Raw genomic sequence first — 144,179 nt, 5'->3', positions numbered from 1 at the left:
ATATATGTATACCGTATATTAAAAAAAAATAAAGGAACACTGAAAGCACATCAGATCTCAATGGGAAAAAATACCATGCTGGATATCCATATTGAGAAGGACTGGATAATGTGTCAGGTTTGAAAGGATGCCACGTCATTTGATGAAAATGAAAATAATCAATCTACTGAGGCCTGAATTCAAAGACACCCCGAAAATCAAAGAAAGATAATGCAGCAGGCTAGTTAATTTTGATGAAATTTCATTGCAGCAACTCAAAATGGTACTTAGTAGTTTGTATGGCCCCCACGTGCTTGTATGCATGCTTGACAACATCAGGGTATGCTCCTAATGAGATGATGGATGGTGTCATTTCCTCCCAGATCTGGACCAGGCATCACTAAGCTCCTAAACAGACTGAGGTGCAACCTGGTGGTATCGGATTGACCGAAACATAATGTCCCAGAGGCCAGAGCCCTACAAAATGACCTCCAGCAGGCCACTGGTCCAGCAAGCAATTGGATTTAGGTCAGGCGAGCGTGGGGGCCATTCAATGGTATCAATTATTTTATCCTCCAGGAACCGGCTGCATACTCTCGCCATATGAGGCCGGGGATTGTTGTGCACCAGGAGGAACCCAGGACCCACTGCACCAGCGTAGGGTCTGACAATGGGTCAAATTGAGCTCAAGCTCCATGGTTCCGGGCAGTAAGCATACGGCCCACTAGAGGACATTGGGCCCTCAGGCCACCCTCATGAAGTCTGTTTTTGATTATTTTGTCAGAAACATTCACACCAGTGGCCTGCTGGAGGTAATTTTGTAGGGCTCTGGCAATGCTCATCCTGTTCCTCCTTGCACAAAGGAGCAGTTACGGTCCTGGTGATGGGTTAAGGACCTTCTACGGCCCTGTCCAGCTCTCCTTGAGTAACTGCCTGTCTCCTGGAATCCCCTCCATGCGCTTGAGACTGTGCTGGGAGACACAGCAAACCTTCTGGTAATGGCACGTATGGATGTGCCATCCTGGAGGAGTTGGACTGCCTGTGCAACCTCTATAGGGTCCAGGTATCACCTCATGCTACCAGTAGTGACACTGACCCTATCCAATTGCAAAACTAGGGAAAAATAGTCAGAAAAGATGAGTAGGGAAAAAAATGTCAGTGGCCTCCACCTGTAAAACCATGTTTTGGAGTTCGTCTCATCGTTGTCCATCTAGTGCAACTGTTGTTTATTTCATTAATACCAAAGCAGCTGAAACTGATTTACAACTCCCTCTACTACTTAACTGACCAGATCAATAACCCAGGAGTTTAACTGACTTGATGCTATATTAAAGTTTTCCTTTAATTTTGTATGTATCTATATGTATATACAGGTGCATCTCATAAAATTAGAATATCATCAAAAAGTTAATTTATTTCAGTAATTCAATTCAAAAAATGAAACTCATATATTTTGTATTACACACAGAGTGATATAATTCTAGCATTTATTTCATTTAATTTTGATTATTATGCCTTACAGCTAGTGAAAACCTAAAATTTAGTATCTCAGAAAATTTGAATATCATCATGGACTGTGGAAAATGTTGTACTTCATTTGGAAATCAAGGTCCCAGAGTCTGGAGGGAGGAAGCATGGAGAGGCACAGAATCCAAGTTGCATAAGGTCCAGTGTGAAGTTTCTGCAGTCAGTGATGATTGGGGGAGCCATGTCATCTGCTGGTGTTGGTCCACTGTGTTTTATAAAGTCCAAAGCCAGCACAGCCCTCTACCAGGAAATTCTACATCACGGCATGCTTTCCTCTGCTGACCAGCTTCATGGAGATGCTGATTTTTTTTCCAGCAGGATTTGCCACCTATCCACACTGCCAAAAGTACCAATACCTGGTTTAAATATCATGGTATCACTGTGCTTGATTGGTCAAACTCACCTGACCAAAACCCCATAGAGAATCTGTGGGGTATTGTCAAGAGGAAAAAAAAGAAAGACATTTCCAAGCTCAACTTACTGACCACCTTGTGTCCAAACAAATTGACCTGTCCAACAGTATGCGTTAAAAATAGGGGTTTAGTTGCACACATTTGCAAATAAATGCGTAAGCCACAGAGCCCCGGCAAGGCACCCCATTTTCTGTGGACCTAACTCTAATTTCTGTGAGTCTCCAACAATGGAGCACATGCATTTAGATGGACAGGTGTGGGGCAGATAAACCTGAAGGGAGCCCACCCCTTCTTAAAGGCACAGGGGCACACTGAAAACCCAGCCCATAGCACTATGGCAGCAGAGGTGCGTTGCCTCGCCAATATAATTCATAGTACAAAAAAGCGGGTACTACCCTCACCTGCTGCAATGACCAGTTACAGGTGAGGGCAGTACCCACTTTTTTGTACTATTGTCAAGAGGAAGATGAGAGACACCAGACCCAACAATGCAGATGAGCTGAAGGCTGCTATCAAAGCAACCTGGGCTTCCATAACACCTCAGCAGTGCCACAGGCTGATTGCCTCCATGCCACACCGCATTGATGCAGTATATCATGGAAAAGGAGCCCAAACCAAGTATTGAGTGCATTCTATACTATACATGGGCATACTTTTCAGTAAGCCAACATTTCTGTATTAAAAATCCTTTTTTTTTTTTTTATTGGTCTTCTGTAATGTTTTAATTTTCTGAGATACAAAATTGTGGGTTTTCACTAGCTGTATGTGGGCGGGCTCTCACTGCCCTAATGCACAAAGCAGGTTTGCTGGGCCCGTGATGACATCAGAGAGGTTGTGACCGCACGAACAGTTAAAAGGAGTGGCTTTGTGGGACAACTCTTATGGTGTGGAGTACGGCTGTGGGAGCAAGTATTTCTGCTTTCTTACCCCTAAACTGAACAAGTAGCGGGCTAAAACTACTACTATTGCCATTTTTTGGGTGACTAATGTCCAGCTTTAAGTATAATCCCACAATATATAGAACCAGGGTGTCCACATACCACTGGAACTGTACTATGTATAAATATAGTTGCAAGCTCAGTGGCATTGATAAAATAGATCCACAATGGCGGGGTAGTAACATGCGCATAGCGCTTTCACAAGGTATGAACATAGATATGGACATGAACTGTTTTATATCCAATGCCTGATAAGAAATTTTATTGAAAAGAATTTAAAAAAAAACGGATGGAATTCTATCAATAAGGTCCTATGCATAGTAGTTTATATAGTATGTCCAATGTATTTCCCATTTCTGTATTTACATAGTAGCATATATCAATTAACAATTTTATTATTTATTGAGTATAATTTTAAACAATTTTAAATATTTTGGTAGTCCATACATCGATCAGAATTAGGTCCTTTTTGAACATTGTCCACACTCCTTTATCTTTGTGTAAAGAACATTCTAATACTAGCATTTTTACTAATGACCACTAGATGTCCCTATATTGTTTTTTTTGGGTATCCCTTTTGGTTCATACATACAGATTTTGTAGGGTAAATATATCTAGTGGTAGCTGCTTTAAAAATTATTTAACTCCTAAGGAATATTTTTCCCTTATTCCTTTTTTATTTATTTAAAAAAAAAAAATTCTTTCTACATCTTAGTTCTTTTCAATAAAGGTTTATTGGAATATACACTGAAGAAAATTATAAACGCAACACTTTTGTTTTTTTCCCCCATTTTTCATGAGCTGAACTTTTTCTATGTACACAAAAGGCCTATTTCTCTCAAATATTGTTCACAAATCTGTCTAAATCTGTGTTAGTGAGCACTTCTCCTTTGCCGAGATAATCCATCCACCTCACAGGTGTGGCATATCAAGATGCTGATTAGACAGCATGGTTATTGCACAGGTGTGCCTTAGGCTGGCCATAATAAAAGGCCACTCTAAAATGTGCAGTTTCACAAAGCACAGTGCCACAGATGTCACAAGTTTTGAGGGAGCGTGCAATTGGCATGCTGACTGCAGGAATGTCCACCAGAGCTGTTGCCCGTGAATTGAATGTTCATTTCTCTACCATAAGCCGTCTCCAAAGGCTATTCAGAGAATTTGGCAGTACATCCAACCAGCATCACAACCGCAGACCACATGTAACCACACCAGCCCAGGACCTCCACAACCAGCATCTTCACCTCCAAGATCGTCTGAGACCAGCCACCCAGACAGCTACTGCAACAATTGGTTTGCATACCCAAAGAATTTCTGCACAAACTGTCAGAAACCGTCTCAGGGAAGCTCATCTGCATGCTCGTCGTCCTCTTTAGGGGTCTTGACCTGACTGCAGTTCTTTGTTGTAACCGACTTGAGTGGGCAAATGCTCACATTTGATGGCATCTGGCACTTTGGAGAGGTGTTCTCTTCACGGATGAATCTCAGTTTTCACTGTACAGGGCAGATGGCAGACAGTGTGTATGGCGTTGTGTGGGTGAGCGGTTTGCTGATGTCAACGTCGTGGATCGAGTGGCCCATGGTGGCGGTGGGGTTATGGTAAGGGCAGGCCTATGTTATGGACAATGAATACAGGTGCATTTTATTAAAGGCATTTTGAATGCACAGAGATACTGTGACAAGATCCTGAGGCCCATTGTTGTGCCATTCATCCACGACCATCACCTCGTGTTGCAGCATGATAATGCACGGCCCCATGTTGCAAGGATATGTACACAATTCCTGGAAGCTGAAAACATCCCAGTTCTTGCATGGCCAGCATAGTCACCAGACATGTCACCCATTGAGCATGTTTGGGATGCTCTGGATCGGCACATACGACAGCGTGTTCTAGGTCCTGCCAATATCCAGCAACTTTGCACAGCCATTGAAGAGGAGTGGACCAACATTCCACAGGCCACAATTAATAACCTGATCAACTCTATGCAAAGGAGATGTGTTGCACTAGTTGACTAGTTTTGGGACATCCCCGGACCCCCAAAATACAGTAAAACTGCACATTTTAGAGTGGCCTTTTATTCTGGCCAGCCTAAGACACACCTGTGCAATAATCATACTGTCTAATCGGCATCTTGATATGCCACACCTGTGAGGTGGATGGATTATCTCGGCAAAGGAGAAGTGCTCACTAACACAGATTTAGACAGATTTGTGAACATTATTTGAGAGAAAGAGGCCTTTTGTTTGCATAGAAAAGGTCTTAGATCTTTGAGTTCAGCTCATGAAAAATGGGGGCAAAAACAAAAGTGTTGCGTTTATAATTTTGTTCAGTGTATTTGTATTTTGAGAGCTGGACCATTGAGTCTGCCCAAGCAAAACTAATTACTATCACTGTTACGATATCTACTTGTTTCTGTATCCAATTGTAAACAATATGGGTGGGATAGGAAGGTGGGGTGAAGGGGTATGAGAGAAAGCGTACGGCGTAACTTCCAATCTCTGAAGACGTCCCCATTGATGACGAAACGCGTAACTTGGAACGCCCATAATGACATCACTAGACGTGGTTGGAACGCACGCTGCAATTTGCTACGTTCCATCTTTAGCTTTTGGCTCCCGTCATACAAGTAGGGGAACTGCACCAGTGTTTACATTTTTTTTATTGCGCCTGTAATCCACCCATTTTTAGCCCGGGATCAGGCAATAAAGTATGGTATATACTCAATTCACTATGAGGATTCCGGTCTCCTATTTTGTTGTTGCATGGTAAACACGCCATTGGATTCACTAGACAAGGAAATAGCAGTGTAAAAATACACAGTGGTATATGTATGGAAAGTGATGATCGGTAAGTTGTCAGTGCAACAATAAATATATATAAAAATAATAAATATATTATAAATAATAAATATATAGAATAAGCATATGATATAATAAAATACAGTGCCTAATAAATATCAGTGTACCCGTGATACAGTGCACCATATTTATCAGTCACTATTGTGCACTTTACTGCCCTATTGTTGCCACTTTTATTATTTTTTTAGAGTGTTTAGACCACTTTTCATACCTTTAGTGCATTTTTTTGCACTTTTTCTTTGCCACTGTCACTTTATCGTATTTATATCAATCTTTGTACCTATTTATATTATATATTTTTTTCACTGCCCGATTATTTTTATTTTATATTCACTTTGTCACTTGGATTGCACTGTATCACGGGTACACTGATATTTATTAAGCACTGTATTTTATTATATCATATGCTTATTCTATATACAGTATTTATCATTTATAATATATCTATTATTTATTATTTTTATATATATTTATTGTTGCACTGACAACTTACCGATCATCACTTTCCATACATATACCACCGTGTATTTATATACCCGTTTACTGATCACTGTTTACACTTCAGTTTTTCAATATAGGCAGCGCCAATTACCCCAAAATTTTCTCCCACATTTCATACAGTCTTTGACTGTAGTCCAGGGTAGGCTGCAGCCTATTTACACTTTTGCACTTTAACGATATCCTTAGCGCAGAGTTTATTTCTTTCCAAGGAAATAGCAGGATTGATTTCTCGGGGAACATCTCTCCTTGGTCACGGTGACCATACAAGCCTTTTTGATCTTATTGCTATAAAGCAAGTAAGATCAATTACATCTGGTGAGTTGGCAATCAACCTAACTCACTGACACCTTGGGATGTTTTCAACTACTATCTCTTCACCCACTGGGAAGGAATTCGGCAGACGGCCCATTTATTTCTCATCTTCTGAATTTCACGGAGCACTTTATGTGTTACTTTATATATTTATTTAATACGGACTTTACGGAGCACTTTATATGTTTATGCACTATATATATATATATATATATATATATATATATATATATATATATACCTAATATGAATTTTTGGATTATCATATTTTCACTACTATTGATTCACTTTTATAATATGTAATATACACTAATTATCTGTTTTAATTTTTTTATTTTTTGTTTTATTTATTTTTTATTAATATTATTTATTTTATTGATCAAATAATTTTTATAGTGTTGCAAGCGCTGTGGGAAGCGTGCAATAGGCATGCTAATTTCATCGAGCTCAGTGTATGCAGTGTAGAAAATACATGTAATAGCATTTAGACCCAAACATTGCAAAGTAATAAACTGTACAGCACAGATTATGCTGTATAGCATAGTGAATATATACTCTACAGCTCATTGGATAAAGTTGATCATTATAATGTATAAAATCACGGCTTTTTTCTCAGCTGGAACTCCTCTGGCTCAGGCCCTCTCCTCCCTGCTCACCACTATCACTTGTAAACACAGAAGTCCGGCTATTGTATTGTATCCCAGTGGCTCCCACTGGGTGCAGGATGTGGACAAGGGAGAAGCAGAGGTAAGCAGCTGTGGAAGAATGCTGAACTCTATATTCTGTTTGTAGTGCATCCTGAAATCTGCACATAGCACACCCCCAAACACGGCAAGTGGTCCACTTCTGGTATTTAATGCCCCTTTAAGACCATGCTGTTAGTGAAATTGGACCACAGACACTCTTTGGTGCGGTTTGGAGGGTGTGTGTGGGGGGGGGGGGGGTGGTTGAGTTCCTGATCCTATTTTCTGAGAAAAAAAAGCCCTGTATAAAATGCACAGCAAACTATAGAAAACCAAGAGTTTTGAGTATAAATTGTACTTTTAAAACCTATTTCTGGGCAAATTAAGCTCCCTCGTACCTATTAGCCTCCTCTATATATTTTTTAAGGCCTCTAAAGTAGCATGCCTCCTGCTGGCACCTCTTCTGTTACTAAAGACCAGTAATCAAGAGCTGCATAAGATCCTGTTCACACTGGGGCGACCTGTCAGGCGACCTGGTCGCCTGACAGGTCGCCGTAGGTCGCCTGCCATAGAGAAGCTGTGGACCCGTTCTAATAGGAGCGACACAAGTCGCTCTGACTTAGAAAAAGGGTCCGGAGCTTCTTTGGGGCGACCTGGAGCGACCTGCATTGACTTCAATGATATGAAGTCCGTGCCGGCTGCTCCGAGGTCGCGGTGCGAGCTGCGCACTGCGACCTGTGAGGTCGCCCCGGCAAGTAGCGTCGCCCCAGTGTGAACGGGGTCTCATTCTGCTGATTTGTGTTGTTGCTGTCCACTCTTCTAAAGCCCGAGAGGGTCTTGCCACTGGACAGCCAATGGGAAGTGTCTATATTACCCAGGAAGTGAGGTGAGGACCCAAAAGAAGGACTTTACCACTTTACAGTCTTGAAAATAAAGGACTCATGGCCTGGCATATTACTTTTCCAAAAATGAATGTACAGTAAGTGTTTGGGCCCTTTATTGTAAATGTTTTTAATATAACGGGGTGGTTAGCTAGAGGGGGTAGGGGGGACAAAACTGGTTTAGAGATAAGCTTTAAATATGTAATGTACAGCACAGCTAAATATGGCTGAAAAGTGTGGATTATATGATCAATAGCAAAATACATAAAGCAGAGAAGAGTATAATATGACAGCAGAGAGAAAACTTTCCCAGTCACTGAGCCAGAAACAGGGAATCTCCTCAGAAGAGACCTGACAGAGGTTCTCACCACTCTCTCTTCTATCTGAAAAATTAAAAAAAAAAAAGTTTGTTGTATATATGCCAGAATTCAAACCCCTTTTGTGGCAGCAGGGTTTGTGTGGTGTAAAGATTGGTAAGCCTCCATGATTCAAGACAGCCTGACTAAGAAATATCTACATTACTTTTTTATTAATATTTTACAAATTTGCAGCTTAAAAGGATTTTGGTAAATAGCAAATCATGATTTAACCACTTAAGGACCGCCCCACTTACAAATACTGTGGCAGGGCGGCCCTTAAGTGCCGGGGCTGAAGTGGTTAATGTAACATTTAACAAACACTTTAAAGGATCTTTCTTTTAGCCCTTCAAAACCTCATCATTCCAATGTCAGTGGTTATAAATTAAAGTCAGTGAACAGTGTCTGGCAGAGGCTACTTAGCTAGAGGGGCCAATGTGCGTGTTGACGTCTAAATGTCTTTTTTTTTTAAACTGTATTATGGATCTGCAACAAATCAACTAATACAGCCCTTGTTCCTGAAGACTGCAATTCTGTTTCAAGGGATGGACATTATAAACAGGACAAAGTTTACTTGCTAAAGCAGCATTTATATACTGTATATAACTTGATCTTTACAAGGGAAAAGCTGCAATAGTCTTTTTCCCACAGTGGGATACCATGGCTCTGAGTTGCCTACCACTATGGAAATATACCTACCTCTCTCATTAATGAAGCATCAACAGACAACTGAGTAAAAGGGCAAAACATAATAAAGAACATTTCTTTTTCCTTAAAGTGATACTAAACGTGATACTAAACACACACACTGTTTAATTTACATCGTCCACTGTACAGATTGAGAGTAGTATTTGTTGATTCCCAGTCGGTGAAGACAGGGTGGTCCTAAATGGAGTAGTTTCAGTTCATCTTAGGTTTTCTTTAAGTTGCTGAAATGTGCATCTGGTAATGTATAGGAGGTTACACTGGTTGTTTTGTATGAGGATCGGTCTCCCTGTGTGGTTCCTTCGGTTTCTGTTATGCTGTAGCAGCGGCTACAAGAAGCCAACATGTACCATTGAGTATATGCATCACAATTCTCTCCATTTTCTGTTGAATATTACACCTTTACACACTATCTGTTTAATCTATGTGACCTGTTTGATCTATGTAAGATCGATTTTAAATTTTGTTTAATAAAATGATATAATTTTTATCTACTTGTGGAAGTGTGTTTGCCGCTAAAGTCCCACACCCTAGGGGGACCCCCCATTCTGCCTGTTCAGTTCACAGGGATGTTGGCAAACCACTTCCAAGCTTTCACATAGCTGGGGTATTTAGTTTCTAAATCAGCTTCTATTATATAGAATATTATTCACTACACAGGACCACCAGTCATAGGATAGGGGTGCATAGCTTCTATTATATAGAATATTATTCACTGCACAGGACCACCAGTCATAGGATAGGGATGCATAGCTTCTATTATATAGAATATTATTCACTACACAGGCCCACCAGTCATAGGATAGGGGTGCATAGCTTCCATTATATACAATATTATCCACTGCACAGGCCCACCAATCATAGGATAGGGGTGCATAGCTTCCATTATATAGAATATTATCCACTGCACAGGACCACCAGTCATAGGATAGGGGTGCATAGCTTCCATTATATAGAATATTATCCACTGCACAGGACCACCAGTCATAGGATAGGGGTGCATAGCTGTGCATTCACTGTGCATTGATGGGGACATGCTGGTCAGGTCACTGTGCATTGATGGGGGACATGCTGGTCAGGTCACTGTGCATTATTGGGGACATGCTGGTCAGGTCACTGTGCATTGATGGGGGACATGCTGGTAACTGTGCATTAAATGGGGACATGCTGGTCAGGTCACTGTGCATTGAATGGGGACATGCTGGTCAGGTCACTGTGCATTAATGGGGGACATGCTAGTCACTGTGCATTGAATGGGGACAAGCTGGTCAATCTTGAACCAACTTAATGATTGTTTGTTAAGTCACGCAATTTTTTACAGCGTTTTTTTTGCCGCAAAGCAATACCTATTATATTTTTTTTTTGCGCCCCCCCCAAAAATTTTGAGCACCAGCCGCCACTGAATCTGTATGGCTGAATTTGCATCGCACAGACATTGCATGTGATTTGCAAAGCAGTGTGGTGCGAATCACATGCAATGTCTGACAATGCTACAGTGTGAACCGGCCCTGAGTCTAACAAATACCTAGAAAAATATAAAATATTTATGTAGAGTGATACTAAATCTAGTTTTTTTTTTTCCTTTAAAAATAACATACATGTTCTACTTACCTGCTCTGGGCAGTGGTTTTGCACAGAGCAGACCAGATCTTCCTCTTCTCGAGTCCCTCTTGGGCTCTGTTGGCCCCTCCCTCCTGTTGAGTGCCCCCACAGCAAGCAGCTTGCTATGGGGGCACCTGAGCCACAGCTCCGTGTGTCCATTCAGACACGAACCTATGAATCGGGCCCGCCCCTCTCTCTCTACTGATTGGCTAAGTGATTGGCTCCTGCTGCTGGGTTTCATCCAATCAGGAGGGAGTCCTGGATGGCCGAGGCAGTCGTGGACATCCCTGGATCAAGATGGGGCTTAGGTAAGTATTAGGACTGAGGGATTCTGCTGCACACTGAAGTTTTTTTTTATCCTAATGTATAGGATGCAGATAAAAAACCTTATAATCACTTTAAATTATTTTTAGATATGCTGTGTAAATGGGAACATATACGTTTGACTGCAAAACTGGAAATACACTTTAAGCAGAAATTATTAATATTCTACACAAAGTGGGGTATGGTTTTCGAAGCTCTCTTGTTAAGGTGGCACGGTGTTAAGGCATTTCTGTTTGGCTAGAATGGCTGGAAACCAAAGGCTCCAAAGGGATTTTTTGGCGGAAATTTACTTTAAATAATACTAAAAGCAAAACTTTCCATTTTTTTTGCATTTTGTGTTTGATTAGAGAGAGTTCCTTTCACTTCCTGTTCCATAACTAAAGCAGGAAGTGAGTGTTAGTACCTCCAAAGTGAGTTGTCATCAGAATTAGTGTCCCCACTGGAAGATTTTTCATCTACCCCTGTTCTGGTGCTAACCCACAATTTAGAATTCTTTAATTCTCAGTGATAACACTGCCAAGAGCATATAGACCTCCTTTAACCACTTGCCGACTGCCCGCCCAACCGCCGCAGATATACTGCAGCAGGCTGGCTTGGCTGCGTGAATCACCGTACCTGTATGGCGGTTTACGGGAGCGCTCCTGGGGGCACCCGCCCCCATTAGGAGGTGGGGAAGCCGATCCACGGGGCAGATGGCCGCGACTGCCGCTGGGCACCCGCGATCGCTCCCCATAGAGAGAGAACGACGGTCTGCTGTTGTAAACACAGCAGCTAGTTGTTCTCTCTGGAATGAACACAGAGTGCCTGTGATCCTCCTATTTAGGATCACAGGTCTCTGAGTTGATTCCAAAAATCCCTCCCCCCATATAGTTAGAAAACACTCACCTAAGCTCAGGCTTAACCCTTTGATCACCTCTGGGTTAACCCCTTCCCTGCCAGCGTCATTATTACAGTAACAGTACATATTTTTAGCACTGATTACTGTAGTAATGTCAACGGTCCCCCCAAAAGTGTCAAAAATGTCTGTTAGGGTTCGATCTGTCCGCCGCAATGTCGCAGTCCCCCTAAAAATCGCAGATCCCTGCCATTACTAGTAAAAAAATAAATAAATAAAAATTACATAAGTCTTTCCCATAGTTTGTAGACGCGATAACTTTTGTGAAAACCAATCAAAACACGCTTATTGGGATTTTTTTTTTTTTACCAAAAATATGTAGTAGAATACAAATTGGACAAAAAGATTGAAAAAAAAAATATTTTCACATTTTTTTTTTTTGGGGGGGGGGGGGGGGGGAATGTTATAAAGCAGAATGTGAAAAAACGGAATTTTTGTAAAATCTTACCTGTAAAATTCCTTTCTCTGAGTCCTCCGACAGTCGCCGCCCTCTTCATATTCGTCACAATGGGGTATTAGACTTTGCTCCGAAGGAGTAGCTAGGCAACAGAATATGTTAATATAAAAGTTTTAACACATCCCACCCCCAGGGGGTGGTCCCCTCAGTCAATACCCTCCTACTTCCTGTATCCATACTCCAGTTTTAGTGGAATAGCAGTAGAGAGTACATTCAACCCCAAAAGAGGGGCGGGGGCGGCGACTGTCGGAGGACTCAGAGAAAGGAATTTTACAGGTAAGATTTTACAAAAATTCCGTTTTCTCTTACGTCCTCCGACAGTCGCCGCCCTCTTCATATTCGTCACAATGGGGACGTCCCAAAGCAGTGCAAACATGAGGGGTGGGAAACGCAGCCGCGCCCAAGGCAACGCCGTCTCCACAGCAGAGAAAGGAACCTTACCAAAGGAAGGAAACCCTCTGGGCAACAGAAGAAAAAAACTTGCTCAACAGAAGCAAAATAATCCCAGTAGAACAAATAACCCAGGGATAACAACATGTATCCCAACAGCCAAGAAGCCCATACAAGAGGCTCTAGGGAACTGCCGCACTAAGAACCTTGCGGCCAAAGGAAGCATCTGCCGATGCCTGAACATCCACTCTGCAGAATTTAGTGAAGGTGTGAACGGACGACCAAGTTGCCGCCTTACACACCTGGGCCACAGAAGCCCCATGACGACAGGCCCAAGACGTACTCAGAGATCTTGTAGAGTGCGCCCTTACAGGCACAGGGGGAACCTTCCCCTTTAAAGCATAGGCCTGTTCTACAGTCTGTCTGATCCATTTGGCAATGGTAGAGGCCGATGCAGCCAAGCCCTTCCGAGGTCCCTCAGGAAGGACAAACAAAGAATCCGACTTGCGGAAAGATTCAGTCGATTTCAGGTAAACCCTAATCGCCCGAACAACATCCAAGGAATGCAGCTCCACCTCCTTCGGATGTTTGGGCTTCGCGCAGAGCGAAGGCAGGACAATATCCTCATTGATGTGAAAATCCGAAACCCTCTTCGGAAGAAAAGAAGGGTTAGGTCGTAAGACCACCTTATCCAGATGAAGGACCAGATACGGAGACTTGCAGGACAAAGCCGCCAGCTCCGAAACCCTGCGAGCCGAAGTGATCGCCACCAAAAAAGCGACTTTCTTGGACAACATGGACAACGAGATCTTCCTGATCTGTTCAAAAGGAGCATGTTGTAGCACGGACAGAACAAGATTCAAGTCCCAAGGAGGCAAAGGTTCCCTCCTAGGAGGGACCAGATGTCGCACCCCTTGAACAAAGGTACTAACCAAAGAGTTAGACGCCACAGGACGTTGAAAAAGAACGGCCAGCGCAGACACCTGACCCTTGACCGTAGCCAGCGCCAAACGCTGGTCGACACCCGTCTGAAGGAAGGACAACACCCTAGACACCGAGTAAGTGCGAGGTGAAAACCCCCTGGACTCACACCAGGCAAAGTAGGCCTTCCAAGTACGGTGATAGACCTTCCCCGAGGAAGACTTCCTCGCGTTAATCAAAGTGTGAATGACCTCCGGAGAGAGACCCCGATCCTTCAGGACCTCGGTTTCAACAGCCAGGCCGTCAAAGCCAGCGACTGTAAAGCAGGATGGAATATCGGTCCTTGAGACAAGAGATCTTCTCGAAGAGGCAGACGCCAAGGAGCGTCGACCGCCAGGTTCACGAGGTCCGCGTACCAGGACCGGCGAGGCCAGTCCGGTGCCACAAGAATCACCGCGTGTGGTTCCGAGTTCAGCCTGCGAAGGAACCTGGGCAGCAACTGGATCGGTGGGAACGCATACAGCAGCCGATACTTGCGCCACGGGGCCACCAACGCGTCGGACGCGTCCGCCCGAGGATCGCGCGTCCTTGCCACGAACCTTTTTACCTTGTTGTTCAGACGAGACGCGAACAGGTCCACTTCCGGGAGACCCCACTTCGCGCACAACATCTGGAAGACAGCTGGGTGGAGAGACCATTCCCCCTGATCCAGGGTCTGGCAACTCAGAAAGTCCGCCTGCCAGTTCTCCACCCCTGGAATGTGAACCGCCGTTATCGCCGGGACATGAGTCTCGGCCCAAGACAGAATGTCGGCCACTTCTCGAGCCGCTCGGGCACTCCTGGTGCCCCCTTGGTGGTTGATGTAGGCCACCGCCGTGGCATTGTCCGTCTGCACCCGAACCGGGCAGCCCTGCAGCCGGTCCGTCCAGCGATGAAGACAGAGATTTATCGCACGCAATTCCAGAATGTTGATCGGAAGGGAGGACTCCCCCTCCGACCAAGTCCCCTGGGCGGACAGAACGCCCAGAACACCACCCCAGCCCGACAGGCTGGCATCCGTAGTGATTACCGTCCACGAGATAGGACGAAACGACTTGCCCCCGGACACCATCGGGGACTGGAGCCACCACAGAAGGCCTCTTCTGGTGCGACGACTCAACGAGATTTGAAGATCCAGAGATTGAGGTCGCCCGTCCCACATGGACAGGATCTCCGCTTGGAGACCCCGCGTGTGAAACTGGGCGAAGGGAATCGCCTCGAAGGCCGAGACCATCAATCCCAGACATCTCATGCACGTCCGCAGAGACGAGTGCGGAACGTCCCTGAGGGACCTGACTTCCTCCTGAAGAGTTCTGAGTTTGTCTTCCGGCAGGAAGACCTTCGCCTGCACCGAGTCCAGGATCATTCCCAGATAGGGAAGACGAACCGACGGACTCAGTGTCGACTTTGGAAAATTTATCGTCCAACCAAACTCCTGCAGAGTTTGCATCGTGACAGACAGGTCCTTCTCCAGACCCTGGCCGGTCGCAGACCGAACCAGAATGTCGTCCAGATACCCCAGGACAGAAATGCCCTGGGCTCTCAATAATGCCAGAACCGGTGCAAGCACCTTGGTGAAAACCCGCGGAGCCGAGGCGAGGCCAAAGGGCAACGCCACGAACTGGTAGTGATCCTCCGCAATGGCGAATCGAAGGTACCTCTGGTGACCCTCGAAAATGGGGATGTGAAGATACGCATCCTTCAAATCGATGGAGGCCATGAATTCCCCCGGAACCAGGGCAGCCACCACCGACCGCAGGGATTCCATGCGGAACTTGCGAACCCGCACAGAGCGGTTCAGAGCCTTCAAGTCCAGAATTGGACGAACCTTGCCCTCCTTCCTGGGCACGGTGAACAGATTGGAATAAAACCCCCGAAATCTGTCCCGATGAGGCACCGGGATCACCACTCCTTGAGCTCTCAGGTCCCGCACCGCCAGGTGCAGATCCCGCAAACGCTCCGGAGACAGTTGAAGATTTGAGGGAAAAAATCTGCCCTCCGGCCGAGAGAGAAACTCGATCTTGTAACCTGATCGAACGATTTCCTGAACCCACCTGTCCCGAACACGGGCCAGCCAAGGTTGTAGAAAACCGAGCAAGCGTCCCCCCACCCCAGAACCGGGTGAGGGCGCCCCTTCAGGCCGCACTGTTGTGGGCAGCGGATCCGGATTGGCCGGACTTCTGCTTACCTGTCCACGGCTTCTTTTGAGAGCCCTGACCCTTGAACGGTTTGCCCTTAAAGTGCGGCCGAAAGGCACGAAAGGACCCCTGAGAGGGCCGAAAGGAAGCATGCTTCTTACCAGCAGTCGACTTAGCCTTCTGGGATTGGGGCAAGAGCGTGCTCTTACCACCCGTGATCCCCTTTATCAATGTATCTAAGGATTCACCAAAAAGGCGAGAACCGTCATAAGGAAGATTGGCTAAAGTCTTGCGAGAAGATTGGTCCACCGACCAACACTTCAACCAAACCAAGCGGCGAGACAACACCGCCACACCGTGTACACGTGCGGCCAACGGGACCATATCCAAGTCCGCATCGCACAAATACATGACACCCTGATGGATTTGATCCACCATGTCCAATGTCGCCTGCGGGGCTGAGTCAGCCACCAAAACGCGTCTAAGCACCTGCGTCCAACTCGCGACCGCCTGGGCCGCCATAAGGGAAGCAAACAGAGCTTTCAACATAGAACCCATAATAGAATAGGTATGACGGGCAAGAGACTCCAGCCTCTTGTCTGTGGCATCCCGGAACACCGGGGTATCCTCAGCAGGAATCGCAGTGGATTTGTTCAAAACCGCGATCGCGTCATCCACCGGAGGTGGTACACACCAACGCTCGTCAGTAGCGGGCGTGAAAGGATAACGCAATTTGAACCTACTGGGGACAGCAAAAGGCTTGCGGATATTACGCCATTGCTCTTTAACAGCGTTTTGAAAATCATCCGTGCAGGGAAAAACCTGCGATGTTTTGCGCCGTCTCTTTGTCCCATAAGCGGCCAAGGCAGCAGGTGGACACGGTTCATCCTGCAAGCGCAGCGTATGTTTAATGGAAGCAACCATTTCATCCATGAGTGCAAGCTCTTCAGACGAACCAGGGGGAGAATCATCCACCCCTTCAACCTCAGCCTCCACCTCGGACCCCACAAGATCCAGGGAGGAACGGGACCCTGATAAGGAGACCCCGGCCACACCAGCCCCTGCACCATCACCCTCAGAACCAGAGGAAACTGAATCCCTGGACCTTTTTGTGGATTGAGCAGCCACCAGCATTTGCACCTGTGCTGCCAGATTAGCCACAATCGCAGCCAAATCCCCCCCTGGGGGGGGAAACAGCAGTCCCCTGACTACCCATCAACGTGGTAGGAAATTTGCCCTCCTGAGAATCCATTGCCCAAAAAAATATTGCTGGCCAAGAAGGGGTTAACTGCCCCTTTAACGAGCGCAGCGAGCGCAGCCCACCGCACACACACACAGCACAATTGGGACCCCCACAGGGAAGACACAGAACCCAGGCAATGGACAAAGGAAGATTAGAAAACCTGAGGAGACCTCGCTGTAGCTGCCGCCGCGATCGTGCACACCAGGAAAGAGGAAGTGATGCAATCAGGGCGCTCTGTGAAAGCCTATGGAAGGCTACAAGAAAATGGCCGCCCGCAGTTAAAACATGCGGCTGGGCGAGAGCAGGCAAAATGGCGCCGTTTGGCGCCGAAAGCGCCGCTCTCCCACTACAGTGATGCACCAACACCACCCATGCCAAAAAAACATGGCGGATCGCCGTTAGGATTGCTGCAAAGTGCCCCAACATGTCCAAAATCATGTCCCACAGCACACAGCCTTCACACATACACAGGCTGACACAGACAGTGCAGCCCAGCCCCCCCCCCCCCTCCTCAAGCCCACAGCATGCAGCCAGAGGGACAGGGACAAATAAATCCACAGTGTGAACATAGGCAGGGTAACACAGTCCCAGACTGACAGCCCCCCCAAAACAGACAGGTCCCCACATAGATACACTTACCTCCACGGATGGCGTGGGGGACCCGCACAGGCGAACAAACCGCTGCACACAAGGCATGGAGAGTCGCATCCAGGACGCAGCATAAAGGTGGGTTAAGAAACCGCACAGCGTCCAGTGAGGTAGCCACCTCACCAAGCATCCCTGCACCGAACAGGGATGGGTCGTTCACTGCGCCAGGAGCGATACCTGACTGAACGCTCGATGGCAGGCTGGGAAGCCACCGACCCACAACCTGCGACCAGGGGGGATCAGCCAGAGACCCAGCCCGCACGAATCCTCTTCATCAGAAGAACTAACTAACGCTGAAAAAAATAACAGCTAAGTAAAGCAGGAGAGAAAACTCAAACAAAAATCAAAAAAAGAAGAAAGAGTCTGGGGCACAAAGCTCCAGCACAGAGAGAGCCAGCCACTCCTGACAAGCTAGACATTAAAACTGGAGTATGGATACAGGAAGTAGGAGGGTATTGACTGAGGGGACCACCCCCTGGGGGTGGGATGTGTTAAAACTTTTATATTAACATATTCTGTTGCCTAGCTACTCCTTCGGAGCAAAGTCTAATACCCCATTGTGACGAATATGAAGAGGGCGGCGACTGTCGGAGGACGTAAGAGAAACATTGTTTTTTTTTTTCAGAATTGTTGCTCTTTTCTTGTTTATAGCGCAAAAAATAAAAATCGCAGAGGTGATCAAATACCACCAAAAGAAAGCTCTATTTGTGGGAAAAAAAGAACATCAATTTTATTTGGGTACAGCGTCACACGACTGCGCAATTGTCCGTTAAAGTAACACAATGTCGAATCGCAAAAAATGGACATTAAGGGGGCGAAACCTTCCGGTCCAGAAGTGGTTAATTAGTGAGGTCCATTCAAGCAGGTGAGAAGACACCCATAGGTGGGGTGAAGGGCACTGTGGCAATCAGAGACAATTACTGAAGAGTTTCTGGTGTATTGGACTGCAACCTTTTTTTTTCACGGACATTGAACCACTTATTGATGGACTGTATATATATATATATATATTTAAAAGAAAAGATGAACTCACGTTAATTTATTATTTATGTCCTAGGTAGAGGCTAGAGAGAGAGTTTAGTTTTTGGCTCTGTCTGCTTTTCAGAGGTGCAGCAGGCAAATCTATATTGCTTTCTGCCTATCAGAGAGCAGGATCTGTGAGCTAGGTCTGCTCATGGTGCTCAGTATGTGAATCATCCGGTCTAGAGCAGTGTTAATTTCGTCGACTAAAACCGACTAAAATGTTTTCGTCGACTAAATTAACACCATTTTAGTTGACTAAAATATGACTAAAACTGAAACAGTTCAGATGACTAAAATACGACTAAAACTAAAATGGCATTTTAGTCAAAAGACTATAACTAAAACTAAATCGAAATTTGCTGCCAAAATTAACACTGGTGCATGCTCAAAGCTTAATACCATAAATAATAACATATTAGATTTTTCACTCCAGGACCAGCAGTAGTATATAATGAGTTTGGAAATTGTAGAGAAATGCTTAAATAATGCATTACAAATTACAATTGAACTACACCCATTCGATTATAGATGACTAAAATGTAGGACGTTTTAGTCGACTAAAATGTACTGGAGTTTTAGTCGACTAAAATGTACTGGAGTTTTAGTCGACTAAATACGACTAAAACTAATACACTTGCAGAAGACTAAAATGGGACTAAGACTAAAACTAAATTGAAATTTGCTGCCAAAATTAACACTGGTCTAGAGAGTGTTTCACGCTGGTCCAATAGAGAGGCATATTGGACAGTGGGAGGAAACCGGACCAATGGGCACATAGGCTTTGATACAGTCCTGTTGATTGGCAGAGACAGATGTCTCAGTGCATTATGGGATACTGTATAAAAGCCAGGAGCACGTATGCTGTGGGGTCTTTTGCTGGTAAGCAGAGTCCAGGAGGGCAAGTGGCAGCTGCCTCCTCCTCCTGCATTGGTGGCACGTGGTCACAGGCGGGTTGGCCTGGGGACCAGAGGTCCAGGAGAGCTGACTGGAGGGGTAGAGACAGTGGAGACCCTCGAAAAACAGTATTGTGAGTACAGGGGATCCTGTCTAGAGGCCTGACCTGAGGGGGGGGCACCCCGGTGTAGGATAGTCAGAGGACGGGTGTCAGTCTGTTGAGTGAAAGGGGATACTAGGAGTGTATCCTGAAGATATTCTATCCAATCAAGTCCTCTCTATAGAGATTTAACCCATAATAACCTAGGGGCAGGGTGAATCTGCAGCCTGGCTGCATCATCAGTAAGCAGTCCTCAACCATTGTGAATAGTGTAATCTGGAGTATCCCACTCTTCCCTTCTCCCATCCCTAATTTAAATAAAAAATCAAAAACAACTACATCCCCTAGACCAGTGATGGTGAACCTTGGCACCCCAGATGTTTTGGAACTACATTTTCCATGATTCTCATCTACACTGCAGAGTGCATGAACATCATTGGAAATATAGTTATAAATCATCTGGGGTGCCAAGGTTTTCCATCACTGGCCTAGTGAATAATTCAGCAGTCCTCATGGGGGCAGTGCTACATTTATGGATGATTTTTACGCTGTTTTCAGATTTTTATGTATGCACTATTTTGTGACTGCACTTTTTTATGACTATATATACAGTATCTCACAATAGTGAGTACACCCCTCACATTTTTGTAAAAATTTTATTAAACCTTTTCATGTGACAACACTGAAGAAATTACACATTGCTACAATATAAAGCAGTGAGTGTACAGCTTATATAACAGTGTAAATTTGCTGTTCCCTAAAATAACTCAATACACAGTCATTAATGTCTAAATCGTTGGCAACAAAAGTGAGTACACTCGTAAGTGCAAATGTCCATATTGGGCCCAATCAGCCATGTTCCCTCCCCAATGTCATGTGACTCGTAAGTGTTACAATATCTCAGGTGTGAATAGGAAGCAGGTGTGGTAAATGTGGTGTTATCTCTCTCACTCTCTCATACTGGTAACTGGAAGTTCAACATGGCACCTCATGGCAAAGAACTGAGGATCTGAAAAAAAAATAATTGTTGCTCTACATAAAGATGGCCTAGGCTATAAGAAGATTGCCAAGACCCTGAAACTGAGCTGCAGCACGGTGGCCAAGACCATACAGAGGTTTACCAGGACAGGTTCCACTCAGAACAGGCCTCGGCATGGTCGACCAAAGAAGTTGAGTGCACGTGCTCAGCGTCATATCCAGAGGTCGTCTTTGGGAAATAGACGTATGAGTGCTGCCAGCATTGCTGCAGAGGTTGAAGGGGAGTGGGTTAGCCTGTAAGTGCTCAGACCATATGCCGCACACTGCAACAAATTGGTCTGCATGGCTGTCGTCCCAGAAGGAAGCCTCTTCTAAAGATGATGCCCAAGAAAGCTGTAAATAGTTTGCTGAAGACAAGCAGACTAAGGGCATGGATTACTGGAACCATGTCCTGTGGCCTGAGGAGACCAAGATACACTTATTTGGTTCAGATGGTGTCAAGTGTGTGTGGCGGCAACCAGGTGAGTAGTACAAAGACAAGTTTGTCTTGCCTACAGTCAAGCATGGTGGTAGGAGTGTCATGGTCTGGGGCTGCATGAGTGCCGCTGGCACTGGGGAGCTACAGTTCATTGAGGGATCCATGAATGCCAACATGTACTGTGACATACTGAAGCAGAACTTAATACCTTTCCTTCAGAGACTGGGCCGCAGGGCAGTATTCCAACATGAAAACGACCCCAAACACACCTCCATGACAACCACTGCCTTGTTAAAGAAGCTGAGGGTAAAGGTGATGGAATGGGCAAGCATATCTCCACACCTAAACCCTATTGGCATCTGTGGGGCATCCTCAAACAGAAGGTGGAAGAACGCAAGGTCTCTAACATTCACCAGCTCTGTGATATCGTCATGGAGGAGTGGAAGAGGACTCCAGTGGCAACCTGTGAAGCTCTGGTGAACTGCATTCCCAATAGGGTTAAGGCAGTGCTGGAAAATAATGGTGGCCACACAAAATACTCACACTTTGGGCCCAATTTGGACATTTTAACTTAGGGGTGTACTCACTTTTGTTGCCAGCGGTTTAGACATTAATGGCTGTGTGTTGATTTATGTTGAGGGGACAGCAAATTTACACTGTTATACAAGCTTTACACTCACTACTTTACATTGCAGCAAAGCGTAATTTCTTCAGTGTTGTCACATGAAAAGGTATAATAAAATATTTACATAAATGTGAGGGGTGTACTCACTTTTGTGAGATACTGTATATATTTATTGCATTTTGTACAGGTAGTTGGATGCATAGTGGTGCTAGCTGCTTCCTATAGTATACAGAGTTGAGTAATAGGTGGTTAATACACAGGGATAGCACAGAAAAAGTTTTTCACATTTAATCAATAAAAGATATAACCGGTGTTCCGTGAGAATTACCTAACCGTGAGAAAAACCTACCCCTCGTCACTTCCGGTACTCCGCACTGTATGTAATGCAGCGGGTACATTAAAACAGCTGTGCTGAAATACGAGTGATCTCCGCTCCTGTCCCGGTCACTTCCCTGCTCTCGGATAGTAAATATAAAAGCGGCGGCGGCTGTATGAAAACATAAATCACGGAGCCGAAAGCCGCTTTTATATTTACTTGCCGAGAGCAGGGAAGTGACCGGGACAGGTGCGGGGATGACTCGTATGTCAGCACAGCTGTTTTAGGTAAGTGCCGCGTCGGTAGGTTTTTTTCACGGTACACCGTGCTCGTTTTATACTAGTGCGCATGCGCACTAGTAAGCTCCTCTGTTCTGCCATTAGGTATCCGGCGCTCTGAGCATGCGCACTGCTGCGCTGCTCAGATGCTTCTGGCCGGAAGTGACGAGGGGTAGGTAATTCTCACAGGGTAGGTAATTCTCACGGAACACCGGTCAAGAGTTAACTTGGACAATTTAAAAAATGTGTTAAAACAGTGGACTGTTAAACTAATGCAATTTGCACATGGATTCCTGGGGCACTCTGAACTTTAAGGTCATTTTCATACAAATGTGCTCAGCTTAAGTATCCTATAAAAAAGACAATCCCAGCTGCAAATCTCCCATGTTCTAACTTGTCTGGAATGCATGACTCTGCCTGTTTCTGCTATACTGGGAACATGTGCAGGTGCAGTGCAGTTTATTTAACAAGGAAACAACATTTTCAGAAAGATTGACTGACATTTTATTTTTCAAACAACAAAATAAAGAGATAAAATGAAACTGATAAAGTTCAGTTCAATTGTGCTTCCCTTTGTTCCTACATTGAGATACAAAGGCTCTGAGTTACCAATTAGTGCCACAAGGTGGTGCAGTAAGAAAGGAGAGTCATTCAGATTCAGGTGGAGGTGCGTTGGAATCTAGTTTTCTAAAAATGCATTTGCATTATACACATTCAATCCAAAAAGTTTTTTTGATTAGGATAATTTTGCACTTATGCTTTTACAATATAATGCAGTTTTACAGCATTCATTTATAAACGTATAAACATTTCAAATGTGTTTTTTTTCATGAATTTTTCAAAGTGAAGAAGAACCTTTCAGTATAGAGATGTTTAATGCTGCACTAAAAACACAGACATGGACCTGCTTTAACATTGAAGCAAAAAATACCACTTAGGGAAGTTTTACACTTCCCCACTGCAGTTTGGCCACAGCGCAGATGCAGTACAGTATACCCGCAGATTTTGTGTGGATTACCTGCAGTTTTCCATAGACTTCTCAAGCTTATTTGGTGCGTTTTCTGAAAGTGCACCAAAAGTCCTGCATGTTGCATCTTTGTTGAAGGTCCATAATAAGCATGAAAACTCCAATTGATAGTGCAGATCTGATATCGTCCAATAAAAGAATAAGTACCTTCTATCATGTAGAAGCTAAAAAAAAGGTGCCACTTATCCTCTACCCTTTATGCACTCACCAGATGGTTAACATACAGTCACATATGTTATAAACTCAGAGTATTACAGAGGGACTCACGCAATCGTTGCCATGGGACACTCCGATTAAGGAGACTGCATGAAAAAAAGCTCAGGATACGGAGCCAATAAATACTCTGTATAGTGTAGTATTTATTGTAATGGTGAACCATATTTAAATCTCTCAACAAGAAACCAAAAAAAATGTATCAGTGCCACATAATAGTAGCAAACTCGGCCAAACTTACTAAGATGGTCGATCTCCCGGAAGCAGCGGTGTGACATGTCCTGAAGATGAGTTTGCACACAAAACGCATTGGAAGGGGCCTATGTGCTGACCTCACGCTGCCGCTTACAGCTTCTGGGATGGTGGCCCAAAATAGTATCCTAAAGTTTTGAAGCAATGTTTACAGAGTGTAACTCCTCTTGTACCAAATCCTTGAATAAGAATAAGGTACCAAACTGCATGCCTGCAATTTTTACCATAAACTCAGACATACTAGGTGAGAATTTTTCCCTAATGAATAAACAAAAAGGGCTAACCTTTGAAGGTGTAAAGGAAGACTCAAGTATACTGTGTTCCAGGGTATCTGTGTCAGGTTCTATAGAAGTTAGCATGGCACCTCTTGGTACAGGCAAGCTGGCCAGGTCCCTAGGACCTCTGCCCTTGCATATATGATCTGCCATACTACACTGAACAAAATTATAAAAGCAACACTTTTGTTTTTGCCCCCACTTTTCATGAGCTAAACTCAAAGATCTAAGACTTTTTCTTTGTACATAAAAGGCCTATTTCTCACAAATATTGTTCACAAATCTGTCTAAATCTGTGTTAGTGAGCACTTCTCCTTTGCTGAGATAACACAGCCACCTCAAAGGTGTGGCATATCAAGATGCTAATTATACAGCATGATTATTACACAGGTGTGCCTTAGGCTGGCCACAATAGAAGGCCACTCTAAAATGTGCAGTTTTTTCACACAGCACAATGCCACAGATGTTGCAAGTTTTGAGGGAGCATGCAATTGGCATGCTGACTGCAGGAATGTCCACCAGAGCGGTTGCCTGTGAATTGAATGTTCAACCCCAAGAGATTCACATCTGCAAAGTACGCTCTTCAAATGCGATGGTAAATCTTCCTAAAAGTAGATTTACTAGCTTGCAGCAGTGTGGGAATCACCGATTTAGACAATTCCCTAACCTTTAGCATCTGGCTTCCAGCAGCCAAGCCGTTAAAGCCAGCGACTATAAAGCAAGATGGAAGATTGTCCCTCCTCTAAGAGGAAGTCTCCAAGGAGCATCAGCGACCAACCATATCAGATATGCATACCAAGACCGGCGAGGCCAGTCTGGGGCCACTAAGATGGCCATATTCCTTTCTGCCTTGAACCCACGCAGGAGTCTTGGCAGAAGTTCTAGAAGAGGAAAGACCTATATCAGACGATACTGGCCCCAAAGGAGCCACCAGTGCGTCTGTGGCATTGACCAGAGGATCAAGAGACTGCGCCACAAACCCAAGCACCTCCCTGTTAAGATGAGAAGCCAACAGGACAACCTCGGGAGTTCCCCATCAGAGACCCAACTGATGGAACACCTCCGGAGGAAATGTCCATTATATCGATTGGTAGTCTGGATTCTTCCAGAGTCCAGTATTGTGCAGGCCTAGCCAATCTTGTCACGCACCGCACCTCAAATGTGGCATATGGTAAACACAAGAAAAAAGGGGAAACAGGGCTTTGCCGATGCTGGACTATCCCACTCAGTAATAAAAAAAAATCAATACATTTATAAAAAATTTTGGTTTTATTCATATCAAAAAAATTCATAATTTCATAATTGAAAAAGATCAAATAAATATAATCCATACATCATAATAATACACATCAGTAGAATACATAAAAGAATCAACCCCTCAATAAAAGGCTCAATCTATCCCATAATGTCACTGTATGTACATTGTGACCATGTACATATCAGAGGGTAGAGCTGATCCCTTACAGACGCGTTTCGCCTATATAGATTCCTCAGGGGTATTTAGATGAGGAGGGTTCAAAAAGAAGTGAAGAAAATAAATTGCGATTTCAAAAGAGACGACAGATATTTGTCTTGTCCCGGGTAGATGGTCTGCCAGGGTATCAATGGAAGGGGAATTATTTGCGAAGAGGGGAAGACACGGCCGGGTAACGGTCAGATCCCAAGCAGAGAGGGGGAGGGGGACAATCCAAACAAATCCATGTGTCCAACCAAATCAGGGAGGGAAGGGCTGTACATATTTTTTATGTGTTGCTAAACTCCAAAACAGTTCCTTGTCCTCAAAATCCCAGCATCAGGAAAACTTCACCCCAACACAAACACAATCCATCATCGTGCCTCCATTTCTCTAAGAACATCAGATCCGCAATAATTCTTCCAGAGTCCAGACCCCCTGAGCACAATCTGTGCCAAAAAATGCGACCCCACACGGACAGGCTGGCATCCATGGTGACCACCGTCCAGTACAGAGGAAGGAAGATTTACCCTGTCGAAGTGCCAGAGAGCGAAGCCATGGAATCAGGGATCCCCCCGTACCCCGGGTCAACAAGATCAGATTGTCTAGAGACTGTGGATTCTTGCCCCACATGGCAAAAATCTCTCTTTGCAGAGGTCTTGTGTGGAACTGTGCAAACGGAACCATCTTGAAGTTAGATACCATCAGACCCAGCATCCGCATGCAAGTCCTGAAAGACTACTAACTGCTGGACAGCATGGGAGGAACACCCTGGCCGAGTTCAGAGCAAACCCAGATAGTCCAACTAGGTGGATGGAACCAATACCAATACATGGAAATTGAATTTCCAACCAAACTCCTACACAGTAATCTCACGGGTGTCCGTCAGAGCAGTCTGAGACTCTGCTTACAGAAGACGATCATCCAGGTACTCCAGTACTGCAATCCCCCGCTGGTGCAACAATGCCAACACTGGGGTCAACACTTGTGAAAACCAGAGGAGCTGAGGTGAGACCTCTTGATAATGCTCCTTGCCCACGGCAACAGGAGGAGGTGCGGATGGCCGACATATATCGGTAATATGAAGGTAAGCATCCTTGATATCGATAGAGGCCAGAAGATCCCCCTTATATAGGACTACCTTTACCGTACAAATGCACTCCATTCAAAACATCTGTAGCTGTACAAAGCGGTTCAAAGCTTGAGGTACAAGATTGGACGTACCCCGCTTTCCTTCCTGGGACCTGCAAACATGTTTAAATAAAACCCATGAAAAAACCGTTCCGATTCTGGGACCAGAACAATCACCCCTTGTAGTAACAAGTCTTGCGCCGCCCCGAAGAGACCCCGCAGGCGGTCTGGGGATAAACGCAGCTTGGAAGGAAAGAACCTCTGTGGAGGATAAGACCGAAAACTCGATCTTGTAGCTAGAGTGAATCAGCTCGTGGACCCACATGTCTTGAATCAGGGAGGTCTACAGGTCCGGAAAGAAGAGAATACGTCCTCCCCCCACCCCAGATATGGGTGAGGGCGCCCCTTCAGGCTGGAAGGACCAGGATCTAGAATATCCAGTGCGTTGCTCAGTCCGGCAGCTGATTGTGGTTCTCACAGGAACAGAAAATATTAAAGGGGAAAAAAAATCCATTTAAACAAGAAAAAATGCTAGGACCAGAGATCCCAGCAAGGAACTAGGTCCTTACATTTAAGTAGGCAGAAAAGAATGTAGTGCCTATAGCAGGAAGTGGGAGTATATCCCCTGGGACTGCTCCATAGGCGTGGTAAAGCTTTTTCCTGCCTAGTATCCTACTCCTGTAGGGGGGCAGAATAACCCAATGGTCAGGAGGATTCTGGAGATGTGTCAATGAACGAAAGAGAAAGAAATATTGTTCAGCTGTAGAAAAATAGATTTACCCAATACGTTTAAAAAAAAAACCTAGTCTGAGTCACAGTCAGTAAAGATTAGCAGAATTTGGATATGCCAACAATTGTAAACACATAAAATCAGTCACTAACGGTTTTGAAAAACAAATGATTAATTCTTAGATTGTAAGCTCTAACGAGCAGGGCCCTCTGATTCCTACTCTATTAAAGTGGTTGATAACCCACTTTGACAACTTAATACATTCCTCCTGCTACTAAAATTACTTTTATTGTCCTATATAATCCTCCTTGTTTCTTAAAGACAGGTGCTCCTGTCTTTGTGTTTCATAAAAAAAATGCCTTCTTTACTGGATTTCAGAGTGTCTTCCGGTGCTCATGTGATCGGCTGGCTCTCTCCTCTTCCCGTCTGACAGCTACAATGAACGGGGTCGAGAGAGAGAGAGAGAGAGAGAGAGAGAGAGAGAGAGCCGGCCAGTCACGTGATTGCCGGGAGACACTCTGAAATCTGGTAAAGAAGACATTTTTTTTTATAAAACACAGACAGGAGCACCTATCATTAGGAAACAAGGAGGATTATATAGGACAATAAAAGTAATTTTAGTAGCAGGAGGGGAGGGGAGGGGGCAGCCACTGACACAGAAGTAGACAGGAAGAGAGGGGAGGGGGGGAGAAGACAGAGGAGAGCACAGAGGACAGGAGAGGTGCAGATGATGGAGGCATGTAAACTGACCAGGGTGTCCGGGCTCAGCAACCATGATAAATAGTGGTCAGTTTACAGAGGGAAGGGCAGAACCAGGCAGGATCAACCCGGTTTTTTAGGTGATGCAGGGGACCAAATTACACAGCACAAGCACTTTACTGTGTAACATGCTTACACTTTAAAGTATATTGTAGCTGTACCGTCTACGTTCAAGATGAAGAGTGGTGTGTAAACTGTTGGCGCTATATAATGTATAATAATAATTAACATTTTGGAATAGCCTTTATATTTCTCAAACTTGAATATTAGATTTGTTCATATAGTGCACACAAGGCAACCTAAAGTAGAACTAAAGCCTCCTATTTGCAGCTTTATAATTGTAAATGCATCTACTGCTACCCTGTGATTGTGTACTTACAATGCTGCTCTACTCCTGAATTCAGAGCAGAGTTGCCACTCTCATATAGGCTGTTCCTGTTTGTACTACAGTGTGATGACAATATGTAGCAGAGCATGGCTATCACCATTGTCACTGCTGATTCATAAGCTTGTAGCTGCTAAGTCAGCATTTGGCCACACCCACTTCTGCCAACTGCTTTTTGGATTATTAGTACTGCTTCTGTTGCTGAAACCCCTCCCACTGTCAGTTGCAGTGTTTGTATGGGGGAACATGAGAGACACACATAAAGGATGATTTTGCTCACCCAGGTAGTATTTTGTTCTATGAGGCTTGTGCATCACATCGTAATTGGATTTTGGACTTGTTTAGATTGTCATACAGGACCCTTTAGTAATATAAAAACAGAAGGTATTTGAAGGTGTGACTTTCACCACAGATCCAAAAATTAAAGGGTAACTGTTCTTTCATAGAAAAAAAAATAGCAAAAAAAAAAAAAATATATATATATATATATATATATATATATATATGTATATCATAAACAATTGCTACAAAATTACCTTCTCTTTTGCATTTGAAGTACTGTGATTTTTGTAAAATGCAATGCAATATGGCCACACTGGCAGTGTTCTGTACACAGATGGTGTACAGAAAGCCCCCCTACACAAAGATACAAGTCAGATTTTGGGCATCCCCCGCAACAAAAAATGTATTTTAGTGATATATTCCAAAAGGAAAATCATGTCTAAAGGGATGCAGACCTTGCCAATTTCCTCATTGAACTTTGCAGGTCAGTCCCACTCACAGTCACTTTGTACATTGGTACAGAGGAGCAAACAGCTTTTTCTTCTGAATCTCAAAAGGCAGGAATCTGCAACGAAGTTTGTTAAAATCTCTGCAATCTACATTATTCACAGAGGGCAATGTGTTTTTTTTTTTTTCAACAAAAGCAGAGTTACTCTTTAACCACCTCAATACTGGGCACTTAAACCCCCTTCCTTCCCAGACCAATTTTCAGCTTTTAGCGCTGTTGCAATTTGAATGACAATTGTGCGGTCATGCAACGCTGTACCTAAACCAAATTTGTGTCATTTTTCCCCCACAAATAGAGCTTTCTTTTGGTGGTATTTGATCACCGTCAGGTTTTTTCTTTTTTGGTGCACAAATAAAAAAAGACTGAAAAGTTTGAAAAAAAAAAAAAAAAGTTTTTTTGTTTAGGTTATAAAATTTTGTAAATAGATATGTTTTTTCCTGCACTGATGATGCCGCACTGACAGGCACTGATGAGGAGACACTGATGGGGTGACACTGATGGGGTGGCACTGATATGCAGCACTGATAGGTAGCACTGATATGCAGCACTGATATGTGGCACTGATAGATAGCACTGATATGCAGCATTGGTGGGCACTGATAGGCAGCGCTGATGGGCACTGATAGGCAGCACTGATGGGCACTGATTGGCGGCACTGATGGGCACTGATAGGTGGCACTGTTGGGCGGCAATGATCGGCACTGATGGGTGGCACTGATCGGCACTGATGGGTACTGATAGGCAGCACTGGTGGGCAATACTGGGCACTGGTGGGCGGCACTGATAGATGGCAATAACGGCACTGGTGGGCAGCACTGATAGATGGCATTGGTGGGCAACACTGATAGGGAGGGCACTGGGGGGCTCTCTGAGCCCTGCTGGCCATCCCTGGTGGCCATAGTGGGCATCCCTGGTGGCTTAGTGGCACCCCTCCCCCCCCAGGGCTGCACTGGTAATCAATGTTCTGATTACCAGCACAGACCCCCCCTGTGATCAGTGAGTAATTAGAAATACTCACTTGATCACCCCCGCAGCAGCACCGATCCTCTCCTCTTCTTCTCCTGACAGGATCTGTCAGGAGGAGAAGAGATTGAAGCCGTTACAACGGCTCTATTTACATTACATGACGGCTGTGATTGGACACAGCCGTCATGTGATCAGGAGGGCCAATCACAGGGCCCTCCTGCCGAATGATGTTGCTCTGTGTCCGAGGGACACGGACACATCGAGATCGCGCCGCTGCGCGTGCCCGCGGCGGCGCGATCTCTCTCCTTCTGAAGGACGTTCCGGAACGTCCATTCAGAAGGACGAGACTCCCGCCCGGCCGTATATGTACTATGGCCGGGTGGGAGGTAGTTAAAGTGGGTTTATTTGTTTTAGGATAGCGGGTGGGGCCATGCAATACTTTCCTTTATGCTTCTTTGAGTCCAATTACACATCCAGAAATACTGGTTTGGATTGCAGATACAGTCTATTATAGGGCAAATAAATCCAAACTGCATACAGCTGTATAGGATAGTTGGGCATCATCAGTGCAGTGTATGAAAACCACAGCTTCTATGGAGCCAGGCTTATGGAATGACACAATGGAATAAATAGACATGTTATAATGAGGTATGCTCAAATGAGCTAAAAAGCAAGAACACAAAGATTTTTGGCAGGCTGCAATTAACAATTGGAGGATAAAGCATCTGGCAAAGGACTAAATGCTGGTTGACATGGTACCCCAAACTCTTAAATTCAGCATATTTAATGTTTAACCTTTCTCTGCAGAAACCGTGTTAACTTTTGGTGTTGAAGATCTACAAAACAGATTTTAACAAGGATGCCAAAACGTTCACATTTCTTTTTAGCACACCGTAACCATGAAAGCTCAAGTCAGTGTGATTTCAAAATCTATGTATGCATTTGTGTGTGTGGAATATATATTAACAAAATTGCATAACAAAATGGAGGAGCGAGCGGTAAAGAAAAAAAGACAAAGAAGTTGAAAAACTCAGTATTTTCAATGAATTTCACTTTTCTTTTACACGTTTCTTGGTGCCTGTAAGTAGAACCAAAGTATTCATTATATTTACATTGTAGATTTCACAGTTATAATCATCTCGGGAAAAAACAATGTCTCATTAAAGGCTGCCACGAGGAGTACTGCTGCAGAAATATACGCCAAGTGCTTGTTTTCTGCTCAGTAACAGGACAAATCTCTTGACTGACCATCAGACATTTCTAACCATCATCCATTTTGGTACAGACTAATAAAAGCTTTTCAAATATCTTAAGGTGGTTTTCAAATAATATCTTAATAGAGTTATACCCATAACAATAACGATGACACCGTCATAAAGAAAAAAAAACAAAAAACAAACAATCTTTTAGCACTGTCTAACTTTTTGCCTATCTCAAACACCTAAGCTTTTTCTTTTTCCATCGTTTATTGTCCACATCCTCTGCAAAATCTGGGGGATCTGGGATCAGAAAACCATCTGTCAGTTTGTAGTAAACAATAGTTGAATCGGATTCCACAATGCCTAGAAGTGTTGAATATGATACATTTGCATCTTCTGCTGTGTGGCCGAGTTTCAGATATTGCTGAATTCTGGAAAGAAAACAAAGGATATGTAATAAAAGGAATAGGCATCACAGTTTACCCACTTACCCATTGGGCACTTATACCCCCTTCCCAACCAGGCCAATTTTCAGCTTTCAGTGCTCTCACATTTCGAATGACAATTACTCAGTCATGCAACACTGTGCCCATATGAAATTTTGTCTTTTTTTTTTTTACACAAACAGAGTTTTCTTGAAAATTTTGTAAATAAAATGCTTCAATCTTTGTTTCGGTTACAGCATTTTGCTAATTTAGTAATTTTTCTTCATAACTTTTGGCCAAAAGTTATACTGCTACATATCTTTGGTAAAAATACCCCATATAAGTATATATTTTTTGGTCTTTTTGAGGGTTGAGAGCAGTGATGGCGAACCTTGGCACCCCATATGTTTTGGAACTACATTTCCCATGATGCTCATGTACTGTGCAGTGTATTTGAGCATCGTGGGAAAAGTAGTTCTAAAACATCTGGGGTGTCAAGGTTCGCCATCACTGGTTTAGTGTCTTCAAGCTATGGTGCCAGTCATTGAAAATTGATCACACCTGATGTACTGCCGGCCTATCGCATTTCTTGAGACACTAACAAGCCAGGACAGTACAAATACCCCCCAAATGACCCCTTTTTGGAAAGTAGACATTCCAAGGTGTTTAGTAAGAGCCATAGGGAGTTTTTTTAAGTTGTAACTTTTTTCCCACAATTCTTTACAAAATAAAGATTTTTTTTATTTTAATTTATTTTCACAAAATTATCATATTACCAAGTTATTCTCACACACTGTATAGGCATACTTGCAACTACACCCCAAAATACATTCTGCTACTCCTCCTGAGTATGGGGATACCACATGTGTGAGACTTTTTCACAGCCTGGCCACATACAGAGGTCCAACATCCAAGTAGCACCTCCAGGCATTCTAGAAGGATAAATTACACATATAATTTCCTATCACACTTTTAAAGGCTCTGGAGCACCAGGACAATAGAAACACCCACAAAATGACCCCATTTTGGAAAGCAAACACCCCAACACATAATCTAGGAGGCAATTATGAGTCTTTTGAACATGTCATTTTTTCCACAAGTTTTTGGAAAATGTGAAAAGAAAATAAAAACGCATTTTTTTTTTTTTTTACACAAAGTTGTCCATTTATAAGATATTTCTAATACATTCTGCTACTTCTCATATGTACAACATGTGTGAGACTTTAACACAGCCTAGCCACATACAGAGGCCCAACATTTAGGGAGCACAGTTAGTTGCTCTAGGGACATAAAATTACAAATCTAATTTCCCAACTATCCATTAAACTTTTGTGAGGCACTGCAGGGCACTGATAAGCACTGTAGTGGCACTGGTGTGACATGGATGAGGCACAGATGAGCACTGATGTGGCATGGATGAATCATGGGTGGGCACAGATGAGCATGAATGAGGCAGGGATGGGCATGAATGAGGCACGGATTGGCATGAATGAGGCATGATTGAGGCACAGATTAGCATGAATGAGGCAAGATTGAGGCACAGATGGGCATGATTGAGTCACAGATTGGCATGAATGAGGCATGATTAAGGCACGGATAAGGCACAGGTGAGCAGTGCTGCGGGGTCTTCTTCCTCTCCTCGCACGCTGTACCAATCGGTGTGTGCAGCGTGTGAGGAGAGAACTGAACCAGACATGCGCCAGTTTTTTGACAACTGTGCAGTGTGCAGCATTGTCCATACTCTGCTCCTGGGTGACGTATGGAGCCACACAGATAAGAATTGTACATATCTAAGCCAGGGATTTGCAACTGCTGAAACAAAAGACCATTGCTTCTGTAATAAGGCAGAATGAAATTTCAAGCAGTCATGGTCAACTATCCAGTGTTAAAGTTATAAGCACTATTGGAGGCTTTTTGTTTCTACATGTCACGCTGGATATTGAGCTTTGTCGGCCTGTTTTGAGCTTCTGAAGTGAAACCACCCGGATGGGCCATCCCTAAAGATCCCCTGCATTTAAGCCTGATGGAATTTTATCTGAGGTGAGCACCCACTCACAAGGGGGTGCACGGCTAATATCTATCTGTGACACTCTGGTCACTCACTCATTTTGGGAAGCACCAGCCACACCCAAGTGGCCTGAGCACTTATTAAAGATTTTGGCTGTTTGCACTTTTCACAAAGACTGTTATATAAACTCATTTATTATTATCTTTATAAATATTTACATTTTGGTATAATATATATATATATATATATATATATATATATATATATATATATATATATATATATATATATATATATATATATATATATATATATATATATATATATAATCATCACTGGGACTAGCACATTGAAGACTTTTTAGACACCTTTTTGCACTTTGCACTTTCTTGGCTTTTATACATTAATTTTGATTGATGACTTACTGTGTTATTTATTTTTGCACATATTTAATATTTGATTATTTACTCATTTGATTACATCTATAAATGACCATTTTTTATCCATATTTATACACCAGAGATACATATATATATATATATTTTTTGTGATTACTTAGCATTTTGCAGGTATTTATTGCGCAGGGCTATTATATTGTTTGGTCAACAATTTAAGTAAAGTCTTCAAGCTCAGTCACAAATATCCTCACTTACCAAACATTCTATCATTAGCCTTTACATAAAAAAGGATTACTCTTTGCACTTCCATTGAAGAAAAAGTAATGACGGTACTATGATGAAGGTTTTGTAGTCTCTTACCGACAGCATCCAGTGAATGGCAACCTATGCTCAGTGCCCAAAAATAAAATCATACAATAGTTTGTTTTTACACATCTGCAGAGCACCTTTGTTGGAATATGGTGGCTGTCCCCATCATAAAACTTTCAATGTTTTACCAAGGCTCCAGCTCCTTAACTGTCACAGGCATGAATGAAAGGCAAGAATGTACACAAACATGAGCTTTGTGAGGTTTACAAGAAGACCCCTATGGAAAAAAGCCATAAAACACGACACCCAATGGTATCTTGTCATGACAAATGTATTTCTCGGTTCAACAATCTTTTCCAATAGTATCCATCCTTTTTTATCAGAAAAATCTCAGTTTTAATCAGGGAAAACTCAACACAGAATTGGATATTTCATTTAAAACTGGGAATCATTTAGAAATACACCATCTTTTCACCAATTTCAGGGAAGCTTACAAAAACATACTGCAAACCAAAGAAACGATTTAAAATGAAAAATAAATCAGGTAAAATTGGTGAAAATGACAATGACCAAGGCTGGTAAAATATAGAAGCGTAACCCCTTGACTGCTGTGCAATTGAGACCATGCTCGGACATCGAAGGCTTGTTTACACCATATGGTGTGTCCAGGTACGCACCTTTTTTGTGCGTTCCAGCACGGAGCATTAAGGGCAGCCCATTTGTTTTAATGGGCTGCCCTATGCATATGAAACATGCAAAGATTTTTAAAATCGTGCTGCACTAAACTGTATGGGTGCTGAGATACCATGCATTTTGGTGTCTGCAGGCGCATATGCATTTGCCAGATGCATGGGGTGCTATTAAGAATTAATGGCACCTGTGTAGGGCAGCATGTTTTTGCGCGGAGCAGAAAAATGGACAAATTCCCACACCACACCTGGTGCGAACAACCCCTTAATGTAGATAGAAGGATAAACCAATGCGCTAACCTAAGTAGGAATATAATAGGGTATAAATACTAGTATAGCAAGGTAATAGCACCCAATTTTTAGTAGTGTCACCACATACATCGATACTAAACCTTTAATGTGTATTATAAATATTCAAAGCACAGTGCTCCGATCAAGTCCAGTCAGTTTTCTCTCAACCGTTAATACAGACATGCCAAACTCTGTGAGCAAAAATAAGAACTAGATCTTCAAGGGGCCACGTTATGTCTTCTGTGGGTCATTTTTAGATGGTAAGCTCTAATGAGCAGGGCCCTCTGATTCCTCCTGTATTGAATTGTATAATAACTGTACTGTCTGCCCTCATGCTGTTAAGCGCTGTGCAAACTGTTGGTGCTATATTAATCCTGTATAATAATACCTACCCAAATTCCAGAAGATTATTTTAACAATGAAGTTGCAATTTACAATTTTTAATCCTATAGAAAGGCATCATAGAAGATTTCCTGACATATTTACCTGCACGTTTTTTTAAATTCAACTTATTGGAGAACAGCTGTGGTGCATTTGTTTTTTTTAATCTTAATCTTAAACCACTGAAGGTGAGTTAGGGTTGCAGAGAAGAAGCAAGCATGTGGTCCATAAATACCAGTGTGACATGCCTGTGCTAATACATGGACAAAGACAGCGATGCCTGTTAGTTTCTTGCCTATGCTGAGGACATAGATTTGAGTGATCCATAGAATTCAGGGCACAAATGTTCACACCTCCACAGGCCAAGTTATCTGTCAAGTTCTGACGAATGCTCCATAAATCTGTAAGGTCATCAGAACACAACATTTCAGAGTCTAACCTTTACAAACTTATGTGAATAGAAAAAGGAGGAGCTGGGAACCTTGACCAGAAGTCCAACATGAGCTTATAATACGTTAAAAATAGCTATCCCGATAATATTTTTTTTACTTGCCTGAACAACTGTTCCCCTAACAGCAACAAGCCACTAGGATTGGACCTTTCCATACAGATAACTTCAATGACCCATACTAAAGCTGTTCTGAAGGGTGCATTTAAAAAAATAAATAAATAAAAAAGCTCAGGTACTGTAACGTTTCACAGAAAATAATAGAGCCATAAAACTCAATGCCCATTTTATGCCAACCAGTAAACATATCATGGTCACATGAATTTCAAGAACCACATACTTTTTTTTATTTTTATAAAAATAAAAAAGTACTATAATAAAGCCAGACCGGGCCTATACTTGTATAGAGATGTATGTACTGACAAAGCAAGATGTAGTAGTAAGGCTTGAAACCGAAATTCTCTAAAAAATACACATGGCACAGCATTTAAAAGAGCGAAGTGGAAACCTAAAACCAACTGTCAGAACTATTAGTTGTTTAGCATTCGATGATGGGAAGCTAAAATGGGGCAGCAGAAGCTCTTAAAGGAGGACAAAGGACTGTTCTGGGCTGCAGAGCATCGGAAGGTATGCAGCCAGCCACCAAAAACAAAGGAGGGTAGTTGAGTTTTATTTTTCTAAACATAGTTGCATATTTGTTGAAATTATCTTAGCCTGCAAAATCCTCGTTTTGTACAGGAACCCAAAATTCAAGCCTTAAGGGGGGAAAAACAGCAATCATCTTGAAAAATTCAAATCTGCAGATTAACTATTCTTAAAAATCAGATAGCTGGGCAAACAAGTTATGCTTTCGGGTGCAGTGTGACAAAGATGTGGTAAGCATGCACTGGTCTGGGAAAAGACATAACCACAAAAGCAACTACAAAACAAAAATAAAGTAAAACTTAATTTACAGAAAGAAGGTCATAGAATGACCTTCTGTGCTCACAATGTAGCAAGGCAGCCACTCAGCAGGGGACCCAGAAACTACTGGAGACAGCTGTATGTCTGGTGCTCACTACAGTGATTTCCAGCTTCAGAAGCAAGAATAGAACTACAGTATCTCACAAAAGTGAGTACACCCCTCACATTTATGTAAATATTTTATTATACCTTTTCATGTGACAACACTGAAGAAATGACACTTTGCTACAATGTAAAGTAGTGAGTGCACAGCTTGTATAACAGGGTACATTTGCTGTACCCTCAAAATAACTCAACACACAGCCATTAAAGTCTAAACCACTGGCAACAAAAGTGAGTACATCCCAAGTGAAAATGTCCAAATTGGGCCCAAAGTGTCAATATTTTGTGCGGCCACCATTATTTTCCAGCACTGCCTTAACCTTCTTGGGCATGGAATTCACCAGAGCTTCACAGGTTGCCACTGCAGTCCTCTTCCAATCCTCCATCATGACATCACGGAGCTGGCGGATGTTAGAGACCTTGCACTCCTCCACATTCCGTTTGAGGATGCCCCACAGATGCTCAATAGGGTTTAGGTCTGGAGGCATGCTTGGCCAGTCCATCATCTTGAAGGTGTGTTTGGGGTTGTTATGTTGAAATACTGCCCTGCGGCCCAGTCTCCTAAGGGAGGGGATTATGTTCTGCTTCAGTATGTCACAGTACATGTTGGCATTCAGGATTTCCTCAATGAACTGTAGCTCCCCAGTGCCGACAGCACTCATGCAGCCCCAGACCATGACACTCCCACCACAATGCTTGACTGTAGGCAAGACACACTTGTCTTTGTCTCAACGCAATTTCCGGTCCTACGCTTGCCGTGATGTCACTTCCGGTAGCGGTGGAACGCACGCCGGGACCAAGGTAGCCCTGAGCGCACCGCAATCTGAATGATCCTGAGTACCTGTTGAGTGATATACCACGCTTGCTTTCTCTTCACCAAATGTGAGTGATCCAATTATGTTTTACCAATAAACGCTTTATTATCAGTATTACACTATTGTGAGCCTTTCCTTCCCCATATGGCCATATTATCCTGCTGAGTCCACATGTCGGAGGTTTATCTGATTTCCCTATCAGCCTAAAGGATACTGCCTGGGTTCCTTACTGGACTAAGCCTGAGCGACCCTTACACAGTATTGTCTAGGGGTCCATTCTGTCCGGTAAGTGGAACATCCTAGGGGAGAGGACATTCACCATTATCACATCACAGTGTCAGCATGATTTTGCACAGATTCCTCAGCACCTAAGCACTTTCTATGGACTATCTTTCACTGGCTACTTGCTGAAGCACTTTTTATGGGATTTATATGGAATTTTATGAGGAACTTTTCACCCTATATATTTATTATTGTATTTATGTTATTGATGGTAATTGCACAGGGTGCATTGGACACTTGTTGAATTTATGAGTGTTGATACAATTTATTTAGTTATTGATCTTATCTATTTTTATTATCAGTCACAACCTTTTTGCGCTGGTTTATTTGCACTGTCACTTGTCTTTGTACTCCTCCCATGGTAGCCGCCACACATGCTTGACACCATCTGAACCAAATAAGTTTATCTTGGTCTCATCTGTTCCAGTAATCCATGTCCTTAGTCTGCTTATCTTCAGCAAACTTTTTGCGGGCTTTCTTGTGCATCATCTTTAGAAGGGATGACAGCCATGCAGACCAATTTGGTGCAGTGTGCAGCGTATGGTCTAAGCACTGACAGGCTGCCCCCCCACCCCATCAACCTCTGCAGCAATGCTGGCAGCGCTCATACGTCCATTTCCCAAAGACAACCTCTGGATATGACGCTGAGCATGTGCACTCAACTTCTTTGGTCTTTGGCAAAGCCTGTTCTCAGTGGAACCTATCCTGTTAAATCGCTGTATGGTCTTGGCCACCATGCTGCAGCTCAGTTTCAGAGTCTTGGAAATTTTCATATAGCCTAGGCCATCTTTATGTTGAGCAACAATTCTTTTTTTCAGATCCTCAGAGAGTTCTTTGCCATGAGGTGCCATGTTAAACTTCCAATGACCAGTATGAGAGAGTGAGAGCGATAACACCAAATTTAACACACCTGCTCCCCATTCACACCTTTGACCTTGTAACACTAATGGGAAGGGAAAATGGCTAATTGGGCCCAATTTGGACATTTTCACTTAGGGGTGTACTTTTGTTGCCAGTGGTTTAGACATTAATGGCTGTGTGTTGAGTTATTTTGAGGGGACAGCATATTTACACTGTTATACAAGCTGTACACTCACTACTTTACACTGTAGCAAAGTGTAATAAAATATTTACAAAATTGTGAAGGGTGTACTCACTTTTGTGAGATACTGTATGTAAAAATTGTCAAACCTAAACTTCAGTTTAAAAACATAAAGCATAATAGACACTGGTGTGCCATGTCTTAATTAGTTGTTGTTTTACTTATTTATTAGCTCTGCAAAATGAACAGAAATCTGACACTTCCAAGAGTGTGAATCTACAATATTTTCCAGCTCTTCTGCAGCTGTGACAGTGTTTGAGTTGTTTCTTGACTGAAAGAATTAAAGTGTTTTTATCTTATGGTTTTGACAGCTCTAAAGAGATTCTCCCCAGATATATCTGGCCTGCAGGATAAAAACCCTTCAAACTACCAGCAAGCTACTCAAGCATGGTCAGCATACGCTATTACAGCTGCCCTCTGCGTGCTGGAATATAGTACGTTTTTACACGCCTGAAAGACTTGGATTCCTCCTCCTTCTGCAGAGCTGCTAAATTACCAAATGAAGAAAAAAAAAAATATATATATATATATATATATATATATATATATAGCACATATGTATATAGTATGCTTTTTATACAAAAAGGCAAACTGTTGCTGGTAAAGTCCAGTGAACTTCCTCTCCCGACTTCTGTTTACCAGTGACAAGTTAGTGAGCACAGGAAAGTGCTGGAGGTGAAGCCATAATTACTATTGGCATATACAATGCAAGAGTCAGGAGTATATAATGTACAGGCTATAAGTTTGCAACATACAACAGTAGGAGAGCGCGCATAGGAGTATGTTGGTCAGAAGAATGCAATATACACAGTAAGTGCTAAGCGGAAACAAAGTGTTCATGTATAAGACTCCTGTTCCATTCCAGCAGGGAATGCATGTACCTGTGGGCAGTAACAAGGCAATCAAATTGTGGCTGGCAAATGGCAGGCAGTCGCAGTTTTGGAACCCGGGGCACTAAGCAAGAGATGTGGGGCAAATTCCCCCGTGTGCCTGACACTTCTCTTTTCTACGAAAACAAGAAAAAAATACAAGCATTTTAAATTGTGGGTGTTAAAAATCTTTAGTAAAAGTAATATATTTTCCTCATATGTCTAGCAATGAACTATTAGAAATTATAAAAGATAAAATGGCACTTTTAGAGGGCACTTTTGTATGGAGCCAGACAATAAAAAAGGATCCAAGGTAGCTAGTTTAACCACTTGCCAACCGTAATTCCTATATATACATTGCGGTTTGCAAGTGGTTTACCGGGGTTATGGCTGAAAGCAGTTTGAGCTGCTAATTAGCTGCTGGATCACTTTTAGAAGCAGCAGGAGGGGACGCCCACTCCCCCCACTCGCATGTGTTTCTTGGGAATACCATTTTTAGTGGTGCGTCCCGGGAAAACTATCAGACGGGTCACATGGCTGGCCGAGGTTCCCAGAGCCCAGATCATCTCTGATCGTCTCTTTGATCTTGGAGGACAGGGGAGACATCATGACGTAATTTCCAGTCTAGGGCAGAAGTAAACATTTTGCGTTTCAAAACCACTGAGCAAATACCGTGTGAAACAAATCTTTGCAACGATCACCATTTTATTCTGTAGGGTCTCTGCAAATAAAAAAAAAAGGTAACGGAACCGCGACCCACATTGTGTTTGTGGGCTTCCGTCAGTATACAGCTTCCTCCAGTCTTGAACACAGATAAATATTCCAGCTGCCCTACATACAAAACTAGTGGACAACTTAGCATGTATGTATCTGAAAACAACTAATACTTTATTGAACAATCTCACACAATTTATACACACATGAGGACCTCCCCCTCCTGATCAAATTACCCCATCAGGTCAGGGGTTGCCTGATCACATTTTCATATGCAGACGAAATTGTATACAGAAATAGAATTAATCTGAACTAATTATCTAGCCATCTGGACAGAAACAATATGTGAGTTCATTAACAATTAACAATGGGACAGACAGCCTTAACAGAATCCACATCACACCTCAATACACAGACAATAGGAAAAGACCACCCGTGACAGACTATCCGTCTCTGACATTGAAGAACATGGAAAAAAGGCCAATGTGATTCGCTCTTTCAATGAACATGTTCATAATTAAACAGGCCAGGAATAGTCTTCACACATCTCCTGAGATATATGGCTGACAAATCTTACTGTCCTATTTGAAGTAATTCAAAACCATATTCTTAGTGTCCATTAAGTAGCTGTCTATCACAGGGTGACTTGCACATAAGAGGGGCCTAGGGGGCTGAGACAGGGATTTCCCAACCTCTCTAAGGTAAGCTGGGTTCCACAGGCCCCCCAACCAAAGTAAATCCCGTCACAAAAAATATATAAATGTTTGGAGGTACCAAGTAATTTTCAAGCAAAAAATACTGATTTAAATGTGTGAGCAAAAAAAAGACAGAAAAGGTTTGGTCGGCAAGTGGTTATGACAACTCAGTAATGTTTATTAACCTTTCAAAAAAATTCTATAATTTGCCAACAAAGATGAAATCCAAAATCTGCTTATACAGTGTCACCTTTTATTTCACTAAGCTGTTGTATTTTCCACACTGAAACACTTCACACTAAATCAAGTCCAAAGCTAACTTCATAAAATTGTACTACTCAATCCCAGAACAGTTTATAATCAGTATAAAATTCAACTATGAATGTCATTTCTCCCACAGTGTTAGAGTGTGCATTGGCAATTTTATGCTTTCAGCTGGTACAGGCACAATGCTTTAAATGTCAGAACATAATGTAAACAAGACCCATATGGTTGCAGTGCATTCAATATAATAGGGTGGGGGCATTGTTCTCCTAAAAAAAAAAAAAATAAAAAAAAACAGATTTAAAGGAAATGGAGAACACTGTGTCAGAGCAAAATACTTATCAGGTTTTAAAGAGGGACCCTACCTGTAAATTTAAGAAGCTGTTAAATAGGGTTATTGCTAGAGCTTACACTCAGAATGCTGTCAAAAATAATAAAGCTTTCTTGATTCTACTGACCCCCAGAGTGCAGATATTATTTTCTGAAAATGCACAAGTCTGTTGAACCCTCTGGGACACCCAATAGTCAGCAGCATAGATTCTGTTACCTCAAAGATCAGTAAGTATGTTGACTTTCTTGCAGCCGCTGGTGGAGAAAACTCAATCATGCCTGAAAGCGGAATGAAAATCATCAATTTAATGGTTTCAAAGAAACAATTACATTCCCAGCATGTCAGGATTGCTGTCACATTTGATTGTGCTTTCAACCAAACTGTCAAACCATCCAAGTGGCTGGAGTCATAACTGATCACATGTACAGCACCATGGCAGCTGCAGATCAACAGTAGCTAAGATGGCAGCCTCCTTTGCTGAAAAGGATAGGAGGGTTTAGTTCTGCTTTAAAGATACCAAGCAAGGTATAAATACATTGTGAGTGATTGCTTATATAAATGGTTATTGGTCACAGCAGATGTTGCCTCTTTGCATTCTATTATTCCTCATGATGGGGGCTTTGATATGGTTAGGCATTTTCTTGATGGATGGAGCGCTTCCTAAGGTACATAGGGTTTTAACTTTGAAGCTCCTCGATTTTTCCATGAAGCATAACTACTTCTGGAATGATGATATATATATATTTTTTTTCAAAAAAACTGGTGTTTGGAGAACTTGTTTATGTCCTGATGGGTAGGATGTCATCTGGGGGACTACCCAGCACGACTTTTCTCTCTGGAGGAGGTACATTGATGACATCCTCCTCCTATGGAGGGCAGGTGAGGATTCCTTGCATAGCTTTATGGCAAAGTTTAATGTCAATGATCTGGACATTAAATTGTCCTATGAATTAAGCTTTACTGATATTAACTTTCTTGACCTCACTATAACAAAGATAGGAAATTTCAAACCAAAAACATTTTTTAAAAAGACCAACAGGAATGAATACATTCCTGTTGGGAGCTGTCACCATCCTTTATGGCTAAAAATGCGATTGTCTTACCATAAAATCCATTTCTCTGATGTTCATTGACAGACACATCTCTTCATCTTCTTGACCATAGGTTATAATGCCCCCTACAGGAGTAGGACACTAGGCAGAGAAAAAGCTTGAGCATGTCTACGGGGTAGTCCCTGGGGGTATACTCCCACTTCCTGCTATAGGTATTCAGTTTTGGAACAAGCAGTGTCAGAAGGAAAAAACCCAACTCCATAGAGAGGCGGATGCTGTGTCTGTCAATGAACATCAGAGAAATGGATTTTACAGTAAGACAAAAATCCCATTTTCTCTTTCGTTCATTGACCGACACAGCTCTTCATCTTCTTGAACGTAGGAACGTCTTAAAGCAGTGTCAAACATGAGGGATGGTGAACAGCAGAAAAAACAAAAAACTTCCCCAAGGCTAAACATAGCCAACCAGGTAACTTGGAACTCAACTGTCAACAACTGGAGCTCACCTAAAAAAAAACACCCTCAAAGAGGACAGGTCCTCTAAAAAGAAGCATCCGCAGGTGCCAATACATTCACTTTATAAAACTTTATGAATTTGTGTACAGACGACCAGGTGTAAGATCCTGGTACCTGCGGTACCCTTCCAGCCTATTATTTGTACATTACGTTCCACCATATAGATAGGTGGAACGCATCTAGTACCTGTCCCTTTAAATTCCATGACCTCATCAGTGAGTGCCGCTCTGAGCGGCTATTTCAACTGCCGGCATTCACTCACATGTGTTCGTGCAAACCGCTTGCTACAGCATTACCTAACGCTGCCGAATCCTCCAGCTATTCCCTAATACCTGGATTGACCGAAGACTTGCTACAACATCCTGTATCTCGCTACAAGATCATTACCTCACCGCCGGAACCCTCTCCTTACAAACCTACCAGTGATAAGTACCCCACAGGGGAATACCTTCCTAATCTACTTTCACTACTACTCTGCTTACTAAAGACTATTACTACTCTAAGAACTATACTGTTACATCTAACATCTGCACCGCTACTTAGATTGCAAGCTCTTGAGCCTATTACCATCTTGTCACTGCACTAGCCTAGCATCTCCTGTACACTTCATCTGCTCTTCACTACCACCTGTTACCTGTACATGATTGCTATCCTAAGTGCTTACTATCACCATCTGTTACCTCTTACCATTGCCATCACTATCCACGCCTGTCCCCTCAGTATCACCTCTATACTTTCACATATAAACATATCACTCCAGGAACATCTTTAATGAGTGTCTGTGTTTGTGTATGTGCTTGCTGAGACAGGCTGATGCACAATGATGAGTCTTGAGAGTTGGATATGGTAGTTCAACACATCTCTACATGACTACTGAGTGTAACTTCCGCAGCTGCAAATCCACACCACACAAATAAACACCGGAGCGTTACAGATTGCACGAACCCGAAAAATTGATTCAGCGGAAATAGCTACACATGTGATACAACTATCACAAAAGGTAGATTCATTAATTCTTTCACTTACTGAAGTGAAAAATGAAAACCAGACCTTGAGACAGCAGATAGCCCGTGTTTCACAGCTCACTGCTGCCCAACCCCGTGAGCCCAAAATAAACCCTCCACAAGTGTTTACGGGTGATCGGAAAAAATTCCGTGAATTTAAAAACGCATGTCAATTGCTTTTTAATCTAAAACCTCGTACTTACACTACAGACCAATTAAAAGTCTGCACCACTATATCATATATGTCAGGTGATCCACGGGTTTGGGCAGACTCTCTTATTGAGAAAAATGACCCTCTTCTCAACTCCTATCCTACGTTTTTAGCAGAGCTCTCTAGCCTATATGAAGACTCTAATAGGCAGAGTACTGCTGACAGCCAATTGAGGGCTTTTAAACAAGGAAGGAGACCTGTTGAAGATTTCGTAGCAGAGTTCAAGAGATGGACCCTTGATTCAGGGTGGAATGATGCATCTCTGCGAACCCAGTTCAGGCTTGGGTTATCTGAAGCCATAAAAGACGAGCTTGCCAGAGCGGATTTACCTGGCACCTTGGATGCCTTGATACAACTTAGTATCAAAATAGACAGACGACTGCGAGAGAAGAAGGCTGAGAAAATGGGAATCCCATTACCCAACCCTTCTCGGGAGTCGTCCTTCGATCCTACTCCTATGGAGGTAGGAACCATCCGCCCACCAATATCGTCTACTGAAAAGTCCGGGAGAAGAACAGAAAATCTCTGTTATGTACTGCGCCTCCGCCGAACATTTGATAAGCGTTTGTCCCCTTGTCCACAAGAAAAAGGGTGAGTGTTCACAGGTCTTGCTGGGGGGACTAACGACTTCTTTTACTAATCCCTATCTCTTTATTCGTTTGATCCTACAGTGGGACCAAATTAGGATCACCACCAAGGCCATGATCGACACAGGATCTTGTGGGAACTACATTGACACTAGTTTTGTTGCTTTAAATAAAATACCTATTATTTCAAAACCCAAACCTGTCTCTGTTAGTTTGATTAACGGTATTCCGTTATCTTCTGGTCCAATTACCACTCAGACACAAGCACTCCTTGCTACTGCTAACGAGTCTCATGTTGAGACCACCACGTTTGATGTGTTACCCTCACCACATTTTCCCATTATTTTGGGACTTCCCTGGTTACATATACAACAACCAACTATTGATTGGAAGACACGGTCCCTAACCTTCCCTTCTCACTATTGCGAGACCACGTGTAACCTCCAATCTCAAAAGAAAATCCTGTCCATGGTGTCAGAGGAAATTACACCACCACCATGCTATCAGGATTTATCAGAAGTCTTCCTTGAGAAAAATGCTCAAGTGTTGCCTCCCCATAGGGACTACGATTGTTCTATTGACCTACTCCCTAATAGTAAGCTACCTTTCGGTCATGTTTATCCTCTTTCTCAGGATGAACTTTCTCATCTCAAGGAATACTTGGATGAGAACTTAGCGAAAGGGTTCATTAGACCCTCTACTTCCTCTACAGCTGCAGGACTTTTCTTTGTCCGCAATAAGGATTTAAGCCTTCGGCCTATTATTGACTATAGGCAATTAAATATTATTACGATAAAGGATCGCTATCCCTTACCTCTCATCCCGGAACTGATTGAACAAGTGCGTGGAGCCACTTACTTCTCAAAGTTAGACCTTAAAGGGGCTTACAATCTCATCCGCATCCGTAGTGGGGATGAGTGGAAGACGGCATTCAGAACTAGATACGGACTATTCGAATATCTAGTGATGCCGTTTGGGTTGTGTAATGCTCCCGCAGCATTTCAGCGGTTCATAAACGACATCTTCCGAGATCTACTCGATGTCTGTGTCGTAGTATATCTGGACGATATACTCATTTACTCTCAATCCTTGTCTGAACATAAAAGACATGTAAGACTTGTGTTGTCCAGATTGCTCGCACACAACTTGTACGTAAAACTGAAGAAATGCCTATTCCATAAGGAAGAGGTGTTATTCTTAGGATACATCATATCCAAGAACAGCATCAAGATGGATATGAGCAAGATATCCTGTATTCTGGATTGGCCTGTACCAACAACTCGTAAGGCCTTACAACGATTTCTTGGATTCTCAAACTTCTATAGGAAGTTCATCAAGAACTTTGTCTATTGTGAGACCACTCACACAACTTACAAGTGTTAAGCAAACATTTAAATGGTCTGAAGAAGCAAATAAAGCGTTCAGCTTGTTGAAATCAAGCTTCATTACCGCTCCCATACTACGCCATCCAGACCCATCCCTCCAATACATCCTGGAGGTAGATGCGTAAAATATGGCTGTAGGAGCAGTTCTTTCCCAACGACCTACAAATACTTCACCACTTCATCCAGTTGCCTTCTTCTCTAAATCACTAAGTAACCCAGAGGTGAACTACCCAGTGGGTGAAAAAGAGTTACTTGCCATGAAGTTGGCACTGGAGAATTGGCGACATCTACTTGAGGGCACCCGGTTGCCAATACTCATATATACAGACCATAAAAACCTCCAATATCTCCAGACCAACAAGACCCTTTCCCACCGACAGGTACGTTGGTCGCTATTCTTCCTAAGATTCAATTTCTTAGTGACCTATACACCTGCAGACAAAAACAAGAAGGCAGATGCATTATCACGGTTAACCAAAGATAACTGTGCCGAAATTCCTTCATTACCTATAATACCCCATGACCGTATTATTGGTGTTGTTCGTCCCTTAAAGGAAGAGATTCTGCACAGTTTAAGACTGGATTCACCACCACCTCAACTAAGTACTGATGCAGAAGGCTTCCGCTACTTTAACGAACAAACTCTACATACCTCCCGGTATGCGTACCAAAATCTTGGAGTTATCCCATGACGTACCTATGGCAGGACATATGGGTATGACTAAGACATTTAATTTGCTCACTAGGCAATTTTGGTGGCCTGGGATGAAGACGTCTGTACAAAAATTCATTTCTTCATGTGACATCTGTGCAAGGTCCAAAATTGACCCTACAAAACCTTCTGGTTTACTTTGCAGTCTACCAATACCCAAAGTTCCATGGGAAGTTGTTTCTTTAGACTCCATAGTGGAATTACCACCGTCCAAGGTATTCACTACCATCCTAGTGTCAGTGGACCATCTGACAAAAATGGCACATTTCATTCCCATTCGCAGACTACCTTCATCTAAGGAAACAGTGGAATTGCTAGTAAAATATGTGTTCAAACTACATGGAATTCCAAAGACTCTTTTATCTGACCGGGGCTCGCAGTTCATCTCTAAGTTTTGGCAAGCTCTATGTCACATACTGCGCATTGAGCGAAAACTTACTTCCCCCTATCACCCGCAGACCAACGGACAAACTGAAAGAGTCAACCAGTGTATTGAACAATATTTGCGTTGCTACACCTCATACCTACAGGATGATTGGGTGGACCTCCTCCCTCTGGCAGAATTTGCTTATAACAATGCAACCCACAGTACTACTAAGCAAAGTCCGTTCTACCTGAACTATGGGTTCCATCCCACAATTCTTCCACCACGCATCCTACCATCAAGTAACCCAGTAGCCTCTGACTATCTCACCCAAATAAAAGACTCTTTGGGCTTACTTAACACCACCATCTCACATGCTCATAGCCAACAAAAGAGGTACTATGACCTCCGCAGAAGACCTTCACCTCAATATGCTATTGGGGATCTTGTTTGGCTATCTACGAGGAACTTGGAGGTTGAAAATTCCTAGTAAAAAGCTTGGACCTCTATTCCTGGGACCTTTCCCAATTGAGAAGCTCATTGGGGAATCTGCAGTTCGACTCACTTTACCGGCAGATCTTAAAATACACCCCACGTTCCATGTATCTCTATTGAAGCCACATACACCCAACCAAGGGATTAGACCTACCATCGCGCCTCCACCTCCAATACAAGTTGAAGGTGGAGAAGAATTTGAGATTAAAGAAATTTTGGATTCTCGTATCCACAGAGGAAAGCTCCAATATTTCATAAGATGGAAAAATTATGGTCCCCGAGATGACACCTGGTTGGATGCTTCTGACGTCCACGCACCCAGGCTTATACGAAGGTTCCACTCCAAATACCCAGAGAGACCAGTGTTATAGGCCTTCCGGAGCCGGCCTTAGGGGGGGGGGTACTGTAAGATCCTGGTACCTGCGGTACCCTTCCAGCCTATTATTTGTACATTACGTTCCACCATATAGATAGGTGGAACGCATCTAGTACCTGTCCCTTTAAATTCCATGACCTCATCAGTGAGTGCCGCTCTGAGCGGCTATTTCAACCGCCGGCATTCACTCACATGTGTTCGTGCAAACCGCTTGCTACAGCATTACCTAACGCTGTAGGTAACTATACTGTTACATCTAACATCTGCACCGCTACTTAGATTGCAAGCTCTTGAGCCTATTACCATCTTGTCACTGCACTAGCCTAGCATCTCCTGTACACTTCATCTGCTCTTCACTACCACCTGTTACCTGTACATGATTGCTATCCTAAGTGCTTACTATCACCATCTGTTACCTCTTACCATTGCTATCACTATCCACGCCTGTCCCCTCAGTATCACCTCTATACTTTCACATATAAACATATCACTCCAGGAACATCTTTAATGAGTGTCTGTGTTTGTGTATGTGCTTGCTGAGACAGGCTGATGCACAATGATGAGTCTTGAGAGTTGGATATGGTAGTTCAACACATCTCTACATGACTACTGAGTGTAACTTCCGCAGCTGCAAATCCACACCACACAAATAAACGCCGGAGCGTTACACCAGGTAGCCGCCTGCAAACCTGCATCACTGACGCATGATGACGGAAGGCCCAGGAGGCACTAAGCGCCCGAGTAAAGGTTGCCTTGACAGGGAAAGGAGGAACCTGACCTTTAATAGAATAAGCCTGGTACCATAATCCCCCACTGACGTAGTAATGCTAGAACCGGGGACAATACTTTCATGAAGACCCCAGGAGCAGAAGCGAGACCAAAGGGTAACGCCACAAATCGATAATGCTCCTCTCCCATGGCAAAGCAGAGGAAACGCTGATGGGCAACACATATTGGGATATGAAGGTAGTCATCCTTGATGTCGATGGAGGCAAAGAAATCCCCTTGATGTAGGGACACCACCACTGTGCGAATGGACTCCATGTAGAACTTCTGTACCTACAGAAAGCGATTTAGCGCCTTGAGGTTCAGTATTGGGCGCTCCTTGCCCTCCTTCCTGGAAACTGTAAACAGGTTTGAGTAAAAACCTTGAAAACATTCCGACTTTGGAACCAGAACAATTTTGCACCCCCCCCCCCCCCCATGGAGATCCTTTAAGCAATCTGGGGATAAGTGCAGGTTGGAAGGGAAGAACCTTTCCAGAGGATATGATCGAAACTCGATCTTGTAGCCGGAGCGAACGACTTTGTGGACCCACTTGTCCTGGATTAGGGAGGTCCATGGATCCGGAAAGCAGCGAAGATGTCCCCCCACCCTAGATACAGGTGGGGACACACCTTCATGCAGAGGAATTTTTGTCCACAGGTTTGTCAGCACCTGTTCGTGGTTTGCCCAACCAAGACTTTTTGGAACCCCCAGCGGAGGCCTGAAAGGGCTTGGATCCCTTGTCTTGAGCCAAAAAGGAGGGTCCCCGTCTGCGAAGGGACTCTTTACCCCTGGAAGCCTGAGGAAGAAGAGTACTCTTTCCCCCTGTGAGGCCCTTGATGATGTCATCCAAAGAAGCTCCAAACAGGCGGTCCCCCACAAATTAAAGATCAGACAATGCCTTCTTAGAAGCCTGGTCTGCAGACCAGCATTTCAGCCTGATAATGCATTGCAGGACCACTGCAAAGACAGAGTCTAGAAAGTAGGGGAGCGGTATCCAAAGAGGCATCACAGACCAACTATAGCTCTTGGACCAACTGATCCGCCAGCTCCATTAAGGCAGGGGGGAGCTGCTTCTCCTCCAGGTCCCGGCGTAAAAGCTTAGCCCACTCGGTCAGAGATAGCGACACCAGGGCAATGGTAATTACCGGCCTAATCGCTGAACCAGCCACAGCCCCAGCCCCATATGGCGGGCCAGAGCCTCCGCCGTCCTTTTAGCTGGACCTGTAATCGCCGGGGACTCTTCAACCAGAATGAAGGTAGCTCAATTTGACCTGGAAACCGGCCAGTCCAATACAGATGGAACCGTCCACCTGTAACGCTGTTATCCTCATAAGGATACCACAAACAAAAACACGTAACAACCACTGCGTTTTTGATAACCCCACTGTTTTGTGACAATGTTATCAAGGTAAGTGGAGGGACACCCTTGCCGCTTTGGAGGGCTGTGGGTGCCAAAAGAACCGATCCCTCCGACTCTGCATCAGCCATAACCTCCATTTAAAAGTTTCATGCACTGACACAAACAGTGCATCCACCAGTGCCTATTTAAGTGCGGCTAGAGGAGCAGAGGAATCATCCTCACTATCTGGGAACTCAGGGTGCGTGGACGCAGACCCAGTAGGGTCGCTTTATACTAAGCTCATCCCGAAAAACATAACAATCAGGGGAGGCTTCAGCACGGGGGGATGCCAGCCAAGAGCCCGCAATGGACCACCTATCGCACCCCGCAAAAAAAAAAACAAGGGGGGTTGCCCTCCGAAACATTTTTTGTAGCTGCTGAGTTTTGATAAACTTCAAAATTAGTGGAACTCTGTTTTAAATGCATTTTGGCATCTGAACTACCTCTACTGTACGGCATTTTGGCATCTGAACTAACTACTGTACAAGCTCTATGCTTGAAGTTGACCCCTACAATATGCATATAGATATATATATACAGATAGCAGTGGCTGGCAGGATTGTGGGTGGTGTTGTATGTGTCACCCAGGTTTCTCATATACATAAGGTTTTTGGCTAACTTGGAGAAAACGCATGTTTCTCTTACGTCCTCTGACAGTCGCCACCCACTCATACAGTCTTCACCAATCGGTATTGACCTCTTATCCACAGGAGCAAGCTAGGCATAAGACTTGATAAAACAAAGCAATTTACATAGACACACCTGTAGGGAGCTGCCTCTTTGGTCCAATACCCCCCTGCTATCAGCCTTCCCAACTCAGTTTGTCTTCTGCCTAGTTAGGAGTAAGATAGGCTTCCCTGTGCTGGGGCTACATGTCTCAGCCTTTCTTCTGTTTTATTAATTTTATTTGCTGCAAAAGTGTTTTCTTTGCACTACTAGCTTTTTATTTGTCTACGCTTAGTTAGTCGGATCTTCGGAAGACTACAGCGTTGCGGAGCTGGGAATCGGACTGGTCGTCCTGGTACTCCAGGACAGAGGATCTTATGGTATCCCAGCCCGCCATCGAGCATTTAGCGGGATATGTGTGCGCCCTGGCCTAGCAAACGACCTGCCCCTGTCCTCAGGGGCACCAGCCTGCGAGGTGGCTACCTCGTCGGGATGCCTCAACATGCGGTGTTTTGATCGTGCGACGCATCCTATTTCGGCTGCCGGGCCCCCCGCCGCCTGGGGTGGGGGGTTCCCGTGCTATTGAGGCGCCCACGCCATATGGAGCAGTAAGTACCTTCTGTGTGGGGCATCTGTTTGGGGATGACAGTCTGCTTATGTCTGTGCTCTCCCCTCATGTCTGTGTCCGGGGCTCGCATCCCTCCCGGTCCCTGCGGGGGCCTCTTGGCGCATGTATCGCCATGGGGGGGGGGTCTGTGGGGGTCCCTATCCCTGTCCACTTGTCAGTGTGTTTGGGGGTGCAGACATGGCGGTGCGGACCGATGTGGTGCAAAAAAACGCGGGTTCGCCATTTTGGGTGTGGGCAGCTGCTCTGGCCTCACTGTGGGCACTTTCTGCAGCTCTCTATGTAGTGTTTTTTGGCGCCTTTGGGCGCCATCTTGTGTGTGGCAAGGTGTTTTTCACTGCACATGTTCGGCAGCCATTTTCTCGGAGCCTCCCATTCAGATGCATTGGCAACCATTTTCCCTTAGTCAGCTTTCTGTTCAGCCTCTTGCGGATGACATCACTTCCCTTTCTGTATGCAGAGATCGTTTCCAGCAGCGTGGTAACACTTCTGGGGGTTCTCTTTGCTGGTTTTGGGGAATATTCTTCTGTTTTCAGTGCTTTTCCCATCTCAGGGGGGTACCTTAGTGTAATCCTTATTGCAGTGCTTGCGGTGGGTCGCTGCGATTGCGTCTTAAAGGGCCAGCGATTTTCTCATGGAGTCCCAGGACTGCAAATTCCCCCCAGCCTCGGTGAGTGATTCAGGTACTCCTGAATCTTCACCTTCCCTTGCTGCTGCAATTGTGACTTTAGCGTCCAAGGTGGATTTGTTGATGTCAGAGCGGGATTCTAGGAAACGAGTTAGGGCTTCATTGTCCTCTGATTCTGAGTCTGATATGGTTGCCCTGGACAGTTTACCCCCTGAGGGGTCTCAGTCCTTGCATTCTGATATGGAGGTGGAGGGGGAGGAGGAGGATGATCCTTCTCCTGAAGCGGCAAAAGAACGCGCTGCTGTGTCTGCGCTTATTGCTTCTGTTAAAGAGACACTACGTTTAGAGGATGAGCCCAACCCACCGGGTAAGCAGTCTTCCTTTGGAACTCGCAGAACCCGAAAAGCGGCACAGGTGTTTCCTTGACCCGCTGAGTTTCACGAAACAGTGAACGAACAATGGCGTAATTTAAAGCGCCATTTTGTTTTACCAAACGGTTTCAGTTCCGTTACCCTTTCGCGTCTCCTACGGATTTGCGATGGACCGTGTCCCCTAAAGTGGATCACACGGTGTCCAGGTTAAACAAGGCCACTTTCATGCCCTCGGAGGATTCTCCGGTGTTCCGGGACCCTACGGATAGGCGGGTGGAATCTCTTACTTGCCACGCGTATATGGTGGCGGGTTCCTTACTGAAGCCCATCTTCGCCTCTTATGGTCTCTCAGGCTGTGGCTGATTGGGCCCTGGTGCTCAAACGCACTCTGGAGGCGGATTCCGCACCTTCAGCTACTGTGGCAACGGTGGAGCAGATGCGTCTGGTGGTTTTGTACCTGTGTGATGCAGCCTTGGATGAGGCTCCTCTAGCAGCACGGCTGTCTGGCATCCCGGTGCTGCCCCGTCGTTTAATGTGGCTGAAGAGCTGGTCGGCTGACCAGTCTTCCAGGAAAACGGTGTCTGACATCCCTTATGTAGGGAATCGTCTTTTTGGGGAATCCCTGGACGAGTTGGTTAAGGGGGTCACTGGGGGGGTAACAGCACTCTGCTGCCCCAGAATCCCAAGGGTAACTCCTTCCGCGGTAAGCAGGGGCCTTCCTTTAAACCACATCAGGGGTCCTTTCGTGCCTTTAAGGCACAGGACAAGGGGAAACTCTTTAAAGGCCAGGGTGGTCAGAGGAAGCCCTGGGCGGGGAAGCAAAAATCCAACCATGCCGGCCCAGCGGGTCCTTCCGTCTCTACCTGAAGGGATGCCCTCACCCGTTACAGGGGTGGGGGGACATCTGCGCGGTTTCCTAGAACTTTGGCTGCTCCGGGTTAAGGACAGGTGGGTTCAGGAAATCATTTGATCGGGATACAAGATCTAATTCCTTTCGTGGCCAGTGGACAGATTCTTTCCCTCAAATCTTCACTTGACCCCAGATTGGTTGCACGATCTTCATCGGGCGGTTCAGGATCTTCTCGCCCAAGGGGTGGTGGTCCCGGTGCCTCATTGGGACAGGTTTCGGGGTTTTTATTTGAATCTGTTCACTGTGCCCAGGAAGGAGGGCAAGGTACGTCCAATTCTGGACTTGAAAGCTCTGAACCGCTTTGTGCGGGTTCAGAAGTTCCGCATGGAATCCCTCCGTTCAGTGGTGGCCTCCTTAAGTCCGGGAGATTTCCTGGCTTCCATCGACCTCAAGGATGCATACTTACACATCCCCATATTTGAGGGTCATCAGAGGTACCTCCGATTCGCTATCGAGGAGGAACACTATCAGTTTGTGGCGTTACCTTTTGGTCTCGCTACGGCTCCATGGGTGTTTACCAAAGTGCTGGCTCCTGTTCTGGCCCTGTTACGGGCACAGGGGATTGCGATCTTGGGATATCTGGACGATCTCCTGTTAAGATCGAGCGCCAGCCCGAGTCTGTTATGCGATCTGTCAACTACCGTTCAGACACTCCAGGAGTTCGGGTGGACCATCAACGTTCAGAAGTCGACCTTGTCCCCTTCCGTTTGTCTCCCTTACCTGGGAATGGTCATGGACTCTGCCCAAGCAAAGGTTTTTCTACCGGAGGACAAGCCCTGGACTCTGCAGGATGAGGTCAGGTCACTCCGGGACAAGGATTCCTCGTCACTCCGGGTCTACATGCGGTCCCTGGGGTTGATGGTGTCAGCCTTCGAGGCAATTCCATTTGCACAGTTCCACACGCGATCTCTTCAAGCGGAGATCCTGGCCAGATGGGACAGGCATCCTCAGTCCTTGGAAAGGAGGATATCTCTGAGTGGCCACGTCAGGGAGAGTCTTCTCTGGTGGCTTCAGTCCCCGGCTCTGACGGAGGGCAAATCCTTCCGCCCGTTGTTGTGGACGGTAATCACCACGGACGCCAGCCTTGGTCGGAGGAGGAATCCTCCCTACCGATCAACATATTGGAACTGCGAGCGATCAGACTGTGCTTACTCCGTTGGTCGGATCAACTTCGGGATACTCCTTTAGGAGTATCTCACTAAAATTAAAATTTTTGTTGCAGGGGATGCTCAAAATCTGCTCAAAATCTGACTTGTATCTTGCAGACTTGGGGAAATCAGTTTAGCCAATCACACGAGCAGGAATTTACATATCTGGGGGTATTCTGTACACCATCTGTGTACAGAACACCTCCAGGTTTCCATACTGCATGGCATTTTACAGAAAATGACAGCACTGCAGATTGAAAAGGAAAAGGTATTTTTTAATAACATTCAATTCCAATTGTATATGCTATTAACAGTATCTCACAAAAGTGAGTACACCCCTCACATTTTTGTAAATATTTTATTATATCTTTTCTTGTGACAACACTGAAGAAATTACACTTTGCTACAATGTAAAGTAGTGATTGTACAGTTTGTATAACAGTGTAAATTTGCTGTCCCCTCAAAATAACTCAACAAACAGCCATTAATGTCTAAACCACTGGCAACACCCCAAGTGAAAATGTCCAAATTGGGCCCAATTAGCCATTTTCCCTCCCCGGTGTCATGTGACTGGTTGGTGTTACAAGGTCTCAGGTGTGAATGGGGAGCAGGTGTGTTAAATTTGGTGTTATTGCTCTCACTCTCTCATACTGGTCACTGGAAGTTCAAAATGGCACCTCCATAGCAAAGAACTCTCTGAGGATCTGAAAAAAAGAATTGTTGCTCTACATAAAGATGGCCTAGGCTATAAGAAGATTTCCAAGACCCTGAAACTGAGCTGCAGACCATACATCTGTTTAACAGAACAGGTTCCACCAGGGCCGGCGCAACCACCAGGCGGACCAAGCGGCCGCTTGGGGCGGGCAGGTCCGCAGCCGGGGATGGGGCGGAAAAATGAACCTTTTTTTTTTTTTTTTTTTTTTTTTAATCGACCCCCAAAAAGCCCAGAGTCTCATATTCCTTTTTAAAATGATTAGCCCCAAATCACTCCCAAGGCGTGGGGTTGGTCGGGGCTAAATACTCAGCATAACATCCATCCAGTGATTGGTGGGGCAGCCGCAAAGAAAGAGTGGAGCTGTCAAAATGAAGAATTGATGTCGGGGTGGGCGGGGCCGAACGTGGGGCTCCGCCTCCTTGTTCCAAATATGCAGGCAGCCTGAGAGCCAGGGACTCAGGAGAAGAGCTCCACCATGGCACCGCCTCCTTGACCCCGCCCCCCTGAAGAGACGAGAAAGAGCGGGCGCAGCATACCCTGCACTTCCAGCATGGACCCGTCCTCTAAACAAGATTGAAAAAGAACACAACATTCCTCCTCAACTGTGAGTCAGACAGTGCAGTGCCTCAGCTGCTGGCAGATTTCTTTGCAGACTCGATGTAATGGGGACAAGGAGAGAGCAGAGTGAGTCAGACTCACTGACTGACTGTCAGTACTGTTTGTAGAGTCAGTGGGGAAGAAAAAGACAGATATTGGAGAAAATGAGGGGATGCCTGCCATGGGATGCTAGAGAGGAGCAAAGTCTCAGCAGTGCCATAAAACAAGAATTCTGTCTGGAAGAGAAATAGGGAAGTAGCTGTCTCTGTATTCTCTCCCTGTTCCCTATCTCTCTTCCAGACAGAATTCTTGTTTTATGGCACTGCTGAGACTTTGCTCTCTCTAGCATCCCAGGGCAGGCATCCCCTCATTTTCTCCAATATCTGTCTTTTTCTTAACCACTCTTCTCTAATAAACAGCACCCTCAACAGTGACGCCTATCAGTGCCCCTCAACAGCACCCTCAACAGTGCCGCCTATCAGTGCCCCTCAACAGTGCCACTCAACAGTGCTGCCTATCAGTGCCCCTCAACAGTGCCACTCAACAGTGCCGCCTATCAGTGCCCCTCAACAGTGCCACTCAACAGTGCCGCCTATCAGTGCCACTCAACAGTGCCGCCTATCAGTGCCCCTCAACAGTGCCGCCTATCAGTGCCCCTCAACAGTGCCGCCTATCAGTGCCACTCAACAGTGCCGCCTATCAGTGCCACTCAACAGTGCCACCTATCAGTGCCACTCAACAGTGCCGCCTATCAGTGCCCATCATCAGTGCCGCGGCATTCAGTGCTCTGTGTATTATGCTGTCCTAATCCAGCACTCTGTGTATTACGCTCTCCTAATCCAGCTCTCTGTGTATTACGCTCTCCTAACCCAGCACTCTGTGTATTACGCTCTCCTAATCCAGCTCTCTGTGTATTACGCTCTCCTAACCCAGCACTCTGTGTATTACGCTCTCCTAATCCAGCACTCTGTGTATTACGCTCTCCTAATCCAGCACTGTGTATTACGCTATCCTAATCCAGCTTTCTGTGTATTACGCTCTCCTAATCCAGCACTCTGTGTATTACGCTCTCCTAATCCAACACTCTGTGTAGTACGCTCTCCTAATCCAGCTCTCTGTGTATTACGCTCTCCTAATCCAGCACTCTGTGTATTACGCTCTCCTAATCCAGCACTCTGTGTATTACGCTCTCCTAATCCAACACTCTGTGTATTACGCTCTCCTAATCCAGCTCTCTGTGTATTACGCTCTCCTAATCCAGCACTCTGTATTACACTCTCCTAATCCAGCTCTCTGTGTATTACGCTCTCCTAATCCAGCACTCTGTATTACGCTCTCCTAATCCAGCACTCTGTATTACGCTCTCCTAATCCAGCTCTCTGTGTATTATGCTCTCCTAATCCAGCACTCTGTATTACGCTCTCCTGAACCCAGCTCTCTGTGTATTACGCTCTCCTAATCCAGCTCTCTGTGTATTATGCTCTCCTAATCCAGCTCTCTGTGTATTACGCTCTCCTAATCCAGTACTCTGTGTATTACGCTCTCCTAATCCAGCACTCTGTGTATTACGCTCTCCTAATCCAGCACTCTGTGTATTACGCTCTCCTAATCCAGCTCTCTGTGTATTACGTTCTCCTAATCCAGCACTCTGTGTATTACGCTCTCCTAATCCAACACTCTGTGTATTACGCTCTCCTAATCCATCACTCTGTATTACGCTCTCCTGAACCCAGCTCTCTGTGTATTACGCTGTCATAATCCAGTACTCTGTGTATTACGCTCTCCCGAACCCAGCTCTCTGTATATGATAAAAGATAAAGCTGTGGCACTCACCATATGCTGATATCCTTCCTTTTTTTATTATGCAAAGGTTACATACAGTTGTGGGTTACATACAAAGGTTACACACAGTTATTGAAAGAAACATTTTTGCAAGGGAGGTGGGTGGCCATTGGGGGGGGGGGGGGGGGGGAGGGGTCGGCGGCGCCAAAATGGAGCTTCGCTTGTGTAGGCAGAAATCCTTGCACCGGCCCTGGGTTCCACTCAGAACAGGCCCGGACATGGTCGACCAAAGAAGTTGAGTGCACATGTTCAGCGTCATATCCAGAGGTTGTCTTTGGGAAATAGACATATGAGTGCTGCCAACATTGCTGCAGAGGTTGAAGGGGCAGGGGGACAGCCTGTCAGTGCTCTGACCATACGCCGCACACTGCATCAAATTGGTCTGCATGGCTGTCATCCCAGAAGGAAGCCTCTTCTAAAGATGATCCACAAGAAAGCCCGCAGACAGTTTCCTGAAGACAAGCAGACTAAGGACATGGATTACTGGAACTATGTTCTGTGGTCTGATGAGACCAAGATAAACTTATTTGGTTCAGATGGTGTCAAGCGTGTGTGGTGGCAGCCAGGTGAGGAGTACAAATACAAGTGTGTCTTGCCTACAGTCAGGCAGGGTGGTAGGAGAGTCATGGTCTGGGGCTGCATGAGTGCTGCCAGCACTGGGGAGCTACAATTCACTGAGGGAACCATGAATGGCAACATGTACTGTGACATACTGAAGCATGATCCTCTCCCTTTGGAGACTGGCCCACAGGGCAGTATTCCAACATGATAATGACTCCAAACACACCTCCAAGACGATCACTGCCTTGCTAAAGAAGCTGAGGGTAAAGGTGATGGACTGGCCAAGCATGTCTCCAGATTTAAACCATATTGAGCATCCTCAAACAGAAGGTGGAGGAGCGTAAGGGCTCTAACATCCACCAACTCCGTGATGTCATCATGGAGGAGCGGAAGAGGACTCCAGTGGCAACCTGTGAAGCTCTGGTGAACTCCATGTCCAAGAGGGTTAAGGCATTGCTGGAAAATAATGGTCGCCACACCAACCATTGACACTTTGGGACTAATTTGGACACTTTCACTGAGGGCTGTACTCACTTTTGTTGCCAGCGGTTTAGACATTAATGGCTGTGTGTTGAGTTATTTTGAGGGGACAGCAAATTTACACTGTTATGCTAGCTGTACACTCACTACAATACATTGTAGCAAACTGTAATTTCTTCAGTGTTGTCACATGAAAAGATATAATAAAATATGTACAAAAATGTGAGGGGTGTACTCACTTTTGTGAGAAACTGTATATATATATATATATATATATATATATACACACACACAAACACATATATATATCCCCCCCCCCCACACACACACACAAGTGGAGTTACCCTTTAACCAGTTTTGGACCGGAAGGATTTACCCCCTTAGGGCTCTTTCACACTAGGAGTCCGTCAAACTTACTCCGTTTATCTCAGCGGGGGATCAATCCGCCGATCCCCGCTGAGCAGGAGGATGATAGCTGTTCTCCGAGCTGTGTGCGGAGACACAGCTGTCAGGTCCCCATGCATCTCTATGGGGGAATCGGATGGGAATGGACCGTCTGTCCGTTCTCATTCGATCCCATCCGATCCGCTGGACGGATGGAAAATAGGGTTTCCATCTATACAGATTTGATGGATCGGATGTCAGCAGACATGTCTCCGCTGACATCCAATGCCCCATAGACATGCATGGGGTGACCGTTCAGATCCGCCAAAAAAACGGACAGGCAGAACTGAACGGTCCGCCTGTGTGAAAGGGGCCTTACTGACCAGGCCATATTTTGAGATTCGGCACTGCGTTATTTTAACAGAAAATTGCGAGGTCGTGCGACCATGTACCTAAAAAACCATGTACCTTTTTTTCCACAAATAGAGCTTTTTGGTGGTATTTGATCACCTGCATGATTTTTATTGTTTGCGCTATAAAACAAAAAAAAGAGCGACGATTCTGAAAAAAAAAAAAAAAAATAATATTTTTTTACAATAGAACATTCCAAAAAAAAAAAAATCAACATTTTTCATCCTATTAGGCCAATTTGTATTCTGCTACATATTTTTGGTAAAAAAATAAATAAAAATCGCAATAAGCGTATATTGATTGGTTTGCACAAAGTTATCGCGTCTACAAACTAGGGGAAAGATTTATGTCATTTTTTTAAATGTATTTTTTACTAGTAATGGCGGCGATCTGCGATTTTTAGTGGGACTGCGACATTGCGACGGACAGATCGGACCCCTAACTCAAATTTTTTACACTTTTGGGGGGACCAGTGACATTACTACAGTAATCAGTGCTAAAAATATGCACTGTTGTTACTGTAATAATGACACTGGCAGGGAAGGAGTTAACACAGGGGTGATCAAAGGGTCACGTGTGAGCCTAGGGGAGTATTTTCTAACTGTGTGGGGAATAAACTTGTGAAATGACCACAGAGACCTGTGATCCTATATAGAAGGATCACAGGCGCTCTGTGATCATTTCAGAGAGAAGAACGGTCAGCTGTGTTTACAATAGCTGACCGTCCTCTCTCAGCGGGGAGGGATCGCGGGTGCCCGGAGGCAATCGCGGGCGCCCCGCTGCATAGTGAGCTACGTTGGTTCGCGCAGGAGAGCCAGCCTGCCGCAGTAAAACTGCGGCGGGCGGTTGGGAACCAGTTAAGTGCTAACAGAACCATTAAAAAAGATACTATTGCTGTTTTGTGTGTGTTGGCTACAGACTTGGACAAAGTCCTCTTGCAATAAAACTGTATTTTTGTTGTCCTTCAGACTTAAAATGCAGGACAAACCTGCTTAGACTTTTCCTGGGTGTCCTTGTCTTGTGCATGGCGTACCACTGCCAATACCAGTTGTGCCGGTTCCCTTCAAGTATAAAATACATAGTGTACACACTTTTACATTTGTATACACAGTAGATACACACAGTTTATAACCAATTGTTTCTAACATATTGATTTGTCAGAGTTAAAGAGTATATAAAACGGGATCAATGTTACCCTTTAGTAGCATGAAAGTCCAAAACTAAGGCTACGTTCACATGTTAGCGTAGCGGACCGCGGGCAGAATTACAGCGATTCTGCCCGTGATCCGGAAATCATTGCAAATCGCGGGACGCCTGTGCGTTGCCGTTGATTTGCAATGGCACCCCAAACGCTGTGCGATGTTGCCACGATTTCCGCCTGCCGAATCGCGGTAACATCGCGCAAACAAAATCGCGGGTCGCATAATGCCCCAAAGAAGCTCTTGTACCTTTTTTGGGTGTCATGCGACCCGCGATTTTGTTTGCGCGATTCGGCAGGTGGAAATCGCGGCAACATCGCACAGCATTTGAGGTGCCATTGCAAATCAATGGCAATGCGCAGGCGTCCCGCGATTTGCAATGACTTTGACGCTAACATGTGAACGTAGCCTTAATGCCAAAATTATGTGTACACTTTTTATTTCTGTAGCTTTTACCTTATGACAAGTCTGGCAAAAACTGACGTGCATTTCTAAAATATAGCCAGTACAAGCAAACATAGGACACAATTGTGCATACTCCCAAGTGTTCTTAGCTTGAGCAAAGAGCCAACTAAAGCTTGATAACACTTTTATTTTAGGAGACAAAGGGGACTCCACAGTTTTCAGGTGAAATCTGAGCACATTTTTGTTTCTTTTCATAGCGGAAACAATGTTCATGAATGGAAGACATTCACGAGCATTTAGGTGTCTCTCTAACCATGTGCCATGGAACACCAGAGTCTCCAGTACAGCCCTGTTCCTCCTAAAACAGTTGAATATTCAAAGACATACCACGGACACAGTAGCTTATACACCGCAACATTTGTATAAGTGACTTCAAGAAAATGAAAGCAAGCTCGTCTCTGGGGAAGAAACAGAACAATCATTTACTTGTGCTGCTGGCTAAGCTAACTTTTGGCAATAGTTTTTGAGAACTTTTTTTTTTGATGTCGGATTTTTCTGCTCACAAGTGAAATCTTGCAACGTATGTCATAATTTCCCCTTCATAAGTGGATACTAAGTACAGTACTCTATGTTTATTTCAACCAATACACAAATCTTGCATACCTTACTGTACAGGGTATCTTAACTGTACATAGTATTTAAGAATGCCAGATCCTTAAGCTAGACACTGTCAGAATGAATAATTATAACCAAATAATAGTAATCATTTTCTTGCAAATGGTCAGTATACAATTCAATATCTTACACTTGCACGATTCATTATCACAAATGATTACTCAATAATCAAAATTGTACAAAGAGGAAAGTACTAAGTGTAAAGTGCAGTGTAAAGTTACAGTTAACAAATGGAATGCACTGTACTGAATACAGAATACGTTTTAGGCCTTATACACACAGGGTGTTTTTGTAACTGCTTTTAGGAGCATCAGACGTTTTTATTTGCAGATTTAAAATGCCCCTCCATGTTATCTAATGACCTCATGCACACACAAACATTTTGTAGCTGTAAGTGGTATAGGCGTTTACAAGCTGCAAAAAAACCCCAGGGCCAGTGCGTTCTGAGGACCAGCGTCACAGCTGTAAAACGTAAAGGCTGCTTAACGTTGCTTATACAGCGTTAAGCCAAGTTCTACCTTTTTTGTTTTATGTGAAAATCAATGGTTCCCTATGGGAGCCCATTGATTTGAATGTAAGTGGCATCACAAGTCGGATCAGGATGATGTCAGATGACGACATAAGGGGGTGGGGTCTCCAGGTGACGTCACTGGGAGACCACGCCCCCATGGCTATATAAGAAGCTGCAAAGAGCGGAGCCGGCATAATCACGAGAGACATCCTTGGAGGAAGAAGACCGGAGGGAGAAGACTGGAAGAAGAAAACCGGAGGAAGAAGACAGGAAGTAGAAGATCTGAGGGAGAATATCGGAGGAAGATTTTTAATAAAGGACTTCTCAAAACCGTCTATTGTCATTATTTACATACACTGCCTGGGACTAGGTGCTTTGGGGTGAGGGGGTGCAGAGCCCCCCTGCTCCAAAGCACCCACCCCCCCATGTGGAGGGATTGTGGCCTGGTATGGTCCAGAAGGGGGTGGGGTCGCTCACTCGTCCCCTCCCCTTTCCTGACCTGCCAGGCTGCATGCTCAGATAAGGGTCTGGTATGGATTTTGGGGGGGGGGGGGGGGACACCACGCTGTTTTTTTTTTGGCGTGGCGCTCCCCTCAAAATCCATACCAGACCTGAAGGGCCTGGTTTGGAACCAAGGGGGGAACCCCACGCCGTGTCTTTTTTCCCGTTTTGCCATGAAGGCCCTTGTTCACACACTTCCTGTCATAGAATGGCATTACTTTGTCCCTGTCCTTCTGCTCCCATTTTGTCACATGAGTTCCAGATAAAGACTTCAGGGCTGTCTGTCTGTCACCATCAAGAAACCCATCCTGAGAAATGCCACACAGCCATTGCTGGAGTGCATGAGTAAACAAGAAGAGACTGCAAATAGGCTGCAGGAGCTTACTAGCGCTAAGATGCAAAAAGGACCAAGAAAGTAAAAACTAGTATTTTTTTAAAAATTGCTTTATCAAACTAGATTTTTTTCCCCATTTAGGGTTTACATCTACTTTAAATTGGAAGTAAACTCCACATTACTTACCTCTTTCTTCAAAGATGTGATGCCCACGTAGCCCCATGCTGGTGCCCGGTCTTTCTTCAACTTCAACATCTTTGGCCATCTTAATTGGCCAGGCTAGAATGATATACAACTCCAATGCATGTGCAAGGAAATTAATTAATGCCAACAATGTACTTCTAAAGAAGTTTGCTAAGAAAAGGGTAAAAAGATCCCAAAGGGTCTCATGTTTAACACAGTCGGTAGTTGCACATTGTCTGTAAAGAGTCATTAAAATGCAGGAAATGACATACATTTCGATTAGTGTGCTGTAAGCAGGTAAAACAACCCCAGCAATTGTCAGTGAATACCCAGCAATTCAAAGACACCTTTTACTGCAAGAAAAGTCAGCTGAAATGCATCAGTCAGTATTTTGCTTAGCACACCACAGTGCTAACAACTAGGTTTTAATGACACCATAAACTTCTGTCACAATGATATCGATGCATGGCTATTCACTGGGGTTTCCCTTGACAAGCATGCCACATATGGAAATATTATGCCCTTTAAATTGTACATACTTCCACAGTGTTCTCTACAAAAGAATAATACAAGTTCGTTGAGCTAAATAAGTTCAAGCCAATCAACAATCTACAATCTCAATCAACAATCTCAAGCTTTAGGTGACCCACTTCTACTTATCTATCCTATAAAGCAAACCTGTTTTGAGGAGAGGTAGAGTGTGCAACTACTTCTGGGGACACAAGGTCACTCATAATTACGGTTTTCCTTTATATACCAACTGTGTAGTTACACTGCATTCTGCAGAAAGTAATGCTCAGGGCAAGGAATGAACCATTTAAAAGGCACCTCCAAGATACAAGAATAGGACTTTTCAACGTCAGTCATTTTTTTGAGATTTTGCAGTGTAGGGATGCATTTTTCTCCAAATTCATTTTTCCATCCAGTCAGGGGCGTAACTACAGGGGTTGCAGGGGTTGCAATCGCTACCGGGCCCCATGCTCCAGGGGGCCCGGTAGCAAACCAGTGGGTGAACTTCCAGGATCGCAAAGGTCACACTTGCGACCGGACCCTGGCATTGCACCACTGTGGGGAGGCCCCAAGATTGCAGGAAGGGGGCCCACAAGATTGCAGGAAGGGGGCCCACTGCAGAACTTGTGAAAGAATCCTGCTGCGGGACCGTAATAAAAGGCCATGCAACGCGTGTAAAGAGCCCCAGGATTAGTGGGAAGAGCCCTGGGCTTGAAGGTAAGGGCCCCGGCCAGGGGTCTGGGGGGCCCTTCATGGTTTCTTGCATCAGGGCCCTGAAGGTTCTAGTTACGCCTCTGCATCCAGTCATCTGGTTTCTGTGTCCCCATTAAAGATTATAAGGATTGAAAAAAAAGAGAAATTATACACAGTCATATTGTTTATCACAATTTCAGTGGCCTAAAGGGACACTTAGGGGTTTCTGTCAAGGATTACTGCCTACAAACTGTGCAAGGGCCTTGTGGCTTGTACTTAATACCTATTTTCTGGACATTATGACAATAAGGTTTGACAAGCCACAAAATGTGTGGAGGGAATGCAGAAGTCGTACTGAACACACTGCCACCCGTATTTTTATAAAGGTCACAGGTCAATATAAGGGCTTTTAATGCAGCCCTGTCGTAAATAGTGGACGTATAGTGAAACATTACACATCCTGGTGTGAAATTTTGTAACTTCCGAAGCAAAATTCTGGTTCATATTGCATAATTTGGTCTGTAATGGAGATCTCTTAATAAAAAGTGGTCACATAAATGTAAGAGATGATACCAATTAGTTAGACACCAAATGCACCTATTTTACAGGGTTCATAAGGCTAATAAAATACTAATAGGCAAAGAAGACTAGATTGGAAGGCTAATAAAATCTTCTAAGTAATATATGCATATGGATAATATCATAATTGGTCTCTAATGAATCAAAATGTTATTCTGTTATATATTTAACAGAATAACATTTTGATTCATTAGAGACCAATTATGATGTCAACTCGTCAAATTGCGAAACCTTGTCATCTGGAAATTTAGATACATTTACAATAACTAGCATTAAGGAAATGCCTGATGGAGCATAATAAAACACTCCAACACCCTTTCAGTAGACCCCTACAGACCAGTTCTCTTATTTAGCACTGGAACTATGAAGGAATGCTAAGAATCATTTATGAGAGTTGGTGACTCTAATATATCAGATTGGACCCCTCTGCAAGTAAACTGGACTCTACATGGAACCAAAGACCAGGCAAAATTTTATTTCATATAATTTAACTGTTGCCAATTGTCTGCTTTGTAATATTCTTTTACTGTAAATCGTTTCTTGCACTGTACTTTCCTTTTTCTTCATTAAAATAATAATTAAAAATCATTAGGCTAAATATCTAAATTTTTCTAATCAGAAATTAAAAAAGCGTTTTTCCTCTTTAAAGCGGAGTTCCACCCTAGTTATACATTTTTTTATAAAAATACCCCGGGGACAGTCAGGGCTAGCACATTCCACAATGGCTAGCCTCTGATCTGTCCCGGGTTGCACTTACCTTTCAGGAGAAAAACTTACCTTGAAATTGTCTTCTCCAGCGCTGCCATCTCGGGTGTGGGCAGCTTGAAGCCAGCGCGATCCTCTTCCGCGTCCTCTTCGGTCCTCTTCCTCCTTCTTCGGTCCCACGATGCACTGCAGCGGCCCCGACGTCACTTCCGGGTCGCGCGCGTCATCCCTCCACAGCTTCTGGGCATGCCCAGAAGCTGTTTAGAAGGGAATGACGCGCGCGCCCCGGAACTGACGTCGGGGCCGGTGCAGGCGCAATGATTCCTGGGAGCGATGACGTTCAGCTCCCAGGAATCATTGCAAAAGCCAGGAAGTGACGAATCGCCGTGGCCGCCGAGGGGAGGAAGAAGGAAGTAAGGTGAGTATATTTTCTCTAAAAGGTAAGTGAAAAAAAAAAAAAAAATTGCGATTATCCATTTGTTTTTCAGGTCACCGGGAGCGAGAAGATGGAGGTAAGTATAAATTTCGGGTGGAACTCCGCTTTAAGAAAGCTACTATATTGTAAACTCTGTTACATTCCTGTCTCGGTGTGGCAGTGAGTGATACAGGAATGTTCTTTAAAAAGTCAGAATTGCAACAGCGTGTTTCCATTAAAACATGTATTTGATAGCTATAATGAATGTGTGTGTGTGTATCGAATCAACTGCTCAGTTAACCTGCTCCAGTGACAATCTTTCCCAGTCTGCTGGTGCTGCGATTCGTGTCCTGTGAGCTGGAAATTTCTGTGCAGGCTGAGGCTGAGTGCAATCGTCACAGACAGGATAACACTTCAGTAGTTATTCCTAGCTTTCACTAGAATCTGATTGTCCTAAAGCTATACAACCTTGTATGGGAACGCCTTACCACCAGTATTATTTGTTAGTTTTTACAAAGCAGTAAAAAACGGCAAGGACAAATTAGGCTATACTGGGGACATTATAAGAAACTGTCTATAGTCCAAAACTAACATACTTCTATTCTAAAGGAGGCTGAACACTACTTTTCACAAAGGAGGTGGATAAAGGAATCCGCTCTGCCAGGACATTGTATTTTGACAGTGGCACCTGTTTTCCAACATGTTCCCTCAACAGAAGTCAATCAAATTATCAACTTTTGTCGAATGGAGACCACCACACGCTGAACAAAATTTGGCCAGTTCCTGCTGAACCAGCCAAATTTTTGGCCAGTGTAAGGCCAGCTTTAGACTAACTTGCTTCGGTTAGGCTCCACTGACATTTATGCATTGAAAACTGCAGATAGATGGTTGCTCTTTTTCTGGGGCTACAATAGTTTTGTCTACACACACAACCTTTTTTTTTTTTAGGCAGAAGGAACCTTTCAGAAGCACAGAGAAACATATTAATCCCATATAGTCTTGGTCTGCTTGGGAATCCAATCTAGGATCCCAGAACTACAAGGCATCTGTCCTAACAATGAGCCATTTTTTTAATCTTCCAATCTAAAAATAAATGTAAATTAGAAAGTCTGGGAAATGAGGAGCACCAATTATTTGCGCTGGAGAGTAATTTTACCAAAAACAAGGAGGTTAACCTACCTGAAAGTAGTGTTTACTACAGTCTGAAAATTACAGCAACGTACATTTTAATAAGGCCAGAAACTGGTCAAACCTAAATAAACACAAACCAATTTACAGCTGACTTAAATGTGTGCCAAATTATTGAAGAATGCAGAAATAGTATCAGGGGAGCAATGTGTAGAAATGATATGCTACATTAGCAGTAGCAAGGAATGACAACAGCACAAAGCCAGCAGACAACAAGGGCAGTACAATTTAAGCCACACTGTAATAGCAGTCTGTTTAAATATACGAGTTGTGGCCTTGTGTAATATGGTGCCTAGCACCCTGGAGACAACTTCCAATATTTGACTTATTTACTGCTAGCAGAATATTGTCAAGTCAGTTTTACTCTTTGTCTTATTCAAAGGCTAACTTGGTCTTAGGCTGGCCATACATTATACAATTTTCTTACAATATTCTGTACAATTTTCTTTAGATTTACCTTCAACTATGTAGTACAAATGTCTGCCTGATAGGATACAATTGAAAGCATTGTTTGGTTTTGACCTCATATTATATGGTTTTTGGTAAATCTAACAGAAAATTGTACAAGAAAATTGAACATGTATGGCCAGCCTTAGTCAAAGGCTCCTGAGATGGACTAGAAACTATGGACTTTGTAGTGTACATAAAGCAGTGCACGTGACTGTGACTAACGTGCATTGTCATTCCACACAAGTCGGTGGAAAAGGAGGGGTTTGGGAGCTTACAGAGGGCATTACAAGGAGCTAAAAAACACAGTAAAAAATATTTGATGGAAAATAGATTACAGATTCATTAGGTACTGGATGCATAAGAATTATTTTTATAATATATAATTTAGTGTCACTTTTTTATGGCAATACTGTGATAATTATAGGTATGCTGTACATAGCATAATGTGCAGACTTTGACATTTGAGGCACAACACAGCAGAGGCAGCAGCTAACACAACTCCCATATAGGTTGTTATGTGCAGTTACATTCACTCCTATTCAAAATGGTAGTTCGCAAAATGCATGTGCAGGTAATATTTTTCCATCTATGGCTTTATTTAAACATTTGTATCCAATCACTTCAACACTGCAAACCCCCCCTCCCCCCCCCCACCTTTCTGCCCAGGCCGATTTTCAGCTTTCCAGCGCTGTCGCACTTTGAATGATAATTGCGCAGTCATGGACCACTGTACCCATATGACATTTTTATCTTTTTTTTTTTATTTCACACAAATAGAGCTTTCTTCTGGTGGCATTTAATCACCACTGTTTTTTTTATTATTTGCCAATGAAAAAAAAAAAACAAAACAAGTTTTTCCATATTTCGGTTATAACATTTTGCAAATAAATAATCTTTTTTCAAAAATTTAGACCAAAATGTATTCTGCTACACTTCTTTGGTGAAAATAACCCAAATCAGTGTCTATTATTTAGTCTTTAGGAAAGGTATAGAGTCTACAAACTATGGTATATAAATAGAGGTGCATTTCATAAAATTTGAATATCTTTTAACCACTTAAGCCCTGGAGGATTTTCCTGCTAAAAGACCAGGGGGTATTTTGCGATTCGGCACTGCGTGACTTTAACGGACAATTGCGCGGTCGTGCGACGCTGTACCTAAACGAATTTGACGTCCTTTTTTTCCCACAAACAGAGCTTTCTTTTGGTGGTATTTGATCACCTGTGCGATTTTTTGATCACGCGCTATAAACAAAAAAAAGCAACAATTTTGCAAAAATAGCAATATTTTTCACATTTTTTTATATGAAATTCCCCAAAAAAAAAAATGGAAAAATCAAAATTTTTTAACATTTTCGGCCAATTTGTTTTATCCTACCTATGTTTGGTAAAAAAAAAAAATCGCAAAAAGCGTATTTTTATTGGTTTGCGCAAAAGTTATCGCGTTTACTAACAAAGGGAAAGATTTTTGTCATTTTTGTTGTTTTTTTTTTTAACGCGTAATGGCGGCGATCTGCGATTTTTTTTTCGGTACTGCGACATTGCGGCGGACAGATCGGACCCTTGACTGACATTTTTGACACTTTTGGGGTTACCAGTGACATTTCTACAGTAATCAGTGCTATACATATGCACTGTTACTGTAGAAATACACTGGTAGTGAAGGGGTTAACTTTATTTGGGAGGGAGGGGCTGTGTGTGTCCCTAGGGGCGTGCTTTCTACTGTGATTGGCTGTGGCTTGAGCTGTAAGGACACTGATCAACGGATCTACATAGTAGATCCGTGTGATCAGTGTCTTTACACCGAGGAGAATGACAGGTGGCTTGTTTACACAAGCTGCCTGACATTCTCCCTCTCCCCCGACGATCGTCGAGTGACCGGCGGACATCGGGTCCGCTGGTCACACGCGCGGGGGGGGGGGGGTCCGTGACCGCGCGGGAGCGCGCCTCCGCGGGCGCGCGCTCGCTCCCCAGACCCTCCCAGGCTAGTGACGTTGCCGTTGCCGTCACTCTGCCTGGCAGGGGCTGACCGCCGCAGTAAATCTACTTGCGGCGGTCGGCAAGCGGTTAAAAGGTAATTTATTTCAGTAATTTAATTCAAAAAGGTAAACTCATATGTTTTATATAGATACATTACACATGGAGTGATATATTTCAAGCATTTCTTTCTTTTATTTTTCATGATTATGGTTTACTGCTAGGGAAAACCCAAAATTCAGCATCTCTGAAAATAAGAATATTACATAAGACTAATAAAAAAAAAAAAAAAAAAAGATTTTGAATACAGAAATGTTGGCTTACTGAAAAGTATGTCCATGTACAGTATAGTATGCACTCAATACTTGATTGGGGCTCCTTTTGCATTAATTACTGCATCAATGCGGCGTGGCATGGAGGGAATCAACCTGTGGAACTGCTAAGGTGTTATTGTTATGGAAGCACAGGTTGCTTTGATAGTGGCCTTCAGCTCATCTGAAGTGTGCTGTCCCTCATCTTCCTCTTGACCATACCCCACAGATTCTCTATGGGGTTTAGGTCAGGTGAGTTTGCTGGCCAATCAAGCACAGTGATACCATGATCATTAAACCAGGTATTGGTACTTTTGGCAGTGAAGGCAGGTGCTAAATCCTGCTGGAAAATGAAATCAGCATCTCCATAAAGCTGGTCAGTAGAGGGAAGCATGAAGTGCTCTTGAATTTCCTGGTAGAGGGCTCCGCTGACTTTGAACTTGATAAAACACAGTGGACCAACACCAGCAGGTGACATGGCTCCCCAAATCAGCACTGACTGTGGAAACTTCACACTGGACCTCATGCAACTTGGATTCTGTGCCTCCCCACTCTTCCTTCAGACTCTGGGAGCTTGATTTCCAAATAAAATGCAACATTTTCCACAGTCAGAACTATAGAGTGCATACTATACTGTACATTGACATACTTCTCAGTAAGCCATTATTTCTGTATTAAAAATCCTTTTTTTTTTTTATTGGTCTTCTGTAATATTCTAATTTTCTGACACAGGACACTACAAATATCCCCCAAATTACCCCTTTTTAGAAAGTAGACAGTCCAAGGTATTTATTTAGTAAGAGGCATGGCGAGTTTGTTGAAGTTGTAACTTTTGGGTGCAATTATTTGGAAAATTAAGATATAAAAAAAAAACCTGTCATTTTTTTTCTTTACTTCTGTTTTCTTTTCTTTCTACATATTGTCACCAGTCCGGTACAGCCTCATCATATAACTGGTGGTGGTGATCAGTGACACTGACTGGTGGCGCGTTTCGGGAGGACATCATATGACATCCACCAAGAATGAAAAAAGTCTCTCCAGTCATCATTTGATATTTGCTGGACAGGAAGTGGTTAATGTGGTGTTTTGTAGGTGAATTGTCAGTTTAGGCATGTTTTACATGCATTACCATTCATCCCTATGTATTGTGCTTTAGCTAGAAAAAGCACCACAGATGATTCAAGCAGCCTAATTTACCACAATGCTATCACTAAGCGGCAACATGCACCCCAACCAGCTTGTACACATTATATCCTACACTCACATCAGTGGATCAACGGGATGCACCTGATGAAGCAAACAGATCAGCACATTCTGAGCAGCAGGCTTCATTTTCTCAGCCCCTCTTTTTAGTGTAACAGACCACCTGCTTTCCTTATTTTCTCATACCCTCCCTAAACTGTCCTTTGTGATACGGGTGCTTAAGCTCATGCAGAGGATGCTTTTTTAGTGAGTCACGTCAGTCCAAACTGCAGTTTAAAGGCTTTCTTGCCCTCTTTTATGAAACAACCTTAAAGTGTTACTAAACCCACAACAGTAGAATCAGCCTGTATATACAGTAAAGCATGCTTGTTATACTAACACTATAAATGATCTACAACAAGATAAAAAAAATTCATCCACCACTGCGCCACAGAGAAATTAAAAAATTGTATCTAGTGAATGAAACAAAAAAACATGTAAATATTGATTTTAAAACAGTGAGACCCGGTTCACACTAGCGCGACTTGGTCGCCTGACAAGTCGCGGTGGGTCGCCTGCCATAGATTAGCACAGGACCCGTTCTAATAGGAGCGACACAAGTCGCTCCGACTTAGAAAAAGGGTCCTGTACTACTTTGGGGCGACCTGGAGGCGACCTGCATAGAATTTAATGATAAGAAGTCCGTGCAGGTCGCCCCGGCAAGTAGCGTCGTCCCTATGTGAACGGGGTCTTAATATCCAGTTGCCACTTTAAAAAGTCAAACAAGGGGGGCGTGACCGGAAGTCGCCTGAGGAGGACGCTGGAAAGAGAGCTCCGGGCCGAGACTTTCAATCGACAGCCATCCGACCGTTTTGGGCGCTGGAAGACAGCTCAAAACGGTCCATCCCGACTCTCTCTGGTGCCCCCTCCATATATTGGTGATTATTTAGTGTGGCAGCGGCCTGACTCCCATCCGGGGACATTGCGGCCTAGTAGCGGCCGGAAGCCGCGACCAGCCATCCAGTTCGTGACGGACACCCACAGGAGCGGGGATCAGCTGGCCCAACCTGCTAGCCATTCTCCGAAGCACACACTGGGAGATTCCTCCCCGAAACGTCCCTTGGGCCTATACACTATCCGAAGCCGCGGCCTTGCCTGTAATCGCCGCGATCGCGGCGGGGGGGGGCCCGGAACGCCCACACTGAACTTACAGCCCCCCATAATCATTGACTTTCCCCCTGAGGCCCACCGGGACCACCTCCATTGGATACATATCCACCTGGCAGCAGCAGACGCCTGGGTGCCCCAGTATTGGATTCGGGGCCCACCCAGCAGCCTCAGCCACGGCCTCTTCTCTCAACAGGGATACCAGGCAGCCGGATTCCCGGTAAAGTGTCTGTGACCCCCCCTTCAGGAACTTTATGCTCCCATCCTTTGCTCCTTGACCCTGCTGCACACCCCACACAAGGACTTATAACTCCCTCCTGCTGCATATGGAGTTATTACCACAGCCCTTCATTCCCACATTAAATATCTGATCTCTACACGGCTGCTTCCACACTCAGAGACCCATATCCTCCTCAGCTACCAGCTCAATCTTTCCTTTGGCGGCGAATGCGGTGTCTTCTAGGTAAGACATGACAGCCTAGAGCTCCGCATCTCTGGGGATAGGACAGCCTTGCCGCATCGAGTCACCATCACCTGCTTTGCATCTGATAGACCCAACTACCCGTCCGACCAGAGATGGTATACGGGGGCACCAAATCAAAAATCAAAACTAAATCCATCAGGGACGTGCTAATCAAGTCATCTTCCAAAATGGCGGGCCCGCCATCTTCCAGATCACCCCACACTCCCTCTCGTGTACATTCCTCGGCCCATCCACAGGAGGGGGAATTTGACCCTGACTTTGGACAGACCCCACTTATGCTCCGGGGCGACACCTCACAAACTGACCTCATCCAGCAATTTGAGCGGATGCTCACTCGGGCCCTGAAAACGACCTCAGATGCTATAACGGACAGGCTCACGCATGAAATCAGGGAAGTGGGCCTCCGCACTACAGTACTGGAGCAGCGTACTGAAGAACTAGAGGTAACGACAGGTAACCATGCTGAGGAACTCGAGACCCTCAGAGAGGAGAACCTGACCCTGCAATCCCGTTTGGAGGACTTCGAGAACAGAGCCAGGAGATCAAATATCCGGATCAGGGGTATCCCAGAATCGGTAGAGGACCTTCAATCCACCATAACAGCACTTTTTCAAGAGTTAGCCCCTTCTATACCAATTGAGCGACTGGAAATGGACAGGATTCATAGATCCCTAGCCCCTCGCTCTGATGATGGACCGCCAAGGGATATCATAGTGAAACTTCATTATTTCCGCTCCAAAGAGCAACTCATGGCAGCTGCCCGCAACCGGGAGGCTTTACACTTTCAGGGTCATCGCTATCAATTCTTTCAAGACCTATCACAAGCCACCCTTACTAAGCGCAAAGCTATGAAACCTCACTTACTCACCCTGCAACACCATAAGATCATCTACCGTTGGATCTTTCCCTTCGCGGTTCGTTTCTCCTACAAAGGTACCTCCTACCAATGTAAGTCTTCCGAAGACTTGCAACATGCTCTCCGGGAACTTCACTTGACACCCCCAGAACAACCATCGGAAGGCTCTAAACGTCGAGCTGCATCCTCCTCACCACAGAAAGAACAAGCCCACGCTGGCCAAGAAGTCCAGCCAGGAATCCACAAGAGAGGCCGCTACTCTTCACCGACTCCACGTCCTGTCCACGCTCCTGAAGATTCCATGGACTGATGGGACACCACGCCGTACACTAGCTTTCCAATACCTCGGCGAGCGCCTTGTTGCTCTGCCGACCCCTTTGGGTACCACGGTACTGGTGCCTCCTTGATACAGTATCTATGAACCCTTCTTTTTCCTTTTTTTTTTTTTTGCCAGCAGCCTTTTTTGCTGCTCAATGCACTCTTACCAGGCACTTGTGGTTGTTTATTAGTCTCCATATTGACCCCCCAAGTTAATCACAAACTACCCACGGATGGGTAGTAATAGTCCTCACTACACCTTTTGAGCCAGCTTACTAATTGTTAGCCTTGCCGCTTTATCTTCCCCCAACACCATCGCTGCCTGTTCTGAGTGCATTGATATGCAGTAGACACTCGGGGCTTAATACCCTGATTGTCTACTTCTGTTTATATAGTTGGGTATGACTGTCCACCCTAATAAGTTTTATTGTTCAGAGTTTACTGTATGATTGACTCGAATTGCTTACTTTATTACATTATGCTTTTTTAGGCTGTCCTAGACCCGGGGACTGCTCACTGCACCCCATTTTTTGTCCACTAGAGCCAGCCCTGACTGGATTGGCATCTATTGGACCCTTTGATTCCTCCCGGCGGGTTCCACAGTTCCTTCCGGAGGACACCTTTAGGTTTTATTAACCTTTCAAGACATTCCCTAAGCTTCCCTTCCCCAGCTTCCCTCTCCCCTCTCTCCCTCCGGCCTTCCTTCCCATCCCTCCCCCCCCTCCCGGGGAGAGTCTCCAGCCCCTAGCGCCCGACTCCTACCTCCCTCTCCCGACTTCCAATCTTCACCATGTCCACCTTGAATGTGCTTACCTTAAATGTACAAGGCTTCAACTCTCCTTCTAAAAGAGTGAAAGCTTTCCGGTCGTTTTCTTCTCTATCCATTCACGTGGCTTGCCTCCAGGAGACGCACTTTTCATCGCAATCGACGCCCAAACACTTTGGCCACCAGTATCCACAGGTCTATACGGCCTCTGCCCCCACGAAGCAACGCGGGGTGCTGATTGTGTTTCATAGAACTACTCCATTTACGCTTCAGAAAGAGATCAAAGACCCTGAAGGTCGGTACCTCCTCCTGATTGGTCGACTTCTTGACTCTGAGGTCACAATCGTGTCCTACTATGCCCCTAACAAACATCCCCAGGCCTTCCTTTCCCACCTCCTGTCTGTCTCTAACACGCACAAGAGCGGCACGCTCCTGCTTTGCGGCGACTCAAACCAAATGCTCTACCCCCTGCTAGACAAATCCCCTGCCCCTACGACTCCACAACGACTCTCTTTTCAACAGCTCCTTAACCAACATTTTCTCTTGGACACGTGGCGTGAGCACAACCCCATGCGGCGGCAATACACCCACTACTCTCATCCACATAAAGTATTTTCCCGGATTGACCACATACTTACCCATGTGGGCACGTCCGCACTTATCTCCACTTCCACCATTGTACCGTGCTCTTGGTCTGACCACGATGCAGTGATCACCTCCTTCTCCTCCATGGTGCCTAAACCTAACCTTCGCTCTTGGCAAATCAATGACAGCAAGTGGCTAACCCTACTCACCAACTTGAACTAGAACGAGCCATTACTGACTACCTGACTACAAACTCTCATCCAGACACGTCCCCCTTGACTTTGTGGGAAGCCCACAAACCTGTTATTAGAGGGATATGCATTAGCAGAGCCTCGTACATACGCAAAGAAAAGCGTCTCCTGCTCCACAAGCTAGAAGCAGCCTTTTACAAGGCCTCACCAGACTTTCAGGCGACCCACATGCCTACCACGAAACAGGCTCTTGACAAAGCACGTCTGGAATTAGACCTCCTCCTGTCGGAATCGGCGGAACAAACGCTCCGAAAATCTAAACACACTCTCTATATGAAAGCGAATAAACCTGATACATTCCTAGCTCTGACACTGCGTAAAGCCGACTACACTCCGAAACCTATACGCCTTAAACTATCCAAGGACAACTACTCCAGCAACCCCCCTAAAATCCTCCGCAAATTTCGTGACAAACTCTCCGCACTCTATAAGGACCCCTCTGGATTCGATCAAACACAGCTAGACTCCCTACTATCTTCCGTTCAACTACCTTCCCTATCATCCTCCCACAGGGAAATGCTGGAACAGCACCTCACAGCTGAGGAACTGCAGCAAGCCATAAAGTCTTTGAAACCACGTAAGCGCACAGGCCCAGACGGCTTCTCCGCTACTTATTATAAACGCTTCGCTCCCATTCTGATCCCCCCTCTGGTAGGGGCGCTCAACTCCCTGCTAGATGGGCACCTCTTCCGGGAGGAGTCACTAACGGCTGCTATTTCTATGATTCCTAAACCCAACTCCGACCACACTTCTTGGTCTAACTTTAGACCCATCTCCATACTGAATATAGACATTAAACTACTAGCCAAAGTCCTCTCCACCCGTCTCAATACCGTCATTGGGTCATTAGTTCACGCAGACCAAACGGGCTTCATCCCGTCTCGTCAAGCAGGCGACAATGTCAGACGGACTACTCTCCTAGCCCACATCGCTAGACAACGCCGCATTCCCTCCTGCTTCCTCTCCCTTGACATCTGCAAAGCCTTTGACTCCTTATCCTGGCCTTACCTTACCTCGGTCCTCGGTCGTTGGGGATTCGGCTCACATTTTATGCAGTGGGTGAAAGCCCTTTATCGGAACCCAAGAGCATATGTACACTACTCCGGCTTCCGGTCTGACTCCTTCCCCATTGAAAGAGGCACACGACAAGGCTGCCCCCTCTCCCCCCTCCTATTTGCCCTAGCTATTGAACCCCTCGCTATCCTTGTACGTGCTGATCCTAACATTAAGGGAATTGAGCTAGGGGGACATCACCATAAACTCTGCCTCTTTGCGGACAACGTCCTCGTTTTTCTTACTGCCCCCCTGGTGTCGGTTCCTAGCCTCTTACGTACCCTAGCAATCTTTGGCTCCGTCTCGGGCCTCGTGGTTAATCCTCGAAAATCGCTAGCTCTAAATGTATCTCTCCCGACTGATGTCCATTCCCACCTTAGGTCCTCACTCCCGTTCCCTTGGGCAACCTCGTATATCCCCTATCTGGGGGTGAACCTCACGGCTGACCCTGCTGGGCTCTACTCCGCTAATTACCCCCACATGCTGTCTACACTTACGAACCTCATGTCTAAATGGTCCTCCCTGCCCCTATCTTGGATGGGGAAAATCACAGTGATCAAGATGTCCATTTTACCCAAAATCCTGTACCTCTTTCGAGTTCTCCCTATTCAGGTGCCGGCCTACTTCTTACGCATCTTACAAAAACGAGCTTTGGACTTTATTTGGAGCAAATCTAAACCTCGCTTACCGAGACCGACGCTATACCGCCCACGAATTCGCGGCGGGCTGAGCGTACCGCATTTTGCCAAATATTATTACGCAGCACAACTAGCTCAGCTCCCAAAATACCACGCCACAAAGGAAATTCCACTGTGGGTTTCCCTAGAAGCAGTGGAATGTGATCCATTATCTGTGGCCAATCTGCTCTGGCTACCACCCGCACAACGGCGGAGCGTTACCAACCCAATCACGAAACATAGCTTGACCATCTGGGATAGACTTGGTCGACGCTTCCACCTGCAATCTCCTCATAACCCCCTACTCTCTTTTCTCCGCAATCCGTCCTTCTACCCGGCCTGGTCCTCACGGACTTCCTTCTCCGCCTGGACTAGTGCTGGCCTGATACGGGCCCATCAATTCTTTACCTCGCGCACCTTCTGCCCATTCCCTACCCTGCGGGAAACTTATAATCTCCCCTCTGGGGAAATATTCCGCTACCTACAACTCAAGCATTTCTTTACACAAGCTACTCCGATTAGGGAGAACTCCGCCACCTTCTCGACCTTTGAACGCGCATGCAAAACTGACCCTCACAGACGTGGACTCCTCTCTGACCTCTATGCCCACCTCCTGTCGGCTCAGGAGACCACACCGCCTACATACATAGCCAAGTGGGAACGTGACCTGCACATCACACTTGATCACGAGGACTGGATACATATCTGGCAGGCTACCAGATCGGCATCCCCAAATATTGTTGCACTCAAAACGAATTACAAGGTCCTCACCAGATGGTATTTGGTTCCCGCTAGGATCTCTAAATATGTGCCTCAGTATTCCCCGCGTTGCTTCCGGGGGTGCGAATCCCCGGGTACTCACGCTCATATCTGGTGGGAGTGCCCTGTGGTTCAAGCCTTCTGGTCCAAAGTGCACGAAACTCTGTCTACCATGTTTGGCGTCCCTCTTGTCCCTGACCCGACATCTGCTCTCCTGAATCGCAAGCCACCTAACCTTACACACCGTCAATTCAAACTTTACCTATATGTCACGACGGCTGCAAAGCAAACCATCGCGAAAGCATGGAAAACCCCCACACTCTGCCATCTGGCTATGCTACACAGGGTTACCCAAGCCATGCTCCATGCTAAAACGGAAGCAATTTTGTTAGACAAACTGACCCCCTATGAGCGGCTATGGCGACCCTGGATTGACCATTGCCTACCTCCTGGCCTTGACGATAGCTTTGTACTCACCTGATTGGGCTTCCTCACTTCCGGCTCACTTCTCCCTCCTGGGCCCCTAGTAGGGTTCGAGGCTCCCTCCGGACACCTGCTGCTACCTCCCCCCCACAACCCTCCCCTCCTTACCCTACTTTTTTCCTTGCCTGTCAACCCAGCCCCCCCCCCACTCGGCCCCTGGCGTACCCACTTGAGAGCTATACCTTGGTTCTGGTTGAGACCCCTTCTGTGTGGGGGTCCATCCACACAGCATGGCCTCGTGCCACACCTTCAGCTTGAGTGTATCCTCATTGCATCCCAGACGGTACGTCGGGTCGATCCCATATATGTATTGCATTTGTTACATGTTATTTGTATGTTATATACAGTAGTATTGAATCACAATGTGCCTTGTTTTATCTAGACAAGTACCTTCTATTTTCAATGCATATTGCTGTACCATGTTTCTTTTGCCTTCAATAAAACCGTTTAAAAGAAAAAGTCAAACAATGTAAACCATACCTAAGACCAACTAAAAATAAGTGAACAGCGGTGCTCAAGTGTATCCCAAAACATAATATATATATATGTGAACATACATGAATGAATAAAAAGTGTATGTAGGTGTAGATTATATATATATATATATATATACACATACATACACACACATATACACATACACACACACACACACACACAGTATCTCACAGAAGTGAGTACACCCCTCACATGTTTGTAAATATTTTATATTATCTTTTCATGTGACAACACTGAAGAAATGACACTTTGCTACAATGTAAAGCAGTGAGTGTACAGCTTGTATAACAGTGTAAATTTGCTGTCCCCTCAAAATGACTCAACACACAGCCATCAATGTCTAAACCGCTGGCAACAAAATTGAGTACACCCCTAAGTGACAATGTCCAAATTTGAGATACTATACATCTCACAAATAAGGTCACCCCAGTGATCAAAAAAATGTGAAATCAAAAGTCCGTCAATAAAGTACAAACTTTTGTGGTATAATGCACTCAAACGTCCTTCAGCCTTGTGAAGATCTTCACGCCACACTGTTAGTGCTCCATTCATCCATTCACCTCTCCCCATAAGTAAAAAACTCACCAAAACTTCATGCCTTACATGCTCGTGTTCGGCAAACAAGCGATTTTACCATACACAGTTAATGTAAATCCAACATTGTGCTTTCCACCTCATATGTGGGGAGAAAAAAGAAAAGCTCCACTAGTGTAATATGTCTCCAAAATCGTAGAAAATGTATTAAAACAAAACTAACAGCACTTACATCATACAAGATAAAATAAAACATAGGATATACTGTATACATCCAGGAAACGACCAGCAATAAAATCAAAACCAGCAGGCAACATCTCACCATACTGGGAACCACGCCGGAAAGTCACTTCATGTTTTCCAATCGCGTCACTTCTGGTTGCCGTACAGCCATGTCCAACGCGTTTTGTTATCACAACTTCATCCAGGGATTCAATTCGATCCCTGGACAAAGTCATGAAGCTTTTTTTTTTTTAAGCTTTTTACTGCTTGTTAAAAACATTTAAAAATGTTAATGTCCTCAGTCTGGGTACAAATGAACCTTAAGCTTACAATGCACTACTACTGTAACTGTCAGAAGCAGAAATCAAGATGCCCATCAAGTAAGTTGTTGTGTGCTGAGCTGGCAGAAAAAAAAGAACTGTGCAATGCATTTAATAGTCTAAAGCCCTGTTAACTTAGCAGAATCGACAGCAATGAATATTATATACACAAGACAAAATACAGGGATAAAGGAAAAAGTATGTGTCCTTCACAAGTGCAAATATTATTCCAAACATGCACACAAAAGGTGCCCTTTCCCTCCTTTTTTTCTTTTTTGACCTTTGTGGATTTTCCTTCTGATTAAAGAGCCTCTGGGCAAAAAAACATTAGAATGTAGAATGTTGTTAACTAGCTAAAGCTGAGTACACACTGTGTCAGTGTGTACAGCAGTCTGTCTGACAGAAGTCAGTCTAAAGCCTGGCACACATGGCCGGTGTCTGGCTTCTATCAACGGGCATGGAGGGAAAAAAGCTGCTGATCGGCATCTGATCAGCGCTTGCAGGCAATGGCTGTGAGCGATAACCAATGTGTTCCAGCGGGGGGAGGGGGGGGGGCGGTGCAGTCTCCCTGTCAGAACACAATAGCACAGTGGGGAGATCGCTGTACTAACATTGCATAGTTAGTACACTGAGCTTCTCACAAGCTCCTCAGTTTTTTTTTTTTTTTTATTGTTCAGCCCGCAGGGTTAAACAAAAAAAATTAAAAATAAAAAAATAATTACCATGTGTAAAGCATGGTATACATAGTATACATAGCATGTGGAAGGGACATGCTGGAAAACAAGCATCCGATCAGCACTCGCAGCCATTGGCCGCAGGCACTGATCAGTGTATTCTGGCAGAAAAAAAAACTTGCAGTGTGTACCGGGCCTAATGTTTCATTGCACTACTTTTTTCATCAAATTTAGCACCACAAGAAAACTTGCTTTGTTACCCTGAATGTGTAGAAGTGAGAAAATTGCATATCACAGAATCAATACACTTTATATGAATAAATGATAGGCTTCAAAGATGTAATGAGATTACATACCTCTCATGGCTGCATGACATGGTAACTGGTGTGGGGATTATGACCTGAGGTATATGGTCAGCTTTCTCCTGTCCAACCAGGTAGACAAGATGGAGTTCAGATGAGCCCAAAATCTGTAAATCGTGCCAGTTTCTCACTGAGAAAACAAAATATTCCTTTATTCCTTTAACATGGCAACTTAGTAACTTCTGCTACATCAAACCCTCATGCACACTGAGTGTTAAAAACGCTCCTCTTAGGGACGTTAGTGTTTTGTATTCTTTACCTCTACAGTAAATGCCCCTCGTTGTTAGCATCAATGCACACATAGGCGTTTAGAAGTGTTTAGAGACAGGGGCGTTTAGAGGCAGAAAAATAAAACTTCCCTTCCAGCGCATTCAGGAGCAGCAGCGTTTCGGAAGAAAAAACGCTTGACGCGTGTAAACAAACATAAATGTGTCTAAACGTGCGATAACGCTAGGCACATCGAGCTCGAGCATTAATTAATTTCAATTGGCAGAATAATTTATTTTTCTGGTCAATGAAATTAATTAACCCCCAAACGCTTGACGCACCTAAACACGTCTAAATGCATCCAGACCCGTTTACATGCGCCAAGCATTTTTTCCACCAAAATCCTGCTGCCAGGAGGAAAAGCATTTAGGAGAGCTCGGCAACCACCCTGTGTGCATGAACTATTTTCAATGCTTCTGCTTCTAGCCTTAGTATTAAATGGATAGGAAAGTATATTATATTTGTTTTAAACTTTGATTTACATTTCTTTAGTTGTTTCGTGGTTTCTGGCCTAGACCAAAATTATGTCATACATCTCAGGCGTCTTTACAAGCATTTTGTTTCTTTCATTTGAAAGAGGAGAGGAGGGACTTTCTCGGCTAAGCATGCCCTCCTGCCTGCATGCCTAAGCTAAGGGCAGATGGATTGCAGGAAACAAATGCTACATGATTCATCTGCCCTTACTCCAGATGCTAGGAAGTGATTTGTCAACAAAATAAAGCATGGAGATATGGATGGATTGGTGAGTTTGTTATGAATAATAAAATTAATTAAATAGCATTTTCAGTTTGTGGTGTTTAGATACAGTTTGGTTCTGCTAAAAAATTCCATGTGTAATGCTACTTTTTGGGCCAAGCTGGCCCAAATGAACAATTTCCAATACAGCCACTGTGAATGTTGTATCGTACTGTACTACCACAATATTTGCAAACATACCTAAAAGCACTGTAAACTTTCAAGTATTAGACTCCATTCACACCAGTGCGACTTGTCAGGCGACTTGTCAGCCTGACAAGTCGCGCTCCCTCGCGGTCCATTGACTGCTACAGGACCCGTTCTAATAGGAGCGACACAAGTCGCTCCGACTTAGAAAAAGGGTCCTGTACTACTTCGGGGTGACCTCGGAGCGACTTGCATAGACTTCCATTATGTGAAGTCCTTGCAAGTCGCTCCGAAGTCGTGGTGCATGGGAATGCACAAGTCGCCCCCGAAGTAGTACAGAGTCGCGCGGCCCCAGTGTGAACCGGCTCTTAGTGTAGTTACAGTAGTGAGTAAACCCCTCACATTTTTGTAAATATTTTATTATATCTTTTAATGTGACAACACTGAAGAAATTACACTTTGCTGCAATGTAAAGTAGTGAGTGCACAGCTTGTATAACAGTGTCATTTTGCTGTCCCCTCAAAATAACTCATCACACAACGATTAATGTCTTAACCGCTGGCAACAAAAGTGAGTACACCCCTATATGAAAATTTCCAAATTGGGCCAAATTAGCCATTTTCCCTCCCCGGTGACATGTGACTCGTTAGTGTTACAAGGTCTCAGGTGTGAATCGGGAGCAGGTGGGTTAAATTTGGTGTTATCGCTTTCACTCTCTCATACTGGTCACTGGAAGTTCAACATGGCACCTCATGGCAAAGAACTCTCTGAGGATCTGCAAAAAAGAGTTGTTGCTCTACATAAAGATGGCCTGGCCTATAAGAAGATTGCCAAGACCCTGAAACTGAGCTGCAGCACGGTGGTCAAGACCATACAGTGGTTTAACAGGACAGGTTCCACTCAGAACAGGCCTCGCCATGGTCGACCAAAGAAGTTGAGTGCACGTGCAGCATCATATCCAAAGGTTGTCTTTGGGAAATAGACATATGAGTGTTGCCAGCATTGCTGCAGAGATTGAAGGGGTGGGGGGGGGGGGGTCAGTCTGTCAGTGCTCAGACCATAAGCCGCACACTGCATCAAATTGGTCTGCATGGCTGTCGTCCCAAAAAGAAGCCTCTTCTAAAGATGATGCACAAGGAGCCCCGCAAACAGTTTGCTAAAGACAAGCAGACTAAGGACATGGATTACTGGAACCATGTCCTGTGATCTGATGAGACCAAGATAAACGTATTAGGTTCAGATGATGTCAAGCGTGTGTGGCGGCAACCAGGTGAGGAGCACAAAAGCACGTGTGTCTTGCCTACAGTCAAGAATGGAGTGTCATGGTATGAGGCTGCATGAGTGCTGCCGGCACTGGGGAGCTACAGTTCATTGAGGGCAAGGGGGTTTTTTGGTGTCTCACGCCAAGGTAGTGGGACTTTATGGGCAAGTAGTATTCAATACAAAAAGAATAGAAAAAATAATAAAATAGAAAAGTTTTAATTTATTAACAATCTTTTGAAAGACAAATATAAGTAGTATTGCATCTCAAGCTGTGAGCATTAGTGTTGGGTATAGGCCCAAATGTGATAAAGATAGAAAAAGAGGATTCTAGGTGAATCCGTGACAATTGTGGTAATTGTGACAGTCAATATGGATTCTTGTCTCTGTGCGTCCTAAATAAACTCAGGAACAATTTTACAGAGTTTCATCCATAGTTCCCTGACGCGTTTCGGCTATATCAGCCTTTTTCAAAGGTTTCTGTCACCCAGCTGAAAAGTATAAATAATAGTATTTAATATTTCCGTTGGAAATATACATAATTATAAGTGTGTCAAAGTGCTAAGGGGTACATACTTGTTTTTTCAATCCTGTTTCTGCAAACCAAAGAAAATCTCTCTGCATCCTCCAAGCCTGCAGCAAGGAGTCGTAAGGTACCACAGCCTGGAAGGATATATTATATTGTTGTAATGGGAGGAGTATATATAATATATTATAATAAGGGTAATTATTACCATTATTGCACTCACCTCCAAATTTAAGAGGTGTTCATATGTGAATCTCTGCTCAAGGTTCCAATGGTGTCTTAGAAAATTCTGAAATAATACATGTATATGTGTATAATTATGGGACATCTCCCAAATCAATGATTGTATATAGGTATCCAAATTCCAAACACTTACAATTGCAGAGTTTGGGTGGGGACGAAGGGGATGTGTCTCTCCGCTGCTTCACTCAAGGGATGAGCTGTTACCCCATTCTGAAAAGTACCATGGTTTGTGTCCATGAAGTGATTTAACAGTAATGGTTTGTGAGTACAAAGTATTTTATTGGTGACTTCAAGGAGTATAGAGTGAGCACTTACATTTGGGGGAGGTCTGAAAGAGAGGCAAAGTCCTTCGCAGCATGCAGCTCCACGTCCGTCCTGTTCCCTCTGCAAGAGGGAAGTGAGGAGGGACGCCGGCTCCCCGGCCTTATAAAGCCGCCCGCGCATGCGCGGGAGGCGCCGCGCTTGATCGGCTTTTTCCGTCAGTGACTCGGGAGCTTCGTACTGCGCATGCGCCTGGGTGATGCGCGCGCAGTACGAACCGGTCCTGACAGTTTGGCCGCCGACACGGAATGACGAGATCTGGGAAGCAACCTGCCGTAACCGGCGGGTGAGGGGAGAGATCTTGCAACCCCCCTTCCCGTCTCAGTAGAACCCCTGTCACTGGGAGTGGCAGGGGTTACCGTGCCAGGTGCAGGTTGGAGAAAATACAGGGTGGTTTGCTAATGAAGCAGGATGTACATATCAATATACAAGAAGTATTTTCCATCATAACAATAACAAAAATAAATAAAAAATAAATCATTATTCATATATATAACATTCTTGGATTAATTTTAACAGCAGTAAAAATATATGATGCCCAGAAGGATATCCCCCCAGAAGGGGGGATGTTTGATGAACATTTACAGGTCTGGTACACCAAAAAGAGGGGGGGGGGGGGGGATTTGGGCAGGAAAATAAGAGGACGTTTAAATTTATTTTTTGGTCACTGGTAATTGGTATTACCATGTATTATTAGTCTGTTTTGCCAGAGGCAAAACCTTCCAAAAATGGTCTGAAACTTTCTGTTTCATTAAGTCCTGGATGTTTTGTGGCATTGAGACGCCTGATCCATCGCATCTCCATTTGCAAAAGTTTTTTGTTCCAATCGCCCCCACGTTGAGGTATGTGCATTCTCTCAAGGGCAATAAATGTTACTTTTGGCATTTTGTTGTTATGTGTGTTTTTAACATGTCTGCCAAGTGGTAGATGGAAGTTGCATATGGTCATGCTTTGGATATGTTTATTAATCCTCTTACCCATCTCTTGTTTCGTCTTACCGACGTAAAAAGACCCACATTCGCACCTCATAAGGTAAACGACCCCCCTCGTTCTACAATTAACATAGTGACGTGGTCTAAAGTGTTCACCATTTGGGAGGATGGTGTCTGTACATTTTTAATGACACTGCACTGTGCGCAAGTGCCGCAAGGGTATGTAACCTTGTCCTTACAGGAGTCTTTTCGTTTTTCTTTAAATTCACTATGTATTAGATCTTGTTTTAGGGAGCCGGCCTTTTTATAGGTGACAAGTGGGCTGTCAGAGACAAATGGTTTTACTACAGGGTCTTCACTTAGTATTGTCCAATGCTTCTGAAGTATTTTTTTAATTTTGTAGTGTTCATTTGTGAATCGTAGGATAATACGGCTTTTTTCTCCTTGTTCCTTAATTTCATCCACTTTTTTAGTTTTGAATAGGAGTTCATGTCTTTGTTGTTTTTTAACTTTGTTAAATGCTTTCCTGAGAGTACTTCTAGTGTACCCTCTTTCCAGGAGTCTGCCTGTCAGGAGGCCGGCTTCTTTTTGGAAGTCAGCCTCCTCTGTGCAGTTCCTCTTTAGTCTTAGGAATTGGCTATATGGTATAGCTTTTTTTAAGGGTGTTGGATGAAAGCTTGTCGCATGCAGGATTGAGTTTCCTGCTGTTTCCTTTCGGTAAAGGGTTGTTTTAATTTCTCCATTCTCCTCTTTTAGTATCCAGGTGTCCAGAAACGCAATCTTTCTCTTGTCGTAGTTGAGTGTAAAATACATATTGTAGGTATTGTTGTTCATCACTTCCAAGCATTCTCTAATTAGGTTTTCTGGGCCTGTCCAAATGATAAAAATATCATCCAGAAAGCGCTGCCATAGTAATATATGGTCTACAAAGATGTTATTATTTTCCTCGGCTAGAAATTCTGATTCCCAGGCCCCCAAATAGATATTCGCATATGATGGTGCGCAACTCGTTCCCATCGCGACACCGCACGTTTGTAAGTAGTAGGTGCCATCAAAGGTGAATACATTGTGGTTTAAAATATATTCTAGCATCATCACAATGAATTCATTGAAGTTTTTGTCCCGTTCACTCTGTTGTTTGAGGGTTTCTCTTATAATCTCAATGCCCTTTTTATGGGGGATGTTATTGTAAAGGGCTTCAACATCGATGGTAATCAGGAAAGCCTCCTCTGGTACTGTTAGATCCTCAAGTATCTGGAGTAGGTGGACTGTGTCTTTAAGATGTGATGGGAGTCTGGTCACATGTGGTCTTAAATATGCATCGATAATCTTACTTGTTGTCTCTGTAAGATTACCATTCCCGGATACAATTGGTCGCCCTGGTGGGTTATCCTTATTTTTATGTATTTTTGGCAAAGCATATAGGGTAGGCGTTCTAGGGTGTTTAGTCCTCATGTATGTCCATAGGGACTCCGTAATAATACCTTCATTGAAGGCTCTGTCCAGTTTCTTATAGAAGTCTTCTTTAAAAGCTTCCAACATGACCGGTAGTATCTTCTTGTAACATTTTTTGTTGTTTAAAATATTTAAACACATCGTTTTGTATTGGTCATTGTCTATTAAGACCATATTGCCCCCTTTATCCGAGGGCTTAATTGTGATATTCTCATTGTCCTGGAGCCTTCTTTTGGGGTTTTGTTACTTGTTTTGTGTGACTCCCTGGTCTTTTAGTTGATTAATCTCCTTAGTGATTTCTCGCACAAAGAGGGCGATTGTCGGGTTGGTGTTCAAATTGAGGGAACCATGAATGCCAACATGTACTGTAACATACTGAAGCAGAGCATGATCCCCTCCCTTCGGAGACTGGGCCGCAGGGCAGTATTCCAACATAATAACGACTCTAAACACACCTCCAAGACCACCACTGCCTTGCTAAAGAAGCTGAGGGTAAAGGTGATGGACTGGCCAAGCATGTCTCCAGACCTAAACCCTATTGAGCATCTGTGGGGCATCCTGAAACGGAAGGTGGAGGAGCGCAAGGTCTCCAACATCCACCAGCTCCGTGATGTCCTTATGGAGGAGTGGAAGAGGACTCCAGTGGCAACCTGTGAAGCTCTGGTGAACTCCATGCCCAAGAGGGTTAAGGCAGTGCTGGAAAATATTGGTGGCAACAGAAAATATTGACACTTTGGGCCCAATTTGGACATGTTCACTTAAGGGTGTATTCACTTTTGTTGCCAGCGGTTTAGACATTAATGGCTGTATGTTGAGTTATTTTGAGGGGACAGAAAATTTACACTGTTTTACAAGCTGTACACTCACTATTTTACATTGTTGACACATGAAAAGATATAATAAAATATTTACAAAATTGTGAGGGGTGTACTCACTTTTGTGAGATACTGTATATTCCCTGTGTCGTTTGTTTGCCTTACGTTGTAATGATGGGCTCACACGTTGTGGCTGCAGTTTGTAGTGTCATGGCTGATCAAGTTCACTATGTCCATACATTATTCCACCTAGCTTATCCCTCTATTCTATAAAGGGAGAGGTAACTTTTTGCTCCGGATCACATAGCATCCAGTACAAGCCTTGCCATTTCTGTGTGTTGCATTCCAAATATGGGAGTGCTAATGTGATGAAACACTTACCTTCATCGCTCTGCCTGTAGTTGTGTCAGAGCAAATTACTGTAAAGCTCTCAGCTGCAGAACACTTGACTGAAAGACCTAGGGATTGTGTTATGTAGCTTCTTCACCGGAAGTGTTAGTTCCTAGACTACAGACTGAGGTCATGCATTACCTGTGCAGTGCCATGCGGCATGTCTCATGTTTAAACACAAACAACTGCTCAAAAGGGAATGCAAAGATTTACTCTACTGTAGGCTGTGCGTACAAAGCAACAATTGACACAATGAAACTACGTGATCAATACACATATTTTGCAGGTTAAAAATAACAAGGTGCAGGTAGGAATATTTAGTTCTTTAAATAATAGTGCTTTGCCAATCTCCTAGGGAGGCAACAAGCATTTTCTTATTTAAATTTAATAGCAAGGTGCCTGATCTACTCTGACAATCAAGCAACTAGAGTAAAAAATGTTAGATTCCTAACATAATTTTCTGTGACTGCTAAAGGGAAAGAAGAAGTACAGCTGTGGTTATAGATCCTGACCTAATCTTGTATGGTAGCATTATCAGAGACCAGAAATCACTCGCTGTATTCATAAAGGACATTATGGCTAAATTTCAAGCTAGTTTTAATTATCACTTATTAAAACACATGCATGACCTGTCTTCACCCTTGCTGAAGTGAAGTAGAACATGGGGGCTCTGCTTGTATATGTGTGTTTGGGGGCTGGGGATCAGCACATCCAAGCTCCTTTCTGCAACCTACAGGAAAAACCTTAGCACCTAGGTGAGAACATGGAAACCCATCTAGATGATCAAGTTTAATCTATGCACAACTAGACTAGAGCAATCAACTTTAGTAAAGTTTGATAATGTGCAACTGCATGTCTAAAACAAGGCCTTGAAAAAGTATGCATACCTCTTGAAATTTTCCACATTTTGTCATGTTACAACCTGAACCACCATTTGGTGGAGGGGGGGGGGGTATATGGTGTAGGGTTGTATTTCAGGGTTGGGCTTGGCTCCTTAGTTCCAGTGAAGGGAACTCTTAAAGACAAGAGTTGAAGCTGTTATAACTGCAAAGGGCGGGTCAACTCAATATTGAACCCTACGGACTAAGGCTGGGATGCAATTAAAGTATGGTGCCTATGAAGGCAGGCGTCCCGATACTTTTGACAATATAGTGTATATTGCACATTCACATCAGTCTCTGCCCTCATGGAGCTTATAATCTAAGGTCCCAAACTCATATTCATACATACACATAGTAGGGCCAATTTAGACAAGATCCAATTACTCTACCAGCATGTCTTTAGAGTGTGGGAGGAAACCGGAGAACCCGTAGAAAACCCACACAATCACAGGGAGAAGATGCAAATTCCAGGCAGGTAGTGCCATGGTTGGGATTCAACAGATCACCCTAGTGGTGCTAAGGGGAGGTGCTAATCACTTAGCCATTGTGCTGCCCTCAGATCACAAATGAAATAACAAAAAAAGGATCCAAGATTTCAAATCGGTGACAAAGTATTGGTCTCCATTCACAACACAGCACTTTATTACTCAGATTTGCCATGTAACTTAGAGCTGCACTATCACACATCACCATTTCTCTGTGGTTCTGAATCACATTTTTGGATTACCACTCTTCTACTTTAGTGGACAAATGTAGATAATTTATTTGAATAAACTATATATTTAGCATGCATAGTTTTTGTATATTTAGAATTCTTTATTTGCTACGATTTGTTATTTTGCAAACTACTCTATATTTCCCTGCAGCCTTTCATGCTGCATATGTACCATTCATTTTTCTTTCCAATCAGCTTTCTGTAGCTGAATGAGGTAAACCTGTCTTTAAAGAATAAGTTCACCTTTCTGATCACATATGATATTTAGGGTGCAACATGTAACATGTTCAGCATCAGGCCCCCCCCCCCCCGCCTTCTTTGTGGCAGAAAGTCAGGGATCTTCTTCCCGTACTCGCTGCCACAATTGTTTCAAAGATCCCTGTCTATCAATGAACTACAAGAACCGACAGGCTTTGTGGTTGTCAGCTTGTAGTTCTCAATGAATTACCACGGCGCTGTTGAGCTCTGTGGTAGTAATTGATTCTTCCTGTCAGTGTAAAACTGCCTGCCTGTACGATGACAATGACAGTCTGCAGGAGACCTGGCTGCTGCAATGCTTTCCAGGCTCCTAAAACAAAAAATAGTAAAATGCACATTTTTACATTTTTTTTACCTGCAAAAAAATGTGTATGTATTTTTTTTTTTTAGTTAAAAGGTGAAATTCTGCGTGTGCCTTTCTCCCCATACATAAATGTCTAGTAACACCAGTTTAGTGCGCTTAGGCCATATGATTTGGGAAAGGAAAGACAGTATCTGAAACTACTGAAAAAGTGAATTTTGTTTATATTCTCAAGGAATGGAATGGCTTGCTTTATCAGTTTGCAGGATTATAACCTTTCCTTTTGGGGATTCGCTGTTTAAAAAAAACATTTTGTCTAATAACTAGCTTGTCTATAAACTATACAAACAGAATGTTATCTTCTCAGACATTAAAGTGGTTGTTAAGCCATTATGGGTCCTTAGTAGAATCCCCTCTGTTATAACCTGTTACATTGCTCAGTGCCTTTGTTTTATAAAAATGATGCAGCCCAATACCTTATTTTGAAGCGCTACTGTGCAGTCAGCTGATGTCAGGGCTCTCCTGCCCCGCTCCGAGGACTGCAGAGGGAGGGGCTGAGGTTCCCTCTGACATCAGGAGAGGAGAGCCTTGGGCGGTCATGTGTCCGCTCAGCGGCGGTCTTCAATAAGCTACTGCGCTTTCTTCATTTTTTTAAATCAAAGGCAGAGAGCAATATACACAGGACAGGTCGTTATTTTACATTGTATAGGCAGCAGGCGAGGGGAGGGGAGGCATATTATACTTACCTGCTCTGTTGTAGTGGTTTTGCACAGAGAAGCCCAGATCCTCCTCATCTCGGGTCCCTCTTCTGTGATCCTGGCCCCTCCCTTCTGTTTAGCAGCCTGCTATGGGGGCAACCGAGCCGAGTCACAGCTCCCTGTATCCATTCAGAGACGGATCCCCGACCTAGCCCTGTCCTTTCTCTCCCCTGATTGGCTAGCTGACTTTGATTGACAGTAGCGGCAGCCAATTAGGGAGGCAGAATCTTGGATGGCTGAGACACTAGGGGGCATCTCTGATAGAGAGAGACCTTAGGTGAGTGCTAGGGGGGCTGCTACGCACAGAAGGCTTTTTATCTTAATGTATAGAATGTATTAAGATAAAAAAAAACCTTCCTGGCTTTACAACTCCTTTAACTCCCTTGCACGTGCAGAGTTATGTCACCCCAACCTGGCCAATGGAGATGGCCAAAGATTTAGAGAAGACAGAAGAAGATTTTTTTGGAAGAAGACAAAGAAAAGATGGAGATAGCCAACGTTGTATTGCTGAAATAGAGGTAGGTAAGTTTTTACCCCCCTTTATGACCAGGCCATTGTTTGCGATACGGCACTGCGTTACTTTAACTGACAATTTTGCGGTTGTGCAACCCTGTACCCAAATAAAACTGATGTCCTTTTTTTCCCCACAAATAGAGCTTACTTTTGGTGGTATTTGATCACTTCTGCAGTTTTATTTTTTGTGCTATGAACAAAAAAAACACTGAAAATTTTGAAAGAAAACCAATATTTTTTACTTTCTGCTATAAAACACAAACATTAAAAAAATGTAAAAAATAAAAAATGTCTTCATCAGTTTAGGTCAATATGTATTCTGCTATGTTTTTGGTAAAAAAAAGAAATATGCGTGCATTGATTGGTTTGCGCAAAAGTTATAGCGTCTACAAACTATGGGTTATTTTTATGGAATTTCTAATTTTTTTTACTAGTAATTGCAGCGATCAGTGACATTGTGGCGGACAAATCAGACACTAAGTGACTATTTTTGGGATACAGTGACACCAATACAGTGATCAGTTCTAAATAAACATGCAACGTCACTGTACTGACACTGGCAGGGAAGGGTTAACATTAACGGTGATCAAAGGCTTAAATGTGTCCCTAGGGAGTTCTTTCTAATTGTGTGTGTGCGGGGGGGGGGGGGGGGGGTGCTTGCACTGTGGGAAGACAGAGATCTGTGTTCCTGCTAAGCAGAAACACAGGATCTCTGTCTTCCCTTGTCACAGAAGGGCAATCATCTGTCTTGTTTACATAGCCAGACCGCTGTTCTGCTTCTGTCGGAAACGATCGGCAGGTCCAGTCTCAGCAGGAGCAGTACATGTACGTGAGGCGGTCGGCAAGCAGGTAATACTGTGCTAATAGCGAAAGATGGCTACAGCGTGGTTCTCTCCTTCTGGGAGGGCATCCATGAAAGTCCTCCCAGAATGCGCCTCCCGGGCACCCCTTGGGTCCTTTGGACACAGCTGATCACAGATCAAGTTAAAGGGCCAATCACAGTGGCACTTTACCATGTGATTAGCTTTGTCCAACAGGTGATCATGTTAACAGACTTGCTGGTTATCGGCTGTATACTGTGTCTGTGTGAGAAAAGGATTGCTAATAAGGGCACTGATTATCAGTGCAGGTTATTAGTGTTCATCAGTGCAGGTTTCAGTGTCCATCAGTGCAGTATAACAGTACCGCCTCATCAGTGCCCATCAGTGCAGCCTCATCGGCGCACATTAATGAAGAAGAAAAGTTACATGTTTGCAAAATATTATAACAGAAACGAAGAAAAAGGTTTTGTTTTTTTGTTTTTTTTCAAAATGTTTGCTCTTTTTTCATTTGTTTACCAAAATATAAATACCAACAAAATAAAGCTCTATTTGCATGAAAAAAAATTCATATGGGGATAGTGTTGCATGACCGCTCAATTGTCATTCAAAGTGTGACAACGCTGAAAGCTAAATATTGGCTTGAGTAGGAAGGGGTGAAAATGCCCAGTATTGAAGTGATTAAACCAGCATTTGCAGTATGGAAACTAACAGGTTTGATTTTAGAAAAACTGCTAGAAATCAGTAAATCCATGAACAGCAGGGCTTGACAAATTTTCCTGAAATCTAGCAGCAAGCTAAAAAAGTTAGGAGCCAGTTTTTTTTTTTTTAAACAAACAACCAAGCTTTATTTCCAAAAAAATAACATACTAAATTTACACATAAAGACGACAAGAACCCCACTCTCCTCTATAGCGCAATCGGATGGAAACAGACTGTCTGTCTGTTTCCATCCGATGCCATCTGATCCGATCCATGAGATGGATAGAAAATAGAACCACCATCCGTCTGTCTTTGGCAGACAGGATCAGATGGCGGCAGATTACTGCTCCATAGAGGAGACTGAAGGGTCCGATCAGGTCTGCCTGAAAAACTGACAGGCGGACCTGATCAGACAGCCCGTGTGAAAGGGGCCTTCGGCTGTGGCATGGCGATAAGGAAAAAAAAATTATATTATTATATAATATATCTTTTTTTTTTAATAATAATTGAAAAAAAATAGAAAAATATTTTTTTTTTTTTATAATTGAAAAAAGAAAAATAATTTTTTTAAAAATAATAATTAAAAAAAAGAAAAATATTTATTATTTTTTTTAATAATTAAAAAAAAAAATAATAATAATAATAATAATAACCACACTCCCTGTCTACTTACCTTTTAAGCAAAGGTAAGTGGACAGGGAGATGAAGCCTGCAAAAACTTCCCTCTCATCTCCTCTTGGGGAAGGAGATGGACAGGCATTGAGGACAGGCAGGGGAAACAGCCATTATTAACTGCTTGTCAAACTCCCGGCCACCACAAGAGGGTGCCAGTTCCCCGTTCTCTCACTGAAGAAGGCCGAAAAGCCGCGGCCTCAATTTTCGGACGGCGCGGAACTCCGTGCACTCGGTGAGTGGTTGGGGGGGGGGGCGCAAAAGGGACAGGACACATCTTGCAGTGCACCCCAGGCGCCAGGTCGCTAATTCTAGTCGCCAATGCGATCTGGCGCCCCGGGTTTGTCGAGCCCTGATGTACAGTTATTTTACAATTTCTTTACATCTGAAATTCATTTCTAGATCAAGAAATAAGCTTTTACTCACCTTCTAGAAGATCTATATATACTAGAAATGCAGAATAAACTTGGGAACTGTCAGATACATCCAATGATATCATCTGCTTGAACTGTAAGAGAATTCAAAACAAAACATAAAGGGAGATCCTGTTCAGTTAAGAAAAACTGCTGCAGATGTATTGATGATTTTTATCGCCTTCTGTACTATATATACTGAATTGGACTATGTTAATGTAGTTTATAAAATATGTTTTTACTAAAGTGGTTGTAAACCTCAGACATAAAAAATTAACAAAACATATCCTTCTACAGTGTGTATGGTCTTAAATAATAGCACATTAGGTGTCATTTCTCTCCAGCTGATTGACAGCCTCAGCTCTGTTTGTGTGTAAAGGGGGTATGTCCCTTCCTTCCAATCAGCTCTCAGAGCTCTTCTCACTGAGCTTTGCGGTGTGTGATTTCAGCTCTCTGCCCCCTTTTTCCTGAACACTCAGACAAGCTTTAAAACTCAGGACATTGAACAGATGTAGAGAATAGAAGACTACAGATAAACAGGTACAACTTGTGTAGGAGGATTTGTTTCATCTCTGTGTATCACCTGACGCCAGTCACTTCACTGGGTATATAGGTGAGGGTTTACAACCACTTTAAGCCCCAATTCACGCTGAATGTGGCTTTGAAATCACGCTACTTCACAGCGATTTTGAAGCCAGCAGTCAGTGTGATTTCATTCGCGGCTTGCCTACATCTGTGCGATTTCATGCACAGATGATAATGCAAGTCACACATGAGATTGCACAAAATAGTGCAGGAACTTTTTTCAAACCGGTGCAAGTTGAAGTCACACTGATTTAAATGGTTCCATATTCACAAATAGGACACGACTTGTCATGTGATTTTGAACTGTCATGTCGCACCAATGTGAACGGGGGTTAGGTGCTAAGTAGAACTTGCTTATTTTATCAACAGCATAGGAAAAAAAAAAAAAGACTATTTAATATCTATTATAGCGCCGTCAATTTACGCAGTGCTTTACACATATATTGTACAGTATCTCACAAAAGTGAGTACACCCCTCACATTTTTGTAAATATTCTGTCTTTTCATGTGACAACACTGAAGAAATGACACTTTGCTACAATGTAAAGTAGTGAGTGTACAGCTTGTATAACAGTTTACATTTTCTGTCCCCTCAAAATAACTCAACACACAGCCATTAATGACTAAACCGCTGGCAACAAAAGTGAGTACACCCCTGTGTAAATGTGAAAATGTCCAAATTGGGCACCATTAGCCATTTTTCCTCCCCAGTGTCATGTGACTCATTAGTGTTACAAGGTCTCAGGTGTGAATGGGGAGCAGGTGTGTTAAATTTGGTGTTATCGCTCTCACTCTCTCATACTAGTCCCTGGAAGTTCAACATGGCACCTCATGGCAAAGAACTCTCTCAGGATCTAAAAAAAAGAATTGTTGCTCTACATAAAGATGGCCTAGGCTATAAGAAGATTGTCAAGACCCTGAAACAGAGCTGCAGCACAGTGGCCAAGACCATACAGCGGTTTAACAGGACAGGTTCCACTCAGAATAAGCCTTGCCATGGTCAATCAAAGAAGTTGTGTGCATGTGCTCAGCGTCATATCCAGAGGTTGTCTTTGGAAAATAGACGTATGAGTGTTGCCAGCATTGTTGCAGAGGTTGAAGGGGTGGGGGGTCAGCCTGTCAGTGCTCAGACCATACGCTGTACACTGCATCAAATTGGTCAGCATTGCTGTTGTCCTAGAAGGAAGCCTCTTCAAAAGATTTTGTACAAGAAAGCCCGCAAATAGTTTTCTGAAGACAAACAGACTAAGGACATGAATTATTGGAACCATGTCCTGTGGTCTAATGAGACCAAGATAAACGTATTTGGTTCAGATGGTGTCAAGCGTGTGTGGCAGCAGCCAGGTGAGGAGTACAAAGACAATTGTGTCTTGCCTGCAGTCAAGCATGGGGGTGGGAGTGTCCTGGTCTGGGGCTGCATGAGTGCTTCCGGCACTGGGGAGCTACAGTTCATTGAGGGAACCATGAATACCAACATGTACTGTGACATACTGAAGCAGAGCATGATCCCCTCCCTTTGGAGGCTTGGCCACAGGGCAGTATTCCAACATGACCCCAAACACACCTCCAAGATGACCGCTGCTTTGCTAAAGAAGCTGAGGGTAAAAGTGATGGACTGGCCAGGCATGGTTCAAGACCTAAACCCTATTGAGCATCTGTGGGGCATCCTCAAATGGAAGGTGGAGGAGCGCAAGGTCTCTAACATCCTTCAGCTCCGTGATGTCATCATGGAGGAGAGGAAGAGGACTCCAGTGGCAACCTGTGAAGCTCTGGTGAACTCCATGACCAAGAGGGTTAAGCCAGTGCTTGAAAATAATGGTGGCCACACAAAATATAGACATTAATGGCTGTGTGTGGAGTTATTTTGAGGGGACAACCAATTGACACTGTTATACAAGCTATACACTCACTACTTTACATTGTAGCAAAGTGTCATTTCTTCAGTGTTTTCACATGAAAAGATATAATAAAATATTTACAAAAACGTGAGGGGTGTACTCACTTTTGTGAGATACTGTACATTGACATCAGTCCCTGCCCTCGAGGAGCTTACAATAGAAAGTCCCTAACTCACATTCATACATACACATACTAGGGTCAATTTAGACAGGAGCCAATTAACGTACCAGCATGTCTTTGGAGACATGCAGGGGGCACACAAGAAGCGCGACCATGGGATGTCAATAGACGCCCTTCCAGCAATGTGCGACCATAGAACGCTTTGCGAATTTGCGTGTTATCCTTGTACAGGGGCCATGCTAATATTCTCTGTATCATTCCAGTTTTAGTATATGTGCTGCAATGTATTCTGTAGCCGACTGTCATTCAGCTATAGCACGGTTGTGAGGATGTTAAGGAGGCGCAGTGGAGGGTGAATGCCTACATTCTTTTGCTCATAGGTGTCCTATGCTCCCATCTCAAAAAGTTGGAAGGTATGTTAACATGTGTACAACAATGGAATAAAAGGCTCTGGTAGTGATGTGGTTAAAAATGCCAATAGCAAACATCACACAGACTGCCTGCAATGGTTAAAAATGCCCTCACATCACCGGAGTGTGGAGTGCTGGCTGCTTCCCTCATTTTATTATGGAGCGCTGGTGGGCGGAGCTCCACTTTCACACAAAGGACTATTTAGGAGAAAGGTCCGCCTTTTTAGTCGCATTGACCGACTAATTGTAGCATTGCAGTAACATGTGGAAACCAGCAGCCATCAGCACGGCATCCTCGTCCGCTACACACAACCACACCACGTGCTCTGCTCCTTACTCCTAATGCCACGTCCTAACACCCCCTACACGGCACCGGTCACGCCCATTTCCTCACCCGCGGGTGTTCCAGTATCCAGGGCTCCGCCCCCGCCCGAACACCAACGTTCAATTCCGCAGTGATCCCGACTCGCTCCGTGTCCATGACAACCGGAAAATGAGGAGTGCACACAGAAATACCTTCCGTGGGTAACAAACAGTCCGTATCAGGTTCCGGCTGTAGTGTCTTTTTAAAAAGTTGATGGTGATAATCTATTTCATGTAAAATAAATAACGATTTCTGACCGGAAATGAGTATAGTGATATTTACTAAAACGTTTTTTTGTTCTGGAAGCGGACTTTGAACATTGATATTATAGAGTTAGTCATTCCGATTGGCTCAGTAACAGTAATCTACGATATTTAAACGGTTGGTGAGTGAGTAGGGATTCCAGATTCCACTCTTTTGGATCTACAGCCTTTAGTTCCACGTTCTTCTTGGTTCTCTTATAAAACCTTCCTTGAACTACATAAATAATGATGATCCATGCTTTAAAGCGGAGTTCCGGGCACAAAATCAATCTTTTTTTTTGTGCCCATCCGCTTGTTCTCATTCACCTGAAAAGGAATTGGATAGTTAGGTTTTTTTTTTTTTTTTTACTCACCTTGTAATTGTAGATTGAATATACTCACCTATTCTTCACTTCCTCCCTCTGTGCCGCGGCTCCGCCGTCACTTCCTGGCTTGCACTGATTCCTGGGAGCTGAACGTCATCGCTCCCAGGAATCAATGTGACGGCACCGGCCCCGCTCGTCACTTACGGGGAGACGCCGCATTCCTCCTGCTAAACAGCTTCTGGGCATGCCCCGAAGCTGTGGAGGAATGCGGCGCCGCACCGGAAGTGACGAGAGGGGCCGGTGCAGGCGCATTCTGGGACAAGAAGACGCAGAAGAGGACCGCGCCGGCTTCAGCTGCCCACAAGAGAGATGGAAACGCTGTGGAAGAAATTTTATAAGTGAGTATTTCTTCTGGCAGGTAAGTGCGAACCGAGACAGATCAGAGGCTAGCCATTGTGGAATGTACTAGCCTTGACTGTCCCGGGGGTATGTTCACTGAAAAAAATTTTCTGTGCCCGGAACTCCGCTTTAAAGAGGAAGTAAATTTTTTTCTTCCCTGCAAAGTAAATGCATAATGTGCTAGTATGTATTGCATACTAGCACATTATGTGACACTTACCTCAGACATCCCATGGGCTCTGTGGTGCTGGGCTCTATGGTGCTGGGCTCTGTGGTGCTGGGCTCTGTGGTGCCGGGCTCTGTGGTGCCGGGCTCTGTGGTGCCGAGCACTGTGGTGCCGGGCTCTGTGGTGCCGGGCTCTGTGGTGCCGGGCTCTGTGGTGCTGAGCACTGTGGTGCCGAGCACTGTGGTGCCGGGCTCTGTGGTGCCGGTCTCTGTGGTATGCTGGGTTCTGTGGTGCCGGGCTCTGTTGTGCTGGGCTCCGTGGTGCCGGTCTCTGTGGTGCTGGGCTCTGTGGTATGCTGGGCTCTGTGGTGCCAGTCTCTGTGGTATGCTGGGCTCTGGGGTGCCCATCTCTGTGGTGCCGGGCTCTGTTGTGCTGGGCTCTGTGGTGCCAGTCTCTGTGGTGCCGGTGTTCCGTGAAAAAACCATACCCGTGAGAAAACCATACCCTCGTCACTTCCGGTGCACCTACGTCACCACTGTAACGTTACACTTGCCGCGGTTACATTAAAACAGCTCCTCTGCAATATGAGTCATCTCCGCTCCTATCCCTGTCACTTCCCTGATCTCGCCTAATAAATTTAAAAGCGGATCACGGAGCCGAGATCTCCGTCATTTACAATTCATACACCCGCTGCTGCTTTTTCATTTAGTAGCCGACATCAGGGAAGTGACAGGGGAAGCAGCGGAGATGACTCATGTTGCAGCCGAGCTGTTTTAATGTAACCGCCGCAAGTGTAGCATTACACACACTATCGTTATAATTTCATACCCTCCGAGCATGCGCACTTGTCAGCTTCTCAGCTGTTAAATGATGTATCCGGGGCTCTGAGCATGCACACGGCTACACTGCTCTGCTGTTTCTGACAGGAAGTGACGTAGGTATGGAATTCTAACAAGGTATGGTTTTCTAACGTTACACCGGGCTCTGTGGTATGCTGGGCTCCATGGTGCCGGTCTCTGTGGTGCTGGGCTCTGTGGTATGCTGGGCTCTGTGGTGCCAGTATCTGTGGTATGCTGGGCTCTGTGGTGCCAGTCTCTGTGGTATGCTGGGCTCTGGGGTGCCCGTCTCTGTGGTGCCGGGCTCTGTGGTGCCGGGCTCTGTTGTGCTGGGCTCTGTTGTGCTGGGCTCTGTGGTGCCGGTCTCTGTGGTGTGCTGGGCTCTGTGGTATGCTAGACTCTGTGGTGCCGGGCTCTGTTGTGCTGGGCTCTGTTGTGCTGGGCTCTGTGGTGCCGGTCTCTGTGGTGTGCTGGGCTCTGTGGTATGCTAGGCTCTGTGGTGCCGGGCTCTGTTGTATGCTGGGCTCTGTGGTGCTGGGCTCTGTGGTATGCTAGGCTCTGTGGTGCCGGTCTCTGTGGTGTGCTGGGCTCTGTGGTATGCTAGGCTCTGTGGTGCCGGGCTCTGTTGTATGCTGGGCTCTGTGGTGCCGGTCTCTGTGGTATGCTGTGGATATCCCAGCAGGGCTGAGGGCGGCAGTGTCAAAGCTCAGCTGTCAAGAATGTGAGAATGGAGCCTCTATTTCCTCCGTAGTACCGGCTCACAGGCGGAGTAATATCAAGTGCACTTCGCCTGTGAGAGGAGGAGTCATACAGAGGAAGCACACGGCTGCAGTAGAGAGCAGAGCCGCGTGCTTCCTCTATATGGCTCCTCCTCCCACAGGCAGAGTGCACTTGATATCACGCCACCTGTGAGCCGGGCCTAAATAGCGGGCTCCGTTCTCAGTCATGACAGCTGAGCTCGCCTCTGACACTGCCATCCTCAGCCCTGCCAGGATATCGCCCTGCACTCGCGGGTGTCCGTGAGTGCAGGGCGAACTTGCGGGAGACTTGAGATGTCTGCTTACCTCCAAACGAAGCCCGCGTTGTGTACGCTTGAGGCTGCATCCATCTTCGCCCGTCTTCCTTCCTGGTCTGCGGACTCCTGCTGTATTACTGGCCGGAGCCGCGTGATGTCACTCCCATGCATGCGCGCGCAGTTGCCGTCGGTCATGACACAGGACTGTAAAGAAACGGCACAGGCGGTTGTTTCTTCAGAGCGCATGCACTGATGATGTCATTGGCTGCATGCAATGTAAATATCTCCTAAACGGTGCAAGTTTAGGAGATATTTACAGTACCTGTAGGTAAGCCTTATTATAGGCTCACCTATAGGTAAAAGTTATAAAGGTAGGTTTACAACAACTGTAATGAACACAGCATTCAATTTTCAAGGAACAGGCACAGAGTGGCAAATGTTACAAAGTCCCTTTCATAGACATTCTGCATTGGATTAACCAATTGCCTACTGGGCACTTTCACCCCCTTCCTGCCCAAGCCAATTTTCAGCTTTCAGCGCTCTCACACTTTGAATGACAATTGCATGCGACACTGTACCCATATGAAATTTGTATCATATTTTTTTCACACAAATAGAGCTTTGTTTTGGTGGTATTTAATCACCACTAGGTTTTTTATTCTTTACTAACCAAACGAAAAAAATGGTTAAAATTGTGGAAAAAAAAAAAAAACAAGTTTTTTTTTTTTAGTTTCTGTTATAAAATTATGCAAATACGGTAAGTAATTTGTCTTCTTCATTGATGTGGCTGTACTGATAGGTGGCACTAATGGACAATTATAGACTGTACTGATGGGCACTAATAGGTGGCACTGATGGGCAATCATAGGCTGCATTGATGGGCACTGATAGGCTGCACTAATGAGCACTGATAGGTGGCACTAAAGGGCACTGATATGTGGCACTGATAGGTGACATGAGGAGGCACTGATAGGTGACACTGATGGGCATTGAGTAGCAGCACTGATTGGCAGCACTGGTATGCACTGATTGGCAGCACTGGTGGGGACTGATAGGCAGCACTGGTGGGCACTGTTTTGACTACGGATTGACCGATATTGTTTTTTCGTTGTCGATACCGATATTTTGGCCATCGCCTATCGGTATCGGCCGATTTTTTGTACATCCTATGTCAGGGTCCGAGACTAGTCTTCTCCTCCTCCAACCATTAGGTGGTGATGCTCATGTAAGGGTAAAATGATGTCACATAGCATAATTCCGTTTACAAATGTTATTGAATATGCCACTCACATATGTACAAATTAACCACTTTAAGACCGGAAGGATTTGGCCCCTTAATGACCAGGCCACTTTTTTCAACTTGGCACTGCGTGAAATTAACTGACAATTGCGCGGTTGTGCGATACTGCACCCAAACAAAATTTCCGTCCTTTTTTCCCACAAATAGAGCTTTCTTTTGGTGGTATTTGATCACCTGTGCGATTTTTATTTTTTGCGCTATAAACAAAAATAGCGACAATTCTGAAAAAAAATCTAATATTTTTCACATTCACATGCTATATAACATTCCCAAAAAAAAAATTAAAAAATCTAATTTTTTTAACATTTTAGGCCAATTTGTTTTCTGCTACATATTTTTGGTAAAAAAAATTGCAATAAGCGTATTTTGATTGGTTTGCTCAAAAGTTATTGCTTCTACTAACTACGGGAAAGATTTATGGAATTTTTATTGTTCTTTTTTTTTTTTTTTACTGGTGGCAATCTGTGATTTGTTGTGGGACTACGACATTGCGGCGGACAGATCGGACCCCTGACTGACATTTTTTACACTTTTAGGGGTACCAGTGACATTACTACAGTAATCAGTGCTTAAAATATGCACTGTTACTGTGATAATGACACTGGCAGGGAAGGTATTAACATTGTGGGTGATCAAGGGGTTAAATGTGAGCCTAGGGGAGTGATACTAACTGTGGGGGGGGCATGGCTTGTGAAATGATCATAGAGACCTGTGTTCCTATATAGAAGGATCACAGGGGCTCTATGATCATTCCAGGGAGAAGAATGGTCAGCTGCGTTTACAACAGCTGACCGTTCTTCTCTCTCAGTGGGGAACGATCGCGGGTGTCTGGCTGCAATCGGAGCCGCCTGCCCTGTGCATTGGCTTCCCCTCTCGCAACAGACGTACGGTTATGGCGGTTTGCGCAGAAGCAGCTGCCTGCCACAGTACATCTGCGGGGGGCGGTCGTAAAGAGGTTAAAGATATAAGCAATTCCACATTAGCAGATCTGCTGGCAGATCGGTATCTCTCACTCACTTGCCGTTAGTGATACCCGAGTGACACCGCTCCGTTCGGCACCCAACTCTGTCTCTCACCCACTCCATCTCCCACCCACCCGATACCGATTCGTCTCTCACCCACTTGCCGTAAGTGACACCCAGGTGATTCCGATCCTTCCGGCATACAATCTCGGAGGTCACGTGTGTGGACCTCCTAGATCGTCATTGTAAGCCGGACGGAGCAGTATCACCCAGGTGTCATGGCAAGTGGGTGAGAGATACCGATCTGCCAGCAGATCTGCTAATGTGGAATTGCTTATATCTTTAATTTGTACATATGTGAGTGGCATATTCAATAACATTTGTAAACGGAATTATGCTATGTGACATCATTTTACCCTTAGATAAGCAATATTTGGACTATCGGCAATATCAGCCAGTTCCGGGGCCGATACAGATATATCGGCAAAAGTCAATATCGGCCCTCGAAATATCGGCTTTGCCGATAATCGGTCAGTCCCTAGTTGTGACTGCGCTGATAGTCAGAACACTGATAATCTGTACCTAGATTATCAGTGTAGATGTCCTGCTTATAGGCTCTCTTCTGCCTTCTTCACGCTGTCAGCATGAGGAAAGGAAAGCCGATAACCGGCATGGGTTAACATCGTGATCAGCTGTCATTGGACACAGCTAATCACGTGGTAAAGGGCCGCTGTGATTGGATCTTTACCCTGATCTGTGATCAGCTGACCCTTAAAGACTCAGTGATCACAGAGCGCGCCGCAGGGGGATGTCATATGACGGCCTATGGGCAAAGTAAGCCCACACTGTAGCTGTCATTCGTGGTTAATTTGGTATTAAAAAAGAAGTTGAGTTTTTTTTTTTTGAATCATACTTTCCTAGCTAGATGCAGCATCGGTGCCCGTCTCCTCTAAGGCTAAGAACCGAGTGAATACCACTGATTGCTCTGTTCTCAGTGCTCTGGGAGCAGAGAGCCCGGTGACTGTCAGTCAACCGGTTCTCTGCTGTGCCCCCCTCTCCCCCCCAGTGCTCACTCGAGTGCAGGGCTGTGGAGGGGGCGGGAGCGGCTCGCTCAGAATCTCAGCGGCTCGCTGAGAGGCTGAGCTGGGTGTCGGTCCAGGTCTACATTGTCGCAATCTTTCCCCAGCCTGGACAAGCTCCGTGACTTCAACCCGCTGTCTGCTAAGGAGTGCAGAACGAACTGCACTCCTGTGATCCATAGGAGAAGCACAGCCAAACAAGCTTTGGCTGTATTTCTCCTTTAAACACAAAACCTAAAAATGTAATATATTACAATTTACCAACCATTATATGTAGTGGCTGCATTCTTTTTTTTTTTTTTTTAGTCTTTTTTCCCTCTTTTTTTAACTAGTAGTCTGGCCAGTAACACACCTCCTGTATTAAAGTGCTAACGCTCTGGATGAAGGAGCACAGAGGGCACCTTAGGACAGCAGCATTGTCAGTCTTGGGGTAGGGGAGTGTACGATGCAGTAGCAGATTTGAATACACTAACATATTGAAGCCAAACTCCGGCTTTTATTTTATAAACAGTTACAGAAAACAGTTTCTGGGATAGGTTTTATATAAATAAAACTGATCATTGTAAGCACCTCTGCCAGTGGTAAATGGTTTGTCTTATCCCTGTAACAGATACAGTCTGCATGAGAACTTGTTCTTTTGAAAAACAACAGACTTACTGGCCAGATCACCAGGTGAAAATAGAGGAAAGAAAGCTTATAAAAAGAAAACAAATGCAGCCATCAAATGTAAGAATTGGTAAGCTGCACTATAAAAAATGTTTGCTTTTGGGTTAAATTCTGCTTTCAGGCATACTTCACAATGTAGTTTAACCCTTTTGCTGCCAGGTCCATACATCGTATGTACCTGACTTTGTGTGTAAGTGCCGGTTTCCACTAGTGCGACTTGCTGTGCGACTTGACACGTGTCAAGTCGCACAGCAAGTCAAAAGCCATTGATTTCAATTCGGCCCGTTTCCACTGCCGCAACTTCAGTTGCGGCGACTTCAAAAGTAGTTTGTGCACTACTTTTGAGCCGGCTTCAGTGCGACTTCCCTCTATAATGAGGGACAAGTCGCTCTGAAAGCCGCAGTTTACTTTCGCTACGAAGTCGCGCTAGAAGTAGCACGACTTCGTAGCCGCGGCAGTGGAAACGGAGCCTAAAGCCCCGTACACACGTACCGATCGTCGGCCGACAGAACGTCCTACAAATGTTCGCGGCTGGTGTGTTTGTTGTTTGTCTGTTGAAAAGTGCTCAAAACTTGCCCAGGACATTTGTCTGCCGACAGAAAATGACGTCACTACGTTCCACGCACGTTCGCCGCTACAAAAGAGGAAGTGAGTGTTTGGCCGTGACCCTTCTGGGCATCTCGCGCTGATTTCGGTAGCATTTGTTTGGTTGACGACATTTCGCTATTTTCCGAGACATCATTCGAGAATTTATTATGGCGACCGTGAATTCGTCCGTTGCTGTCGTTAGTGTTGGAGTTTTGGCTCTGAGGCGACGTACGAGCAATAGGAAGAAGAAGCGGACCTCCTGGACGAAAAATTGGTTGCTTAACCGTGATCAATTTTCTCATATGTCCTTGCTGAGGGAGCTCCAGGAAAATAATCCTGATGACTTCAGGAATTATTTGAGGATGACGGATCCCATCTTTTACCGTCTTCTTGCCCTGGTGTCCCCCTATATTCTGAAGCAAGATACTTGTATGCGGCTTGCAATTACTCCTGAGCAAAGGTTAATTGCGACGTTGAGGTATCTTGCAACAGGGAGAAGCCTGCAGGATCTGAAGTTCACCACAGGCATCTCCCCCCAAGCTCTTGGTATCATCATCCCTGAGACCTGCTCTGCCATCATCAAGGTCTTGCAGAAGGACTATATCAAGGTATGTTTGATTTTTTACATTACATTACATGTATTACTAGTTTCACCCGAATTATGATGTTTTTGGATGTACAGCAATTGACACAGGCCATTATTTGTAAACTACCCTCTGTCCGCATGCACATAGTAGTAAAGATGTAGATTATCTTTAACCATTTGTAAAATTACCCACTAACCACCCCACCATTCTCTCCTATGTGTCCCTAAACGCATTGCCTGTTAACAGTATGTCGAATTTATCTAATTTTATTGCTTTCCCTCAAACAATTATTCCTTGGCCAATGTTTTAGTACCTAGTTAATGATTTATCTAAAATACATCAGTCCATCCATTCCCACCTATGATTCTGTATGTTTATGTAATGATGTTAAAACCTTCACTGACCACAAGCCCTTATTGATGTATAAATGCCCAGTTTTACTTACCCATCCCCCACCCACATGCTAAATCTCCAAGTCAGCATATACCAAAGCTCAAGTTCAGAGGTCTTCAAACTATGGCCCACCAGTTGTTCACGAACTTCAATTTCCATCATGCCTAGTCATGTCTGTGAATGTCAGAGAATTACAAGGCCTCATGGGATGTGTAGTTCTGCAACAGTTGGATGGCCGTAGTTTGTAAATCTCAGCTCTAGCTGGTGAGTATAATGGGCCATACACACTAGAAGATTGTCAGAACAATTTATCCTTCCGATTTACCAAAACCAAATAATATGAGGTCCAACAAACACTTTCAAATCCTATGCAATCTGGTAGGCCCTTGCACTACATAGAAAAGGTAAATCTGCACGAAAAAGTCTTCAGAGAATCTTCTAGTGTGTATGGCCCTTTACAATATAAGAACAATAGGAGGTTGAAAATAAATGTATGTAGATATTACATCCCCATATCCAAACCTTTGCCTTCCTGTTGTTTATTTTTTTAGCAAGTTGCATAAGCATTTAACAGACAACTGTGTGTGTAATTCATAATGTGATGTGCTCAAGCACTAATTTTTGTTTTTTTTTTTTCCCCACAGTTTCCTTCAAACGCAGAGCAATGGCTGGAGATTTCTGATCAATTTCTGGAGAAGTGGAATTTTCCCAATTGTGGGGGTGCTATTGATGGGAAGCAGGTCCGCATTGTCCCCCCTCCGAATTCCGGCACATTTTATTATAATTATAAAGGTTTTTTTAGTATAGTCATGCTAGCCATAGTTAATGCAAACTATGAGTTTATTTATTTGGATATTGGCAAAAATGGCCGCAATTCGGATGGGGGAGTTATTGATCAGACGGAGTTCGCTCGTCGTCTAAAGAACGGCACTCTGAACCTGCCATCCAGGGAGCAAACTGTTGAGGGTATGAGCTTTGTGTTTATCGCAGATGAGGCTTTTGCGCTTGGGGAGCATCTCATGAAGCCCTACCCTCAGAGGAACCTCACCCCCGACCAAAGGATTTACAACTACCGGTTGTCCAGAGCTCGCAGAGTTGTGGAGAATGCCTTCGGGATAATGGCCAACCGGTTCCGGATATTCCTGACGTCCATAAACCTGGCACTGTACAAAGTGGATAATGTGGTCTTGTGTTGCTGCATTTTGCACAACTTCCTACGCAGGAATGCACAAAATTATGTATTGCAGCAACTGGATACTGACCCTGCTATGCCAGGTACAAGTGGAGAGGCCCAACCTTCTAACCAAGTGGAGTCCATGATGTCAATGGAAGTTGGACGGTCAGCATTGGCATCACACAGGGCCCGTCAGATCCGCCAGGAATATCTGGACTATTTCGTGGGGAGAGGAGCTGTGTCCTGGCAGCAATCACTGTCACACACCCATTAATCTTGTTAAAGATTGGACACACAAGATAAATGTCAGAGATATCTTATTTTTCCACACATTAAAAAAAAATTGCAATGATTCTGTATTGTGGATTCTAATCATTTGGGCACATATGCCAAACACAATTATTAGGGTTAATCATGTGTTATATATGTGTGACTTTGGAAGGGTTAATACATTCATCAGTGTGTTTCTTGACTGTAGTCTCTCACCAGCTGATCCAAAGTGATGATGGCCATGTGTTATTTTTGAGCCAGTGGTGTAAATACAAGGGCCTTCTGCACCCCACAAAATGTACACAAACCCTGTCACATTGAGAACTAGGTCACACCCAAGGTTCATCTAATGTCACCTTACATTGGTGGTTCTTGTCCAGAAGTTGCCCATACTATATATTTAATATAATACATTAGGGTATTAACAACGTACCTACACCTGTTATGTTGTGTTCATTTATTACATCCTTCTCACTGCCCACCAATGTTAGGATATGTCAGTGTTATGTGAAACTTGATCATTGTTCATCTCAAAGTGTTATATATATATAAGTAATGGAAAGTGAACTAGAGCAACGAAAAAGCAATACACTATAGATTACACTGATCTCCCTACACTGATTTCTACTGCCAATATCAATGCCATATTGAATACTAGGACTGCTAGTACCTTGAGTGTTGAGTCAAACTTATGCAATGCGGGAAGTCTGCGACTTTGCATCCTTCCTGCATCGCATAAGGGTGACCCGACACTTACTTTTTCCACAGGATTGTATTACACAAGTCTGAAGAACTGTGCCATCCAATCCTGATACATCAGAAATAAAGGGTCATGTGCGACTTGTGTGCGTGTTCAGTGTGAATGTAGCCATACAAAGTGTATGTCTCAATTCGCACAACACTCGCACAAAAGTCGCACATGATGCATTTATTCAGCTGCATCAGGATAGGATTGCACAGTCGTTCACACTTGTATGATCCAATCCTGTATGAAATGTCAGATCGCACTGTGATATGCGTATAAACGGTTGGGATCTTTAACATTTCATTGCCACCTCCAGCAACTCGCATATGGCAGTGTCCAAAATGCTGTCATTAACATGTAAATATGGGAATAGGACAGCCATCATACATGTAATGCTTTTTTACACAGCTTTAGATCTCGACCCCCCAAGGAAAGTCAAATAAAGAATGGAACACACATTGTTGAATGTACAAAATTTTTTTTTTAAAACATTCACAGGGTTAGGGTTAGGGTTAGTGTGTTTTCAATTTTTTTTCCCAAACGTGGGTACACTCTTAACAACTGAGTGCCATCAAAATATCATAAAATATTACAAAACTTTTGTAAGAAAAGGAACCAATAAAAACATAAAAAATGTCTTTAAAACTTTTTAAAATTTGGCAATCATGTCGACAAAATCTCGCATTTTTGATTGCAATGCCGTTGCTGTTTCCTTGATTTGCTCGAGGTCTGAGCAACATTGGAGTGCCTCACGGGTTAGTTTTGCTAAAGTGCAAGTAGGTAAATCATGATCTGTAAAAAAATATACAACTGAGTCAATGTGAATCACCTACATGAGGTCATAATAGAGAAACATTTGGTGTCCAGGTTATTTTTAATTACTCTCGAGTTAATACCTACCCTGTTCTTATGCTCTTTTGCCCTAGGCTCTTCTTCTTCCTCCTGTCCTCCTCTGATCCTGTTGCTGATGATTCTACCGGTCTCCTGAGCTTACTATATATTCATTAGGGGTGTGAACGCATGATGACGTCATTGTGAGGGCATGGTCGTAATGTATATATATTAAGCTGCAGAGACCAGAGACGGGCAGAATGCACGGCAACAGCATCAGATGAGGACAGGAGGAAGAAGCAGAACCTAAGGCAAAAGAGCAGACAACATAAGAGCAGAAGATTGCACAGCAGAAGAGTGGAGAGGAGAAGATCCAAAGAGCAGAGTGGAGAAGACCGGATGAAGATATTTAAGAACATTTCATAAACGTCTCCTGTCGTTATTCACATACACTTCCATTTATGTGGTTAATATGTAGGGGTACTATGTACCCCATACCCATTCACACAGTGATTGGTGTCCGGGATCTGGGGGCCACCCTTTGTTGAAGGTTGCTTCCAAAGTCCTAGGAACCCCCTGGCCGCATGACCCCCCAAAACCACCAGACAGGGTTGTGGGGATGAGGCTCTTGTCCTCCTCTACATGGGAGTAAGGTGCTTTTGGGTGTGCGGTGCAGAGGCCCCCTGGCCCAAAGCAACAAAACCCCCCCATGTTGAGGGCATGTGTCCTGCTGTGGTCCAGGGGGTGTTTGTTCCGCTTGCTCGTTCTCTTTCCTGGCCTGACAAGCTGCATGCTTGTATAAGGGTCTGGTAGGGGTTTTGGGGGTAACCCACGCTGTCTTTTTGTTGTGGGCATACCCTCAAACTCAATACCACACACAAAAGGCCTGGTTGTGAACTTGGGGGGACACCCACGGTGGGTTCTTCAATTTTTTGGTGTAGTTCCCCCTCAAAAATCTTCACAACGCAAGTGGCCCAGCAAGTCAGAGCATCCTGATCCGACTTACGGTGCGACTTCCATTCAAATAAAGAGGCTCCCATAGGGAACTAGTGTTGTAAATTGGAGGCTAAAAATAACACTGATAAAAATCATTCTGAAAAAACCTACGTGGGCACACAATTGGCTCTTGGACACTTGGTCCTGGTTCCTCCACAGTTTCGGAAGTGGCTTCCACGCTGCTTGCCAAGTTGCCAGGAGATCGGGGTTCTGACATGGCTGGGGATGCCACATCCTGGCATGATGCAACATCTGCAATGTAAATTTGTAAGGGAATACAAGAATATAAGGTTAAACAATCATTGCAAATACACATATTTCTATGATCCCACTACACAAAAATCTGTGACTACCAACCTTCTTGTTGCTCTGGTGTCTGGTCACTTGTTGGCTCCACCAGAATCACCTCAGGCATAATGTCTTCATCTACATAATACAAAACATTGGCCATATCATAAAAGTCACAAGAGGTACATTTGTTAGGACATGGTGCCCTGCTTGATAGCTCTTTTAGTAACAAATATGAAGACATGTACATGGTTATCTACGAAAAATATGGTACATTAATGTTTGACAGTGCATAGGAACCAATTACCTTTAGTCGAATCTGTGCCACCATCTGGGCCCATGTCCTCCTCTTCTTCCACAACTGCCGATGGAGCTGCCAAACCTCTCCTCCTCCTTTCCCATTGTTTGGCACGGAGTTTACGTTTTTCTCCTATTTAAAGGTTTGAATAATAATCTGTGATTAATAGGAATGTTTGCTGAGAAGATTCGTGCAGGAAAGAACGTTCGTTGCAACACAATACATATATTTTTAACTATGGCTTCCTGACTTTTAATGTCATATACTAAAACATCAACAATAGATCGATCAAATCACGACATGACAACTAAAATGAGTAATCTAACTTTTTACATAGACATTATAATCTAGACATGTTAATACAACATACACAAAATTATAAAAAACATATTGCATGATTAAAAAAAAAAAAAAAACTTACTTTTTTTCAAAATCCGATGGATTTGGGAAAGCTGATCCTGCTCACGGTGTTTCAGGTCAGACCACCGTTTACGAATCTGATCTTTCGATCGCTCCACACCGAATTTTTTTACCAAACAGGCCACCACCTTATCCATGATGCCATCTTTCCTGGCATTGGGCCGATCGTAATTTGCCAACTTGCCATCATAGTCCATTTTTTCTAAAATGGAGACCATCTCCACCATTTCTGGCTTTGACATGGGTGTAGCCCTTGATTTTCGGGTGGCCCAATCACTTCGGCCCACACTAATTGAGCTCCCAGATTGTTGAGACATTATTCTTGATTACAAGATTTTTCCACTGCTTCAGGTGTGAGTGTCGCATGTAGGCCTGATCTTCGGCACGTACACACCCCTGCACAAGCCCGCCACTGGAGGAGGAGTTGACGCCTGCGCTGTATTTAAAGGACGCCAGATCGTTCGGCCGACGATTCGCTAGCGGACATATCGAGAGTTGGAGCACGATCGAGCGGCGAATCACGACTTTTCCCTACAAACAAAGGTACGACTCTTTTAATAGAAAGTGTGTGTTTTGGGCCCTATACAGCTTTTATTAGGAATATCTTTATTATGTGCCAAAATTCATGCTATTTTAATATGTTTTGTGTTGTTTTGTGTCTTGCAGGCATATACTGTCCTGCAATATGGTGGACAATTACACCAGCCACAACTTTCTAATAAGTTTTATTGATGAGTTCAGGCAACTGCCGTGTTTGTGGCAAGTGAAGTCCGCAGATTATAAAAATAAAAAACTCAAAAAACAGGCCATGGAACATTTGGTGGCCTTCTACAAGCCCGTCTGTCCTGGGGCAAATTTTGAGTATATACGCAAAAAAATAAACAGTATTCGCACTGCCTACAGGCGGGAGTTAAAAAAAATAGAGGAGTCCACCCAGTCTGGAGCAGGTGCACGGAATGTATATGTACCACGGCTGTGGTACTATGATAACATGCGATTCCTGGCAGACACCATGGAATCCAGGCCGTCAATTTCAACACTGCCTTCTACTTCGGCAGAGGGCTCAGTGTCGATTGATCCAAGCCAGGATGAGGATTTCCTGGAGGAGAGTTTTACTCAGGTATGGCATTTCACAATATATTGTCTGCTAAAATGTAATCATGTAACAAAATTATAAGCTAAACCATAATTTACCCTTTATGTAAACGGGCATAGCAAGGGGTTGGCATGACAGGCAACCGCCAGGGGCGCAGGCCAAGGGGGGTGGGTCACAAAAACATTGGCATTGTTTTATTGTTTATTTTAACAATCCACTCAGCCTGCACACCCCAGAACCCCCAGTTTGCAGGCGGATTCATGCAGGTGTAAAACATTTAGAGCTGCTTCATGCAGGTGTAAAACATTGAGAGCAGCTGAGCCAAAAGACCAGGAGACTGAGACTGCCTCTCACTGCATCCCCAGCACACCTCTGGTCTTACAAACACTGCTGCATCCCCAGCACACCTCTGGTCTTACAAACACTGCTGCATCCCCAGCACACCTCTGGTCCTAACAAACACTGCTGTAGCCTCAGCATTCCTCTGGCTCAACCTTTTTTAATACAAAACTAACAGCTCCTGCAAATGATCCATCCATCCTTGCTTCCATGTCTCTGGTCTCTCACTCTGGGTCAGCAAGGCAGGTGGCTTCCTTATTCCTGTTTCCCTGCACTGCTTCACCCTCAATGCCCTACATCAAGCCCCCTGCAAGTTCAGGCCCCTCTCTCTCTGCAACCCCCTCCTCTCTCTCTCACACCCCCTCTTTCTCTCCCTCTCTCTAGCTCTCAACCCTCTCTTTCTTTTTCACACCTGAGACAATGATTGCCCACTAGAGAGCTCTACACTGGGCAAACAAGGGGCAAATTAGAAACTTTTAATGCCCTTTAATTTTTTTTTTTGGGGGGTGGGTTACAGTTTTACATTGATCTTGGGGGGGGGGGTTGTTGCCAAATACAGCTCCTCAACAAGGGCACTGGAGACCCTAGATACGCCACTGTATGTAAAGTCTGCTATTTGTTCACAATAATATAACAAACATGCATTTTTATATACACTTTAACATTCTAATCAATTGTTCATTTCATCAACAGGGAAGTGTCACTGAGGAGGAGCCAGGTTGCAGCCAGGAGCCTGGGGAGCCTGAGGAGCCTGTGGAACTATTTCCACCACCACCTCCTCCTGCCAAACGGAGGCAAAAGAGGAAGCACGTGGATGACATAACCGATGAATTTATCCAGGAGGCCACCATAGCCCTACGTCGGAAACCGGAGGCCAATGAGTCCTTCGGCAACATGACGGCAAAAATTTTGGATAAGGTGGACCTCAGGCAGTGTCAGTATGCCAGAAAAATTATCCTCGATGTGCTGCAAAAGGCTGAAAACGGGATCCTTAATGAGCACAGCCATGCATGCCAGGAGCACCCGTGCCCTCCACCTCCACAACACCCACCACCTCGCCAAATGCCACATGGCCAGTGGCAATATGGCCAGCAGGATCCAAACCTGCCCTCATGGCAACCTGATTTCAGTTACCAGCAACTTTAATTTTTGTAACCCCCTATTATTTATTTTACCCCTGTTTGCCAGTTTCTATTTTAATTTTGTCCAAATGGAACTTTTTTATGTTTAGTTATACGGAGAGTATTGATGTTTTCTTTGGTTTTTTTTGCTGAGATACAAAAAATAAAGAACTGAAAATAAAAAATGGCCTATCTGAATTTGTTAACATGTTTAATATTGTGCATAACCTGAAAAATATGTTTTAGACATTAATTCATACAAGAATAAAGGGTCATATCAATAGTTAGATCTTTGGTGTGAAAATACAAAAATAATGGTGAAGAGTTCAAATTATTTAATTATAAAATTTGATAGAACAGATAGAATAGACAAACATTATCTTCATCATAACAGAACACATGCCTTTTTATTAGAAAAGTATGGCATTATGAGCAGCATCTTCCTTCTTCTCACATTTATCAAGATGAGCATGTGCTCCGCATTTCACCTATTTCTTGGACTTCCGCGAGCCGAAAGTTCTTTCTGAATAAAATGTTGAGTTTACTAGAGAAAATTCTTCCGGGAACTCATTTGGTTTGATCATGCGTGTTGGGATTTGTAGCTGTGTGTCGGCCGAATTGTGTACTGACAGGCGAACAATCGTCCGTTCTGGTGTCCGCAGACAAAAATTTTCATGTTTGCAAGAAAGACTTTTGTCCGCGGATTGTGCGCAGACATCTGTCGGAGGCACCATACTAACACGCGTACAATCGGCAGATCTTTCGTCCGCCGACGTTTGTATGCCGACGATCGGTACGTGTGTACGGGCCTTAAATCTGACAGACTCCTGCCTGTCAGATGAGAACATTCAGGCAGCTGCACTGTTGCCCAATTGCTTCCACACACCCCCTGGTAATGGCGCCCCCCCTGCACACGCCCCAGCCATGTATCCCTGGTTTTGATTGCCCATCTGCGGGCCCGGAACTGACATAGCAGGTGCCGCTGGGTAGAGGGGAGGGAGCAGAGGGGACACTGTGTTTGACGTCACTTTCAGGTCCGCCTCTCTGTGTCCCCAGCCAGCATACCTGGGAATTAATGTAGTGAAATGTGATCTGCATTGCATTACAATCGATGCAGCACAAAGGAGACATGCATGATCTTTTAGACCCTGGATGTCTCATTAAAGAGAACCTGTCACCAAAAAATCATCACATAGGGGTAAAAAAAAATTAAGCAATAAAAAAAGTTTTTTTAAATTGTAAAAAATGTAAGCTACACCCAAGCACTTAAAATTGCCCCCCCCCCCCCAAATTGTTTTAAGGCCCCCCACCTCCAACACTAAACTGATGAGCTATAGGGGGCTTTCAATGGGAAATATAGGGTACTGAAGTTTGTCGCCATTTCACAGGTGTACGCAGATATAAGGTTTGACATGTTGGGTATCTATTTACTCAGTGCAACCTCATCTTTGATCTATTTTACTAAAAATTGGGTAATATATTGCTTTTGTGTGACCTACAATTATTTTATTGATTTTATTAGTGAGATTTTGCATTTCCTAGACCTTTTTGACATACAAAATTGGAACTGCCAATATTTTATTCTCTAGGGTGTCCGCTTTCAAAAAATATACAATGTTTTGAGGGGTTAATGTAATCTTCAAGCCTAAAATTATTTTTTAAGCATGTGTCCAAAAAAAAAAAAATGGCTCTGGCAGCGAAGGGATTAATCCATGCAACGTTCACTAGTTCATGATTGATTATTATTAATATTATTGATTAATTATTCATATTACTGAGTCACTATTTCATGATTACCTCTTGACTCTTTTTCCTTTGGTTAATATCTCACAACATTATCCAATGCAGAGTTTACATTAGCTTTGCTTACCTTGAGTAATATTGCCCATATACTTAGAAGTGTGTTCATTCAATCCAGACACTGTAATTCTTTACAGTGACTGTAAACTGAATTGTATCCATCAGTGTTCATCCAGTACAGTTAAGGCCCCTTTCACACTTGTGCGACTTGTCATGCGATTTGGGACTGCAAAGTCGTTCTCTATTATTTCCAATGAGCCCCATTCATATCTGTGCGACTTGAAGTCGCACCAACTTCAAAGTACTCCCTGCACTACTTTTGTAATGATTTTGATGCACTTTGAGGAAAAGACATTATAAGCCCAGTCAAAATTGTGGCAAAGAGTAAATTCGGGCGACTTTGAAGTCGCACAAGTGTGAAAGGGGCCTAAGTGTCGGTTCACACTGATCCGACCCGACTTCGGGTGACTAATGCCGTCGCCCGTGCACCGCGACTTCGGCGCGGCTTGCAACGACTTCACATAATGGAAGTCAATGCAAGTCGCTACGACTTTGCAAAAAAAAGGTGCAGGAACCTTTTTCTAAGTCGGAGCGACATTAGAACGGTTCCATTGCACAGCATGGACCGCTACTTGTCAGGCGACCAAGACGCCTGACAAGTGGGAACAGTGTGAACTGCCATTAAAGCGTATATTTATATTTGAAATGTAAAATCACATATTACTTGTTTTGTGAAGCTTTTACTTCCCTGAATTATGTGACATACTGTATATTCACTATGCCCTGTGAGTAGGCACTGCTGGGTCACACATTTCTTAGAGCCTGCCTTCTGAACTACAGAGCTGCTGAGAGGAGGAGTTTTTGGATGCGGAGTGTGTAGAAGAGGAATCACTGCTCGCAGCAAGGTACCATGGGAAATGTAGTCCTTAGATTTTAAAGTAATCAGCAGAGGAGAAGCTGGCATATCAGGAATCCAAGAAGTTGTGGAAAGAAATGGCCAGCAGGCAGGCAGCACTAAGAACTTGAAAGGAAAATTTTCAGGTGAAATGTTATTGGATTGGTAAAATAACTATTGTTTGTATTGCTATTACAATGCTGATGTTATAGAACCAAAGCATGCACTGTAATTATACTTCATACTTGAGTGTAGTATATTCAAGTGATTTTAAAGGTATATTTATTTGTTCCTTGTGTATTTGTTCATGCATTTTCACAGTGGTTTCCTACACGTTTGTAGTCCCATAGACAATTATAACAGCACCTGAAATATGTACATTTTCGTGTGTTTTTTCTGGCACTGCCTTTGAAGTCTAAGGGGCCAAAAATGGCCAAGTCTGCCTTAACCACTTGCCGACCGCTCACGTTGAGGGTATTGCGGCAAAGTGGTTCGTTATCGTCCAGCAACGTATTTCTACGTCGCTGGACTCCTCCCCTTGTGGGCGCCGCGCACGCGCCGCCGGAGGCTCGCTCCCGCTGTATTCAGTCACAGCAGGAATCGGGCCAGGGGAGGAGCGGTGTTGATCACCGCCGCTCTTCCCTGATCGTCGGGGATCGAGTGAGGAGATACGCCCGCTTGTGTAAACAAAGCGGGCGGATCTCCTATGTGACAGGCAGGGACAGATTACAGGATTCAGCATAGCTGAACCTGCGATCTGTGCCTGTGTCACACAGTCCCCTCCCCCCCACACACACGTCAGTATGCACCAGGCATACATTAACCCCTTGATCACCAATAAAAGTTATCCCCTTCCCTGCCTGTGTAATTTTTACAGTAACAGTGAATATTTATAGCACTGATTACTGTAGTAATGTCACTGGTACCCCCAAAAGTGTCAAAAATGTCAGTCAAGGGTCGGATCTGTCCGCCGCAATGTCGCAGTCCCGCAAAAAAAAACACAGATCGTTGCCATTACTAGTTAAAAAAAAAAACAATAAAAATGACATAAATTTCCCGTAGTTAGTAGCTGCGATAACTTTTGAGCAAACCAATCAAAATACGCTTATTTAGATTTTTTTTTTACCAAAAATATGTAGCAGAACACAAATTGGCCTAAAATGTTAAAAAATTTTGATTTTTACTTTTTTTTTTTTTTGGGGGGGGGGGGGATTTCATATAAAAAAATGTGAACAATATTGTTATTTTTTCAAAATTGTCGCTCTTTTTTTGTTTATAGCGCAAAAAGTAAAAATCGCACAGATGATCAAATACCACCAAAAGAAAGCTCTGTTTGTGGGGAAAAAAGGGACATAAATTTAATTTAGGGTTCACCATCGCACTACTGCGCAATTGTCTGTTAAAGTAATGCAGTGCCAAATCGCAAAATAAGGCCTGGTCAGGAATGGGGTAAAATCTTCCGGTCTTAAAGCGATTAAAAATATGCTCATTGAGAATTTTTTTGTCAAAGACATGTAGTTAAATACATTTTGGCCTAAATATATGACAAAAATTGAATATATTGGATATTTTTTAACTGTCAAAGTAGAAAAATATTGTTATTTTTTCAAAATTGTCGCATTTTTTTATTAATATCGCAAGTAATGAAAAGCGCAGAGGTGATCAAATACCACCAAAAGAAAGCTCTGTTTGTGGGAAAAAAAGGACGTAAATTTCGTTTGGGTACGGCGTTGCATGACCGCGCAATTGTCAGTAAAAGTCGCACAGTGCCGAATCGCAAAAAGTGGCCTGGACGTAAAGCAGGAAAATCCTCTGGTCCTAAAGTGGTTAAAAGAAACTCATGTACTCTTTAAAACGACGGGCACCTGAGTACCATTTAAATAATGCCATTTTTGATGAGTAGCATTTTGTAGCCTCACACTGCAAAACACATAGGTGTGAATGAGGCCTTAGTGATGGATAGGAGCAGTATGGATGGCCTGTGTTGCTGAGAGTGCTGCAATATAAACAGATATAAATAGTTTTCAAGCTAAACAAAGCAATACAATTGTCAAGTTGTAATACCCATCAACTGTCTTGGAGAAAAAAACATGGCCTAAGGGCATATTTTTAACACTATAATTTAAATGATTGACAATAACTGTTTTAGTTCTTCTTTAGTTCAAAGCATTAGAATCAAAAGGAAGTCTTCCTCTGGCAGTCTAAATTCCATGTTGACAAAACAAATCTCTCTTGTATGATAGCTGTTGAAGGAAATGTTTTTTTACTTTAGAAAACTTGGCTGTCATATTTTGAACCAAATACAGTGTTCAGTTGACTGATATACCTATTCAGGCCCAGGGAATGTTAACGTGTTTGGAAAGTCCAAAATGTAAAAACCCCACTCTGGGGAATGAAGTTAATGTGTCAAAAGTAAAATTGCAAACCTATATTCTGACAATGAACAAGGACAATATGCAATAGTCAGAAAAAGGCAGCCAGCCCCTGATGACATAGGAAAAAAGATGTCAACACTAGACCTGTCTTGCGGCAGGTTCAGGAGGCCCTGATCAACTCTATAGGCAGACATTAACATCTGCATACCTCCAAGTCCATCCATGTCTGAAGAAAAAAATGGAAAAGGACTGCATCCCTTTCCATTTTTCCAGAACTAAACTTGAAAAGTCAAAGGTATCCTGATGTAAATTGATGCAAGATCCAACATGGATCCACAAAGCTCCTCCTGTAAAGAGGATGAATCTTCCTAGCAGCGGCACAGACAGCAATAACAAGTAACAGGTATTCTCATCCATCTCCACTCAATTCAAAGTAAAAAAAAAATGAAAATCATATCATACTTACCATAATTTTCCTTTCCTGGTGCGTATTCATGGCAGCATATAGATGAGAGAGCTCTGCCTCGACTCCTCCCTCGTGACCGCTGAATAGCATAAAATAAAGATGTAATCCCTCCCATAACGTTCTTTGTAAAATAGAATATCAAGGGTGGGAGCATATGCTGCCATGAATAGGCACCAGGAAAGGAAAATTACGGTAAGTATGATACAATTTTCCGTTTTCCTGGACCCTCCATGGCAGCATACAGATAATAAATAACTATCTCACATGGATGGTGTAGTATGGTAAGCAACGCGTTAAGTTGCTGTCTGCAAAATGTTACAATACTATGTATATGTCTGGGAGCTGGGTGTGGCTGAAGGTCAGTTCATGCGTGGTGTTCAGTGAATAAAGAAGCAACCTGTACAGCCTGGCCTGTGTTAATACACTACATTTTGGCGACAAGGATGGCTAGCTTTCTGGATTTACCGGCTATCGGACCGTTTGATGTGTCTGGAGACCACACCAGTCTCTCACAGCGCTGGGACAAGTGGAAGAAGGGATTTCAGCTCTATGTTATAGCCACAGGAGTGACTGCACCTGCTCAGAAGAGAGCCATGCTGCTGCATCTAGCTGGATCACAAGTTCAGGACATTTTTGAAACCCTGGGAGCAACAGGGGAAGATTCGGACTATGAGACAGCCATGAATAGACTGAGTGAGTACTTTGAGCCAAAGAAAAATATTCCCTATGAAAGATATAAGTTTAGACAGGCTGTGCAAGAACCGGGAGAAACCACAGACAGTTATGTGACTAGGCTGAAATATCTGGCAAAGTCTTGTGATTTTGGGACTGTAACTGAGGAGATAATCAGAGATCAGGTCACGTCTGTGCACCTCAGGAGGAGATTATTGAGAGAACCTAGTCTCACACTTACTAGTCTGCAGGAGATTGCAAGAGCCATTGAACTGTCTGAGCTCCAGGCTCTGCATATTGAAACCAAAGACACTGCATCTGTCAATACAGTCTCCAAACCTACCTATAATAATAGGAACCCCTGGAGTAGAAAAGAGAGTTTTCCGAAGAGGACTTTACATATAACTTGCAGTAAATGTGGCAGAGAGGGACACACATGTCAGGACTGCATTGTGGTACAGAATAAAATGTGCTATGCTTGTGGAAAGACAGGTCATTTTGCAGCTGTGTGTAGAAGTACAACCAGAGATAACAAACCCAAAGGACCATCAGCACAAGTAAATGTTATAGCTGAGGATAAAGAGAGTGCTTCCGACTGTGAATTTATATTCTCCCTGTGTTCTCTGCAAGCTGGGACATTAACCATTAAGATTGGAAATACAGATGTGTCAGTGCTGATTGACTCTGGAGCTACATGCAATGTTATGGACTTAGCTTCTTGGTACAGTCTTAAAGGCAGAGAAAATCACCTTAAATTATGTAACACCACTAAACAGATTTATACTTATGGCTCCAGTACACCACTACAACTTAAAGGCAAATTCTATACCCCTGTGCAAACACATGAGACTGGTCCTCCATTGCAGACCGAATTCTATGTTGTAGATGGCACAGGGTCGCCTCTGCTTGGTCGTCAAACCGCTATGGCACTGGGGGTGTTAAAGATTGGCCTTGATGTAGGCAGCGCAAGAGTGAATATGGTGTCTCCTGCTATTTCCGCATTGAAAGAGGAATTTAAAGATTGCTTCTCTGGGTTTGGAAAATTAAAGGATTTTCAGTTGGAGCTTCACATTGATCCACATGTAAAGCCTATTGCACAGCCAGTACGCAGACTTCCTTATAGCCTGAGATCACCTGTTGAGCACAGACTGGCAGAGCTGCTAGACCTTGACATTATCGAACCTGTGGATGGACCCACTCCGTGGGTATCGCCGTTAGTTGTTGTACCAAAGGGCACAGATATTCGGATTTGTGTGGACATGAGATGCGCTAACCAAGCTGTGCAGAGAGAGACATCCAATTCCCACTATTGAAGATGTTCTACATGCAATGAATGGGGCAAGTGTCTTCAGTAAACTGGATTTGAAATGGGGTTATCATCAGATTGAACTGACCCCAGCATCTAGAGTCATCACTACATTTGCAAGCCATAAAGGTCTTTTTAGATACAAGAGGTTGATGTTTGGCGTATCGTCAGCACCGGAGGCCTATCAACATGTGATTCAGCAAGTGCTACATGGTTTTGAAGGCACACATAACATTTCTGATGATATAATTGTGTGGGGAACAAACACACAGGAGCACGATGAACGTCTCCGTGCTGTGCTAAATCACTTGAAGGAGAAAGGATTAACATTAAATGAGAAGAAGTGCACATTTCAAATGAATAAAATTACTTTTATGGGCCATGTGCTGTCTGACAGGGGCATTGGTCCGGAGGACTGTAAAATTAAAGCTGTGTCTGATGCCAGAAATCCTGAAAACCCTGCAGAAGTACGCAGTTTTCTTGGGCTAGTGAATTACTGTGCTAAGTTTATTCCAGATATGGCGACTGTCAGTGAACCCTTGAGATTGTTGACTCGCAAAGCAGTCCCTTGGAAGTGGGGCCTTTTGGAACAAGGTGCATTTAATGAACTTAAGAGACGGCTGACTTGCGCCACAACTTTGGCTTATTTCAATCCTACTGCACACACCCAAGTTATTGTCGATGCTAGCCCTGTGGGGTTAGGTGCCATCTTGGTCCAGAGACAGTGCACAGGCGATTACAGACCTATTCAGTATGCAAGCAGATCCCTTACTGATGTAGAGAGGCGTTATTGTCAGACCGAGAAAGAAGCTTAGGCTGTTGTTTGGGGATGTGAAAGGTTTCACACGTATCTCTACGGACTTGATTTTGAAATCATCACTGACCACAAGCCTCTGGAAGTGATATATTCGCCACGATCAAAACCATCCGCCAGAATTGAACGATGGGTTCTCAGATTGTTACCATATCGATTTACAGTGCGGTACAGACCTGGACCGTCTAATGCAGCAGATGCACTTTCCAGATTGCCTCAGTCTTCAGCACCTGTTCATAACCTAGCAGAAGAGTACATTCGTTTTGTGGCTACTAACACCATGCCTCAGGCACTGACACCGCGGGAGGTTGAAGAATTGTCATCTGTGGATCCGGAAATTGCTCGGTTGAGAAAATGTGTAAGACAGGGGGTTTGGGTGGATTGTGACCCAAGCTATCACAGAATCAAACAAGAGCTGAGTATTGCAGGACAACTAGTTTTACGTGGCAATCGTATTGTTTTGCCTAAAGACTTACGGAAACGTACATTACATTTAGCCCATGAGGGCCATCAAGGCATTGTTCGCACCAAACAAAGATTACGTGAGAAAGTCTGGTGGCCAGGAATTGACAAGGATGTGGAACGTTTGGTTTCTTCATGTCGAGCATGTCAGTTGGTGGGCAGCAAACCTAAACCAGAACCAGTAACTCACACTGTTCTACCCGAGGGACCATGGGAATATTTAGCCATTGATCTGTGTGACATTCCATCTGGACACCATCTTTTAGTTGTTGTGGACTATTATTCAAGGTGGCAAGAGGTGGTAGTTCTCACTAAAGCTACATCATCAACTGTAATTGAGGGGTTGGAGAGCATCTTTGCGTCTCATGGGTTGCCTAAACGGATGGTGAGTGATAATGGTGCCCAATTTACTTCTCAGGAATTTCAGGATTACCTGAAATCGAATGCTATTGAACATCATCGTACAACTCCATACTGGCCACAGGCTAATGGGGAAGTGGAACGCCAGAATCGAACCTTGCTAAAAGCTTTGCGAATTGCTCATTTAGAGAGAAGAGACTGAAAAAAGGAACTGTGGCGTTTTCTTTTAGCTTATCGCACAACTCCGCATACTGTCATGGGAGTTAGTCCGGCGGAACTTCTTTGTGGTCGTCAATTCAGGACAAAATTGCCAGACATTGGGGGTCCTCCTACTAGTTAGAAACCTTTTCGGCACATTGATGAGGAAAGGAAGACCCAGGCTGAACAGTATGCAAACCACCGCCGCCATTGTCAACCCAGTGGCCTTCAACAGGGTGATAAGGTGTTGCTTCAAAATGATCGGTTTAACAAACTGGCTCCGTCCTTTGAACCTGAGCCTTATGTTGTAAAGGAGAAAAGAGGTACTCAAGTGGTTTTAGAGGATTTAGATGGACACACAAAAGTGCGTATTGAGCCAGAAGGTCAAGTATTGGAAGACGGCGAACAGGCAAAGAGTAGCGATGGTACTGCCAGTGATCCAGACTTCAATCCACAACCATCCACATCGGAATGGCTACGAGAAAAACGAGCAACTAATCCACCGGCCTACCTTAAGGACTATGTGTATAGTCAGGAGTTTATAGTTTAAATTTTTAGTTGTTCATCCATGCATTTTGTTAATCTTATTAATCCGTTGTGCATGTTATGTTTTATTCAAAGAGAGGAGGGAATGTAGTATGATAAGCAACGGGTTAAGTTGCTGTCTGCAAAATGTTACAATACTATGTATATGTCTGGGAGCTGGGTGTGGCTGAAGGTCAGTTCATGCGTGGTGTTCAGTGAATAAAGAAGCAACCTGTACAGCCTGGCCTATGTTAATACACTACAGATGGGTGAATGCCTAATGAAAATTTATTTAGACAAAGATAATGCTGCATGGTCTGCCCTTCTTCCAAATTCCACTGTAGTAAGAGCACCTGGTTCGACTCAGTAATGTCTGAGAAAACGTTCGAGACGAAGACCAAGTGGCAGCCCTGCAAACTGTTTCTAAAGAAACATTCGCTCTTGCCACCCATGAAGCTGACACTCCTCTCGTGGAATGAGCCTTCACCTGGGATGGAGGTTCTGTGAAAACTGGCAATGCCCTGGGTTCCCTCAGGTGACTTGGTGTAGTGACTTTAGAAGCGAATCCCTGAAGGGGACGAAGTTCTACTCTGTCTTGAAAAAAGGAGATGTGCTCCTCCCCAATTCCCAAGGCATAAAGCTTCAAATCCTTCTACCAGATGTAATGGCTAAGAGAAAAGCTGTCTTCAAAGTCAAATTCCATACTGAAGCCTTCTCCACGGGTGCAAAAGGTTGATTTGCCAGAACTATAAGATTAGGGATAGATCCTACTTAGGAAAGGAACGCCTGATAGGTGGGCGGGTCTTTAACACTCTTTTGAGAAGTGTAATAACTAGGGTTCTGCCCATCTTCTATTAGTTGCTGCAGATAATGCTGCTACTTGAACTTTTAGAGGACTCAGAGTGAGACCCAAATCAAGCCTGGTCTGAAGGAACTCTAATACATTAGAAGCAAAAGGCAAAAGATAGGGATGTATCCCAGATCCTAGCATACATGGCATTTGTTGTTGGTTTTCTTGCCTTCAGAAGAGTGGATATGACTTCCAAGGAACATCCTACAGATTCAAACCTTTGCCTCTCAATCACCATACTCAAAGATCAAACTTCTGTGGGTTTGTATGAGTGAATCTGCTCTGCGTCAGAAGTCGAGGAAAAACAGTGAGGCTCATTGGAGTGCTCACACTGAGGGACATAGCTAGGGGAAACCAAGGACTCTTGGGCCAATATGGTAGGACTGCCAGCACTTGCGCAAATTCCTTCAGGAGTCTCAAGAGAAACCTCGCTGTGAGTGGGTGAGGTGGGAAGGCATACGCCACAGTGAAGTTCCAAAGACATGTCAGAGCACCCACCTCTTCCGGATGTGGAAGGTGGGAAAAGAAACGGGGAAGCTTGGTATTTTCTAGGGAAGCAAACAGATCCACCTGAGGATGCTCCCAAAAACTGGTAATCTGTTGAAATATATATCGGTGAGGAACCCATTTATTGTGGTCTGGAAAGTTCCTTAAAAGGCTGTCCACTTCCGTGTTTAGTCTGCCTGGGAGATATGTTACGCTAAGGTCTATAAGATTTTTCCCTGCTCAAAGCATTATCGGTTCTACTTCCGCTAGGGGAGTTCTGCTGTGGGTCCCCCCTTGCTTCTGCAGATATGCAACTGCTGCCCTGTTGTCCACCTGCAGGAGTACTCTCTGATCTCTGATCTGGGGTGCCAAAGAGGTCATGGCCAGAAATGCCCCTCTGATTTCCAGAATATTTGACACTAGGTCTTCAGTGGAGAATAACCATCTTTCCTGCATCCTGAGTTCTCCAGATTGGGCTTTCCACCTCGTCCTCTGGTGTCGGACGTAATTATGGTCCAGGAAAGGGAACCCAATTGGCAAGGCTTGGTGAGGTTTTGCAGTTTTGTCCACCAATGCAAACTTCTGCACATGACTGGTGTCAGCAGGATTGTCTGTGAGAGCTATTATCTCTTCTATTATGTCAAGAAACCCATCTGAAAGTATCTCAGATGACAATGAGACCATGAAACTAGTGGTATGCATGATGACATTGTGCCTATGGGGCTCAAGCATTGTGAGGCTGTCAAATGAAAACTCTGTATTACCCTGTTCATCTTCTGAATGATGACTTCAGTTTTTAAGGGTGGTAATGATACTATACCCTGTAGAGTGGTAAACACTCCCCCAATTAAATAATTTGCTGTGTTGGTGTCAGCTGACTCTTTCCGTAGTTTATGAGCCATCCCACTTCTGTTAGAGACTGTAACAGTATCCTTCTGAGTGATGAGCTGGACCAGGCTGCTTGCCAAGAGAAGGATGTCATCTAAGTAGTGGTATGCTCTCAGCCTCTTCTCCCTCAGGGGGGCTAGTATAGAGATTAAAATCTTTGTGAATATTCGGGGAAATGTGCAAAGGCCTAATGGCAGGCACTGAAATTGTAGGTGGACATGACCCACTGCGAACCTCTAGTACTTTTCAAAAGAGGGGAGGATAGGGACATGCAGGTAATTATCCTGAAGGTCTATGGAAAGTAACCAGTCCCCCGGTTGTACTGCTTGAATAATCGTTTGCAAGAATTCCATTTTGAAGCTCTCTAGGATATACCGACTGAGCTTTTTAGATCTATCACAGGCTTCCAACTGCCTGTCTTTTTTGGCACTAGGAACATTGGCACTAGCCAATGATATGCTTGCTATCATCGAAGGAAAAATGAATTCCCAAGTTTATCAAGACATTTTTCAGGAGAACTTAAGGCCATCTGTCTACCAGCTGAAGCTCAACAGAAGATGGGTGTTGCAACAAGACAATGACCCAAAGCATAGAAGTAAATCAACAACAGAATGGCTTAAACAGAAGAAAATACGCCTTCTGAAGTGGCCCAGTCAGAGTTCTGACCTCAACCCGATTGAGATGCTGTGGCATGACCTCAAGAAAGCGATTCACACCAGACATCCCAAGAATATTGCTGAACTCAAACAGTTCTGTAAAGAGGAATGGTCAAGAATTACTCCTGACCGTTGTGCACGTGTGATCTGCAACTACAGGAAACGTTTGGTTGAAGTTATTGCTGCCAAAGGAGGTTCAACCAGTTATTAAATCCAAGGGTTCACATACTTTTTCCACCTGCACTGTGAATGTTTTACATGGTGTGTTCAATAAAAACATGGCAACATTTCATTCTTTGTGTGTTTATTAGTTTAAGCAGACTGTGATTGTCTATTGTTGTGACTTAGATGATGATCAGATCACATTTTATGACCAATTTGTGCAGAAATCCATATCATTCCAAAGGGTTCACATACTCTTTCTTGCAGCTGTATAAGTATATATATATATATATATATATATATATATAGTATCTCACAAAAGTGAGTACACCCCTCACATTTTTGTAAATATTTTATTATATCTTTTCCTGTGACAACACTGAAGAAATGTGTTACTCACAAAGCAAGGTCCATAAAGACATGTAAGAGCAAGTTTGGGATGGAGGAACTTGGCTGGCCTGCACAGAGTCCTGACCTCAACCCGATAGAATACCTTTGGGATGAATTAGAGCCGAGACTGCAAGCCAGGCCTTCTCATCCACATCAGTGCCTGACCTCACAAATGCACTTCTGGAAGAATGGTCAAACATTTCCATAGACACACTTCTAAACCTGAGAGCCTTCCCAGAAGAGTTGAAGCTGTTATAGCTGCAAAGGGCGGGCTAACTCAATATTGAACCCAATGGACTAAGACTGGGATGCCATTAACGTTCATGTGCTTGTAAAGGCAGGCGCCCTATTACTTTTGGTGATACAGTGTAAGTCATGCAAGTGTGAATAAGGCCTCTGAGTTGACACTTTTTTTTATGAAACATAATATATATATATATATACTTTATATACATACGTAGAACATGAAATAAAAATACGAAATTTTCTGCGCTATAACCAATGAGTGAAAATTATGAAAATTCTAGTGATATAGTGTATAAAGCAGCTGGCACAAGATCCACAAACAATGATCAGCAAACAATATAATCTTCATCTGGCATGCCCAGATGAAGTCTTTTTTATGACGAAACGTTGGCGACTCCAGATGCAATTGTCCACACGCCCCTTCTATGAGCCGGTTACCATAATTTCTATGCTGATTGGATACATGCGGGACGCCGCTGTTTGGATCCCCAGCTACTAAATCTATGTGCCTGTTCTTATCTACTTATATGTGAGTAGTTTTTTTAATAAATATACTAATTTATATCTTACGGGATTACGCTATGGTCTTTTTGTACCATTTTTTTTCTTACACCCTCACCTGACCTTTATGGATCTTCCTTGAGGAATATATTATCTTCTGATGTTATCCATGACCCCTTGGAGTTCCTGAGATCCATGCTATATCTGGTGAGGCTGTCTCATTCATTTGAGTAGCCATGGCTATTTGGTAAGCTGCTTCTCACACTTGTGCACAGAGGTGTCCCCTACTCACAGAATTCCTGGGTGTCATAAGGAGGAAGAATTGATTCATATTTCTGGATTCACTTTCAATATATGGGACTTTTTTTTCTTGGTTCTTCAGTCACTCCCGCTTTATTGTTCTCTTTATATGAACTTTTAAGTTTATCATTCTTTATGTCACTAATTATTTTAGCGCTGCACTTTTTGGATTATATATGTAGAACATGAAATCTAGTATAATAAAGGAGGAGTGCTTTTTCATGGCACTGCTCTGGAGATGCTCAAGAATTCAAGTGAATAAGATGTGTAGTTGAAGTGCTTGGTGCAGATCTTTTTGAGCTATTGAATAAAAATCTTGGCATCAAACCCTGTGTTGAACAGAAAAACATGGCAATGTTTTAGCATTGGAGTCAGTGGGGAACCACCCAGCCCTTCTTGAATAAGGCCACATTTTGCCAACAGATGCACACGAGGCTTTTGGACACATGCCACCTTGTTTGAGTGATTCCCCACTGCACCTCCTTGGTAAGGCATTGATCCAGTGGCCTAATACAATAATGTGTTATGGCACGAGTGTTTAACAATTCTCAAAAATGAAATTTGGTCTTTTCATTAAGCAGAATGGGGAAATACAGTATCTATAGATGTACTTTATATAGGAAAGAATGAAGTGTTGTAGCATAATCATGATTTCACATTTATACTGAAGGGATGCCTCACATTTATATGTCTTTTATATGTAAATATGTCTTAACCACTTGCCTACAGTGCACTTTCACCCCCTTCCTGCCCAGACCGATTTTCAGCTTTCAGCGCTCTCATACTTTGAATGACAATTACTCAGTCATGCAACACTGTACCCATAAAAAAATTGTGTCCTTTTCTTCACACAAATAGAGCTTTCTTTTGATGGTATTTAATCACTACTGGGTTTTTTATTTTTTGTGCTATAAATAAAAAAAGACTGAAAATATTGTGAAAAAAACGCATTTTCTTTGTTTCTGTCATAAAATTTTGCAAATTAGTAATTTTTGGCCAAAATTTATACTGCTACTTATCTTTGGTAAAAATAACCCAAATAAGTGTATATTATTTGGTCTTTGTGAAAGTTATAGAGTCCACAAGCTATGGTGCTATTCATTGAAAATTGATCACACTTGATCACACCTGATGTACTGCAGGCCTATCTCATTTCTTGAGACACTAAAAAGTCAGGAAAGTACAAATACCCCCCAAATGACCCCTTTTTGGAAAGTAGACATTCCAAAGTATTTAATAAGGGGCATGGTGAGTTTTTTGAAGTTGTAATTTTTTCCCACAATTCTTTGCAAAATGAAGATTTTTTTTTTTTTTTTTTACAAATTGACATATTAACAGGCTATTTCTCTCACACAGCATATGTATACTTGGAATTACACCCCAAAACACATTCTACTACTCCTGAGTATGGCGATACCACATGTGTGAGACTTTTTCACAGCCTGGCCACATACAGAGGCCTAACATCCAAGTAGCACCGTCCGGCATTCTAGGAGCATAAATTACACATATAATTTCCTGACAACTTATCGCACTTTTGAAGGCCCTGGAGCACCAGGACAATGGAAACCCCCATAAAATGACCCCATTTTGGAAAGCAAACACCCCAACGTATAATTTTTGAGGCATAATGAGTCTTTTGAACGTGTCATTTTTTTCCACAAGTTTTTGGAAACGGTGGAAAGAAAATGAAAATGCATTTTTTTTTTTTTACACAAAGTTGTCCATTTATGAAATATTTCCAACACATAGCATGTAGATATCAAAAATTGCACCCCAAAATACATTCTGCTATTCCTCCTGAGTATGGCGATACCACATGTGTAACACTTTTACACAGCCTAACCACATACAGAGGCCTAACATCCAAGTAGCACTTTACACAAAGTTGTCCATTTATCCACTTTTAAGACTGGGCCTATTTTTGACACTTGGTGTTTACAAGCTAAAATCATTTTTTTTGCTAGAAAACTACTTTGTACCCCCAAACATTATATATTTTTTTTTAGCAGAGACCCTAGAGAATAAAATGGAGATCGATGCAATATTTTTTATCACACCATATTTGCGCAGCAGTCTTCCAAATGCAATTTTTTTGAAAAATATTCACTTTTTTAAATTAAAATATAAAAAAACAGTAAATTTAGCCCAATTTTTTTCCATAATGTGAAAGATAATATTACGCCGAGTAATTAGATACCCAACATGTCATGCTTCAAAATTGCGCACGCTCACGGAATGGCGCCAAACATTGGTACTTAAAAATCCCCATAGGCAACATTTTAAAAATTTCTACAGGTTACTAGCTTAGAGTTACAGAGGAGATCTAGGGCTAGGGATCACTGATGGGTGGCAGGTGACTGATAGGTAGCAGGTGACGGTCACTCATGGGTTGACAGATGACGATGACTGATGGGTTGACAGGTGACGATGACTGATAGGGTGACAGGTGACGATGACTGATGGGGTGACAGATGACAATGACTGATGGGGTGACAGGTGACGATGACTGATGGGGTGACAGGCGACGATGATTGATGGGTTGACAGATGATGATCACTGATGGGGTGACAGGTGACGATGATTGATGGGGTGAGAGATGATGATCACTGATGGGGTGACAGATGACGATTACTGATGTGGTGACAAGTGACGATGATTGATGGGGTGACAGATGACGATCACTGATGGGGTGACAGGTGACGATGACTGATGAGGTGACAGGTGACGGTGATTGATGGGGTGACAGGTGACGGGCGATAGTCACTGATGGGTGACAGGTGACGGGCGATGGTGCACGGCGGTACTGATGGCAGTCTCTGGTGACAGGTGAACTTTAAGCTACGTTCACATGTGAGCCTAGCGATCATGGGCAGAATCACCGCGATTCTGCCTGCGATCCGGAAATCATTGCAAATTGCGGGGCGCCTGTGCGTTGCCCGTAAATTTGCAATAGCACCCCAAACGCTGTGCGATGTTGCCGCGATTTCCGCCTGCTGAATCGCGGTAACACCGTGCAAACAACGCATGATGCCACAAAGAAACTCTTGTACCTTTTTTGGGCGTCATGCGTTGTTTGCGCGATGTTACCGCGATTCGGCAGGCGGAAATCGCGCAAACATCGCACAGCGTTTGGGGTGCTATTGCAAATCACGGGCAACGCACAGGTGTCCCGCGATTTGCAATGATTTCCGGATTGCGGGCAGAATCGCTGTGATTCTGCCCGCGATCGCTACGCTCACATGTGAACGTAGCCTTATGGGTGTCAATTTGTAGGCACTGATGAGGTGACTGTTGGGTGACAGGTGCAATTGGGGGGGGGGGGCTGAGGACTGTGTGGGGACCTTTTCTGGTGTGCTTTAACATTCTGACAGGTACACAGACCAGTAACTCACTGTTTCTGGCTCTGCTCTCCTCACACTGGAAACTGTGTGAGGGGAGAAGAGCTAGTAACAGTGAGTTACTGCTCTGTGTTTACATTTTGTGATCGGCTGTGAATGGATTCACAGCCGATCACATAGTAAATAGTCACTGTCAGTGACTGTTTACTACTGCCGGTGACTAGCTGTGTTCCTAGGGAACACAGAGCCACCGACATGACCGCGCTGCGCGCTCCCGATCGCGCATGCGCGGTCATCTTCTGGGCTCCTCTATTGTGATCGGCTGTGTCATTGGAACACAGCCGATCACGTGGGAAACAGCCATGCCCATTGGCTGTTTCCCTCCTGCCGGTGACGGGCTGTGTCCCGGGGACACGCCGACACCGGCAGTGCAGGGCGGCGCGCACACGATCGCGCGCCTGCCCTGCCTGAATGTGCCGCCGTCATATGACGGCGGCCCAGAACAATGGTCTCACTGCTCCGCCGTAATATGACAGCGGGCGGGCGGCAAGTGGTTAAACAAATATTTTCTATTGGTTAATATCTGGAGCAAGAAAAAAAATCTTTGCTGTCTATTATTATTGCTTGCCCTAAAAAGTAATCTAGCAAAAGAAAGTTTTACTTTGCTGGGTTACGTAGAGGGCCAGTTCACACCACATGCGGTCAAGTACGTTTTAATTTCTGCATCAAAAACGCATGGATAGAAGGTTATATGGTTTTCAATGGCACAGTTCACACCAGTGCAGTCAGTTCCAGTGCCTTCAAGTTCCACAAAAAAAAGTCGAACATGCTGCATTTTTTCTGCACTGAACTGTCCTGGAACGCGGTAAAACGCATAAAAAATGCATGGAACGCACTTAAACGCACCAAAAATGCACTGGAACCAACATGTACTTATTTAAGGCGAAGAAAAAAGAGGGGTAAAAAAAATGCACTGGAACGCATCAAAAACACAAAAGAATGCATCAAAAATGCGCTTGCAAAAAAGCACCCGGAACGCATCTGGACTGCATTTCTACGGTGGAAACAGGCCAACTGGTTGAATATTAGTGATGTCGCGAACCTAAAATTTGCCGTTCGCGAACAGCGAACGCGAACTTCCGCAAATGTTCGCGAACCGGGCGAACCACCATAGACTTCAATAGGCAGGCGAATTTTAAAATCCACAGGGACTCTTTCTGGTCACAATAGTGATGGAAAAGTTATTTCAAGGGGACTAACACCTGGACTGTGGCATGCCGGAGGGGAATCCATGGCAAAACTCCCATGGAAAATTACGTAGTTGACGCAGAGTCGGGTTTTAATCCATAAAGGGCATAAATCACCTAACATTCCTAAATTGTTTGGAATAACGTGCTTTAAAACATCCAGTGTGTGTATACGATCAGGTATGACGTTGTATCAATCAGGTAGTGTAAGGGTTACGCCCGCTTCACAGTGACAGACCAAACTCTGACAGACCCAACTCCCCGTTTAACGCACCGCAAACAACCGCAAACAGACCAGAACCGACCAAAATGGGACAGGAACTGGGCTTTAAGGGTTAGGGATAGGGTTCTGGCTTAGGGTTTAACATTAAGGTTAGGGTCAGACCTAGGGCTAGGGTTAGAGTTAGGGTTAGAATTAGGGTTAGGGCTAGGGTTCGGGCTAGGGTTAGGGTTATTTTTAGTGCTTAGGGTTAGAGGGTTAGGGTAAGAGGGGTAGGGGTAGGGTTAGAATTTAGGGTTAGGGGGGTTAGGGTTAGATATAGTTTGTTTTAAGGTTGGATAGGGTTTGGGGTTAGGGTTAGAGTTTAGGGTTTGGGTTGAAGGTTAGGGTTAAGGGTTAGTGTTAGGGTTATGGCTTAGGGTTAGCGTTAGGGTTAGGGTCAGGGTCAGGCCTAGAGCTAGGGTTAGAGTTAGGATTAGCATTAGGGTTAGGGCTATGGTTTCGGCTAGGGTTAGGGTTTTTTTTTAGTGCTAGGTTTAGAGGGTTAGGGTTAGAGGGTTAGGGTTAGAATTAGGGCTAGGATTATTTTTAGGGCTAGGGCTAGGGTTAGAGGGTTAGGGGGTTAGGGTTAGAGGGTTAGGGTTAAGATTATATACTTAGGGTTAGAGCGTTAGGGTTAGGGTTATGGTTCGAGGGTTAGGGTGTTACAGTTAGGTTTATGGTTATAGTTAGAGGGTTAGGGTTGGGGTTAGGGTTATAGTTTAGGGTTAGAGTTAGGGTTGGGGTTAGGGTTAGTGGTTAGGATTAGGGGTTAAGGTTAGGGGTTAGTGGTTAGGGTTAGCGTTGGGTGAGGTTTGGGTTAGGGTTAGGGCTTGTCTAGGGCTAGGATTGGGGGTTAGGGTTAGATACATAGGGTTAGATACCTAGGGTTAGCATTAGGGGGTTAGGGTTAGGTTAGGGCTAGGGTTAGATATAGAGGGTTAGGGTTATATACATAGGGTTAGGGTTCGGATTTGATACATAGTATTAGAGTTACAGTTAGGGATGATCGAACTTTTGAAAAGTTCAGTTCGACCAGAACACCCGAACCTCCAAAAAGTTCAGCCCGGATTTCAGAACCCCATTGAAATCAATTGGACCTGAACTTCGGTAATCAAGAACACCATTTTGAAGCCCTAAAACCCAATAAATGCCTAAAAAGTGCCTAGGGTTCTGGGTCATGCCCCAGGGACTATCAATCACACAGAGCCAATTATTGGAAAAAAAAAAAATGTCTTTGGATTTAGTGTCTGGGGGGTCTAAAAAGTGTACCTGTGAAGTTTCAGCTATGTAGCATGTCCAGAACCAGAAAAAAAAAGATCATATAGGTGTAAAAGGAGGGTCCCACCATCCGTGCTCTACTGAAAAATTATCTTTTTTTCTGGTTCTGGACATGCTACAGAGCTGAAACTTCACAGGTACACTTGTTAGACCCCCCAGACACCAAATCACACAAAAAAAAGTTCTTAAAAATTGTCATTTTTGATAGAGAGCCAATTATTGAAAAAATTAAAAAAAAAATAGAAAAAAAAAATAAATTCTTTGGATTTATTGTCTGGGGGGTCTAAAAAGTGTACCTGTGAAGTTTCAGCTCTGTAGCATGTCCAGAACCCCCAAAAAAATTTGCATTTTTCTTATAATTTTTATTAGAACAGGAATACGGCTTCTCTACGGCGTTTTTTCTTGCAGGCATTTATCGGGCATTTTTGGAGGCAGGCATGACTTTTTTTGGATTAGTGTCTGGGGGGGGGGGGGGTCTAAAAAGTGTACCTGTGAAGTTTCAGCTCTGTAGCATGTCCAGAACCAGAAAAAAAGATAATTTTTCAGTAGAGCAGGGATGGTGGGACCCTCCTTTTACACCTATATGACCTTTTTTTTCTGTTTCTGGGCATGCTACAGAGCTGAAACTTCACAGGTACACTTTTTAGACCCCCCAGACTCTAAATCCAAAGACATTTTTTTTTTAATGTTTTCAATAATTGGCTCTCTATCAAAAATGACAATTTTCAAGAACTTTTTGTGTGATTTAGTGTCTGGGGGGTCTAAAAAGTGTACCTGTGAAGTTTCAGCTCTGTAGCATATCCAGAACCAGAAAAAAATATCATTTTTCAGTAGAGCAGGGATGGTGGTACCCTCCTTTTACACCTATATGATCTTTTTTTCTGGTTCTGGGCATGCTACAAAGCCTGCAACAGAGTTCTTGATCGCTAACCACACTAGACCAGTGCACCAAGCAACAGTGTCCAGTGTCAGTGTAAGCCAACAACTGTGTTCTGATCGCTGCCACACCAGTACAGTGTTACCAGAGCCAGTGGAAGCCAGCAACACTGTTCTAATTGTTAGCCACACCAGTGCCAGTGTCACCAGAGCCAATGAAGCCAGCAAAATTGACCTGATCTGTAGCCACACCAGTGCCATTGTCACCAAAGCCAGTGAAACCAGCAACAGTGTTCTAATCACTAGCCACACCAGTGCCATAGTGACCGGATGGTTGCCAAAGTAGTACAGTGTCACCAGTAGCAATGAGTCAAACATACCTGCGTTCAGTTCAAGCAGGGTTGGGGGAACATTCTAGCATCTGATTCTAGCTCTATTTTAGGCATGCAACAAGCAGTCTATTTGACGGAAGTAGACCTTTCTGCATTTATGTCACAATTCTTTAAACAAATAATGGTCTTAATACACCTGTCTTTGCTCAGGGCTCAAAAACGCCAAGCCTCTTCTCCTACTCCCATTTTTTTTCTTTGGGTTGGGTACTGATATTTAAAAATTGAAATTTCCGCGCTAATGGGTGAAGTAGAAAACTGACTGCCACCTAACTCAAAAATATAGTATAAAGCTATATTCGTAAATGTGGTGAATAGAGAGGTAAAATGGCGCTGCCAGATGTGATATCACAATCAGTAAAAAGTGTGAATCAGGTGTGATATGTCATATGAAAATAAATTATCGTAAAATAACTAAAACAGTATATGGTGCAATATAAAAATACACAATAATAAATATTAATAAATAAATAAATGCACAATAATAATATGGTGAATAAGTGCAAATTAGTGGCAGTGACCGTATAACTTATAAAATAAAATCTATAATATAAAATATAATGATGTGATCATAAAAATAAAGATCCAGTGGTAAATATATAAAATATAATGTTGTGACCATATAAATATCCAGTGGTAAAAATATATAAAGAAGTAGTGTGACCAGGAATATTGTGAAAAAAACTAGCCAAATTGCTAAGTGTAGCCAATATTTGATTGGCAAGAGAATAATAACGTGATCTGAAAGGATATTTCAGATATTTTAAATCCGTGTAGTAAATAAATACGTGAAAAATTGTGGGCTAAATATTATATATACACAATAAGTACATATAAATTAATTAAGAAAAAAATTAAGAAAAAAAAAAAACGTGAAGAAGTTCATAAAAAATAGCAGATGTAAAAGTACTTCTTGTATAAAATGGTGAAAGTTCATAAAAGTGTGGTGAATCCCGAGGTGATCCAAAGAACGCGGGTGCTGGGTGAGGAAACCAGTGCTCCCCTCTCTGTAACTTCCCGCACTCACCAGAGAACCGACAAAAATGGATACATTCCGACGTCCAGCTATCACCATCCCAAATAGAAACAGAATATACCCAAAGGGCAGTACATGAGAGTCAGACGTAACTGCACGAGAGTAGAAGATTATGAGACGCAAGCAGCAAAACTTACCACCAGATTTGAAGAAAAAGGATGCGACAGATCAATTTTAGAAGAAACTAAAAATAAGATTAAAAATATGTCTAGGGAAAACATACTATAGAACCAGACAAGAGATAATAAGGAGAATGTTGAATGTGCTTTTTATCACTGGTTTTAATAAACAATATAGAAGTGTTGTAAAGATTTTTAAGAAATACTGGCCAATTTTAAGCCAAGACCCTCTCCAAAATTTTACCAAGTAAACCGAAATTTATATACCGGAAAGCACCTGACTGAGGAATAGACTTGTCCACAATGTAGTAGATCCACCAAAACAGGTCAAAATATTCCCAGATATGAAGGGCTTCATTCGATGTACTGATATGCCTACCCTAGATGAAGCAGACACAGAAAGGAATGGTGAAGACACTGAGGTGGTATTGGTGGAAGTTGAGGATTTCTCTCCCCCAGGTTGCCACGATATTGAATAGAGGAGCTTCAAACAACATGCTTACTAATGTGGAAAAGCTTACTGCAAAAAGCCCTGGCATTGTGCGACTTAATTCTCCTCCATAGGAAAGTGCGCGGTAAGGAGAGACAACAGCTACTCTGTCCCTCTCCTCGCAAAGAGGAGAATGTAATGAGAATTATCACCAGATTCTCAGAACAACATTTAACCATTAAAAAGATTGTTAATAGATACTGGCATCTCTTGGCAATTGACCCTGTTTTGGGATGTCATGTCCCGAAAACTCCATTATTCACATACAATTTGCTATTGTCACACGGATCCTCCTCCTGGCCAATCAGGGAATGGGTCCTCCCGCTTCCTGATTGGCCGAAAGGCAAACCCCATGCCATTGGCCGAGGAGGAGGCGGGAGGACTGGAGACGCGGGGACTGAAGAGAAGCTGCCGTGAGGTAAGTACGCGGGTCTCGTGGGGAGGGGGTCTCGCGAGGGGAATGCTGGCATCTCTGCATTGATTGGGGGCAATGCTGTGGGCACTCTGCATTGAATGGGGGCAATGCTGTGGGCACTCTGCATTGATTGGAGGCAATGCTGTGGGCACTCTGCATTGATTGGGGGCAATGCTGTGGGCACTCTGCATCGATTGTGACAATATATATATGAAAGGAAGTTGCCTAATAATTATGCACACCTGATATAGGGTGTTGATGTCATTAGACCACACCCCTTCTCATTACAGAGATGCACATCACCTAATATGCTTAATTGGTAGTAGGCTTTTGAGCCTATACAGCTTGGAGTAAGACAACATGCATAAAGAGGATGATGTGGTCAAAATACTCATTTGCCTAATAATTCTGCACTCCCTGTATATACTGCTCAAAAAAATTAAAGGAACACTTTGAAAACACATCAGATCTCAATGGGGAAAATGATCATGCTGGATATCTATACTGATATGGACTCGGTAATGTGTTAGGATCGAAAGGATATCACATTGTTTGATGGAAATTAAAATGATCACCCTACAGAGGGCTGAATTCAAAGACACCCCGAAAATCAAAGTGAAAAAAAGATGCAGTAGGCTAGTCTATTTTGCTGAAATTTTATTGCAGCAACTCAAAATGGTACTCGGTAGTTTATGTGGCCCCCTTGTATGCATGCCTGACAACATCGCGGCATGCTCCTAATGAGACGACGGACGGTGTCCTGAGGTATTTCCTCCCAGATCTGGACCAGGGCATCACTGAGCTCCTGAACAGACTGAGATGCAACCTGGCATCATCGGATGGACCGAAACATAGTGTCCCAGAGGTGTTCTATTGGATTTAGGTCAGGCGAGCATGGGGGACATTCGATGGTATCAATTCCTTCATCCTCCAGGAACTGGCTGCATACTCTCACCATGTGAGGCAGGGCATTGTTGTGCACCAGGAGGAACCCAGGACTCACTGCACCAGCGTAGGGTCTGACAATGGGTCTAAGGATTTCATCCCGATACCTAATGGCAGTTCGGGTGCCATTATCTAGTCTGTAGAGGTCTTTGTGTCCCTCCATGGATATGCCTTCCCAGACCATCACTGACCCACCACCAAACTGGTCATGCTGAATGATGTTACAGGCAGCATGACATTTTCTGCAGCTTCTCCAGACCCTTTCATGTCTGTCACATGTGCTCAGGGTGAGCCTGCTCTGATCTGTAAAAAACAGAGGGCACCAATGGCGGACCTGCCAATTCTGGTGTTCAATGTCAAATGCCAATCGAGCTCCAGGCCAGTGAGCACAGGGCCCACTAAAGGACCTTGGGCCATCAGGTCACCCTCATGAAGTCTGTTTCTGATTGTTTGGTCAGAGACATTAACACCAGTGGCCTGTTGGAGGTCATTTTGTAGGGCTGTGGCAGTGCTCATCCTGTTCCTCCTTGCACAAAGGAGCAGATACTGGTCCTGCTGATGGGTTAAGGATCTTCTATGGCCCTGCCCAGCTCTTTTAGAGTTTTTTAATATCCTACATGCTCTTAAGACTGTGCTGGGAGACACAGCAAATCTTCTGGCAATGGCACATATTGATGTGCCATGCTGGAGGAGTTTAAAGCGGTAGTATACCGCTTTTTTCGACTTTTAATAATAAGGCTTACCTGTAGGTACAATTAATATCTCCTAAACCGGCACAGCGCCGGAGCAGCCGAACCCGGAAGAGACGCTGAGGGATCATGTCAGCTCCCACAGCGATGTCCGGGGGTCCGTGTCGGGGCTTCGTTCTAAGGTAAGTATTTCATAATGAGCTAGTATGCGATGCATACTAGCTCATTATGCCTTTGTCTTGCAGGGTTTTTTGTTTATTTTTTTTTAAAGTATACAACCGCTTTAACTGCCTGTGTAACCTCTTTAGGGTCCAGGTATCGCCTCAAGTTACAAGTAGTGACACTAACCCTAGCCAAATGCAAAACTAGTGAAAAACAGTCAGAAAATATGAGTAGGGAAAAAATGTCAGTGGCAATCACCTGTAAAACCATTCCTGTTTTGGAAGTCGTCTCATTGTTGCCCATCTAGTGCACCTGTTGTTAATCAGTTTCAGCTGCTTTGGTGTTTATGAAATTAACAACTCCCTCTTCTACTTAACTGACCAGATCAAAATCCCAGGAGTTTAATTGACTTGATGCTATACTCTGATTAAAATGTGTTCCTTAAATTTTTCTGAGCAGTGTATGTGTGTGTGTGTATATATATATATATATATATATATATATATATATATATAAAAACACATATATAGAATAGATATATACATAATTCTTTTGGATTCAAGGTTGTATAGCTAAGTAATCTACTGACAAAAAAAAAAAAAAAAAAAAACACTACAGGCTTCATTTTCCACAACTCCCTGGGTTCATAGACATGCCCCAGGGGAAATACATTTCTCTGCTTCCCTCCTTCAGAACCACAGAGAGGCTACACCTGGCTATGGGACAGGAAGTGAAGGGAAATCTCCCCAATGGGACACAAATGGCAAAAAGGAAACTCTCAGCAGTTATAACCCAACCTTGCTCTTTCCAAAATGAAAAAAAAAGTTTGCTTTTGTTCTACTGTAATAGAAGATTGGCACTCATACTTAAAACACAGAGCCTGAGAATGAGGTGGGACTAAAATCAGAAGCAGTCAGGGAGGGAAGAGGGAAATTCATGCAGACAAGGCCCCAATTATTCCTGTGAATGAACCATACTCATAGCATCCTCATATTCCCTTGGCGAAAAGCAGTTCATTCAAAGTAATGAACAGGGCTGCAGTCTGCATGCACAGTAGTAAAAGGAATTTGGCAGGGACATTTTCTGAGTAAAGGCAGGACTGCACAGTGACTATCGCTAAAATAGGGAAAAAGGCTAGCTGCACTCAGGGTGGGGAGGGAGGTTAAATAAAGAAAGGTACAGTTGTTCTTTAACTACTTCTAGACCGGAAGGGTTTGCCCCCTTAATGTGAAATATAAATAAAACCCGCGCCCTTATAAGCAGCGAACTCATACAGCTGGATGTATGGTAAAAGTATTAAAATGGGAGTCGCGCTATATATAGAACAGTCAATAAAACACATAAATGGCTAAACAACAATAACTGAAAGTCCCATCTCAGCTAAGTTCAGCCTCAATGTGTACACAGTTCATGATGGTACAATAGTGAATTTCCACCCTGGTGTTTGATATAGACGGACACTTGTGAAGCCCTCCACCACATACAGCCTCTTACCAGAGAGGGATGGAACATACACAGTAAGTAGTTTGAGGACTACTTTGCCTGTATCCAGCACATCAGCTCCAATACGAATCCAATCATATGATATCCACCAGTGGAATAGATGAACTGCCAATTTCACAGGAACCACTCTCAGAGTGTAATATGGAAAAGAGGAGGAGCCGAACGAGCGTCATTTCGTCATACCCAGAACCCGGAAGTGCCTTGCTTCGTATTGCTGCCCATGCTGTGGCTACAGGCTCAATTTTATTGAATTTTTGGTGAGTGTAATGTGATTTCACTAATAAAATGTAATAAGACTGTATCACGCTATGGGCCGCTTTTGCCTTCTTTTCCATATTACACTCTGAGAGTGGTTCCTGTGAAATTGGCAGTTCATCTATTCCACTGGTGGATATCATATGATTGGATTCGTATTGGAGCTGATGTGCTGGATACAGGCAAAGTAGTCCTCAAACTACTTACTGTGTATGTTCCATCCCTCTCTGGTAAGAGGCTGTATGTGGTGGAGGGCTTCACAAGTGTCCGTCTATATCAAACACCAGGGTGGAAATTCACTATTGTACCATCATGAACTGTGTACACATTGAGGCTGAACTTAGCTGAGATGGGACTTTCAGTTATTGTTGTTTTGCCCCCTTAATGACCAGGTCATTTTTTGCTACTCAGCACTGCGGTACTTTAACGGACAATTGCGGGGTCATGCGACGCTGTACCCAAATAAAATTGATGTCCTTTTTTTTCCCACAAATAGAGTTTTCTTTTGGTGATATTTGATCACCTGTGCGATTTTTTTTTTTTTTTGCGCTATAAACAAAAAATAGCAACAATTCTGAAAAAAAAAAAAAAAACAATTTTCACTTTCTGCTATATAACATTCCCAAAAAAAAAAATTAAAAATCAAAATTTTTTAACATTTTAGGCCAATTTGTTTTCTGTTACATATATATGGTAAAAAAAATCGCAATAAGCGTATTTTGATTGGTTTGCGCAAAAGATATCGCATCTACTTTCTACGGGAAAGATTTATGTCATTTTTATTGTTTTTTTTTTTTTTTTACTAGTAATGGCGGCGATCTGCGATTTTTTGCAGGACTGTGACATTGCGGCGGACAGATCGGACCCCTAACTGACATGTTTGACACTTTTGGGAGGACCAGTGACCTTACTACAGTAATCAGTGCTAAAAATATGCACTGTTAGGCTCCTTTCACACGGGGCGGACCACATTTTGGTCCGCTCCGGCACTTTTTTTTTTTTTACGGACACGGATGACACTTGTGTCATCCGGTCCATGTGCGCATATCATCCCATCCATTTGCGGATGATATTCGTACAAAATGTAAGTCTATGGGATTGCAGATGACACCGCTGACATCCGATTTTGCATCCTTTCCGTTTTTTAAACGGAAGAAAAATAGGGCTCTGTTCCGTTCCAAAAAACGGAACAGAACTGAAAGGATGCAAATTGGATGTCAGCGGATGGTCATCCGCTGACATCCGCAATCCCATTGACATGCATTATGTCCGTATATCATCCGCAAACGGATGGGATGATATACGGACATACGGAACGCCCGTGTGAAAGAGGCGTTACTGTACTAATGACACTGGCAGGGAAGGGGTTAACACTGTGGGT

At 43.8% G+C, this 144,179-nt stretch overlaps 1 protein-coding gene across 1 annotated transcript; it reads right to left on the bottom strand.

The window, feature by feature from the left end:
• Positions 1-31,865: 31,865 nt before the first annotated feature.
• On the bottom strand, positions 31,866-99,457 carry TSEN15 (tRNA splicing endonuclease subunit 15). The gene is made up of 4 exons (XM_082266090.1): positions 99,333-99,457; positions 95,938-96,019; positions 82,797-82,932; positions 31,866-32,114 (listed from the first exon to the last, which is right to left on the bottom strand). The coding sequence occupies exons 1-4, from the start codon at positions 99,417-99,419 to the stop codon at positions 31,913-31,915; spliced, it is 507 nt and encodes a 168-aa protein (XP_082122216.1). The 5' UTR covers positions 99,420-99,457; the 3' UTR covers positions 31,866-31,912.
• Between the last annotated feature and the right edge of the window lie 44,722 nt (positions 99,458-144,179).

Source organism: Pelophylax lessonae (assembly GCF_965119305.1).
Source record: "Pelophylax lessonae genome assembly, chromosome: 8".
Classification (NCBI taxonomy): Eukaryota; Metazoa; Chordata; class Amphibia; order Anura; family Ranidae; genus Pelophylax; species Pelophylax lessonae.
Note: the sequence above shows the minus strand (reverse complement) of the source record. Positions and strands in the feature narration are given on the sequence as shown.

Excerpts from the sequence above, each read along its gene's own strand:
- TSEN15 (XM_082266090.1), bottom strand. The coding sequence starts at position 99,419 with ATGGACACGGAGCGAGTCGGGATCACTGCGGAATTGAACGTTGGTGTT. Across the intron at positions 96,020-99,332 it reads GGATACTGGAACACCCGCGG|TTCAAGCAGATGATATCATT; the intron begins GTGAGGAAATGG and ends ATTCTCTTACAG. Across the intron at positions 82,933-95,937 it reads ATATATAGATCTTCTAGAAG|TGAGAAACTGGCACGATTTA; the intron begins GTGAGTAAAAGC and ends TTGTTTTCTCAG.